At 43.8% G+C, this 124,898-nt stretch overlaps 4 protein-coding genes across 38 annotated transcripts; 1 reads left to right on the plus strand and 3 right to left on the minus strand.

Moving 5' to 3' along the window:
* Positions 1-22,827: 22,827 nt before the first annotated feature.
* LOC110529815 (kelch repeat and BTB domain-containing protein 11) lies at positions 22,828-26,715 on the plus strand. The gene has a single exon (XM_021612364.2). It carries the CDS (start codon positions 23,126-23,128, stop codon positions 25,247-25,249), a length of 2,124 nt encoding a protein of 707 aa, XP_021468039.2. The 5' UTR covers positions 22,828-23,125; the 3' UTR covers positions 25,250-26,715.
* Positions 26,716-45,700: 18,985 nt separating this feature from the next.
* On the minus strand, positions 45,701-52,447 carry LOC110531086 (C-C chemokine receptor type 6-like). Its single transcript, XM_021614360.2, has 2 exons — positions 51,625-52,447; positions 45,701-47,754 (listed from the first exon to the last, which is right to left on the minus strand). Exon 2 carries the CDS (start codon positions 47,746-47,748, stop codon positions 46,555-46,557), a length of 1,194 nt encoding a protein of 397 aa, XP_021470035.1. The 5' UTR covers positions 47,749-47,754; positions 51,625-52,447; the 3' UTR covers positions 45,701-46,554.
* Positions 52,448-52,585: 138 nt separating this feature from the next.
* On the minus strand, positions 52,586-72,458 carry cep43 (centrosomal protein 43). Of its 27 annotated transcripts, none has more exons than XM_036985309.1 (21): positions 72,109-72,445; positions 71,685-71,738; positions 71,466-71,520; positions 71,251-71,339; positions 70,990-71,127; positions 70,507-70,533; positions 69,805-69,861; positions 69,585-69,655; positions 69,270-69,331; positions 68,656-68,717; positions 68,460-68,540; positions 68,104-68,112; positions 67,922-67,978; positions 66,915-67,144; positions 57,433-57,501; positions 56,871-56,951; positions 56,445-56,531; positions 56,102-56,202; positions 53,537-53,564; positions 53,304-53,394; positions 52,586-52,791 (listed from the first exon to the last, which is right to left on the minus strand). In XM_036985309.1, the coding sequence occupies exons 1-21, from the start codon at positions 72,190-72,192 to the stop codon at positions 52,711-52,713; spliced, it is 1,614 nt and encodes a 537-aa protein (XP_036841204.1). In that variant the 5' UTR covers positions 72,193-72,445; the 3' UTR covers positions 52,586-52,710. The 27 variants fall into 27 exon arrangements, with proteins under 27 accessions (XP_036841204.1, XP_036841207.1, XP_036841206.1 ...); XM_036985312.1 differs by having other exon boundaries at positions 57,433-57,498; positions 72,109-72,444; XM_036985311.1 differs by having other exon boundaries at positions 56,871-56,948; positions 72,109-72,444.
* Positions 72,459-72,867: 409 nt separating this feature from the next.
* myt1la (myelin transcription factor 1-like, a) lies at positions 72,868-121,419 on the minus strand. 9 transcript variants are annotated; one of them, XM_036985300.1, is made up of 23 exons: positions 121,056-121,419; positions 111,003-111,128; positions 110,686-110,743; positions 110,071-110,104; positions 108,623-108,685; positions 97,797-98,332; positions 94,835-95,983; positions 92,695-92,829; positions 91,955-92,045; positions 89,008-89,118; positions 88,453-88,679; positions 87,167-87,414; positions 84,619-84,852; positions 83,396-83,544; positions 83,204-83,272; positions 82,974-83,036; positions 81,529-81,627; positions 78,591-78,812; positions 78,346-78,437; positions 78,117-78,220; positions 77,686-77,829; positions 76,616-76,678; positions 72,868-75,801 (listed from the first exon to the last, which is right to left on the minus strand). In XM_036985300.1, exons 3-23 carry the CDS (start codon positions 110,738-110,740, stop codon positions 75,661-75,663), a joined length of 4,029 nt encoding a protein of 1,342 aa, XP_036841195.1. In that variant the 5' UTR covers positions 110,741-110,743; positions 111,003-111,128; positions 121,056-121,419; the 3' UTR covers positions 72,868-75,660. The 9 variants fall into 9 exon arrangements, with proteins under 9 accessions (XP_036841195.1, XP_036841201.1, XP_036841199.1 ...); XM_036985306.1 differs by lacking the exon at positions 121,056-121,419 and adding an exon at positions 120,494-120,820 and having other exon boundaries at positions 88,453-88,613; XM_036985304.1 differs by lacking the exon at positions 121,056-121,419 and adding an exon at positions 120,494-120,820 and having other exon boundaries at positions 81,529-81,612; positions 83,396-83,517.
* Positions 121,420-124,898: the final 3,479 nt, after the last annotated feature.

Raw genomic sequence — 124,898 nt, forward strand, 5'->3', positions numbered from 1 at the left:
CACTGTGTTCTTGGGGACCTTCAATGCTGCAGAAATGTTTTGGTATCCTTCCCCAGATCTGTGCTTCGACACAATCCTGTCTTGGAGCTCTTCAGACAATTCCTTCGACCTCATGGCTTGGTTTTTGCTTTGACATGCACTGTCAACTGTGGGACCTTATGTAGACAGTTATGTGCCTTTCCAAATCATGTCATATCAATTGAATTTACCACAGGTGGACTCCAATCAAGTTGTAGAAACATCTCAAGAATGATAAATGGAAACAGGATGCAACTGAGCTCAATTTTGAATCTCATAGCAAAGGGTCTGAATACTTATGTTAAGGTATTTCAGTTTTTTTATATATATACATTTTCCTAAATTTCAAAAAGTCTGTTTTCGCTTTGTAATTATGGGGTATTATGTTTACATTACTACGGCTTGTTTTTATTTAAACCATTTTAGAATAAGGCTGTAACGTTAACAAAATGTGGAAAAAGTGAAGGGGTCTGAATACTTTCTGAAGGCACTGTAACTCAACTATATGGACATTCGGGGCAGATGTGCATTCATTGTTCACATTGACAGTCGTTGTGTTTTTAGCCTTTAAAAGCCAATACAACTTTCCCAGGGAAAAGAAAGGGCGCCATTTACCTGTGCAATTTTTTATTTTTGCTAAATGTTTTGCGAGGGGAGATAGCTTTCACTGTATGTTTACCTATGGTGAAGAATTTATTGTTTTGTGGGTATATTTAATAAATGCCCTCTCATGGGTTTTGGAATGTAACATGGAAGAAAGAGTCTGATTGGATAAAGGTAGATGTTTAGCTTAAACTATTTTGAATTGTTAGATATCACATCAATAATAAGGATGAATATAATGCCAAATATTCATTATTTGTACAGAAATATACATATATAAATATATAAATTCATGCCTAATTTAAACTATTTTCCGCTCTTGAGTCGACCATGTTTTTTGTTGTTTGAACTTTCCTTTGTCTGGGTTTTTTTACAAGGACTTAAGACAGCATGCATGATAGTGAAATGTATGTATGAATGTATTATCTGATCTTTCATTGCTGTTCAGTATTGCAGCATTCTACAGATTGTTTTGTATTTGACTAATTTGCTGTTTAAGTTACTATTTCAATTTAAATGATATATTTGATTATCTGAAATGATTGTTAACCTTTCTTTTCTAAATAAGAGTTTTTGAACTCTTGATTTGATTTGATTATTTTCCTGCGTTATCAATGTGCTTCAGTATTTTTATGCTATAACTTATTATGACTCTTTGAATTAAGTATTGCTAATGACCATCTTTTGTAAATAGTTCTGCAAATAAACATTTTTGGAAGAAAACTGCTTCTGTTTTTTTTTGGGAGAGAAAGTATTTTAATATTTCCATCCATATATCATTTTAGAGAGAAAAGCAACATGTCTGTGTTATGGTGAGAAGAAACAATGCATATTAAGGTGGATAGTCTCTTAACTTCATTGAAGTTATTATTCTATCCGCCATTTTTTTTAAGCCGCCATAACCTGTTCTTTCAGCCAATGTGAAATCCAACTGTGTTGACCGGAGGGTGTAGCTCCGAGACGAGAAACATCTCAGCTTGGTATTTGCTCAGGTTCATGTTCAACCTTTACAGACCATCAAAACACTAAACCTTCCATTGACCTCATTTTAGACAGCATTACCTTTCAGGGTAAAACTTTACTTGAAATGGGTATAGATCCGTAACGTTTACAACATCGCTATGAGTGTTGTCCCTCAGCATTGAATTTGTTGAAATGTAACGTAAATGTGACCATTTTGTTCATCTTTCAGTCCCGTACAAGTATTGCATATTTGTGTCTGGTGAAGCCTATTTATCGGTGATTCCTAATCTTTCTAGCATGCCTCTTGGCAACATGAGCAAATCAATGTAGAGCATTTTGCAAGGTAACATTGTAGCGGCAGACTCATTTGTATCAACATGCCAGCAAGACCAAACAATGTTTCAATGGCAAAAGGAGGGGAAATAAATGTAAATATAAAAAAAATATATATGGAGTTGTTTTCATGAAATGAACACACAGTGCTTCACTTGACATACAGTGATGGTTTAAAAATGCAAGGAGGAAAACGTTATGGAAATAACCATGCTGAAAGGCATTACACAGAAGCCAGAGTGTCTGCTTGTTTTTGCTCCTTCCCATAAAAAAAAGTTCTGATTTAAAAACAGACAACCTCTCTTTCACACCCTTTCATTGTCTTTAACGTGGACACTTGCCATGGCCACCGCTCACGACGCGTTTGTTTAAACAAAGAGTAAGTTCACTAATTAGCAAGGAACTCTCCTCACCTGGTTGTCTAGGTCTTAATCGAAAGGGAAAACCAAAGACCAGCAGACACTAGGCCCTCCATGGAATGAGTTTGACAACCCTGGCTACGGGAGCAGGTTAGCGTCTTTCGGCATGAATCTTTTTCTGCAGACAGCTCTGCAGGGTGGTCACTAGCTGCCAAAGTCACAATAGCCCCCAGAGGTCTCTATGGTAACGGTTAAAGGGCATACTCCTGCCTTCCTGCAGAGCTGAAAGACCATTGTGCAACTGTGAATAAAGAAAGTCTACCCCACTTAAAGCAGTTAGCAAAATCCTAGAACAACATGTTTCAAATGCCCAACTGGCTACTCCTATGCAACCACATACAACACTAAATGCTAGAGATCTTTTGTGAGTTCTAGCATGTTTTGGGTTATTTTGATATTCGATTTCGAAGGTAAGTTTACACAAATAAAGTCACTTGATTAAGTGATACTGCCTCTAATGCCATGATAGACTTCCGCAATACCACACACGGCATCTACTACCGTCTGCTCTGAGTTGCTAACTTCTAAATCAAATCAAACATTATTAGTCATATACGCTGAATACCTACTTACGGTGAAATGCTTACTTACAAGCCCCTAAACAACAGTGCAGTTTCAAAAAAATACAGATAAGAATAAGAGATAAAAGTATTAAAGAGCAGCAGTAAAAAAATAACAATAATATATATATATATATACATATATATACATATATATACAGGGGGTTGCCGGCACAGAGTCAATGTGCGGGGGCACCGGTTAGTGGGGTACATGTAGGTAGAGTTAATCTCATGGTAGAGTGAGAGAATTGAGTAGTGTCATGTTTGTGGGTTGCCTTATCTGTCCGGGAGTAAAAGGGACCACAGCTGTTTATAAAGATAAAAGCTCAAAAGGTTTCTGTCTGTAGTGTTCAAAGCAGCAGATTTGGTTGTGTTGCCAGCTCAGTAGCAGTAGGACTGAAACGGAACCGGCTAAGCCCTTTACAGACATTAATCCACAACACCGCACAGTCACACACTTTGAAAATGTTGCAGCAAAGCTTACCGGTATATATCTAGAGCCGCACAAGGACAATATTTTGCTATTCCCACCACTTATTTCTACTGTACAGGATATATTGAATATTTTTGATATTTGAATGGGCTACTATAGACTACCAGCAAGGCACCCCCCAGTGCATACTGTCTGTCTCCCTTGTCAGAGGGTAGAGGCCTGTGTGGGGATTGGAGAGGAGCATTGGTCATGCTACTTCGGTTTCCGCTGTGGAGACTTGCATTTGGATATTTGGCTCAGAGTATTGGTGCATATAATGAAAATCCACCCCCGTGTCCCACAAGCCAGCTGTCTAAATTGCAAAAAATCCAAATTCTTCCAAAAATTAAACATGGTTTGCCTATCTCCTGAGACTGTTCAATGACATGGATGGTTTCTTAAAATATCTCAATAAGATGCGTCGAGACCGAGGCACGAACCGGCACTATGCTTCTACTGCAACAAATGTGTCAACGTCGGGAGTTCAACTCTTTTATTTGCGGTTTGAGGCATTCAGTTACCTTGCCCGTAAAAAACAATGTGGTCATTCTCATATAAAAAAATATTAGATAAAATATCGAATTTGGCCTTTAGTATTATAGCCCATAGAAAGGCATTGAATAACACAATCATAAATGGCAACAAAAAAGAAGACTGGTGATATAAGAAAGCTCAGGAAATATTTACAGTTGAAGTCGGAAGTTCACATACACTTCGGTTGGAGTCATTAAAACTTGTTTTTCAACCACTCCACAAATTTCTTGTTAACAAACTCTAGTTTTGGCAAGTCGGTTAAACATCTACTTTGTGCACGACACAAGTCATTTTTCCAACAATTGTATACAAAACAGATTATTTCACTTATAATTCACTGTATCACAATTCCAGTGGGTCAGAAGTTTACATGCACTAAGTTGACTGTGCCTTTAAACAGTTTGGAAAATTCCAGAAAATTATGTCATGGCTTTAGAAGCTTCTGATTGGCTAAATGACATCATTTGATTCAATAGGACGTGTACCTGTGGATGTATTTCAAGGCCTACCTTCAAACTCAGTGTCTCTTTGCTTGACATCATGGGAAAATGAAAATAAATCAGCCAAGACCTCAGACAGACAATTGTAGACCTCTACAAGTCTGGTTCATCCTTGGGAGCAATTTCCAAACGCCTGAAGGTACCAAGTTCACCTGTACAAACAATAGTACGCAAGTATAAACACCATGGGACCACACAGCCGTCATACCGCTCAGGAAGGAGACGCGTTCTGTCTCCCTAGAGATGAACGTGCTTTGGTGCGAAATGTGCATATCAATCCCAGAACAACAGCAAAGGACCTTGTGAAGATGCTGTAGGAAACAAGTACAAAAGTATCTATAGCCATAGTAAAATGAGTCCGATATCGACGTAACTTGAAAGGCCGCTCAGCAAGGAAGAAGCCACTGCTCCAAAACCCCCATAAAAAAAGCCAGACTAAGTTTTGCAACTGCTCATGGGGACAAAGATCGTACTTTTTGGAGAAATGTCCTCTGGTCTGATGAAACAAAAATAGAACTGTTTGGCCATAATGACCATCATTATTTTTGGAGGATAAAGGGGGAGGCTTGCAAGCCGAAGCACGGGGTGGCAGTATCATATTGTGGGGGTGCTGCAGGAGAGACTGGTGCACTTCAGAAAATAGATGGGAAAATTATGTGGATATATTGAAGCAACATCTCAAGACATCAGTCAGGAAGTTAAAGCTTGGTCGCAAATGGGTCTTCCAAATGGACAATGACCCCAAGCATACTTCCAATGTTGTGGAAGAATGGCTTAAGGACAACAAAGTGAAAGTATTGGAGTGGCCACCACAAAGCCCTGACCTCAATTTGTGGGCAGAACTGAAAAAGTGTGTGCGAGCAAGGAGGCCTACAAACCTGACTCAGTTACACCAGCTCTGTCAGGAGAAATGGCCAAAATTCACCCAACTTATTGTGGGAAGCTTGTGGAAGGCTACCCAAAACGTTTGACCCAGGTTAAACATTTTAAAGGCAATGCTCCCAAATACTAATTGAGTGTATGTCAACTTCTGACCCACTGGGAATGTGGTAGAAATCATTCTTTCTACTGTTATTCTGACATTTCACATTCTTAAAATAAAGTGGTGATCCTAACTGACCTAAAACAGGGAAATTTTACTACAATTAAATGTCAGGAATTGTGAAAAACTGAGTTTAAATGTATTTGGCTAAGGTGTATGCAAATTTCAGACTTCAACTGTATATGCATATATATTTTTTATGCTTATATAACCCTTTATTTTTGTTGGCACAAAACTACCTCCATACTTCCATTTGTTTGTATGGGTTACCTTCAGAAGAGTCCCATGACACTTCTAGCGTTACAGACGTTTAAGTGAGAAGACAGATTTTGGGATGTCTCATGGTCTGACAAACACCGTTGTAGCTCAACCAGATTGCGCCGCAGATGCAGAAGGCCGACATAAGCGGATGTAGTGAATTACACAACAGTAGTGGGCTTGATTACTAACAACGACAAAACAGCCTACAGGGAGGAGGTGAGGGCACTCAGAGTGTGGTTTCAGGAAAACAACTTCTCACTCAACGTCAACAAAACAAAGGAGATGACTGGACTTCAGGAAACAGCAGAGGGAGCACCCCTCTATCCACATCGATGGGACATTAGTGGAGAAGCTGGAAAGTTTTAAGATCCTCTGCGTACACATCACGGACAAACTGAAATAGTTCACCCACACAGATAGTGTGGTGAAGAAGGCGCAACAGCGCCTCTTCAACCTCAGGAGGCTGAATAAATTTGTCTGGTCACCTAAAACCCTCAAACTTTTCCAGATGCACAATTGAGAGCATCGGGCTGTATAACTGCCTGGTACGGCAACTGCACCACCCTCAACTGCAAGGCTCTCCAGAGGATGGTGCGGTCTGCACAACACATCACCGGGGGCAAACTACCTGCCCTCCAGGACACCTACAGCACCCGATGTCACAGGAAGGGCAAAAAGATCAACAAGGACAACAAACACCCGAGCCACTGCATGATCACCCCGCTACCATTCAGATGGCGAGATCAGTACAGGTGCATCAAAGCTGGGACCGAGAGACTGAAAAACAGCTTCTATCTCAAAGCCATCAGAATGTTTAACAGCCATCACTAACACAGTGAGGCTGCTGCCTACATACAGACTCAAATCATTGGCCACTTTAATAAATGGATCACTAGTCACCTTAAATAATGCCACTTTAATAATGTTTACATGTCCTACATTACTCATCTCATATATACAGTTTATACTGTATTTTATACATCTATTGCATCTTACCTATGGCACTCGGCCATCGCTCATCCATATATTTATATGTACATATTCCTATTCCATCCCTTTACATTTGTGTGTATAAGGTAGTTGTTGTGAAACTGTTAGATTACTTGTTAGATATTACTGCACTGTAGGAACTAGAAGCACAAGCATTTTGCTACACTCGCAGTAACATCTGCTAACCATGTGTATGTGACCAATAACATTTGACGCAGCCCATGCAAGAAACTGATATCTCTAGCCCAAACTGACAGGTGGGGATTGTTTTATTATTTAGATTGACCCACGGGTGTGTCAATAGACTCTTAAGGATTTTTAATTCTTGGCTGTGGTTGCAGCTTTCGGCATCAAAAGAATCTCGATAAAGATATCTATGACAAATGAATTAATAAAGAACAATGTGAAGTGAAGGAAAAACTGGGGGATTGAATGCAGACTGTAAACTGATCTGGGGCTCACATGATAGGATTAAATCTCCATCTTGTGTTAAGAGTGGAGGTCAGAACTCTAGCTTCTCACTCACATCTTTGGTTGCCTGGGAGATAATATCAACAGAGCCCTGGCCTATTTGTGAACTATTCTGTTCAGGTGTCTAGCCGAGACTCAAGAATGCAGTAAATGAGCTGAATGGATGTGTCTTTTGTCAGCACGAGGAGGATGTGCCGAGTCAGTACCAACCCAGGAGGAGCGAAAGTTGAGGGGTGACTTTTAATTGTTGATATTTCATAGTTGTTCAATGCAAATAGTTTCTGTACTAGTTGAATAGTTTGTTACACTCCTGAGAGTGATCATATAACAGACAGTAGGAAAAGAAAAGTAGGAGAGAAAACAGTTGGAAAGTGGGGGAGGGAGAGAGAGAGAGAGAGACAGACAGAGAGAGAGAGAGAGAGAGAGAGAGAGAGAGGAGGAAATGAGAGCTGTTCCATTTCTGACTAGATATGGTCCCAGAACAACAGATGCAGCAGTAGGTCTGCTTTCTATTTATGCTCTGAGGTGTGTAGGCAAAATCTGTGCAGAGGTAAATAGCCTATACAACCTTCCTGCTGAGGTACATGCAGAATTATCAAAATGATATGACCTCATTCAACATGAGCCACTGATTGTCTGACCTGATGTCTGCGGTCATGTCTCCTCCAAATGAATTATCGATGCCCTCGGGCATTTCATCAAAATAGGTTTACCTCAGTCGGTTCTCAGGGAAATTCTGCCCTCTATAACTCCCATGAAATACTATATCATTCGATTAGTCCAAACCCACCTCCATTTTCTACCTCAGGCAGTATGTGGGGAATGAACTGGCCTTGATTCACAGAGCAGCTGAGCAACCTTTTGCAAGAGGAAATCTCCCTATGCTGATGGAATGTGCTAGTCCTGTCTGAATGCTTTACCTCACTGGAGAGAGATTCTTCCTGATTGGCGTATTGTTGTCATAAATCTCTGTGTCTTTCTGTTCTGGGGCCATCTCCACCAAAGAAAAACAAAGTACTGTGTCACTTCTGTCACCTCAGTGCATAGAGATGTGACCTGTCGACACAGTGCAGTGACATCGTGACCTCAAGTGACAGGGTGACAGGGGGATTTCAGTGACAGAATGACACACATCCTAGCTGTTCCCTTTTGAACAAAAATAAACACACATCTGTACAAGACGGCCCTCAGGGTCTTTGTCAGGGTGACAGTGGGATCTGTGGTTTTACTAATGAGCGGTCTATTTTGACTGATGCTGTTATGAACACTTAAGGACGGGGATATACAAATATGCCAACAGCAAAACTATATTCAAAACACTCAACCATTTTTGGGGGAATGATTTAATGAAATGTGCCAGTGACATGCATGCGCGTGCACATACACACACACACACACACACACACACACACACACACACACACACACACACACACACACACACACACACACACACACACACACACACACACACACACACACACACACACACACACACACAGATGCTGTTTCGGTACCTTGACTCAGATTCTACGGGAGCCACAGCACATACTACATATCTGCGATGATGCTCACAAAGAGGGCTGCGTGGTGAGCTCTCCTGGATCTCCCAACATCAATTGTACAATCAATTATACCCTCACTGAGGGCTTACACTGAACATCTCTGTGATCTGTCACTTAAGGGTGCCCTGTAAAGCCTAATTCCCCTAATTCCCCATCAACCACAAACACACACACGCACACGCACAGTGTTTCCTAGGCTGGTTGCTAAATACACCAAGCTAGAGAGAGCTCATTCAGCTATGATTTGCATCATCTTAAAAACTTTATTCTGCTGACAAGCCACACAATTCTGCCAAGAATGCATTATGAAGGACCTCCTCTGTTTACTACATGTCCAAACTAGCATTTAACTGGTTCTCAAGACATTGACATCAAGAGATTTGATTGGCCTTGTGTATAAACATCCTTCCCTCAACCAGTCCGCAAATTCAATTCCCATCCATCTACAGTGCTGCTGCTGCTGACTCAAAATCCATCAATTAGCCAATTAGGCTATTTTCAGGATAGGCACAGTCATTAGTATCTGGCTGCTGTCTGTGAACATTGATCAGCACATACTTTGTAATGATGAAGAGTGATAATATAGGATTTATTGAGAGTGTTCTCATGTGTTATAAGTTTGGGTAACTGTTGTCTTATTGATCTGGGGAAAGATTCACAGAATAATGAAAAACGAGGGCTCCCAACTAGAACAGAAATGTTCCCGGAACATTCCCAAAAAGTTCTCCTTTGGTTATTTGAAAAATAACTTTCCCGCAGAGTTCTGGGAATGTTGCTCTGTCACTTGCGGTTCTGGGAATGTTTTCTAGGAAGAATAGCTTGAGCTTTACAGAATGGTGATGTTGTTCATCATGAAGAGAAACAGAAGTCAACATGTTCTTAAGTCCAGCGTACCCTTCTGCTTTCAGCCAGACACAAAAAGTAAAGGACAGACAATATAATTTAACTCAATAAAGGGTTTCTTCATATAAGCAGAATTACAGTTAGGCGTATCAGAGTGTATAAACATTACAAAGTAACATTTGACTAAGATCACTTTAAATCCGTTGAGGTTATTACACTCTATCCTGTCTTCTTCTTTGATGCTCTTTTGGTTGTCATCGTTTTATTTAGTGCCAAAACATGGGAGTGTTCAGCTTCTTTGGCCCTCAAAGGACATTTGCAGAAATAATTATCTGTGAAAAGCATATTTACATTCATCTGTATGGTAGAAATCCGTCAGTGACTATTTTCTTCTACCACCTGCATCTAACGGGAGGGTTAGGGTTAACATGATTCACAAATCCTAGCAAGAATGCCTGGACACCCAATATCAACCCAGAGCACTTTGTTTGTGTTTTACTGTTGGAAATAAATACTTGCAAGCAGCACTATACCCTTACAGTAAATCAAGGTTTGGTTGGAATGTTTCTCTTACAGTAGATCATTATTGTCAAGGTTAGAGCTCTCAGAAGCTGTAGTGAGGTGGCTTGGGTTTTCCTTTTTCCACCAGCCTGGCCTCTGACATATTAAATGTTAACCTGTGACACCAACTCAAATTAGTATGATATGTTACATAAGACAGATTTGCTACTTCAGCCAAAAAAAACGAAAGGAGGGAGTTTGGTCAGGGAGGATTGGTGGACCGTATTATGCGACTGTCACTAACAACCTGAGCATTTAAGCTAATTAGCAACTTTGCAACTACTTGGCATGTTAGCTAATCCTTCCTCTAACTCTAACCTTAACCCCTAACCCTAACTCCTAACCTTAAACTTAACCTTAACCCTAACCCTAACCTTAACCCTCACCACTAGCCTTGCTAACATTAGCCACAGGAAAGTGGAATGCATAACATATCATGCGTATAGAAAATTCGTAACATATTGTACAGATTGCAATTCGTAACATATCGTACAAAATGGATGCTGAACATCTACAGATGAATACATACCATACGAAACATAACATGACATACTAAATGATTTACATCTATCCCTGAGTCTAGGTTGCAGCTCTCTTCAGTGACCTTGGGCACTCCTTATTAACCTCCCTGCCTCTGAACAAAATGTCTAATGTGGTCTATTTAAGTTTTCCTCTGTCCATTTTTACTGTGATTTAAATGAATGAACTCTTTTATTTATTTGAGCAGTGTTAACAAGCCCCTCTGCCTGTGTGTGTGTATACAACCCACGGAGAGCATTGTGAGTAATGTAACTTCAGGCCTACAGTACCGGTCAAAAGTTTGGACACACCTACTCATTCAAGGGTTTTTCTTTGTTTTTTACTATTTTCTACATTGTAGAATAATAGTGAAGACATGAAATAGCACATATGGAATCATGTAGTAACCAAAAAAGTGTTAAACAAATCAAAATAGATGTTATATTTGAGATTCTTTAAAGTAGCCACCATTTGCCTTGATGACAGCGTTGCACACTATTGGGATTCTCTCAACAAGCTTGATGAGGTAATCAAACAATTTCAAGAACTTTGAAAGTTTCTTCAAGTGCAGTCGCAAAAACCACCAACGCTACGATGAAACTGGCTCTCATGAGGACCGCCACAAGAAAAGAAGAGGATATGTTCATTAGAGTTAACTGCACCTCAGATTGCAGCCTCACAGAGTTCAAGTAACACATCTCAACATCAACTGTTCAGAGGAAACTGCATGAATCAGGTATTCATGGTAGAATTGCTGCAAAGAAACCACTACTAAAGGACACAAATAAGAAAAAGAGACTTGCTTGCGCCAAGAAACACGATCAATGGACATTAGACCAGTGGAAATCTGTCTTTTGATCTGATGAGTCCAAATTTGAGATTTTTGGACGATTTTTGGACTATTATTCTACAATGTAGAAAATAGTAAAAATTAAGAAAAATCCTTCAATGAATAGGTGTGTCCAAACTTTTGACTGGTACTGTATGTCACCGTGGAGCAGTGGCGGTCAGTGCCGTTTAAGATGAGGGAGGATGATTTTTTTCTATTACAGCATATTGGTCGTGTTCCATTCACCCAGTTCAATGTAACAGCGATAGGTTAAGGCTACTACATGATACTCAAATTTTCCCTATACCTATCATGAGGTTGCTTCAAGCTAGCCTATGAACGAAAGTTTACAACGTAGGTGCACACAGGTTGAGAGACAAATTTGAGGCTACAGACAGTGACACATGGACAGACAATGACATTCAATACTGCCTTGACTCTTGCCAGGTATGTTTATCCCCGTTTTGTTCCGTTTGCTTCTGTTTTTCAACAGAATCTGCTAAATTAATACACCGTAAAAAATAGTTCACTTTCATAGCAGCCACGTTGTATTCCTTCTATGCGCTCTCCTCCTCTCACATTTCGCTTGTGGACTTCAATGCACAACACATCAGCTGTATGTGACCAGGTGAAAAAAACTTTCCAAGCCAAAACATATCATAACCACTACACACAGCCTACATCGTTGTCACCATATTAGCTAAAGTAACATCATAGTCAGCAAACCTAATAGAACTAATGTGTTAGTAAACCCGCTGCAATCATGCAATAACGTTAGTGTACAGTCAATAAGCAGTTACACCTGTGGGCCAAGGTGGCAATAAATTTGTAAAACCAAAACCTTACCTTGACTTGGAAGAGTTCGAGTGTTGTGTTGGATAGTCATAGCCAGCTCGCTAACATAGCATCCCTCTGTTTGAGCAGGGTGTTTCAGTAGGCTAAACTAGCTACCTGAATTTGCTAGCTAAGTAAGTGAAACTGAAAGTGAAAAAAATGACAAAATCTCTCTCTATATATATCTCTCTTGCTTCTCCTTCATTTTGGAGAAAATTAATTTGTTCAAAACTGTTAAACTACTGTCTTTCTCTCTTTGCGTCAACTACTCACCACATTTTATACACTGCAGTGTTAGCTAGCTCTAGCTTTTGCTTTCAGTACTAGATCAATACTCTGATCCTTTGATTGGGTGGACCAAGAAACACGATCAATGGACATTAGACCAGTGGAAATCTGTCTTTTGGTCTGATGAGTCCAAATTTGAGATTTTTGGACGATTTTTGGTTCATGCTGCAAGAGCTCTGATAGGCTGGAGGACGTCCTCCGGAAGTTGTCATAATTACTGTGTAAGTCTATGGAAGGGTGTGAGAACCATGACCCTCCTAAGTTTTGTATTGAAGTCAGAGGAGGACGGAAGCAGCTGTCCTCCGGCTACACCATTGTGCTACCATACCGAGTGCTGTTGAGGCTACAGTAGACCTTCTTTGCAAAATAGTGTGTTTTAATCAAATGCTTGGTGACGTGATTTTATTTAGTATAGTTTTTTTCTAAAAGGGATAACTTTTTAAACGTTTTACTATTCACATTTTTATGAAATTCACTGAGGAGAATGGTCCTTCCTCCTCTGAGGATCCTCCACTGCTGTGAAGAGATGGACACTTAGTTTCCCTCAAATAACTCCTGCATCTCTCAGTTTGTTTTTGTTGCAATGTCATTTCATAATCCACAACCACCAAATTCTACTTGGTAGGTCACCATCAAAATATTTCTGATAACAAAAAGTGTCATCCGGTTGCTGTCATGCAGTAGCTTACCTTATGCACTTGGAAAGACTTGATGACTGTTTTCCATTGTGTAAACTGTGGCATATGTGCTGTGTCTTCTATCTTGTTTCCAGTGCATTCATTCCTTTGTTGATAACACTTTGTGACAATAGATAACAACTACAAGCTGCTATCCCCATGCTGTTTTGCACAACCATGTGGTTCAGTCACAATTAAAGGAAGTAAGCAGAGAGGCAGGGTTGGCGTCATGCAGTATACTCTCTGTTTGTTTTGATTGGTTTCCAGGGCTATAAGAGCAGAGTAAATGGCCTACTGGAATGAGGAGGCCTGTGCACACAAAGATGTACAAGCTGTCCAATTTTTGCGACTGAGTGGCATCAGTGTGTACAGCACAACAACATGCCATGTTACAACATGAGAAAGTTCTTCCAGAACGTGTCAAAAGTTCAAGAATGTCTCATTGACCGTTGCCCAAACAAAACACCACGTGAGTGCTACAAAAGCTAGAACGTTTGTTGATTATTTTAACTGTTGAGTAGGTCGTGTCTCACCTATAATGTAATTCCATTAGTGGGTGATTGCGATGAGCTTTCTTTCCACATGGCCCCGGAACCAATGATTCTGGTGGCCTGAGACACCACAAGGCTACAGAGCAGGGATGCATCAGCTAAACACAGGAAGTCAGCTGGCCAGAAAGACAGCTGCAGAGGAAGTGAGTGTGCTTTAAAAGTAAAGTCTTCCCCTTCCCATTACCTGTTACTCTATGAGCCGTGTGGCAACAGCTGAGGACAACATACACTGTTGATGTCACTGACACAGTCAATGCCCTATCACTAATAGACAGTACCATCTTTGTTTCTGTCTAGCCTTTTCCCTGCTTTGATCCACGGCAGGTTAATTATGTTTGGCCGTGAAATTGTACTCTATGTTGAAAGTAGCTCAGATGCTATTTGTTGGCTTTCACCTCAAAAGTGTAGGGCCATTAAGCCACAATCTGTCTCTCTCAATCCTGCTATTTTATCATCAGAACGGTCGGTCCTCTTGTATGATGCGTAGACAGGTTTTGGAACCAAATTGCATCAAAGCATTACCCAAGAGGATATTAGTGGGTGACGGTATAGTTACTTCACTGTAACATTTCAGATTATCTCAGTATGACTCAACATCAGCTCAGATTAACGTGTCTTTAAGATACACATTCTCAAAAGATATTGTGACGCAAATGACAAAGAAGCAGCATACACACAATTTGCTGCCCTAATGTTGGTTGTCTCGTTCTGTGTGGTTGGTCACTGAGCCAGCTCAGGGGTAGGGAATGCATCAGGTCTATTAGGTCCTGCTAGTTGGCAACGGTTTCCTGCAATCACACACCAAGACCAGTTGGTAAGTGTTTTCTGTAATTACACATCTGCTCATCCACCCCTGAGATTTATATAATCACTGTGGAAAGAGCGACACATAGAAGGAAAGAGAGTCTAGCTAGCGCAGCTTGTAACAGTCATTTCAGAGTGTAAGGGTCATGGAGTAAAGGCTCAGCCATGCATAGGCAGATGTATTGATTGTGAGTAGGAGTAGGAGTGTGTACATCCCAAATGGCGCCCCATTCCCTACCTAGTGCACTACATTGGACCAAAGCCCTATTTTGGGCATGGTCAAAAGTAGTGCACTACATAAGGAATAGGGTGCCATTTGTGACGCACACATTGATTCGCAACAACTTTGTACCCTTCTGAGTTATTTTCTTCCTGGACACATAGCGGATTCCTTCTTGGTTCTGCAGGCAATGAGTGAGTGGCGTGGGCATCTATTAAAGCCTCCAGAGCTGTAGATATGATTCTACCAAGATACTGTATATCTGGATTTGGGGTGATAGTACTTCAGGTGTCAGGAAGGCAGTAGCAAATAATAGCGACGCTAACTTAGCCATTCGCTATTCTAGCTGTGATTCTACTGGGACAGCTGGGAGCACATATTCCCCTGCAGGTGGCTGTGGCTGAGGCAGGGTAATGGTGATCTCATTAGGGTGGAAATATGAGGGAGAGAGGAACAACAGGAACAAACACTGGCCAATGGGGCTTCCTTCCTTTCTTTCAGTCTTCCACTCTGTTTTCTTCTCTCTTCTTCCCCTCCTCTGTGATCTGCTGGGGGGGTCCCCAGCCCTGGGGAAAGGAGCATGGAGAAATATTTCCAGATGAGATGTAATCGTCTCACTCACATTTACCCATGTGGAATGAGATACGGCAGCAGATTTCTGCACCGCACAATATGTCTTTGGAACACTTGGAATTCCTGGAAGGGCCTCCTTTAGAAAGCCCTTGAAGAAGTATCTGCCACAATGAATGTCTCGGTTGTTTCAACTTCTGGTTAAAAATCAGCGTGAATCTAGTAAAAAAAGCACCAACACATTCAATAGATCTCATCCTTTACCAGAGTGGGACTGCTGTACGATGACCCTCAATCATCCATTTAAGTATTGAACAAATATTTGTCTTGATGAGGAATGAACGTGGTTGCAGGGCCAGTGAGAGACACTTAACATACGTACACTGACCAATCCAAGCATCCCCTTTCTTCACATTGGTAATAGACCCACGCAAAGTCAATACACATTAGGGTTAGTCTTGTTCTGGCACTAGTGGGAAGAAGTTTGCTTATTAAAGAGGCAGATGTAAGCAGTCTGGTTTTAATGCGAAGCAATGGAAGATATTGTAAGCAGGTGTGTGTGTGTGTGTGTGTCTGTCTGTGTGTGTGTGTGTGTGTGTGTGTGTGTGTGTGTGTGTGTGTGTGTGTGTGTGTGTGTGTGTGTGTGTGTGTGTGTGTGTGTGTGTGTGTGTGTGTGTTTTCAGTGTGTCCTGCCTTGGGCTGGGAAAGAGGGTGGCTGATGAGGCCGAAAGCTATGTACTGGAGAAGCCTGCCTTCAATTCAGCAAATTACTGTAAGTTTGCTCGACTTCAACTTCCAGTTAACTGTTAGAGTCACTGTCATGTTTGTTGAGGCTTTGCGTGCATCTTTTCACTTGTGAATATGAAATTTCATCCGTTTTACTCTCTGAACATTTCTTATCTTCCATTTCTAGGTAGTCACATTACTTCACATAAGAACCACTTGAGGTGATTATTCTAGCTAGATAGACTAGCAATTCTGCCTGCATTAGCAAGAAAGGAAATTCACTTGCAAACTCTTCAAATGGATGGCATCATGGAGAAGAGAATTAGGATTCATATTCATATTTCCAGCACAGTGTTTCTCTTTCAGGAGAGGTATATTTTAAATTAAAGCTCTCCTCTCCTCTGCTGCTATCTGTCAAACCTTTATGTGATAGTCATGAGCATGCATATCATAACAGTTCCTGCAACCATGTCTGCTTTGAAGCAGAGCCTTGAGAAACTCTTGCAGACAAATAATGAGTACATTTTGAGTTTTCTTTCCATTGGGAGGGTTATGACACTTGCCCTATGTAGTTCAAATCAAATCAAATAAATGTATATAGCCCTTCTTACATCAGCTGAGTGCTGTACAGAAACACAGCCTAAAACCCCAAACAGTAAGCAATGCAGGTGTAGAAGCATGGTGGCTAGGAAAAACTCCCTAGAAAGGCCAAAACCTAGGAAGAAACCTATAGAGGAACAAGGCTATGAGGGGTGGCCAGTCCTCTTCTGGCTGTGCCAGGTGGAGATTATAACAGAACATGGCCAAGATGTTCAAATGTTCATAAATGACCAGCATGGTCAAATAATAATAATCACAGTAGTTGTCGAGGGTGCAACAGGTCAGAATCTCAGGAGTAAATGTCAGTTGGCTTTTCATAGCTGATCATTGAGACTATCTCTACCGCTCCTGCTGTCTCTAGAGAGTTGAAAAGAGCAGGTCTGGGGCAGGTAGCACGTCCGGTGAACAGGTCAGGGTTCCATAGCCGCAGGCAGAACAGTTGAAACTGGAGCAGAAGCACAGCCAGGTGGACTGGGGACAGCAAAGAGTCATCATGCCAGGTAGTCCTGAGGCATGGTCCTAGGGCTCAGGTCCTCCGAGAGAGAGAGAGAGAGAAAGAAAGAGAGAAAGAGAGAAGTAGAGAGAGCATACTTAAATTCACACAGGACACCGGATAAGACAGGACAAATACTCCAGATATAACAGACTAACCCTAGCCCCCTGACACATAAACTACTGCAGCATAAATACTGGAGGCTGAGACAGGAGGGGTCAGGAGACACTGTGGCCCCATCCGATGATACCCCCGGACAGGACCAAACAGGCAGGATATAACCACACGCACTTTGCCAAAGCACAGCCCCCACACCACTAGAGGGATATCTCCAAACACCAACTTACCATCCTGAGACAAAGACGAGTACAGCCCACAAAGACCTCCGCCACGGCACAACCCAAGGGGGAGCGCCAACCCAGACAGGAAGAACATGTCAGTGACTCAACCTACTCAAGTGACGCACCCCCCCCTAGGGATGGCATGGAAGAGCACCAGAGGCAGAGAATCCCAGTGGAGAGAAGGGAACCGGCCAGGTTGTAGTTGGCAACTATATAGTACATACTCTGCTTACGTCTACAGTACAGCATACTGTTTTTTTTTTGCATGGTGTAGATATAAACTGCTGTTATGTCTAACTTCCTGTGTCACTCAGTGAAGTTGCCTATGGCTTCATCGTCAGTACCGTGGGCTGTCCCTTGGGACCGGACAGTGAGTTCGTTCACATCACTGTCTGCTGCTTGCTCTGGAAGATTCATTAGCGCTGATTAAAGCCTAATTAGGAAAAGATGCCTGCTGTTTATTTGTCCACAAGACTGGGAACCATACAGTGATGTAACTCAGTTTCCACTTGATGATTGATTATCATTAATAATGTTACGCCCACTTCAAACTTGTGATGTGTCTTTCTTGATGGGATTTTCTCAGCGTTCCATCTCAGATGTCCAAAGCAATGAGACATGCTGGTAGAGTTGCCACGGGGATTCATTAAAATACCTCTCTTTTCAGTGGGTTGCATGCATGATGACGATACCTTATTCTTCCTCCTATCCAACCTTAAAGGGACAGTGCACCCATATTATAAAATGACGTATTGGTTTTCTTACTGTGTAAGCAGTCTATGGACAAGGTATGACAGCAATCCATGCTTTTGATTAGCTTCCCTGGCACAGTTTCCAAATGCATTTGTGGCACAAATCCCGTTCACGTCGTGGGACAGATATGAGCATTTTCCGTGCCTCATGTTCACATCATCTATCAGTGACTTTGTTGAGCTTCACAATCAATTTGAGATACTTTCAGGTGATTTGGGCATGATGTGCAAAAATTGCTAAGAACTCGAATGGGATGTGTACCACAAATGCTAAAACTTAGCATTTGGAAACAGCTAGTGAAGTAAATCCAAAGTATGGATTGTTGTCATACCTTGTCCACGGACTGCTTACAGAATAAGGAAACTAATGTGCCATTTTGTAATTTGAGTGAACTATCCTTTTAAGACATATCCGCAGTTAATGATGAAGATCCTTTATACGATAAAGAGCTGTAAAAAAAATACCATTCTTTGATCTTGCATGCCAGGTAAGAACAATCCAGGTAAGCATACAGACAAACTGACTGAATATACCAAGGGACTTATAGCTAAAACTACCCTCGAGATCTCACTCAAAGTTATTTCTCATGTACAAAACCCAGTGAAGCAAATAACATACAGCCTGGGACTAATCACATCCCTTGCATCTTCATTCTTATTCTCATTCCATCTTTTGCTTCGTTATTTTTACCTTCCGTCTACTGCAGTGGCCTATATATATCCTGCTCTGGAGTGGTCTCCTCCACAGAACTATATACTGTATGTCCCTGGTAATGAGTCCTACTCCTTCTGGTCTGTGTACTGGATACTGAAATACACTAATGGAGCTGCGAGATGAGGTCATCTTCATCCTGCCCACTCATATACAAAGAGAATTCGTAAATTAGGAATAAATGCCCCATAGCAACAATTTATACTAGAATGGCTGTAGACTTATTAAGTATGCATTTGTGACCTTTAGCTTGCTGCCCACTCTCCATCAGTGTGGCATCATAAAGCATGACAGAGGGTTTATAATATCGAATATCCATTTTTCACCAGCTCATCTCTGCTGTCAGAGTGAGGTCAGGCATCAGTGAACTACTGCAGGACATGCTCCTTTATCTATCCCAGTGGTTCCCAACCTTTTTTGGTGCTGTGCCACCAATTTAATTTTGCTCTGACCGGAGTGCCCCTGAAGTACCCACTCATGTGCATTTTACCAGTAGTCCTATGGTCTCATGGGTCTTCTCAAGTACCCCCTTTGAATTGGCAAAGTATCCCTAGGGGTCCTAGTACCCCTGGTTGGGAACCATTGATCTATCCTATCAGAGACTGTGGCCCGGCGAAACTGAGGTATGATCTTTCCTATGGCCCTCCTCTCCCTCCTTTTTCTCGCCATTGTTTCTGAGCCGTTTAAAATGACCTTCTGCTTTCCTGTGCCAACAGCTATTTCTGATTAACTGTGCAGAGGGGAGGCTTTTCCCATGTGGTTATCTGGTCATGAGCCATGCACTCTCTCCTGAAGATAAGGCAGGGTCTATTAAAATAGACTCTCATTAAAGGGCCTGGGTGCTGGTTGGCGGTTGCTGGTTGTTCTACTTGCTATCAACATAGGGATCATTCAAGACACACTTCTGGGTTTGAGATGAAACAAGACATTTTGCAGAAGGAGAGTAGGAAAATGTAATAGCCCTTACCCCTTTATATTGTAGGCCTACTTCCTCTGGGATTGCAATACCACGGATCCATTTTAAGTGCCTTCAATATTGAGTTGGATCATCTGGATATACAGTGCATTAGGAAAGTATTCAGACCTCTTGTCTTTTTCCACATCTTGTTACGTTACAGCCTTATTCTAAAACTGATTAAATCGTTTTTTCCCCTCATCAATCTACACACAATACCCCATAATGACAAAGCAAAAACAGGTTTTAATAAATGTTTGCAAATGTATTCAAAACAAAAAACTGAAATATCACATTTACTTAAGTAAATCCAGGCTGCATCACATCCGGTCGTGATTGGGAGTCCCATTGGGCAGCGCACAATTGGCCCAGCGTCGTCCAGGTTTGGCCGGGGTAGGCCGTCATTGTAAATAAGAATTTGTTTTTAACTGACTTGCCTAGTTAAATAAAGGTTAAATACAATTTATGTATTTTTTTTAAGTATTCAGACCCAAAGGTGCTTCAGTACTTTGTTGAAGCACCTTTGGCAGCAATTAAAGCCTTGAATCGCTACAAGCTTGACACACCTGTATTTGGAGAGTTTCTCCCATTCTTCTCTGCAGATCCTCTCAAGCTCTGTCAGGTTGGATGGGGAGCGTTGTTAAACAGCTATTTTCAGGTCTCTCCAGAGATGCTTAACCGAGTTCAAATCCAGGCTCTGGCTGGACCACTCAAGGACGTTCAGAGACTTGTCCTGAAGCAACTGCTGTATTGTCTTGGCTGTATGCTTACGGTCAATGTCCTGTTGGAAGGTGAACCTTTGACCCAGTCTAAGGTCCTGAGCGCTCTGGAGCAGATTTTCATCAAGGATCTCTCTGTACTTTGCACTGTTCATCTTTCCCTCAATCGTGACTGTTTCCCAGTCTCTGCTGCTGAAAAACATCCCCACAGCATGATGCTGCCACCTCCATGCTTCACCGTAGAGATGGTGCCAGGTTTCCTTCAGACGTGACACTTTGCATTCAGGCCAAAGAGTTCAATCTTGGTTTCATGAGACCAGATAATCTTGTTTCTCATGGACTGAGAGTCTTCAGGTGCCTTTTGGCAAACTTCAAGCGGGCTGTCATGTGCCTTTTACATTGGCTTACATCTGTCCACTCTACCATAATGGCCTGATTGGTAGACTGCTGCAGAGATGGTAGTTCTTCTGGAAGGTTCTCTCAACTCCACAGAAGAACTCTAGACTTCTATCAGAGTGACCATCGGGTTCTTGGTCACCTCCCTGACCAAGGCCCTTTTCCCCTGATTGCTCAGTTTGGCCAGGCGGCCAGCTCTAGGAAGAGTCTTCGTGGTTTATTTAATCCATTTTAGAATAAGGCTGTAACATAACAAAATGTGGAAAAGTCCATGGGTCTGTATACTTTCCGAAGGCGCTGGGTACACTGTGTGAATCTGACTCCTACGTTTTTGATTAGCTATCCATCCCCACACTTCTCTTTTGTAAGTGTTTGTCTTTCTTATTGTAATTTACGGATGCAGTAATAAATGAACAATAATCCAATCCCACATGTATTAGGTGGTATAGGTTAAACCATTTGACCTGCAAGAATTTCTCTGGCATTCATTCCAGTCATAAATGATAGACTTTAGATTACACTTCTGTGAAGGGTTAATAAAAGGGGAGGGTTTAATGTACAAACCAGAATCCCTTCATTATATTACATCATCCGCAAAATTTGTTTAGGAGCAAGGCAAATCTTCAATCATTAACTGTTTTTCTAATTTACTTTCTCAAATTTGGTTTGGATGGGATTCAAAGTTATGCTGCAAGGAATATTAAAGGTGAAAAATAGTCTTTAATCATATCTCAATCCGAAACTGACAGGCCACGGTCGTCTGCGGCAGCGAATAGCCTACGGTTTCGGTGCTCGACTCGCTCTTTCTTCAAGCCAAGCGGTTTTGCGATCGGGAAAGCCCTTATAACTGCACTGCATCAGATAGGCTATAACCAGACTGCATCAGGCACCATATTTTGCAGCTGGGGAGTAAGCCTATTGTACGAGTAAGTATGTCATTAACTTTGGCTTTTGTAGTTTTGTAGTTTTATGCGTTTGTTCTTTAGTTCGTTACAAATCGTATTGTTTGTTTCAAAACTAGATTTTTGATTGCAATAATAGGATAAGGAAGAAAGTATTTAATTATTGAAGTGGTTCCATGGATAAAAACGAAGCTGCTCACAGTATACATATTATGGCGCAGAAAAGTAATTACACAATCAACACAAATCCTCTGATAGCCTATAGCACACATTAGATGGTACAATTCAAATAGATCATTATCAATATAAGTATATTCTTAAAAGTCAGAATACAGTGGTGAAAACGCTAATAGCCACATCCACAATCCACTGTCTCAAACATTTGTCGCTGTTGTGTATATTATGGTTAGAAGAGGTAAATAAATCTCGATGCAGATGCGCATAATTTCCCCACCTCTCCACAGATGATGCACCAGCACCTGTTGAACCCTGAAATGAAGATGGACAAAGGAAAACAGGATTGTGTCCTCGGTGATCCCCAGTTTCCTTGCGTGGCATCATCCACCCGCCGTGTTGCTGCAAGGGAAATGCCTTTATTTTATATTTCCCTCTGATCAAATGAAAATTAATAAGAGACCAGAGGAGATAGCATACGTGACAATCCAGAGTTTTATTTTGAATTTTAATTTGATTTTTTTTCACCTTTATTTAACCAGGTACGCCAGTTGAGAACAAATTATCATTTACAACTGCGACCTGGCCAAGATAAAGCAAAGCAGTGCGACACAAACAACAACACGGAGTTACACATGGGATAAACAAACGTACAGTCAAGAACACAATAGAAAAGCAAAAAAATAGTCAGTAGTGGCGAAATAATTACAATTTCGCAAAATAAACACTGGAGTGATAGATGTGCAGAAGATGAATTGTATTGCCGTTAGTGGGCCTAGTCCAAGGGACTGGAAGAGATCATTAAGTGGTGATTGCCATCAAACCTATTGACTCTTATATTGCCTCTTATTTCAATATACTGGACTTGTCTGATTTAACTAGAATATTGTTAAAAAGTACATAGATCAGAAACCCTTGCGTTCTGATAATGGATAAGAGTGCCCAGTGCATCCCAGACTTGTGCCTACACAGTGTTGATGCTGATACACCACCTGCCTGTCACGAGAAAGAGCAGGTGGACAAAATGGCTTTGCTGATGCAGGACTTCGTTGGAAATATACCCGAGATAACAGATCCAGACGAGAATCAAAACTTTGGGTACCAGTGTATTACGGAGACTAATAGACCACTTGTTGAAATGGACAATGGAGTGATGGGTCTTGGATTTTATAATGGTAGCCAACCAAGGGATGTCTCAGGAAATGCAAATGATGATCAAAAGCATATGTCATCAACACATTGTAATACCCCACAGCTCAACAAAGAGCAGCCCTGTTCAATAGAGCGCGATGCGGTAGAGGACAATTGCCGCGCACAGGCTGACGTGGCGCACAGCCTGGGATATTCCCTCTGCTGCCTGGATGACGAAACGCAAGCACAGAGCACCCCTCTCGTGTATGAAGTCAGCGGAGGAGCTGTGAAATATCACTGTCTGATTGATAAAGCGAGTTCCCAGGTGGAGCATAAGGAGGGGAGCTCTGCGTCTGTCACCTATTGTATCGCTGCAGAAGCGCTGACAACACATCAGCGCGGACAGACAGGCAGTGCGGGACAGAATGCTGTGTGGGGAGAAAGCGACCCAGACACTACACAGGGAAACTCAGCACTGCAGTCGAGGCAGGAAGGATGTGGATATGGAAACAGAGTCTTTGCTTCTAAAGAGGAGACGGATTTAGTGATTGAAGTGTCTGGAAAGAAACTTGAAGCGCATAAAGCAGTTTTGGCAGAGAAAAGTGACTATTTCAAGGCGCGGCAGTCCCGAGACGTATTGCGAGTGAAGGGGGTGAGTTTTAAGACTTTGACCATTTTGGTGGATTACATTTACTCATGCCGAATGGAGGTTAGTAAGGATAATATTGTAGAGGTCATCACCGGAGCTAAAATATTACAAATCCCCTGCGCGGTTCAAGCTGCTCTCGATACAATGTCGGAGCAGATTACCGCCGAGAACTGCTATGAGATTTTGACAATAGCCAAAAAGCAACGTCTCAGCGAGTTGAAGGAGAAAGCCTACAAGTACATGAGTGACAATTTCTTGCAAATACTGCGGGATCCCGGTGTCTATGGGCGTTTGACCGGAGGGGAGAGAGAACTAATTATCACCAGGAGAATGGAGGGAAAGAGGGCGTTGATGGTGGCTGAAATCAACGAGGTGTATGACGGCGCCGGGAGCAGACCTACAAGTCGTGAGAACAGTCGCCCTCAGAGCCCTCTATCCATAGTGTCCCTGAATGAGAATCGTGTGGTCTACTATTACAACAAGGAGACAAAGGACTGGAAAGTGCTGACGAAGATGCCGGATGAAATCAACACAAAGGGCTCTGGGATATGCACCATGTACAATTACCTATTCGTGGCAGGTGGAATCAAAAGGCAGGACGACAAAGGCAAAGTCTCGGACAAGGTGTTCTGCTACAACCCACTCACTGACAGCTGGAGCGAAATTCGACCGCTCACCGAGGGTCGGTCTCAGCTCAAACTGGTGGCCATGGACGGCTACCTGTTTGCAATCGGAGGGGAATGTCTCTTTACGGTAGAGAAATATGACCCTCGCCTGGATAGATGGCGCCCAGTGGCGCCACTACCAAAAGGGGCTTTTGCTATTGCGCACGAGGCAACAACCTGTAATGGAGAGATGTTCGTGTCCGGAGGCTCTCTATTTTATCGTCTGCTAAGATATGACACTAAAAGAGACGACTGGGAGGAATGTCCGTTCAACAACAGCAGGAAGAAATCCACCGACATGGTGGCATTCAAAAACTTCATCTACAGGTTTGATGTCAACCGTGACTACGGTGTCAACGTGTTCAAATACAACACAGTGGTAAAGATATGGCACAACAGTGCGTCCCTGGAGCAGACCAACCCCTTGCCCTTTCGCTGTGCTGTCATTGGCAACACCATTTACTGTGTGAACAAGTCCCAAACATTGCAGTTTGTTGTGGAAGAGGAGAATGAACAGTTTTTGCCTGAGGCACTGACACTCAAAGCACCTGTAGAGGCAAAAGGTGCCCTTGTCCCATTTGTCCTGGCTCTTCCCAAGACAGCCTGAGACAAATGCACAACAATGACCTCTTTGGAGACTCACTAAAAGTGGCCTCAGAATTGTCATATGAGGACAAAATATGTTGTGTTTGATAAAATACCCACAGTGCACACCACATCATTTCAACACGGATAATTGGGTAATATTTAGTTGAGAAGTTGATAAATGAGATCAAGTCAAAAGTGAGTTGAATTCCCAATGTGTTATCACTCACTATGCTCTCAACCATCTAAAAGCACAACCAAATTCCAATGGAAAAACTATGTCTGATTTTTGCTTTCGTTGCCATCCAAATGGCTATCACTGTGCTTTGAACCATTTAAAAGCGCTGCAAAGTTAAAATGGGAACGCAATATCAGATATTTTGTTTATTTATACAACAGATTAATGTATTATCACTGTGCTTCATCCTAACAGCAGAACAAAAGTTGGATTGCAGTTGAAATTACATTATAAGTACATGGTGCAAGTGATTAATGCCGTTCGATATTCTGCACAGATTATTATAGCAATTGTGAAGCTCTCCGCAGACCTGCAACAACCGACAGTATGCATGCTATCTTGACCATGCACGGTCTATATAATTAAATAAGAATACGTTTGTAGTTACAGTAACCTCAAATGTGGCCATGGATTTAAGATTGAATGTTACATTGGTTTGTAAAATAGCCTTAACTTTAGGCTATTTACTGTATTTCAAAAGTAATATTGAATTGTGTTTGGTTGACAACACATCCAAAAATCAACATTTAAAGGATATTTATCTACTGCTTGGATAGTTCCATCTGAGCCACCGACTTAATCCTATTCTTACATTTCAATTTTGGGTTTAGTTGAAGACGTGAATCCAACATATCATTTGTTTTCCTGTCAACAAGTTAATAGGCTATTTTTTTGTAGTTCAAAGGTGATATGGATTTGTATTTGGTTGTCAACGCAACCAAATATCAACATTTGAAGGAGATGAATCTTCTGCCTGGTTAGTTCCATCAGTGCCACTGACTTAGTCTGGCTTTATCCCAGTTTGTCAACAAATTAATAATTGATATGTTGGATTCACGTCTCCATCTCAACCAAAAATCTAAGTTAAAGAGTAGGACTAAATCAAATCAAACTTTAAATGCACTTCAAATAAAGTTTTAGTAGATTTAGTCCTATTCTTTAACTTAGATTTATGGTTCCACCCAGCCTATATTTTCTTTCTGATAGCAGATATTATACTGATCAGTTCATTTGTATATTTATAATTAGTAGGATAATCTGTTTTAACAAACCTTTATTATATTTGTACTTATGTATTGTATATTGTTTGTTTGTGGTGTGGTTTTCATATAAACCCTTGGGTTTCCAACCACACCTGCACACACACCGGTTTTCATTTTTTATATGTTTTCATCTGTATATTTGTCCATTACTTGTTTTCTTTTGTGCAAATAAATAAATCAAATAAAGTTCTAATGTTGAATATCTGACATTGCTGAAAGGTACAAATTCAACACATTTTATGCAAGGTTTGTCTATGTTTAAATTTGGTTACCATAATGACATAATCCTGTGGTTTTAAATTCCATCCTCAAAACAACAGTCGGTGACTTTTTTCAAATCCAATGCATTTTCCACATATAGTGCCTTCAGAAAGTATTTACACCCCAGAGTTTTTACACATTTTGTTGTGTTAAAGCCTGCATTTAAAAGTTACACTTAGATTTTTTTTTGCCACTGGCCTGCACACAATACCCCATAATGTCAAAGTGGAATGAATTTTTTTTTACTAATGAATTAAAAATGAAAAGCTGAAATGTGTTGCGTCAGTAAGTATTTAGCTCCTTTGTTATGGCAAGCCTAAATTGGTTCAGAAGTAAAAATATCCTTAACAAGACTCATAATAAGTTGCATGGACTAACTGTTTGCAATAACAGAGTTTTACCGTGATTTTTGAATGACTACTTCATCTTTATACCCCATACAGTTATCTGTAAGATCCCTCAGCCGGGCAGGGAATTTTAAATACACAGATTCAACCACAAAGGCCAGGTAAGTTTTCCAATGCCTCACAAAAAAAGGCCACCAATACCTCTCACAAATACAAGTAGTGATGAAGTCAATCTCTTCTCCCCTTTGAGCCAAGAGAGATTGACATGCATATTATTAATTTTAGCTCTCTGTGCACATCCAAGGGCCAGCTGTGCTGCCCTGTTCTGAGCGAGTGGAATTTTCCTCAGTCCCTCTTTGTGGCACTTAACCACACGACTGGGCAGTAGTCCATGTGCGACATAACAAGGCCCTGTAGCACCTGCCTTATTGATAGTGCTGTTAAGAAGGTAGAGCAGTGCTTTATTATGGACAGACTTCTCCCCATTTTAGCTACTGTTGTATCAATATGTTTTGACTATGACAGTGTACAATCCAGGGTTTCTCCAAGCAGTTTAGTCACCTCAACTTGCTCAATTTCCACATTATTTATTACAATATTTAATTTAGGGTTTAGTGAATGATTTGTCCCAAATACAATGCTTTTCGTTTTAGAAATATTTAGGACTAACTTATTCCTTGCCACCCACACTGAAACTAACTGCAGCTCTTTGTTAAGGGTTGCAGACATTTCAGTTGCTGTAGTAGCTAACGTGTAATAGGATTGAGTCATCTGCATACATAGACACACTGGCTTTACTCAAAGTCAGTGGCATGTCGTTAGTAAAGATTGAAAAAAGTAAGGGGCCTACATAGCTACCCAGGGGAATTCCTGATTCTACCTGGATTATGTTGGAGAGGCTTCCATTAAAGAACACCGTCTGTGTTCTGTTAGATAGGTAACTCTTTATCCACAATATAGCAGGGGGTGTAAAGCCAAAACACATACATTTTTCCAATAGCGGACTATGATTGGTTATGTCAAAAGCCGCACTGAAGTCTAACAAAAACACTATTTTTTCCAAAAGTTTAGTAAGGGTTGGTAACAGGCTGATTGGTCTGTTTTTTGAGCCAGTAAAGGGGGCTTTACTATTCTTCTGTGGCGGAATTACTTTTGCTTCCCTCCAGGCCTGGGAGCACACACCTTCTAGTAGGTTTAAATTGAAAATATGGCAAATAGGAGTGGCAATATCATCTGCTATTATCCTCAGTAATTTTCCATCCAAGTTGTCAGACTGGTGGCTTGTCATTGTTGATAGACAACAATACTTTTTTCACCTCTTTCACACTCACTTTACGGAATTCTAAATTACAATACTTGTCTTTCATAATTTGGTCAGATATTTTTGGGATTTAACTAGGCAAGTCAGTTAAGAACAAATGGTTATTTACAATGACGGCCTACCCCAATATATACTTGGATGTGGAGTGTCAGCGTTTGTTGCTGGGATGTCATGCCTAAATAATCTTGCCAATTAAAAAATCATTATAGTTGGCAATATCAGTCGGTTTTGTGATGAATTTGATTCAATAAATGATTGAGCTGAGTTTGCCTTGTTTCACAAAATGTCATTTAAGGTGCTCCAAAGCTTTTTACTATTATTCTTTATGTCATTTATCTTTGTTTCATAGCGTAGTTTCTTCTTCTTTTTATTCAGTTTCATCACATGATTTCTCAATTTGTAATAAGTTTGCCAATCAGTTGTGCAGCCAGACTTATTTGCTATTCCTTCTGCCTCATCCCTCTCAACCATACAATTCTTCAATTCCTCATCAATCCATGGAGATTTAACCATTTTTATAGTCATTTTCTTAATGCGTGCATACGTATTACTAACTGGAATAAGCAATTTCATAAATGTGTCAAGTGCAGCGTCTGTTTGCCCCTAATTACACACCACGGACCAGCAAATATTCTTTACATCAACAACATAGGAATCACTACAAAACTCATTGTATGACCTCTTATACACTATATTAGGCCCAGGCCTTTGGAACTGTTGGGGTAGGTTCCTTGTCAATCATTGGCTTATTGGAAGCAATTGCAGACAGAAGTTGACAAAGGAAACACAGCACGCATGTTTCAGAGTAAGTTCTGCAAAATAAAAAAGGTCAAAGTTGCTTTAATATGCTTGCAGTCAACCCCTAGTGATGTATCTGCCTATGTCAACACCTTCTACTCATGAGACCAAGACCATGCATATACAGTTATACAAACTTGCAGGAGAAAACAGTAGTCCAGTGTTTTCTAAGGGCTCAGAAGTAATTTTCCATTCCCGTGTGGTTTACAGTGGTATGTCTGACTTGTCTCTTTACTCCATTGGAAGGGTTCTGTGTCTATGTGTCTCTTTTAGCCTTGAGGCGCTTTCTCACAGACACCCTGTTTTGACTGCAATAGCTCACACATCTCTCAGACCGTTTCTTATAAGCAGCAGAGACTAGAAACTGAGACTAGAATCTGTGGAACAGTATTACACATTATAATGCGTATATTGCTAATCTGTGGTCCAGGACCCAATAAATGTAGTATGTATAGCCCTTCCCCTTCTATTAATACAACATAAGCATAATCAATTATTATAATACATCAATCATTTGGTGCAGCCCCTATCATGACCTCAAAGTGAAAGCCATCATTCCCCCCTTTGAGACTAATCAGTCTCACAGCTTCATTCATAATATTCTCCTCTGAAATCAAACAGATTTGTCAAATCCCCTGAATCCATTTGATCCCAGGGATGGCCTGCTAAAGGGAGAAACAACTCCTGAGGTTCCTGGAATGCTGGTGGGGTGGGGTGAGTTTGTCTATATTCCCATCCCTCCTGAGTCCTGGGAAGAACCTCCCGAGTTGGATAGACAATGGGATTAAGAGAAGCCAGAAATGCACCAGCCTCACCTTCAGCACGATTTGTATCAGCTTCCACCAACACCATCACTCCAGCATGTTCAATACCAGTTCCAGTCATTTTCTTACAAATATAAACAGTAGCCAAATCACCAAACCTCCTACAAGTAAAGGAGTAAACAATGAAAACAAAGTTAACGTAACTTTCCCCGTTACATTTACAAATGTAGCAATTATCGCAGTCATATTCTCAGAGGAGTCAGGGAGGAGCATAACACAATTGTCAGGATCAACAATACCTAGTATGTTACAGTGTCCTCCTTCCTTCCCCAAAAGATAATCTAAAGCCAACTCATGGCGGCCGACAACTGCTTTCAGATTTTGGACATCTAATGAGAGTTGGCTAAATCCTCAGATCGTTAAATTCATATGGGCCTGTAAAGAGTAGGTTAAATTGTTTACCCACTTTCCCAGGACAGCCACACCCCAGGAGGCTATGACTGACATACCAAAAATCTCACCCGGGTGTAGGACATGACCATAGGCTTCCTGATTGTCTGGGACCCATGGAAAGGATGATGGGGAAAACAAACCACCACACCCGGTGTAGTCTCTGTTTTCTAGTTATAGAACTTGAGTGTGAGTGTGAAATGATGTCTCCTTCTTCTGCTCGTTGACTAGAGCCTTCTTCTTCATATTTCTTTCCGGCCTTTTGGTCTGGGTCCTCTGCTTCTGTCCTTTGGCTCAAACCTTCTTCCTCCATCAGATGTTCTCAGGGCCCTGCTCTCCCTCCCTCCAGTCACTCATCCATGGCTTCCACTGGGAGGTGCACTCAGTGGGAGAGATGATGCCAGCCGGACCTCTTCGCCACTCACAGGGTTGTTGGTGTCACAATGGTTACCTGGAACGGACCCATCCATCGTGGTTGGTTCCATTTTCGTTTGTGGACCCAGTCTCCAACATTTATGGGAAGCTCGTCAGGGTCTTCACCTGGGGGAACCTCGTTTGCTTTCTTGTGAGACGAGTGGAGAGACCTGACAATAGAGGTTAGTTCTTTCATGTACTCAATGTGATCACACTGTGCCTCAGTTATGTCTATCTGTCGGTCAGTCATAGGTCGAACACCTGGTGTGTTCATGGGTCGTCATGTTAACATCTCATAAGGTGTACACCCAATACCTTTGTTAAGACTGCTGCGCATTTCCATGAGGACAAGGGGCAAGCATTCCACCTAGCTCATTTTTGTGGAATGGCAGGCTTTTGCAAGCCCCCCTTTGATCGTTTGAATAGCCTTCTCTGTAACCCCGTTACTCCGTGGGTGATAGATGGACACAAACGTCTGGTCAACACCCATCATTTTGGCCACATGGGCAACCACATCTCCTATGAGATGGGTGCCGTTGTCTGCAGAAAAAACCTCAGGCACTCCGAACCTGAGTATAATTTCCCTGACTAGCAATTTTGCAACTGTTCGCGCATCGCAGTTGGTGGTGGGAAATGCTTCCACCCACCTGGTGAACCTGCCAATTATCACCAGGCAGCATCTCTTGCTTTCTTTTCGCTCTAACATGTCTAATCCACGTCTAATCCATAGCACGGTGGACTAAAAGATAATTTTGGAGTGGGGAACTTCCCTGGTTGCAGTGGAGTTCCCTTGTCTATGTTATATAACAAACATGTCACGCAACGGTAAATAAACTGTTTTACGTGCTGATTCAAATTTGGGCAAAACCATTGGGCCGAAATCTTCTCTACCATATCCCCCCTTGACGAGTGACTCACTCCATGAGCCAATCGGCAAACAGTAGAGCTCATGGTTGACGGTAAACAGGGCATGCCAGACAAAATATGTAGCCATAAGCCAGACCTAGGACAGAGAGCACACCCTCTCTCCCTCCACACTTGGTGATTGAGAATAACAGCCTGCTGCCGTTTCTCAAGATCAGTAGTTTCAGATGACACAAACGACTAAAAATAGAATGCATGTGTGTGACAACAGGAAGCAGCCAATTTGGCCGCCTCATCAGCTATGCTGTTACCAATACTAGCATAATCACTCCTGTGTGCCTCAATCTTAACAATAGCCAATTTGTTAGGTTATCACATAGCTTCAATCAACTGTTCAACATAAGGTCTGTTTTTAATAGGTGTGCCTGTGATTTTAGTAAACCCTCTTGCTCTCCAAACCCCACACCAGGACAAATAAACCCCAATAGCATATGCTGAGTCTGAGTAGACAGTAAGGGCCTTCCCTTCCCCCAATTCACAAGCTGTTTTCAGAGCTAATAATTCTAATTGTTGTGCTAATAAATGTTCTGGTAAAGGCTGTATAACCTCAATATCATCTTCCACATCTACAGGCATGGCCAAAAGTTGTGAGAATGACACAAGTATTAATTTTCACAAAGTCTGCTGCCTCAGTTTGTATGATGGCAATTTGCATATACTCCAGAATGTTATGAAGCGTGATCAGATGAATTGCAATTAATTGCAAAATCCTTCTTTGCCATGCAAATGAACTGAATCGCCCAAAAACATTTTCACTGCATTTCAGCCCTGCCACAAAGGGACCAGCTGACATCATGTCAGTGATTCTCTCATTAACACAGGTGTGAGTGTTGACGAGGACAAGGCTGGAGATCACTCTGTCATGCTGATTGAGTTTGAATAACAGAATAGAAGCTTCAAAAGGAGAGTGGTGCTTGGAATCATTGTTATTCCTCTGTCAACCATGAAGAAGAAGGGCAGCAAAGAAGCCTCTTCTCTCCAGGAAAAACATCTGTGACAGACTGATATTCTGCAGAAGGTACAGGGATTGGACTGCTAAGGACTGGGGTAAAGTCATTTTCTCTGATGAATCCCCTTTCCGATTGTTTGGGGCATCCGGAAAAAAGCTTGTCCGGAGAAGACAAGGTGAGTGCTACCATCAGTCCAATGTCATGCCAACAGTAAAGCATCCTGAGACCATTCATGTGTGGGGTTGCTTCTCAGCCAAGGGAGTGGGCTCACTCACAATTTTACCTAAGAACATAGCCATGAATAAAGAATGGTACCAACACATCCTCCGAGAGCAACTTCTCCCAACCATCCAGGAACAGTTTGGTGATGAACAATGCCTTTTCCAGCATGATGGAGCACCTTGCCATAAGGCAAAAGTGATAACTAAGTGGCTCTGGGAACAAAACATTGATATTTTAGGTCTATGGCCAGGAAACTCCCCAGACCTTAATCCCATTGAGAACTTGTGGTCAATCCTCAAGAGGCGGGTGGACAAACAAAAACCCACAAATTCTGACAAACTCCAAGCATTGCTTATGCAAGAATGGGCTGCCATCAGTCAGGATGTGGCCCAGAAGTTAATTGACAGCATGCCAGGGCGGATTGCAGAGGTCTTTAAAAAGAAGGGTCAGCCTCCCGGTGGCGCAGTGGTTAAGGGCCGCCAGAGACTCTGGGTTCGCGCCCAGGCTCTGTCACAACCGGCCGCGACCGGGAGTTCCGTGGGACGACGCACAATTGGCCTAGCGTCGTCCGGGTTAGGGAGGGTTTGGCCGGTAGGGATATCCTTGTCTCATCGCGCACCAGTGACTCCTGTGGCGGGCCGGGCGCAGTGCACGCTAACCAAGGTCGCCAGATGCATGGTGTTTCCTCCAACACATTGGTGCGGCTGGCTTCCAGGTTGGATGCGCTCTGTGTTAAGAAGCAGTGCGGCTTGGTTAGGTTGTGTATCGGAGGACGCATGACTTTGTAGCAATGAGTTGTAGCGATGAGACAAGATAGTAGCTACTAACAATTGGATACCACGAAATTGGGGGTAAAAAAAGAAAAAAAAGAAGGGTCAACACGGCAAATATTGACTCTTTGCATCAACTTCATGTAATTGTCAATAAAAGCCTTTGACACTTATGAAATGCTTGTAATTATACTTCAGTATTCCATAGTAACATCTGACAAAAATATCTAAAGACACTGAAACAGCAAACTACATGTTGATGATTTCATTCCTGTGCTGTTTGTAACTACACTGGTAGGTTGACTGATAACCTGAACCTGTCAGGACCCGGTTACGAACCCGGGTCTCCGGAGTGAGAAACAGTCACTTAACCTACTGAGCCACGAATAGTCGGCAGAACCCAGAAGATGAGGCAGACACAGCAGTACTTGAGACGGTGTATTTAATGAAATAAAAAGAGAAGTCCTTCAGGAAAACATGTAACTCCACAACCTCAAAAGGAATTCCACAAGAACAAAGGTAACCCTCCAAGACAAAAAGGTAAATCCACAAGGTGGTAGGTATAGCATAAAAAACCTCAAAAGATACTCAAAAATAAATAAACAAGAACAAAAACAGAATTCCACAAGAGAGTCCACCGGGATCAACAAGAGTTCACAGAATACTAGGGCTGGGTGCTAACATACAAACACAGAGCAAAGAACTGAGGAAAACTAAGGGTTTAAATACAATCAGGGGAAACGAGGCACAGGTGCAAATAATAATGGGGATCAAGGGAAAACAAAAGGTCAAAAAGCACAATGGGGGCATCTAGTGACCAAAAACCGGAACAACCCTGGCCAAATCCTGACAGAACCAGGTTGCAGGCACTGGTTACAGTTTGAAGCTTTTTCTTGAGGGGACAGCTTGATATTTAAATCACCCAGAAAATATACCTCTCTGTTGATATCACATACATTATCAAGCATTTCACACATGCTATCCGGATACTGACTGTCAGTACTTTGTGGTCCATACAAGAATGGACTTTAGGTGAAGCAGATGAACCTGTAACCATATTACTTCAACAGTATTTAACATGAGATCCTCTCTAAGCTTTACAGGAATGTGGTTCGGAATATCTACAGCAACACGTCCACCACGGATTTTTTTTTTGTAATGTTATAACCTACCACTGTATCATCAAAGGTATTATCTAAGTGAGTTTCAGAGATCTGTAACAAGCAAATTATTGATACCATGAACCTTGTTTCGTAAGCTACTGTACATTTGTTAACGTGGGCTATTTTGAGCACTTTCCTGGGATACTTACTTGTTTTCATTGCTTTACTGGGAAGCTTAGCAAAAGTAAATATGCTCATGTTATTTATGTTAGTGCAGGGTGAGCTGCATACAGTAGACTTCCTGCTAGGGCACACCACCCAGTTTTAGGTTTGGGGCAAATCTAATACAACACATAACTGACTACCACTCTCTATATTTTCAAGCATAGTGGTGGCTGCATCATGTTATGGCTATGCTTGTAATAATTAAAGACTGGGGAGTTTTTCAGGATAAAAAAGAAACGTAATGGAGCTAAGCAAAGACAAAATCCCAGAGGAAAACCTGGTTCGGTCTGCTTTCCACCAAACACTGGGAGATTAATTCACCTTTCAGCAGGACAATAACTTCAAAAAACAAGGGAAAATATGAGCAGTGGTGGAACAGTACCCAATTGTCATACTTGAGTAAAAGTAAACATACCTTCATAGAAAATGACTCAAGTAAAAGTCACCCAGAAAATATTAGACAGCACAATTTTCTAGTAGATTTTTAAATTTACAGATAGCCAGGGGCATACTCAAACACCGACATAATTTACAAACAAAGCATTTGTGTTTAGTGAGTCCTCCAGATCAGAGCCAGTAGGGATGATCAGGGATGTTCTCTTGATAAGTGTGTGAATTGGACCATAATGGATATATACTTTTGGGTGTCAGGGAAAATGTATGGAGTACAAAGTACATTGTTTTCCTTAGGAATAGAGTGAAGTAAAAGTACAAATATGTCAAAAATATGAATAGTAAAGTACAGACACCCAAATAAACTACTTAAGTAGTACTCGAGTTACCTACTGAGAAGTTTCCTGGGTGGCCGAGTTAAAGTTTTGAGTTAAATCTACTTGAAAATATATGGCAAGACCTAAACACAGTTTTCTAGCAATGATCAACAACCACTTTGACAGAGCTTAAAGAGTTTTGAATAGAGTAATGGGCAAATGTTGCACAATCCAGGTGTGAAAATGTAACGGTTGTCTTCGGTGGAAGGAGAGGAGGACCAAAGCGCAGTATGTGTTCATGATATATATTTATTTAAACTCAGAACACTAAACAAAATAACAAAGAGAATGAAACGAAACTGAAACAGTTCTGTAAGGTGACGAAAAACACTAAACAGAAAATAATTACCCACAAAACACAGGTGGAAAAAGGCTACCTAAGTGGGATTCTCAATCAGAGACAACGAATGACACCTGCCTCTGATTGAGAACCATACCAGGTCAGAACGTGACAGTACCCCCCCAAAGGTGCGGACTCCGGCCGCAAAACCTGAACCTATACGGGAGGGTTCTGGGTGGGTGTCTGTCCGCTCTGGCACGGGACGTGGACCCCACTCCACCATAGTCCTTCTCCGCCTCTTTACCCGCCTCCGTGGCGCCTTTAGAGCGGTGACCCTCGCCGCCGACCTCGGACTGGGGACCCTAGCAGCGGGCCCCGAATGGATGGGAGATTCCGGCAGCGCCGGAGTGAAGGGCGATTCCGGCAGCCTCGGAGTGAAAGGCGAATCCGGCAGCATCGGAGTGAAGGGCGGCTCCTGACTGATGGGCGGCTCTGGCAGCTCCTGACTGACGGGCGGCTCTGGCAGCGCTGGACAGGAGGGGGACTCTGGCAGCGCTGGACAGGTGGAAGACTCTGGAAGTGCTGGACAGGCGGGAGCACCTGGAAGCGCTGGACATGAGGGAGCACCCGGAGGGAGGAGACGGAGAGACAGCCTGGTGCGTGGGGCTGCCACCGGAGGCCTGGTGCGTGGAGGAGGCACCGGATGGACCGGACCGTGGAGGCGCACTGGAGGTCTCGAGTACCGAGCCTGCACAACCTTTCCTGGCTGGATACTCCCCGTAGCCCGGCCAGTACGGCGGGGTGGAACAGACCGCACTGGGCTGTGCTGGCGAACCGAAGACACTGTGCGTAGGGCTGGTGCCATATACCCCGGGCCGAGGAGACGCACTGGAGACCAGATGCGCTGAACCACTCTAGCTCGATGCCCACTCTAGCCCGGCCAATACGAGGCGCTGCGATGTAGAGCACCGGGCTATGCCTGTGCACTGGGGACACCGTGCGCCTCACGGCATAACACAGTGCCTGCCCGGTCCACCTCTCTCCACACCAATAAACTTTTGGGGCTGCCTCTCGTCCCTGTTGCGCTGCCGTGCTAGGTCCTCATAATGCCGCCTCTCGGCTTTGGCTGCCTCCAGCTCTTCCCGCGGGTGGCGATATTCCCCAGCCTGTGCCCAGGGTCCCTTTCCATCCAAAATATCCTCCCATGTTCAGGAGTCCAGAACCCTCTGCTCCTGGTTACTACGCTGCTTGGTCCGGTTTTGGTGGGTGATTGTGTAACGGTTGTCTTCGGTGGAAGGAGAGGAGGACCAAAGCGCAGCGTGGTATGTGTTCATGATGTATATTTATTTAAATTCAGAACACTAAACAAAATAACAAAGAGAATGAAACGAAACCGAAACAGTTCTGTAAGGTGACGAAAAACACTAAACAGAAAATAATCACCCACAAAACACAGGTGGGAAAAGGCTACCTAAGTATGATTCTCAATCAGAGACAACGAACGACACCTGCCTCTGATTGAGAACCATACCAGGCCAAACACATAAACACAACATAGAAAAAAGAACATAGACTACACACCCCAACTCACTGCCAATTGATTCCCAAGCATTTAAATCAATATCAGCACAACTATCGCATGATTATGACTTAATTGTTAGACCTAAGTGGAAATGTTATAATGTTCTTTCTTAGAATGGGAATGTAACTTGCTGCAAAGCTGTTGCCAAAGGCAGACAAAGATACAAACAATGTTACACAATTGGACTTGAGAATACAAATGTATTCACTTTCGGTATAACCTATTACTGTAACGGCTTTCCCCTTTCTCTTCTTGAGGAAGAGTAGCAAGGATTGGACCAATACGCAGCGTGGTAAGTGTTCATCTTGGTTTTTAATAAGAATAATGAACACTGAACAAAACAATAAACGACAACGTTAAAAAAACAAAACCGAAACAGTGCCGTGTGGAACAAAACACTGACACGGAAAATAATCACCCACAACTCAAAAGTGAAACCAGGCTGCCTAAGTATGGTTCTCAATCAGGGACAACGATTGACAGCTGCCACTGATTGAGAACCATACCAGGCCAAACACAGAAATCCCAAAACATGGAAAAAGGAACATAGACAACCCACTTAACTCACGCCCTGACCATACTAAAACAAAGACATAACAAAAGAACTAAGGTCAGAACGTGACAATTACGACAATTACATAGGGTGTTATTGCACAGTGAATGATAGAACACCCCACAGTATGGTAAATGATTTGCAGCAACAAGAAACTGATTTGAATCTGTAACGAAATCCTGGTGGCCAGAAAATAACAGATGTGTGTTTCACATTGCTGAAAGTATATGGCATCCATATTGACTGATAATGCCACTCTCCAAAATGCGCTGAGTTAGGCACTAAACATATATATATATTTTTTGGGGGCAGTGCTACTAGATGTGCTAGTGTTTTCTTACACTTTTAGTGACACCCTTGCTTACCCGAAATTGTGCAATAGGTTATGAATCAATCCATCAATGTACAGCAGTTTGTGACACAAATGTACTTGCCAGCAGGTTGTGAAATTCACAGTTGGGATTAGTCGCTGTTGCTGCACAGCTTCCTTTTGTAGTGCCTGGAAACAGGGCTGAGGCTGCTTACAGCAGGTCCAGGGCTTTGCTCTAATGTGTGTTTTGCTTTGTCACCCAGTCCAGCCAGCAGGGACAAAGAGAGGGTCATTTACCTAGACCTCAAGGGGAATGGCTAGCTGTGAAATGAGAATATAACCCTGTCTGCTAATGAATGAAAATGCAATGTTCTCACTCTCTCTCTCTCACACACAGTGTGAGGCCTGTGACTTACTGGCAAATCTTGGCAGGCCCATATGCTGATGGTCTGTGCCCTTAGGTCTGCCATGTCTACTAGATGTAGGACTCTAAGCTCTAACAATAGTATCAAACATCCCACTTACAGTGCCTTGCGAAAGTATTCGACCCCCTTGAACTTTGCGACCTTTTGCCACATTTCAGGCTTCAAACATAAAGATATAAAACTGTATTTTTTTGTGAAGAATCAACAACAAGTGGGACACAATCATGAAGTGGAACAACATTTATTGGATATTTCAAACTTTTTAACAAATCAAAAACTGAAAAATTGGGCGTGCAAAATTATTCAGCCCCCTTAAGTTAATACTTTGTAGCGCCACCTTTCGCTGCGATTACAGCTGTAAGTCGCTTGGGGTATGTCTCTATCAGTTTTGCACATCGAGAGACTGAAATGTTTTCCCATTCCTCCTTGCAAAACAGCTCGAGCTCAGTGAGGTTGGATGGAGAGCATTTGTGAACAGCAGTTTTCAGTTCTTTCCTCAGATTCTCGATTGGATTCAGGTCTGGACTTTGACTTGGCCATTCTAACACCTGGATATGTTTATTTTTGAACCATTCCTTTGTAGATTTTGCTTTATGTTTTGGATCATTGTCTTGTTGGAAGACAAATCTCCGTCCCAGTCTCAGGTCTTTTGCAGACTCCATCAGGTTTTCTTCCAGAATGGTCCTGTATTTGGCTCCATCCATCTTCCCATCAATTTTAACCATCTTCCCTGTCCCTGCTGAAGAAAAGCAGGCCCAAACCATGATGCTGCCACCACCATGTTTGACAGTGGGGATGGTGTGTTCAGCTGTGTTGCTTTTACGCCAAACATAACGTTTTGCATTGTTGCCAAAAAGTTCAATTTTGGTTTCATCTGACCAGAGCACCTTCTTCCACATGTTTGGTGTGTCTCCCAGGTGGCTTGTGGCAAACTTTAAACGACACTTTTTATGGATATCTTTAAGAAATGGCTTTCTTCTTGCCACTCTTCCATAAAGGCCAGATTTGTGCAATATACGACTGATTGTTGTCCTATGGACAGAGTCTCCCACCTCAGCTGTAGATCTCTGCAGTTCATCCAGAGTGATCATGGGCCTCTTGGCTGCATCTCTGATCAGTCTTCTCCTTGTATGAGCTGAAAGTTTAGAGGGACGGCCAGGTCTTGGTAGATTTGCAGTGGTCTGATACTCCTTCCATTTCAATATTATCGCTTGCACAGTGCTCCTTGGGATGTTTAAAGCTTGGGAAATCTTTTTGTATCCAAATCCGGCTTTAAACTTCTTCACAACAGTATCTCGGACCTGCCTGGTGTGTTGCTTGTTCTTCATGATGCTCTCTGTGCTTTTAACGGACCTCTGAGACTATCACAGTGCAGGTGCATTTATACGGAGACTTGATTACACACAGGTGGATTGTATTTATCATCATTAGTCATTTAGGTCAACATTGGATCATTCAGAGATCCTCACTGAACTTCTGGAGAGAGTTTGCTGCACTGAAAGTAAAGGGGCTGAATAATTTTGCACGCCCAATTTTTCAGTTTTTGATTTGTTAAAAAAGTTTGAAATATCCAATAAATGTCGTTCCACTTCATGATTGTGTCCCACTTGTTGTTGATTCTTCACAAAAAAATACAGTTTTATATCTTTATGTTTGAAGCCTGAAATGTGGCAAAAGTTCGCAAAGTTCAAGGGGGCCGAATACTTTCGCAAGGCACTGTACCTCTGAGTCATATAAGATCCTGTTTCAAAGTGAATGACATCCAAAAGACATATGAAGTCACCCTTACACTATGTTGCCATTTTGTCATATTCAGTGAAGAGTGCAAACATAGCTGCTTTTCCGTGCCACACCCATTGCTGAGGGCAAGGCAAGGTTTTAATGTAACTCCCAAGACCTACAGTATAATTCCTCTGTCCTTTAGGCTGTCTTACTGCAATAGAAATGTTTCTTCACCTGTACTATCTTTGATTGTGAGGATCACTCATGGGGCGGCAGGGTAGCCTAGTGGTTAGAGCGTTGGACTAGTAACCGAAAAGTTTCAAGTTCAAGTCCCCGAGCTGACAAGGTACAAATCTGTTGTTCTGCCCCTGAACAGGCAGTTCCTAGGCCGTGATTGAAAATAAGAATTTGTTCTTAGCTGACTTGCCTAGTAAAATAAAAATTGTGTTTACATGGAATAATGGATAAACATTTTGAAAGGGCATTGTGATTTAATGACAAAGATCCCATCGCTGAACTTGAAGTCCTTCAAAGGTCTGTAGTCAGCTTGAGGTTGGGTCTAACCAAAAGTCTTTATGAATGCTGTGCGAGTTACATTTGTGTGGACCACGGCAGTCAAATTGCTGGATGAATGGCAAAATACTGATCATTCTAATGCAAGGCTTGTGAGTGATGGTGTTGGGGTTTTCAGTATGATTGAATTGCTGTAATAAAACGATTCTTTGGACCTCTCGTCTGCTCACTGGCTGTTTATTTCCTGTTTATGGTTTGACAGCTTCAATTGTTCTCAACACCAGCGTGCAAGGGAATCACACATAATGTATGTGCTGCATGACAGCCTTTCAACTCCAAACCAACCGCGTTCAATACTATACTGGTTTACACGACATTCTCAATGCATTGATGTATGGTGTGCGTGTGCTTCATTTCAGTTTTCCTTATGTACTACCTCATTTAAGCATGTAGGGGTTCATGCAGGCAGAGAATGTACGGTATGTCTGCAATGCCACTGCAGCAGAATGTTAATGTGTTAAAGTGTGTGACCTACATTGAAAAGCAATGTAGGCCAAAGCGCTTTTCTTGCTGTCATTATCGACAGCTCTTCAGTTGCGCTGGCGTTTCAGTTCTTAATGTTTTCTCGCCAAAAAAAAAAAAAAACGTGTCTGTTTTTGTACACTTAACACAACATAAATAGTTACTGATTTAATTTGATCTGGATTGGTTGCTAATGGGAAGTTGGATGGCAGTGGCTGTGTTGTCTCTTGTCCTACTGGTTGAACCAGACTGAGCGCTGCACTAGTAACAGCAGTCCGTCTGGTTTAACCAGGCTAGCAGGAGCCTATTGACATACTCCTTATAGACTTCATAGATTGACGTGGGATTCCGCTCTCAAAGTCTCTGCCTGACAAAGTATTAAAATAAGTGTATTCAATTAAAAGAGGCCCCAAGTAGATCTATGTGGTACTGCCTTGGGGGTATCATTACGCTTAATTGGTCTTGGAAACTGACAGTTATTGCCATGGGAATAGACGGTGAGGTTTTTTTGCCCAACACAATCTCACACCCTTGTGGCTGGTGGTGTGACTAGCGGCAGGAGACACAATATTTTGACATGCCAATGAAATAAATGACTGTGTGTGTTCCCGAAACAGACCTTTGTCTAAGGAAAAGCACTAACAACATGCTACGGCATGTACTGTACATCTACACTGTACTCGTGAGCCGTTTGCCATGTCTGAAACACAGATTTGAATATGTTGTCCCGATCCTTCTGTCAGTACACACTTTAAAGGGGCAGTCTGCAAATCCTACATCCATTTTTGGACTTAATTATATACAAATTCTAAATGAATTATATACACTCATTGATTCTTGAAGAATATACAGTAACTTATAAATGCCGCATGAGCTTAGTTCAACTGTTGGTCCCCATTAGAGTCCAAAACGTTAAGCTTGTTTTACTCCAAAGTTGTTTATATACAACGTAAACAAACACTGTATAGCTTCAAAACATGGTTAAAACTATCATTTTGATCTCATTGATTGTCTGTCGTTGAATTCATAGCTCAGGCTATGCATTTGAGAGTAGTTACATTTCTCCCGCTCCATCCCTCAGCTTTTTACAAACACAGTTGTGGGGTACTGCTTTGTTATTGTTTCAACTCCAGATTTCCGCTTTAAGAAAATAATATAAGCCATAAAAAGTCTTGATTTATTTTGTCAATGAAAATTATTACACAGACATGAACCACAATTGTGCATTAACCAAAGACAGAACTGCATGAAAGCAACAACCGATACATCTTTCATATTCAACAGTAAACAGCAAACAGGAACAGTGATATTATCATTTCAATTCAGATTTTATTTTACATTGATTATCCCTCCCTAATAGTATTAATTCAAGAAAGATGCTTAGTGAAAGACTACACATTTTGCTTCCTTAAAATGAAATCAAAACATTGATTATATTACTTTTTTTTTTCTCCTACCGATCTAGACAACCTACTCTAAATTTACAAAGTGAAAAAAAAATGATAGAATATTTTCCAAATTAATAAAAAACATTTGTCTTCACACCCCATTGATATTTGGTGGAAGCACCTTTGGCAGCCATATGTTTTATTTAACTAGGCAAGTCAGTTAAGAACAAATTCTTATTTACAATGACGGCCTAGGAACAGTGGGTTAACTGCCTGTTCAGGGGCAGAACGACAGATTTGTACCTTGTCAGCTTGGGTGTTCGAGCTAGCAACCTTTTGGTTACTAGCCCAATGCTCTAACCACTAGGCTACCTGCCGCCCCATCATAGCTGTGAATCATTTTGAATAAGATTCTACCAACTTTGCACAACTCTTAGGCAACATTTACTGTTACATAGTTTTTTGTCAAAATTGCACAGTGATGGACAACAATATTTAAAGGCCCAGTGCAGTTAAAAATTAGATTTCCTGTGTTTTATACTGTATATACTTCCACACTCTGAGGTTGGAATAATACTGTGAAATTGTGAAAATTATGATATGCCCTTTTAGAGCTGTTTGAAAAGACCTGACATTTCAGCCTGTTTTGGTGGGTTGGAGTTTTGGCCTGCCTGGTGACATCACCAGGCGGTAAATTAGTTAATAGACCAATAAGAAAGAGTTCCAAACCTTTCTGCCAATAACAGCTAGGCTGAATCCCAAATGACTCCCTTCCCCTCGCCCCTCCTCGGCCCTCCATTTGCACGTTCACGCACGCCTCCACCATATGCACAAGTTTCCCAAACTGAGGGAGTAGAAATGATTGAGGCTGTTGGGGCTTCAGAGCGAAGTGCTATCCTGACACGCACCGCGATATGTTTGGAGTTTGTTCAATGTTATACAAAATAATGGAGAGGTGTGACTAATTGTCTGCCATGTGAATTTGTTTATGTCTGATTTCGAGACTTGATACATATAACAGATGAAATTAATCCTAAATTAAATGTTTAACTGTTACTGAGGTTTATATTTTGTAAAACGACAGGGGGAACATGAAGTGGAACATGTATTGCATAATTCAAGTCACAAATGTGTCCTGAAGTTGATGGGTTTATTGCTCTCCTCGTCACTCTCTGGAAGTCATCCACTGAGGTTCGTCAGCAACACGTGACAAGAGAGGGCCCTCCGAGCGAGTTGGTAGGGACGAGGTGGTGGTTTGGGATTCACCGCTAGTTTTGACTTTTCCTCATCCCACTAAGAACATTCCCAAATAGTCCTAGGAAAATACTTGCTTTAGAAATGTCTCTATGCTAAGAAGCTATTTCTGTTTCTTTTTGACAATTGTAATTGAAAACAATCACATTAAGGTAATTGTTACCCAGAAATGATTTGATATTGAGATAAAAATGGCTGCATTGTACGTTTAAACCTGTCTCTGATTCCAATTTAAGTCAGGACTGAGATTGGACCACTCAGGAACTCATCACCTCTTGGAAATCCATTCTGCTGTGTCTTTGGCATTACAATTTGTGTAATTGTCAGTTGAAAATTAAACCTCTATCCCAAGGTTAGTTTTTCAGAACACTGCAGTGGGGTTTCCTCTTACTTCTTACCTGGGCTTTGTTCTTTTCATATTTCCTTTGATCTTGACAAACTCCGCAGTCACTGTAACATGATGCTGCCACCACAATACTTAAAAATAGTGTTTTACTCTGTGTTTTGTTGTATTGGATTTGAACCAAGCCCGTAGTTTTTAATTTAGGCCATTATTTCTTTGCTGTGTTGTCTTGCAGTGTTACTTAATGGCTTTGTTGAAAACATAATTTATATATATTTTTTACACAGGCTTCTTTCTTTTCACTTTGTCATACAGGCCAGTTATGTGAAGTGAATGCAATGTCTTTATTTTCAAGTATTGTGGTGGCAGCATCATGTTATGGTTATGCTTATCACCGCCAGGAACTGGGGAGTTTTTCAGGATCAAAAGAAATATGAAAGGACCAAAGCCAAGCCTCAGTCTTCTGAAAACCTAACCCTAGAGTTTTTATTTTTCAGTGGGACAATTACACAAGTTTTATAACACGAAAGACACCAGAATGGCATTCAAAGAGGTGTTACGTGTTCATGAATGGTCCAGTCTCAGTCTTGACTTAAATCTGCCAGCTGTGCCATCAGAGTCCCTGGGTTCGCGCCCAGGCTCTGTCGTAACCGGCCGCGACCGGGAGGTCCATGGGGCGACGCACAATTGGCCTAGCGTCGCCCGGGTTAGGGAGGGCTTGGTCGGTAGGGGTGTCCTTGTCTCATCGCGCACCAGCGACTCCTGTGGCGGGTTGGGCGCAGTGTGCGCTAACCAAGGTGGCCAGGTGCACGGTGTTTCCTCCGGCGCATTGGTGCGGCTGGCTTCCGGGTTGGATGCGTGCTGTGTTAAGAAGCAGTGCGGCTTGGTTGGGTTGTGTATCGGAGGACGCATGACTTTCAACCTTCGTCTCTCCCGAGCCCGTACGGGAGTTGTAGCGATGAGACAAGATAGTAGCTACTACAACAATTGGATACCACGAAATTGGGGAGAAAAAGGGTTCAAATTCAAAAAAAGAAAAAAAGAAAATCAGAGACAAGGTTTGAGATATTGCGGTCCATCAATGAATCCCAACCAAATGTAATGAGCTTGAGCAATTTTGACATAATGGCCTAAACTCACTAAAGGCGAGCGTGCGAGGCGTGTGTGTGATTTTAGAATGTTTTGAATTATAATGGCCCAACTGAAGCCGGGCAGACGGGTTGACCGCTTTGACATATAACGTCTATATTTTTGTATTTTATCGCTGGAGCTGTAGTCACACAAAACAATAAAAAATATTATTATTCACCTATTTCAAGCTCATTTGAAATTGGAAGAGGTAACTAAGGGTTGAAGCTTTAACTCTAAATGCTAAATTATACCAATTTATCCATATATGGAAACACAAAATTGCTATCAGCAAAGATGATTGGAGATATGTGCTATCCTGCTGGCATATAGTCCGTGCTCTGCCTGTCCCGTCCTTTCCACCCACCCCGCTCTGCTTGCTCCGCCTGCCCATAGAATCTTATTCAAAATGATTCACAGCTGTAATGGCTGCCAAATGTGATTTCACCAAGTATTACCTCTGGGGTGTTTACATTTTTTTTTAAAAATATGTTCTAAAATGTGTCTTTTTCTTTGAAATTGTGGAATGGGTTGAGTAGATAAGTAGGAAAAAACCTTATCTAATCCCTTTCCCAGATTTAATTTGAAGGCAGAAAATTGTGAAGATTGTGCAAGGAATGTGTAGACCTTCACTAGACATGGGTAAATGAAACACAGACTTCACTAGGGTTCTAAGCAACAGCAGTCTCCAACACAGGGTCTCCTCCTCACATGGTGAAAGAGGATGCGTTGTCGGTAGAGGACCCGTCCACAGTCCTGCGGGCGGTGGAGACGTAGATCTCGGACTTGACCCTGGAGAAGCGTCGGACGTTCATGACCCTCTTCCCCACGCGCCACACATCCTCCACAATCTTCTTGAAGTGGTTCCTGAACCTCACCCCGATGAAGGCATACAGCACTGGGTTAAGGCAGCAGTGCAGGTAGGCCACCGTCTCCGTCACCGTCTTGGCCACTTGGGTGTTGTCCATCACCCCGCACAACTGGGGCTTGAACATATGGACCGTGTCGTAGAGCAGGGCGGCGTTATAGGGTAGATGACAGGCAATGAACACCACCACAACGGCCAGCACCACGCGCACCGCCTTATGTCTCTGGAAGTTCTTGACGCGCAGCAAGGTGAAGATGACGCTGGCGTAGCAGAAGCCCATGACCAACAGAGGCAAGAAGAAGCCCACCGCCATCTGGGTGCTGGGGACCAGGACCTTCATCTGGCGGGCCGTGGCGTTGTCCGGGAACCTGAAGTTGCAAACCACAGAGTCCACCTCTGACTCTGAGGATACAGGGTTCTTCAGACCAACGGGTGTCATAGCATTGCTGTAATTAAAAAATCCATTGTCACTTATATTGTAGAAGCTGTGTGCAGGCACATAACGATCGTAGTAGACAAAGGTGGGGACAGAGAGGAGCAGGGCCAGGCTCCAGACTGTAACACAGATGATGCGGCTGTAGAGGAGAGTGAGGGAGCGGAGCCGGAAGGAGCGGCGGGCCTGGACAATAGCGATGTACCGGTCGGTGCTAATACAGGCTAAAAGCAGCATACCACTGTACAGGTTGACGCTGTAGGCCCCTCTGAGAACCTTACAGGCCACCATCCCCATGGCCCAGTCACTCTGCTCATTGTAGATGATCAGGGGCAGAGCCGCCACAAACAGCATGTCGGCTATGGCCACGTTCAGAAGGTAGACGTCCGTCATGGACTTGGCCTTCTTGTAGAAGGCGTAGGTGACGATCACCAGGATGTTGCCCAGTAAACCCAGGATGCAGATGACAGAGTGGATGTAGAGTCGCACCACTCTCTCCACACGGTTGTTTTTTGTCATTTGACATGGCTCCACATATTCCATCTCACCATAGTCCTCTGTAATGCCATTTGTTGACTCACTATAATCTGTACCATCCATTTTCTCCTATTGAGAGAGAGAGAGAGATAACTCAGAGAAGAACAGGCCTTTCACTTACCGCATTTGGAATTTGAAAGACATTATAATTTATTTTCAACATACAGTACTGTATGTACTCTAACTAAAAACATGCATTACTCTCATGACATACTTAAATCTATTCTAATCCATTTCAACTATTGTAAACATCAATTATTATAATTACAAAGGCTTTGGACTTTTGCAAAGATCTGAGTGTAGTTAATTAACATCCTTACAAAAGTGTGACTATAAAGTAATCTGGGGTTGAATGGGGTTAGCGATGTTGTGTGGTGTGATACAGAGATTGGAAATTTGCAGAGAAACCAGGTTATATAACCCCAACACTGAGTGACCCAATTCCCTCTGAAAATGCATGAGAGTGTGGTTAAGTATCTCAAGTGGGAAAAGAGTGGTTTAAATTTTGTGTACAATGACACACAATACTTTATCGCAGTAAGTTGGTAATTAATAAAACATCTGTGTATTTTGAATATGAAAATGGCACAATGACCACGCAGCCGTCATACCACTTAGGAAGGAGACGCGTTCTGTCTCCTAGAGATGAACGTACTTTGGTGCAAAAAGTGCAAATCAATCCCAGAACAACAGCAAAGGACTTTGTGAAGATGCTGGAGGAAAAAGGTACAAAAGTCTCTATATCCACAGTAAAAACGAGTCCTATATCGACATAACCTGAAAGGCCGCCGCTCAGCAAGGAAGATGCCACTGCTCCAAAACCGCCATAAAAAAGCCTGACTACGGTTTGCAACTGCACATGGGGACAAAGATTGTACTTTTTGGAGAAATGTCCTCTGGTCTGATGAAACAAAAATAGAACTGTTTGGCCATAATGACCCTCATTATGTTTGGAGGAAAGGCGGGAGGCCTGCAAGCCGAAGAAACCATCCCAACCGTGAAGCACAGGCGTGGCGAGCATCATGTTGTGGGAGTGTTGCAGGAGAGACTGGTGCACATCACAAAATAGATGGTATCATGAGGAAAATTATGCGGATATATTGAAGCAACATCTCAAGACATCAGGAAGTTAAAGCTTGGTCGCAAATGGGTCTTCCAAATGGACAATGACCCCAAGCATACTTCCAAAGTTGTGGCAAAATGGCTTAAGGACAACAAAGTCAAGGTATTGGAGTGGCCATCACAAAGCCCTGACCTCAATCCTATAGAAAATTTGTGTGAAGAACTAAAAAATGCGTGTGCGAGCAAGGAAGCCTGCAATCCTGACTCAGTTACACCAGCTCTATCAGGAGGAATGGGCCAAAATTCACCCAATTTATTGTGAGAAGCTTGTGGAAGGCTACCCAAAACGTTTGACCCAAGATAAACAATTTAAAGGCAATGCTACCAAATACTAATGCAGTGTATGTAAACTTCTGACCCACTGGGAATGTGATGAAAGAAATAAAAGCTGAAATAAATAATTCTCTCTACTATTATTCTGACATTTCACATTCTTAAAATAAAGTGGGGATCCTAACTGACCAAAAGACAGGGAATTTTTACTAGGATTAAATGTCAGGAATTGTGAAAGACTAAGTTTAAATGTAGTTGGCTAAGGTGTATGTCAACTTCCAACTTCAACTGTATGTTAGATTTCTCAAACATACAGTATTTTTCCCGCATATTTTGTCTTCAATCTTATAATATACCTCATCACCTGACAAAAGAAGTTAAGCCATATATTCACCTCCTGTTTGTACCAAGGTTATTATAGTTTTGTGTTTTAATATTCGTTTTTATTTCTATTAGTTTTTCAAATTTTAGTTAGAAAATCAGTTTAGTGTCAGGTTTAAATAATGAAGTCAATCTCAATGTGACTTCGTAAAATAACATGGCGGAATGAAACGCTCTCTCGCCCATGTTTACACCAATGCAATGCTTTTTAACTTGGCCAGGCTGCTGATCCGTAGGTAATCGCCCCGTCGACCCCCCTTTCCCCAGGGCTGAAGATCCGAATCATGTTCAACACACGTTTGTGGTCTCCCTCCTGTCACATTTCTTACTATAAAGTTTCACATTTACCGATGAAACTTCCATGCAGCATCTGATACCAACCGTTATCTCAGTCAATTTAATGGGGATATGCATTTAGATTTTCTTGAGTTATAGGGTTGTTTTGAATTATGTAGCATTTTAGAGCAGGTGAGATGGCGGTAAACTCTAGCATAGCCTACCTGTTTAGTTTAAATCATTAAATCAAAGCACATATTTTGCCGAGTGGCTCGCACTGTTGAGTTTTGGCATCATGAGATAAAAATGCAGACCGTTCGCACAATTATCTTGAAATCTCATAAGAAATTAGGTGGTGTTTTTTTTGTCTTACAGTAACGTTATACCATGCTGTTATATTCGGTTATGTATAATAGCCCTTGTTATCGTGCAGACATTGATTCAGCTTTGATGTAACTTTATTAAACGAGCACCATTCGCCAGTAACGTTACACGGCTATCATGCATACATTTATTTTGTCCCCCTACACCAAAGGCGATCACGACACGCAGGTTAAAATATCAAAACAAACTGAACCAATGACAATTTGGGGACAGGTCGAAAAGCATTAAACATGTATGGCAATTTAGCTAGTTAGCTTGCTGTTGCTAGCTAATTTGTCCTATTTAGCTAGCTTCCTGTTGCTAGCTAATTTGTCCTGAGATATAAACATTGAGTTGTTAATTAACCTGAAATGCACAAGGTCTTCTACTCTGACAATTAATCCACACATAAAATGGCCAACATAATCATTTCTAGTTATCTCTCCTCCTTCCAGGCTTTTTCATCTTTGAAATTATATGGCGATCGGCATCTTTTACCACGACAACGGGGCAAAACATTTCATCTTTCAATCACCCAAGTGGGTATAACCAATGAGGAGATGGCACGTGGGTTCCTGCTTCTATAAACCAATGAGGAGATGGGAGAGGCAGGACTATTTGAGCCCTTGGCATCGCAGACGCTAGTTGGCACGCTCAGTATCGCGCACGCGACGTGTCCGGTCTGGTCAGCATGTGTTCTCGCAGAGCCTGCGTAACGTAGCTAATTCCCCACAAGCTTCGGGATCCTTAGCTGTCAAAAAAGTCCGAACAGCAGCCACTGTTTAAACTTTAGCAGTCATCTAAATATAAAACCCATTTGCTTCATTTATTTTCTGAGCTATTAGTGATGGTGGGCTAATTACAACCATTTCTGTTCAGTCTGGGCTGTGCAGGTGGGCCCCTGATGAAGGATCAATCTGGGTCAGACAGTTTAGTCAAAGGCTTTTGCATAGGTTGTGTTGTACAATATGTTTTGTGAGACATGAATTATTCTTTGCATAGAGTGGGCATTTCCTTAGCTTCCCTAGCTGCAGAGTTCATGCATATTTGATTGGATTTGATACATTCCAGCAAGATCCCAAGGGGATTTATTTTCTTCAGGTAATGCAAGTTCAGACTGCATAATACACCTAAATGTTTTAAAAAAAATCTATTTGCACACAACTATTATGATAAAAGTGTTTGTAAAAATAATGAAGGGTAATAAAATGGTAGAAAGTGCATCAATGCAGACAATACAATGTCAGATAAGACAGTCAAAAGTTGAATTTAAATGGTGTCAATTTCATGTAGGGCATGATTTAAAAATCAACAGATTTGTATACAATAGATACAATATAATCCACAGTAAAATATTTTTACATACATTAACACTGTTTCCAAATAAGCATTTAAGTACATATTTAACCCAGCAGTTTTTCCCCTTACAATATAACTGTAAAAGTAAATTATATATATTTTTTAGAAACATGCTAAGATTGCCTAGGTCACATATCATTCAATTTGTTGTGCGAGAGGACTTACCAGAATAACGGAGTAATAAAGTTCTACAAAATACTCTTGGGACTTTTCCAAGCCAAGTTTGAAGAAGTGAAGCTGTGAACCTCAGCGATTACAGTATGTCTGTTTTGTCTGATCAACAAGGACGAAGTAAAGTTTTTGTCCGTTTGATCGACCTACATGTGTGTGACCAAGCAGTGTCTCTGCAAGTTCTCAAAACCTCAGTTGGCAGCCTGACACCTACATAACCACAAGATAAAGCAGGGGAACTCAAGAAATATGCTTTAAGTTGATCAGGTACACCATCCTGTTCACAAAAATGCTTCGCTCCTACAGGGCAGTGAGTCACGTGGCCATGGCTTGCTATAATAAAACAGGCAGACAGGCGTCAAGGCATTCAGGTAGTGTTTGATTGAATGTTAGAATGGGCAAAACGAGTGACCTAAGCGACTTTGAGCGTGGTATGATCGGATTTTTTAAAATCTCATAACATGCTCAAACCTGAGGTATATTGCAGTAGTGGGGGATACTGTTTTAATAAAAGGTCCAAAAAATATATATATAATTTAGGCTAACAATATCACTGAAGGGTTGTGCATAAATCTATTTAATGTACTTGCATACCATCGTTGTCATGATCTACTATGATTAATAACATGGTTGTCTACATCCTCTGCATAAAATTTAAAGTTATACAGACAGGTATCAAAAGTTTGACATTTCACTAGATGTAACTAAGTATGGAACCATTTTGCAGTGGTCTGTAAGTAGGATGACATCTAAACAGCCAACCACCTGCAGGTACTGTCAATGGCACAGCACAAATTACAGTAAGCTCCCCGCATTGCGGTTTCAGATTGACTTAAGATGTCATTGAGGTCTCAACATGTCACCCATCAGATCCTTTACAGTCACCTGTATACTAAACCAATAATAAAAAAATACAAAAAATAGAGCACAATAAAAACCCTGCGAGAGAACAATCTTGGTGACAGTGGTAATTTTATTAGATCCATGAACACAAAATGTACACAAATTATGTGCACACATAACATAAATAATAGCTAACGTAGTAGAAATGGCCTTTGTGGTGTAAGGCTGATGGGATTGTCATGCCACCTCCTCCATGTAGTCAGCTCCTTGACTCTGGCTGAGCTGAGATACGCTCAGGTCCTGAGTGATCTCATCAAACTGAGGGTAGTATTGAGGGGGAAGACAGGAAGAGAAAAGAAAGGGTGAGTGTGTGAGAAGGTAATATAGAAATACCACCAAAGACACCTTACTAACATAAAATTCATATTTATTAGACCTATTTATGTACGGCATGATTATAGGGTACATGTTAAATTTAGCTAATAGAATGTGCTCAAAGAGAATATAAACTGTCAATTACATTTTGATTCCTATCCCCACCCTATACTAGAATATGCCTTTATGTAAAACTCAACCTAAAACTGTGATAACTACAAGGGCCCACTGCTGACTAGCTTTACACATATGTAGGGTTGACAGCCTGTTGCCCTTCCTATGACACACAGGCACCGATGACGTGGACGTCAATTAAGGCAGCTCCCCGCGCCTCTCTGATTCAGAGACATTGACTTAAATGCGGAAGACACATTTTTGGTTTAATGCATTCAGCTGTGCAACTGACTAGGTATCCCCACACACACACACACACACACACATACATACACAAATACCTTATCGCTGTTGTCGGGTCCCTCGATGGAAACCTCCTCGATCTCTTCTCCGATGCTCACCTCACTCTTGGAGATATCTGATCGATGGCTGCTGGTGGTAAACAAGAAGAAGAGAAGGGAAACCCTTTAGATTGATATCTCTCGTGGCACAGATAGGGCATGAAACTGAACGAGCAGCATCTAAAAATAGCTAGTGAGATCTAGGGACGACACAGTACAACGCCCTACATTACCTGTTAAAGTCATCGCCGTAGTCGTCATCTGGCAAAACAAAAGAGGGGTATATCAGGATGATGCTCTATTTATACAAAAGTATGTGGACACCCCTTCAAATGAGTGGATTTGGCCATTTCAGCCACACCTGTTGCTGACGGGTGTATAGAATTGAGCACACAGCCATGCAATCTCCATAGACAAACATTGACAGTAGAGAGTTCAGTTACTTTTGACATGGCACCGTCATAGGATTCCAGCAAGTCAGTTCATCAAATTTCTGCCATGGTCAACTGTAAGTGCTGTTATTGTGAAATGGAAACGTCTAGGAAAAACAACAGCTCTCCTGCGAAGCGGTAGGCCACACAAGCTCACAGAACGGGACCGCCAAGTGCTGAAGTGCGTAAAAATCGCATCTACTCGGTTGCAACACTCACCGCCAAGTTCCAAACTGCCTCTGGAAGCAATGTCAGCGCAATAACTGTTCGTCGGGAACTTAATTAAAATGGATTTCCATGGCCGAGCAGCTGCACACAAGCCTAAGATCACCATGCGCAATGCCAAGCGTCTCTGGAGTGATGAATCGCGCTTTACCATCAGGCAGTCCGACGGACGAATCTGGGTTTGGCGGATGCCAGGAGAACGCTACCTGCCCCGATGAATATTGCCAACTGTAAAATTTGTTGGAGGAATAATGGTCTGGGGCAGTTTTTCCATGGTCGGGCTAGGCCCCTTAGGTCCAGTGAATGGAAATCTTAACCCTACAGCGTACAATGACATGCTACACGATTCTGTGCTTTCAACTTTGTGGCAACAGTTTGTGGAAGGTTTCCTGTTTCAGCATGACAATGCCGAAGTGCACAAAGCAAGGTCTACACAGAAAATGGTTTGTCGAGATGGGTGTGTAAGAACTTGACTGGCCTGCTCTTGACCTCAACCCCACTGAACACCATTGGGATGAATTGGAACGACAACAGCGAGCCAGGCCTAATAGCCCAACATCAGTGCCCGACCTCACTAATGTTCCAACATCTAGTGGAAAGCCTTCCCAGAAGAGTGGAGGCTGTTACAGCAGCAAAGGGGAGACCAGCTCCATATTAATGCCCATGACTTTGGAATGAGATGTTCGACGAGGAGGAGTCCACATACTTTGATCACGTGGTGTATATGAAATAAATACAATTCAAATATGTAACCCACCAAAAACAGCATAATATAAAGAAATAAAACCTGGAATTGGGTTAAGATCATACCCTGCACGGAAGATCCGGTTTTATAATTTATAATTTTCAAGTCTTCTAACCCCTTCGTCTCTGGGGTTAGAAGAAGTACCTAGAAAAAGCATTCGAGGGATTTACTCAAGAAGCAAAGAATCCAGTGTAATAGTCAGGCACGTCGTGCACTGATAGAGCCCTATGAAAAAAAGTGCCCATTTGATTGGTGCAACAACTGCAGTTCGACTTCGCCAGAGGCAGAACAAATTGAAATAAGTAAAGACTAGTTAGCTGGTTTTGACAGCATAGCCTAGCTCACTAGCTAATTTATCGAGCCTACAATAGCGATGATCAGCTGGTATAGCCTACCCCAGTAGTTGTTTTAGCAAAGACAATTTGAACAAACTCCTTTTCATCTGTGGTTCTAGCATGCTTAGACTGCATTGTGTGATGAGCGAGTGTGTTTTTGCAGAGAATTAAGGCCTATGTTAAAATTTAAATGATTTGGCTCGAGGAGCAGTAGAAGTCTATGACTGGATTTCAGGTTGATTTATTCATGGAATTAAAACCTCTTAAATCCCACGGTCACACCTGCGCGATTTAGTGCTTCTAACCCCTTTTAAGCGTTCTGGATTTTTTTTTGCATTAGATTAATCTACCTTGTTTGTAAAAACAGTTCTTCTCATAAAAAGGTCTGTAAAGCCTGAACGGTTTCAGCTACAGACTTATGACCCCACTATGAAAATCCACACAATAGTCGTTAGAAGGTAAAGGGTTCTTCTACATAGAAGATCATAGGAAAACCCTGGACATATTGTCTATAATACTGTAATAAACTCCAAACAGTGGTCACTGCCTAGTTGGATATTAATTTCCCATTGAGCAAACAATTTCTGTACTTACAGAAATGCTTATTGTTATTTAAATCAGGTGTTTGCTTGCTAGATCTTATTTGTTTATTGACATTTGTCATGAATGCAACTGTTAATGTCAAATTGTTTTGCGTTTCACTTGTAGCCCTGGTTGTCCTGAAAAGAAAATGGTTAAACACTTCAATGTGTGGTTAACTATAAGGGCAGAGCAAGCAGATGAATGAAAGTAGCACATTTCAGCTTTTTGTCTGTGGGAGGCCATGGACCAATGAAGTTAATGGTGGTGGGGGGGGGAGGGGGGGGGGGGAGCACATGCCCCACTAATGCTCTGTGCACGGCCCTGGTACTAGTGCTTAAGAAAGTGCATCATTCTGGAGATAAAAGCATGTACTCAACTCACATATACATACTCATGTTCAAATTAGTCTATACAACCCTTGCTACAGTTCATAAACACACACACACACACACACACACACACACACACCACTGCTCTCACCGTTCTTGCTGCCTGAGAGGTCTCTGTGATGGGCTTCTCCTGAGTGGAACCCCCCACCTGCAGCACTCCTCTTGGGGGGCGGGTCCGAATCTGCTGCTCTCCTGGTGGAAAAACAAAAGAAACAACGCCTAAGGCTGGAGGCCAAAAACACATTCAACTCACATCCACTGACTGAGGCAGGAGACAGGCATGTCATATAAGAGATACTAAGAAGGAGGGTGGCACTGCACAGCACAGAGAGAAAGAAAGGGGGAACAGAGAGGATGGGGTACGAGAGAGAGAGAGAGAGAGAGAGAGAGAGAGAGAGAAGATGCCTGCTGTGAAAGAGAAGCCTGCAGCTCACCTGTGCTCCAAGCAGCTCCGTTTATTATCATAGTCAGAAAAGAGCTCGTCCCCATCGCCCTCTGTGTCACTACCCAGAGCAGACAGGCTGAGCACAGAGAGAGAGAGAGAGAGAGAGAGAGAGAGAGAGAGAGAGAGAGTGGAGAGGAGAGACAGGAAACACACAGGAGCATAGTGAAGGAAGTACACTCACACAACACACACACAGAAATACACACGACAAAAAACACGCACACACATGCAAAAACAAAAGTGGAAAAGTGCAAGACCATGAACACCATATTAGTATCGGTTATTATTTAGAGGTCAATGCCAATGTTACAAACGTTAATTGTTGGTTTCGAGGCAGCAAGCAAATGGTCAGACTTGTCACGGCTTTATCCCTCCGCTAATGGAGGAGTGATACACCAGCACCATGCACACTCACTCATTGAGGCTAGTGCCCCTCCTCATTGGGTTAAAGGAGCGCCCTGAGAGGCCCTCCTCCCTCAGAGAGCGGACGAAGCTGCTTGGGGAGGGAGGAAAGGACACACAGATAAACAGAAAAGAAGAAAAGAACAGGATAGAAAAAAAAGCTGGGCAGGCAGAGGAGAAACCCGAGGGGGGGGGGAGACAAGTGACAGCAGAGCAGAGACAGACAGCACTCCTATGTGGAACCAAACTACCCACCGCCCCACACACACGCTGGTCCATGTTTCTAAGCCACTTCAGTCATCTTAACAAACACCTCCTTGGTACTTTCAATAAGAGTACAGATTACTAAGCTAACAAGGAAATCTATTTGCGATTACCTGCTATAGATAAAACAGGGTTCGCGTTCATTAGGCACCAACAAACTACCTGGAATTGTCCAATAAGAAACCCGTGTTTAGGTTTTCCATTGCAAAATGTTTTGTTATGGTGTCCCCTAATGAACACGGACCTGTATTTCAAACTATTATGAGTCACTGTAGCCTAACTCATTGGGTTTACAGTGAGGACATACTTACTCTTTCTGACCGTTTCTCTTTTCAGAGAGACTGGCCCCTGAATTACTCTTAGCCAGGGGAAGGCTACTACTTCCATACGCAGCATGACAGAGAGCGAGAGAACATACAGTGAGCAGAGCGGCGACAGAGCCACACTTCTCTTCACACAATACTTCCTAATGTTGGGTTCTAGCTTGAAATATATTTACTGCTGCTACTGTATTAGAGGAACGTTGTGCATGAAATGTTACTGTGAGAGAAAAGGGTATGGGTAACAATGTACCAAAAGTATGTGGACACCTGCTTGAAAACCTGCTTGAAAATCTCATTCCAAAATCATGGCCATTAATATGGGGTTGGTTCCCTTTGCTGCTATAACAGCTTACACTCTTCTGGAAAGGCTTTCAACAATATTTCACTTGCTTCCATTCAGCCACAAGAGCATTAGTGAGGTCGCACACTGCTGTTGGGCGATTAGGCCTGTTCGATGTAGTTGAGGTCACGGCTTGCCAGTCAAGTTCTTCCACACAGATCCCGACAAGCCATTTCTGTATGGGCCTCGCTTTGTGCACATTGTCATGCTGAAACAGGAAAGGGCCAAACTGTTGCCACAAAGCTGGAAGCACAGAATAGTCTAGAATGTCATTGTAGCGCAGTGTTGTGTTCGAGAGCACCGAAGACGAGTAAATATAGTCAGTGTACCAGAGTAAATATAGTCAGTGTCAAGACCAGAGGGACCACAAGGGGTCCGAGACCAGAAGAAGTCCAAATCTTTATTTATTTTTAATTTTACCCCTTTTTCTCCCCAATTTCGTGGTATCCAATTGTTGTAGTAGCTACTATCTTGTCTCATCGCTACAACTCCCATACGGGCTCGGGAGAGACGAAGGTTGAAAGTCATGCGTCCTCCGATACACAACCCAACCGCACTGCTTCTTAACGCATCCAACCCGGAAGCCAGCCGCCAGCCGCACCAATGCGCCGGAGGAAACACCGTGCACCTGGCCACCCTGGTTAGCGCACACTGCGCCCAGCCCGCCACAGGAGTCGCTGGTGCGCGATGAGACAAGGACATCCCTACCGACCAAGCCCTCCCTAACCCGGGCGACGCTAGGCCAATTGTGCGTCGCCCCATGGACCTCCCGGTCGCGGCCGGTTACGACAGAGCCTGGGCGCGAACCCAGGGACTCTGATGGCACAGCTGGCGCTGCAGTACAGCGCCCTTAACCACTGCGCCACCCGGGAGGCCCGAAGAAGTCCAATTCAAGACCATTATTGTAATTTTGTCAAATCACCACCATAACAAGAGTTCAAAACATCCAGTATTTCTGTGTTCATATTTCAGAACAACATATGGGTTCTTTAGACATTCTGAATAGTGAATAAATGCATGTTGAGGGAAAACAGAGCCACTCTACAAATGATTACTAACCCAAACACAGTGGGGAACAAATGGGCCTTCCACGCCTTCAGAGAAGGGCTAAGGATTTATAATTATCATTATTTTCAACGACGTTCTGATTTAATGTCTTCAGTTTTTGTTGGAAAGGAAAAAGGATTAACGCTGAAGACTTTGCTGGTCTCTGGGGAATGAATCTAGCGAGCTAAGTCAGCCGTATATATATAAAAGCATCTGTCATTCAACTGTATAAGGGCAACATTTTGGGGTGATAGTCAAATCAACCAATCACATTTTGACTTAATGGGTGGGACCTTGATTACAAAAACATGTATATCTGCCTTATTAAAGGCCAACAGGTAGCGAGCAGTAGTTTTCCCACGGTCTAGCTACAAAAAAATAAAAATAATTTGTAGTTTTTTTAAAAAGCCGATTAATCGGCATCGGCTTATTTTGGTCCTCCAATAATCGGCATCGACGTTGAAAAATCATATTCGGTCGACCTCTATAATGTACGTCATGGAACAGTGAGTCAAATAGGAACTATTTTTAAAACCTCTTATAAAGTTGGTTTTGTAGTGTAAATTTGCCAAAAAGTTCCCAAACGGCCCTTCCAGCAAAGGAAAGGCACCCTGTGTAAAAACATTATATGATATTATATGATTTTTTAAATGAGTTTTCCTATAGATTTTTCAGATTCACTCTCAATATATATATATATATATTTTTTTTAAATGAAAAAAAATACCCAAATTGTGCCCCTGTGCAGCCAGGCCCATCCAAGTCTACGCACCTGATGCAAACAGAGCACGATGACATTTGCACATCACATGTAGCCTAATAACCAACACTTCGGATTCAACTTTTTTAATACCTGGTTTGCGTTCCCATTGTTGCCTTGGTTAGCATTTACTGGTTGAAACGTCTTTCCTACCCTACCGGCTACCGATGTCATTCTTCTGTGAGCTGCTCCATGACAAAACCAGATGAGAGCTGAACACTGTTGCTGCCTGCAAATGATATCCCGCTGATACTAGGCTGTGTGTGTAAATACATTTAATGAGCTTGGACATTGTGTAGGCTACTTTGTGCATGATTTCTCTATTGTACTACATAACTGATAAGTCACATACCTCCACTACACTACTTTGATATGCATCAGTAGGGATTAAGAGGTTAATAAACGCAATGCCCATGAAAACAAAAGTGGGTATATGGCTAATACCTGCATATACCTTCTACTGCACCACTGGACCTTTGTGTTTTACAAAAAGTGCTCTCTCCTACATGAGTGGCCTGGTAATACGGTTGCTGTCCTTTCAGCATCATCAACCTGTCAAACACTGAAGACCTATAGGTTCACCACTGTACTAACCTGTCACACACTGAAGACCTATAGGTTCACCACTGTACTAACCTGTCACACACTGAAGACCTATAGGTTCACCACTGTACTAAACTGTCACACTGAAGACCTATAGGTTCACCACTGTACTAACCTGTCACACTGAAGACCTATAGGTTCACCACTGTACTAACCTGTCACACCCTGAAGACCTATAGGTTCACCACTGACACACCCTGAAGACCTATAGGTTCACCACTGTACTAACCTGTCACACACTGAAGACCTATAGGTTCACCACTGACACACACTGAAGACCTATAGGTTCAGCACTGTACTAACCTGTCACACACTGAAGACCTATAGGTTCACCACTGACACACACTGAAGACCTATAGGTTCAGCACTGCACTAACCTGTCACACACTGAAGACCTATAGGTTCACCACTGTACTAACCTGTCACACACTGAAGACCTATAGGTTCACCACTGTACTAACCTGTCACACTGAAGACCTATAGGTTCACCACTGTACTAACCTGTCACACACTGAAGACCTATAGGTTCAGCACTGTACTAACCTGTCACACACTGAAGACCTATAGGTTCACCACTGACACACACTGAAGACCTATAGGTTCACCACTGTACTAACCTGTCACACACTGAAGACCTATAGGTTCAGCACTGACACACACTGAAGACCTATAGGTTCACCACTGTACTAACCTGTCACACTGAAGACCTATAGGGTCACCACTGTACTAACCTGTCACACACTGAAGACCTATAGGTTCAGCACTGACACACACTGAAGACCTATAGGTTCACCACTGTACTAACCTGTCACACACTGAAGACCTATAGGTTCACCACTGACACACACTGAAGACCTATAGGTTCACCACTGTACTAACCTGTCACCCTGAAGACCTATAGGTTCACCACTGTACTAACCTGTCACACACTGAAGACCTATAGGTTCACCACTGTACTAACCTGTCACACCCTGAAGACCTATAGGTTCACCACTGACACACCCTGAAGACCTATAGGTTCACCACTGTACTAACCTGTCACACACTGAAGACCTATAGGTTCACCACTGACACACACTGAAGACCTATAGGTTCAGCACTGTACTAACCTGTCACACACTGAAGACCTATAGGTTCACCACTGACACACACTGAAGACCTATAGGTTCAGCACTGTACTAACCTGTCACACACTGAAGACCTATAGGTTCACCACTGTACTAACCTGTCACACACTGAAGACCTATAGGTTCACCACTGTACTAACCTGTCACACACTGAAGACCTATAGGTTCACCACTGTACTAACCTGTCACACTGAAGACCTATAGGTTCACCACTGTACTAACCTGTCACACACTGAAGACCTATAGGTTCAGCACTGTACTAACCTGTCACACACTGAAGACCTATAGGTTCACCACTGACACACACTGAAGACCTATAGGTTCACCACTGTACTAACCTGTCACACACTGAAGACCTATAGGTTCAGCACTGACACACACTGAAGACCTATAGGTTCACCACTGTACTAACCTGTCACACTGAAGACCTATAGGGTCACCACTGTACTAACCTGTCACACACTGAAGACCTATAGGTTCAGCACTGTACTAACCTGTCACACACTGAAGACCTATAGGTTCACCACTGTACTAACCTGTCACACTGAAGACCTATAGGTTCAGCACTGTTCTAACCTGTCACACACTGAAGACCTACAGGTTCACCACTGTACTAACCTGTCACACACTGAAGACCTATAGGTTCACCACTGACACACACTGAAGACCTACAGGTTCACCACTGTACTAACCTGTCACACACTGAAGACCTATAGGTTCACCACTGACACACACTGAAGACCTATAGGGTCACCACTGTACTAACCTGTCACACACTGAAGACCTATAGGTTCACCACTGTACTAACCTGTCACACACTGAAGACCTATAGGTTCACCACTGACACACACTGAAGACCTATAGGTTCACCACTGTACTAACCTGTCACACTGAAGACCTATAGGGTCACCACTGTACTAACCTGTCACACACTGAAGACCTATAGGTTCAGCACTGTACTAACCTGTCACACACTGAAGACCTATAGGTTCACCACTGTACTAACCTGTCACACTGAAGACCTATAGGTTCAGCACTGTTCTAACCTGTCACACACTGAAGACCTACAGGTTCACCACTGTACTAACCTGTCACACACTGAAGACCTATAGGTTCACCACTGACACACACTGAAGACCTACAGGTTCACCACTGTACTAACCTGTCACACACTGAAGACCTATAGGTTCACCACTGACACACACTGAAGACCTATAGGTTCACCACTGTACTAACCTGTCACACACTGAAGACCTATAGGTTCACCACTGTACTAACCTGTCACACACTGAAGACCTATAGGTTCACCACTGACACACACTGAAGACCTATAGGTTCACCACTGTACTAACCTGTCACACACTGAAGACCTATAGGTTCACCACTGTACTAACCTGTCACACCCTGAAGACCTATAGGTTCACCACTGACACACACTGAAGACCTATAGGTTCACCACTGTACTAACCTGTCACACACTGAAGACCTATAGGTTCACCACTGTTCTAACCTGTCACACACTGAAGACCTATAGGTTCACCACTGTCACACACTGAAGACCTATAGGTTCACCACTGTACTAACCTGTCACACACTGAAGACCTATAGGTTCAACACTGTACTAACCTGTCACACACTGAAGACCTATAAGTTCACCACTGTCACACACTGAAGACCTATAGGTTCACCACTGTACTAACCTGTCACACATTGAAGACCTATAAGTTCACCACTGTACTAACCTGTCACACTGAAGACCTATAGGTTCACCACTGTACTAACCTGTCACACACTGAAGACCTATAGGTTCACCACTGACACACACTGAAGACCTATAGGTTCACCACTGTACTAACCTGTCACACACTGAAGACCTACCTATAAGTTCACCACTGTCACACACTGAAGACCTATAGGTTCACCACTGTACTAACCTGTCACACACTGAAGACCTATAGGTTCACCACTGTACTAACCTGTTACACACTGAAGACCTATAGGTTCACCACTGTACTAACCTGTTACACACTGAAGACCTATAAGTTCACCACTGTCACACACTGAAGACCTATAGGTTCACCACTGTACTAACCTGTCACACACTGAAGACCTATAGGTTCACCACTGTACTAACCTGTCACACACTGAAGACCTATAGGTTCACCACTGTACTAACCTGTCACACTGAAGACCTATAGGTTCACCACTGACACACACTGAAGACCTATAGGTTCACCACTGTACTAACCTGTCACACACTGAAGACCTATAGGTTCAGCACTGACACACACTGAAGACCTATAGGTTCACCACTGTACTAACCTGTCACACTGAAGACCTATAGGGTCACCACTGTACTAACCTGTCACACACTGAAGACCTATAGGTTCAGCACTGTACTAACCTGTCACACACTGAAGACCTATAGGTTCACCACTGTACTAACCTGTCACACTGAAGACCTATAGGTTCACCACTGTACTAACTTGTCACACACTGAAGACCTATAGGTTCACCACTGACACACACTGAAGACCTATAGGTTCACCACTGTACTAACCTGTCACACACTGAAGACCTATAGGTTCACCACTGTACTAACCTGTCACACACTGAAGACCTATAGGTTCACCACTGACACACACTGAAGACCTATAGGTTCAGCACTGTACTAACCTGTCACACACTGAAGACCTATAGGTTCACCACTGACACACACTGAAGACCTATAGGTTCACCACTGTACTAACCTGTCACACCCTGAAGACCTATAGGTTCACCACTGTACTAACCTGTCACACTGAAGACCTATAGGTTCACCACTGTACTAACATGTCACACACTGAAGACCTACCTATAAGTTCACCACTGTCACACACTGAAGACCTATAGGTTCACCACTGTACTAACCTGTCACACACTGAAGACCTATAGGTTCACCACTGTACTAACCTGGCACCCTGAAGACCTATAGGTTCACCACTGTACTAACCTGTCACACACTGAAGACCTATAGGTTCACCACTGTACTAACCTGTCACACACTGAAGACCTATAGGTTCACCACTGTACTAACCTGTTACACACTGAAGACCTATAGGTTCACCACTGTACTAACCTGTCACACACTGAAGACCTATAGGTTCACCACTGTACTAACCTGTCACACCCTGAAGACCTATAGGTTCACCACTGTACTAATCTGTCACACACTGAAGACCTATAAGTTCACCACTGTCACACACTGAAGACCTATAGGTTCACCACTGTACTAACCTGTCACACACTGAAGACCTATAGGTTCAGCACTGACACACACTGAAGACCTATAGGTTCACCACTGTACTAACCTGTCACACTGAAGACCTATAGGGTCACCACTGTACTAACCTGTCACACACTGAAGACCTATAGGTTCAGCACTGTACTAACCTGTCACACACTGAAGACCTATAGGTTCACCACTGTACTAACCTGTCACACTGAAGACCTATAGGTTCACCACTGTACTAACCTGTCACACACTGAAGACCTATAGGTTCACCACTGACACACACTGAAGACCTATAGGTTCAGCACTGTACTAACCTGTCACACACTGAAGACCTATAAGTTCACCACTGTCACACACTGAAGACCTATAGGTTCACCACTGTACTAACCTGTCACACACTGAAGACCTATAGGTTCACCACTGTACTAACCTGTCACACACTGAAGACCTATAGGTTAATCACTGTACTAACCTGTCACACACTGAAGACCTATAGGTTCACCACTGTACTAACCTGTCACACACTGAAGACCTATAGGTTCACCACTGTACTAACCTGTCACACTGAAGACCTATAGGTTCACCACTGTACTAACATGTCACACACTGAAGACCTACCTATAAGTTCACCACTGTCACACACTGAAGACCTATAGGTTCACCACTGTACTAACCTGTCACACACTGAAGACCTATAGGTTCACCACTGTACTAACCTGTCACACACTGAAGACCTATAGGTTCACCACTGTACTAACCTGTAACACACTGAAGACCTATAGGTTCACCACTGTACTAACATGTCTATAGTAGATATAAATGCTGTTAAGATACTGTATGAATGTTTCAAGAAAGGAGTGGATATATGTGTCCTGGAGAAGCAGTTTTATGAGCTGACTGAATGGAAGCTGATAATTAGGAGTTTTTTACTCCGCTGGTCTCGGGAAGAAATGACGAGTCCTCAACTGTCCGAGACCGAGTCAAGACCCAGTACAAATGTATCCGACACCAGAGACATGACCAAGACACTTAATATGTGATCTCGAGACCGGACTTGAGTACTACAACTCTGCTGTAGCGTTAAGATTTCCCTTCAAGATAACAAAAGTAAATAACGTGTCCGTAAAATGATTGCTCATCCACCAAACTTTGCAGTTAGCACTATGCATCGGGGCAGGTAGCGTTCTCCTGGCATCCGCAAAACCCAGATGAATCAGTTGGACTACCAGATGTTGAAGCGTGATCACTCCAGATAATGAGTTTCTACTGCTCCAGAGTCCAATGGCAGCGAGCTTTACACCACTCCAGCCGATGCTTGGCATTGCGCATGGTGATCTTAGGCTTGTGTGCGGCTGCTCGGCCATAGAAACCCATTTCATGAGGGGGGGGGGGGGGGGGGGGGGGGGGGGGGGTCCCAGTGGGGTTAAAGCCCCAGCTGCAGTGGCAGTGAGGCCATAGATCTATGTGCAATAGGGGTAAGGGTAGGTCCCGTAGTAGGATAGGTCCCTAGTGGGGATGTGACCCATGCAAGATCCCTAGGTGGCGGGTAGGTAGAGTAGGTTCCGAGTGGGGGTGCAAATCCCTCAGCTGGGTTTAAGACCTGTGTGTTACTATATGGAGAAGTTGGCACATCTATATGCTAGCATGGTGGGTTACAGAAAGGTAGTCCATGTAGAAGGACTAAGGCGGGAAGTGTGCCTGGTGGAGAATAGGAGGTATCTGGGGATATCAGAGATGCAACATTGTCAGTTAGTGGTAACGTGTATGGTGATAGAAAGTTGCCTGTAAGTTCTGGGAGGCAGGCCATCTCCATAGTTGGAAAAGCGATGTTTGAAAGTGATCCATGTGCATTAGCAGTAGCAATAATGAGAGCAGTTGATTTATGCCCTATTGGGGGCGGGGAACCGTGGCCGATTATGTGAAATTAGGTGGACAACGGAGTAACCTCGGTAACAAGTGTTGTCGGGAACAGTGGTATTTACGGCGAGAGATAGACTAAAACCCCTTCCTGTGTTACACATTAGTCTTCTGCAATCTCCTGTGGCCCATTAGCACACTCTAGTGTTGCCCTACCACAAACTCTGTTTGTTCAGAACCTAACAATCATAAATATGTACTGTAGACTTTCTCCACACATCTCCCAGCCCATCAGAGTTGATTAACGCCCCTGTATTTTAAGATTCTTAAGATATTCTGTTGCACCATAAGCCATGATCAATTTATATGCTAATATTAACAGCATCCATGTTTTACATTTAACGGATCATGGAGCAGCACACATGTTCAATCGCGCGTATGACAATCAATCCCCGTCCTCACCAGCCGTAGGTTTTCTGTGGTTTAGGCAGAGGGTCGTCAAAGAACGAGTCGTCCTCGTCTAGGTCCTCTTCCACCTCCAGGTCCAGCCCCTTCTTCAGGCTCGCCGTGGGGCCGTTGTCGTTGTCCCCGGACACCTCGCTGTGCCTTGGCGTCACGTGACCCGGCCCTTTGCCCTTTAGAGAGCCAAAGCGCAGGCTGGTGTCACTGTGGCTGTGACTGACCTCCACGCCCTGTGGGGTACATGTAGGAACAAGACAACACAAATAACAAAAACACACGTTTAAAGCCGCTTCTGTGTATTTGAGCGGGTGCAGCTAGCATTTAGTTGCAAATGGTTAGAGGATTGAAGCGACAGGGAGAGTTAGTAGTGGCATGGAAATATTAGCTATATGAAAGATATTTTGAGAACTATCCGGCACAAGTAAAGGTCTTGTTAGAGGTTTGGCTAATGGCTTAGCTACGTTAGTCGTACCTACTCTATGAACCATTAAGACTGTGAAGTTGAGCAATTAGTAAAACACATGCACACAGCACAGTCAGATTTTCAATCAAAACTGGAAAACACTCATCATTCATGAGAATCAGTCTGGTGATAAGAGCACATTTGAGAGGCTGCGCTGAGATACTGCCAACCTATCTTCCCTGCGCTAATGGTGACACCATACCAAGTAAACCATGGGTTAACAGAAGACTATGGTACAGACATGCCTTTGAAATCAGAACTTCCCCTGGATGAGTTGGTATGAGCCTACCCACTGGGCAGACGTCAATTTAAAGTCTATTCCCACGTTGGTTCCACGTCCTTTCATTGAAATGACGTGCAAACAACGTGCATTCAACCGGTGTGTGCACATGGGTACTTGTACACCTGGGTTGTGTTCATTACAGCAAACCAAATGAAAACGAGTGTTCCATATCAGTCCAGCAAGTCCCTCTCCGTTTCAGTAGATTTTTCTTACGTTGTGGTGGCTAATGAGCACAACCCCTTTTCCAGCCTTGCGGTTTACCTTGGTGTCAGCCTTCTCCGCCTGTGCACTGTGCCTATGTCCTTTAAACCTGGGGATCTGTGCATGAGAACACAGCTATCAGCCTTCTCACACACTCACTGCCTCACTAACATGATGGATGCCGGGTAGGCCCTAAAGGTGGCTACATTTAGGGAGAATCGCATACAGTTTAGTCTACTGACCTCTTCGTCCTTTCCGAAAAGAAAGCGGAAAAACAGAGGCTTTGTTTTAACAATCAACATTCTCTTAGAAATATCCATGTCATGTATACCCTATGCTCACATCCTGCAAATACAACGCTAGGCCTCTTAGTTGTGATTTCTTCTGTTATTTTAAGTCAAGTTCCATAGAAATTAATTGATTCACAAGAAAGCTGTTATGACATAACAGTTCACACAAACAGGTATTAAAAGGAATAAAAATATTAACGTTGAACAAAGTAAGAAAAAAAGTGATCCTACGAGAAACCACACAACAGCCATTTTATATAGGGCACTACAACATACACTGCACCATAGTTTGAATAGTGCCAATGTACCTTACTAGGCGGTGAAGTGCTTTTCTTCTCCTCAATAAATTGACTGGGATTGTGAATCACATCACAGGTGTCATGGGTGACCTGGAAGGGGAAGGACACATTTAACATTGTGTTTCATCCTAAGAAACGGTTCATGCAAAGTTCAATCTATGACACAATCTAAAAAGGAACTTCCAAGACAGTAAAGGTGTCTTACCACACTTCGACACTGACTGAAGAAGCGCTTGTACAAGCCCAGAAACTCCTGGAAGTCTATAGCTACAGAGACAGAGGTGAGGCAAAGCATTAGAGCAAATGACGACATTTTCCACGGCTTTTGTGTTGCCATGCTTGTAACTATAGCAGCCGCACTTTTCAGTTCGCTGCAGCTAGCGACTGGAACGAGCTGCAAAAGACTATCAAACGGGACAGTTTAAATCTCCATCTCTTCATTCATGGACACTCTTATGGACGGTTGTGGCTGATTCACATGATGTATTGTCATCTCTACCTTCTTGCCCTTTGTGCTGTTGTCTGTGCCCATTCATGTTTCGTACCCTGTTTTGTGCTGCTGCCATGTTGTCGTCACGTGTTGCTGCCGTGCTATGTCGTCGTCTTAGGTCTCTCTTTATGTAGTGTCTCTCTTGTCATGATGTGTGTTTTTGTCCTATATTTTTAACCCAAGCCCCCGTCCCCGCGGGAGTTCCTTTTGTTAGGCCGTCATTGTAAATATTAAATTTGTTCTTAAACTGACTTGCCTAGTTAAATAAGGGTTCAATTAAATACATTCAATTAAGAATGTCACTTCATTTCAGTCTACAGAACACTTACATTTACCAGAGGCCTTGTCTCCAACTCTATGTTCATCAGTGACAAACTTCTCCAGCATGTTCCTGTTATTGGACACACAGACTACTTGTTAAGGAAACTGGATGAGCTGTAGATTCACGTCACAAATAGCATTGTCGTGTCAGCGTTGCAGTCGGGTGCAGGTTTCCCCAGACACAGATTAAGTCTATTCCTGAATGACAAAGCACTTTCAATGGAAATGCATGTTTTTTTAGTTCGGGAGTGGGCTTTCCTGTGTCCAGGGAACGAGCCCTCGGTTCTTTGTCATTTTGCTTGAATGACACGGCCCAAACATACTTGTTGAAGTTGGGAAAAACATCTCCAAACACAACTTTCAAATCCTCTTTGAGTATCCCACCAGTTCTGGCCTGTGAAACAGAAAGTTTAAACAGAGTAAAAGGCAGGATCTTGGAAGAATCTTGGACATTTAAACACCTCCACAAGGTAATCAATGGCAATGGAGAGCTTATGAGGATGACCAAAATGAGCACATCTACAACAACAAAAAAATGATCACCTTGTCATAAACATCAAACTTCTTCCGGGCGCCTGCTATTTGCCTGGGGGATAGTTCCTAAAAAAAGAGAAAACAGGAAGAGCATTGATATCAGACGGAGAAATCTCTCTACATTTGAAGTTGCATCCTCTTGGGATCAATACAGGTGATCAAAAACAAACATGAAATTGTGAGCTTGATGGTTTGAGATGTTACATGCTAGTTCTTCATGTGCACCTTCGTGGCCCGCAGTTCTCTGTATGAACGGGCGAATAGGATAGCTACGTGAGCTCATTCTGCTGATCTGAGCAGAGCATGAAACATGACTATGAAAGTGGGACAAACTTGTTATGTCAGAATCTCGCTGAACAACAGGAAAACCATTTTCGCTCTCTCTCTCTCTCTCAATCGTCTGGGTACATTTACACTAATGGCAAGCTGCCTTCTGTTGACCCAGATAATATTATAAGTTAGGTCGTCACGGCAAAATGACAACTATGAGTGATACAGTTTATTTTCGCTCTGGCAGCTCAGGTCCATTGACAGAATACTTAAAATGTTGTTGTATGAAGGATTACATCTCAGTGTGCTCATGTTTTGTAGGCTATGTATAATACCTCATTATGAAACAGTTGGTGCTCATTCATAACATTGTATGTAGACGTAAATGTACCCTAGTGAGTGAGAAGGAAGGCAGGCAATGAAGATCATAAGAATTACTACCTTGGGGATGTTTGTGGCTTTGTCCCCCTTACATCAGATAACAGCAGGCCAGAGCAGGGAAATCAGTAGAGCAAGAAAGCAGTCCATTATAAATCACAAGTGGGACACTCCATTCAGAAGAAAATACATTTAAAAAAAGGAAGGACAGCCATTCAAGAGCATAATCAAATCGGGAAGACTTCTGGGCAGGGGTGATGTTGTGGATGTTTGTATGTTGTCGTTTGTATGTGTATGTTTTGGATTGTTCATCTTTTAAAATAATTTAAAATATATATATTAAATACACACACACACACACACACGTATATTAAATACAATCTTACAACAACAAAAACTAATCAGGGAGGCTTCAAGTTTGGACAACTGCTAATGTCAGAAGCTCTTTTCTCCACTAGGAGCTTAAGGGAATACACTAATGTAGTGAATGACTAAACCTATGTATGTAAAATGGCAAGCCCTGTGCAGTGGTGTGTCTTTCTTTACCTCGGAGAAGATGGAGGCCTTCTCCTTGTGTCTGCCCCTCTTGACGAGCTCCAGCAGGAGAGGAGTGTTCCTGTTCATATCAGTCTCGGTGATATCCAGCTCACAAGAGACCTGCTCACGGCTGTCTAGGCCATTTAGCTGAGGACAGGAGACACGCGCGCAATAAATTGCATGCCCTAATGGTGAATGTAGCACGGACAATTCCAAGTTATTTGACCAACATGCCGGGCCAGCCCTATCCGCTGGGAGTAAAACACTCACTGAGTTTATCTCTGGCTGGAATACAGCAAGCGTGAAGTCCAGGTGAAAGACCTGTAGAAAGTCTATGATGAGGCTGGCCACCAGGCGTCCTGTTAAAAAGGGAAGGATATGATCAGCCTCATCGTGGAAAGAATGAGTCATTGTAATGCATGTTGATTATTATGGGATTAGCAGACGATTGTTCAGACCATCACGGTGGATAGCACAACCCTTACCATCCTTTGTATCAAGACATTTCTTCAGGTTTTCATTGACAAGTGGAGTTTTATTCTGGGGGAAGGATAATGGGTGGTAGCAGAGGTTATGCAGATGTAAATCATAGCTACACTGACATCCCCCCCAAAAATGTAACGTCATTAATAAGATAAGCAATAAGCCTAACCTTACACTATAAGGATTCATTGACAATGCACATAAGTCGGCTATCGTCTTACCTCCACTTTATCCTGTTCATCCATAGCCAGAAAGACAGCGGCGCGCATTTCTGCCTACAGAATAAGAGAAGTACGAGCAAAAAAGGGTGTTAGCCAAGCAAGAGGGCCTCAAACTGGCCTGAACTACCTAGCTAACGTTAGCTATGTAACAGTACTTGCTAAGTACCTAAAAAAAATGCACTGCTTGTAAAATAGTTCGCTATCTAGCTAACGTTAGCTGTTGGTTATCCAATGTTAGAAGGTACAGCAGCTAGCTAGCTATCCCACGACACTAGATCGCATGATGATAACTCGGTGACTTTCCGGGGTCCAGCTAGTTACAGTACTGTAGCTAGCTAACGTTAGCTACAAGCTGCAACAACAAAATCCTCAGTCTTTGAACAGTCCTTCGACATATGACTTTACAGTATCAGTAGTTACGTGCCTTTAGTTTGTTCAAGACCCCACTGTTTTCTAGGTTTTGGATCAAAAGATCCCGCAACTCAGTGTCGTCCTCCGTGGCAGACATCTTTCTTTTAGCTAATCGGCAACCAGGACAACCAAAACAAACACTGGCAGCTAGCTATTTGCTATTTCTGCAACGCAGATTCCAGGAAAAAAAATCAACAGTAAGCCAGCGCGCACGATTTGCACCATTCGCCAGCATCGTGGCACACGCAATCTTGCCCCTCTTTAGTTCAACACGGAGGGAGTGATGTCAACATAGGTTGGTGCTGTATCAATTGGTGGATTAGGCTCAAATAATTCAAGTTCTATATGAAAATCGAAGTAATATATAGAGAGATATCAGACATGTTAAACATATCAGATATTTTGATCAAAGTTGCTTTTGATTTGCTGATCTGCCTCATGTGTCATGAGCCATTTTTGACGCATGTCTCTTATCATTTGTGGTTGTGTATATTTGTATTATATCGTATTTTGTAAATTGGGTGAATCCCTTTCTTTTTTGAGGGTGGTTTATGATTTGTTTGTCCATAGTTTTTTTCTCTCACAGTAGTTGTACTTCACAATAACATAGTTCCTCTTCTGTTGTCATTCAGGACAGGAGGATAGACTACAGATGCTTTCTGGCTCTGTTAAAGTCATTTCAGTGACTCTGCAGCTAAGTGTGTTCTTGGATTATTTCTCTTCTCCTATTTTCATTCATATGTGAGGCAGTCATTTGAGGAAACAGTACAAGTTAGTGTTGTAACACACGTTTTATTCAGAGTAAGAGATGTCAACACCAGCGTGATAAAAATCGTACAAACTTCACAATTTCAAATTAAATATCACAGCAACTTGTGATCTTAAACATACAAAATTAAAGAGCCACAAAAATCATGCCATGTGGTACCAAAATTAAGTTGGAAAGTTTGCAAGAGGGAGAGAGGACAGGGGAAAGGATAGAAGGAAATGAATGTTGTATAAAATCCTTTCATCAAAGCATTACTCAAAATAAATCGTAATTGTAGCAGTTTAATCAATAGATGAATTCACAAATATTCATATGAAAATTCTTCTGCACTCTAGCATGTGACATGTTAGTGTTCTCTATGTAAATAATCACAGATAACCTTTTTACATTTGTTATTACAATATGTACTGACTGTTGGTGAGTAGGACATTTGTGCTTAAAATTCCCATTTCCTTGGTATCAGTAAGAATAATTGACTGAAGAAAATAGTACAAGCTGTCGATCTATCTATAGCATTACTTTATTGGCAAAAAGCTGCAGACACAAAGCTTTAGACACAGGCATGTGGAGTCATATGGAATGTGGACCTCAAGTCTAGTAGGAGGTCCAAATAGATGCTTTGAAGTGTGAGATCAGGTCAATGACTAGCTAAGCCCATAGCACCCTCATGTTGACTACCAAGAAGGGATGTCTGAATTGAACTTGACTCACTCAGCTCTAAGTCTCGCGGCTGCATTTAGACAGGTGGCCCAATTATGATATTTCTTTCACTAATTTGTCGTTTGACCAATCAGATCAGTTCCGAAAAGATCTGGTGTGAAAAGATCTATGTGATTGGTCAAAAGACCAATTACTTGGAAAAAATATCAGAATTGGACCGCCTTTCTAAATGAAGTCCTAGGCTTCACTGTAGGCTACTTCCAAGGACAGTGCATCTTAGATACTGTTGCCATATACAGTCGTTTAAATTAAAATAATGATATCTAGTTATTGATATAATTGGGACATACTCCCCATGATGTGCATGCACAATAAACTGTATTAAGAACACACATATAATCCATTATTAGAGTCATCTTCAGCAAGTGCATGTCACATGGTTATGCCAATTTGTAAAGGAAATGTAATGATTCATTAGTAAATACTATGTAAGGGTAGATTTGTTGCAGTTGGCTGATGATTAAAAGGTTGTGGCATTATAGGGGGCTGACATTGACACTCACATTGCATTATAATGGTGTTTTTAAGTACTATGAAAACATTTACTGAGGGTGTCTCATAGAAAGGGATAGCAATTTCCTCATGAAATTGTCATCAATCATAGAAACGCTAGTAAATCGTGGACCACTATTAGCAGTATCACTTCCGTTATTCTTTGCTGTTATAATAGATATCAATAAAGTTTTTACCAATAGATTCATTTTTTTAGGACAGAATCAAAAAGCAATCTTTAGCTCGTGTCATGTTGTGTGGCTCAGACACATACTATGCATGATCGCAAAGACAGTGCAATAATATACTATGATAAATGGGGGACATTGACCCTGTAAGTCCAGCGCATCAATCAGCCTTTATAAAGATAACTTTTCTAGAAAACTTCTGAACCATCAATTTGACCCTTCAAGTACCTCTTTAAGTGTCAATAAAAACATCAAAACCAAGGTGTTCCTGTGCAAAATCGAACATGAGAGAACGAAACTCATAAACTCATCCATCTTTCATTTTGGAACTGATCGCCGCATGATGAATCCCGAAAACATGATTGTATTAAAAGATTTATACAAAACTTAATACATTTACATTTAGTAAAAAGATTTATCAGCTCAGCTAATTTTATTTATAAGAAATTGCATATACCCAAACGTTTGTTCTATATAGATTGCATCCCATATCTAAACAAGTGATTTAATCATTGTTATACCAATATTGCTGATAAGTTGTACCTACTAGCTATTCGATAAGATTTACGATTAAAATAAATGAGTAACGCTAGATTGTCTCCTACATTTCCCATAGCCATTGGTCCTCCCGCTCTGTGTTTGAAATGGAAATAGTTTAACAGCACATATTACTAAGACTTTTTTATTTATTTCTAACTTAATGAAGTACAGTCCATTCCAGATGATGGGAGTTGCACCACTTAGTTTCCGTCTCATGATGTTTGAAATTTGTCATATTTATACATAGTTTCTTCTCGTACTTTATTTAAACATAGACATTATTATTAGTCTCCACACAGACCACTGAAGACAAAGAGTTTTTTCAAACATTGTTACAAAAATCGATACATTTACATCCATTAAACAATCTTCACACCAAAGGTCTTTTTTTGTTGTTGTATTCTATTAAATCACAAAAAGAAACGCTTATCTAAAAATGATTGCTCCTCACATTGCCCTCATCTGGCTCCCGACCCATGGGACTCAGTTTAGTCCTTTTTCTCAATAAGCGTTCAAATAATGAATGAAACAAGCTTACAATTAATAAATACATATACACAAAAATGTGCATACATTAGCAGCTATAAACAGTACATCGCGTTATATTAGGTCATATGAAAATGTACAAAACGTGTATGTTCTTTTAAACTTTTGCCATCGGGAACTATTTTTAAAGCAAGGCAAAAATATCATAACCATGGAGCTCAGAGCATAACATTGTAATAAAAGAAACATGATGGTAATTTACAGCAGCAAAAAAAAATCCTGATCCATTCTCTCTTTTGACCCTTTTTCGTCGCTTTAACATCATTTGATTTAGCCTCTGACAGTGCCTTTTTCGCGGGTAGATAGGCTACTACACTTGGATGCCTTGCACCGCTTGTTTGATGTTCTCCAATAGGGCCTTGTTCTCTGGACTCTGGTATTGGTCCTGATGGGTGTACATATCTGTCAAAGTATTCACATAACTATCAAAGTTTTGTTCATTCATTGGCTCCTGTGAGGGGAAAAAGACTCCAATGAGGAAAATGGTACATACGCAATCCGATTCAGTCGGGTTTCATATTGATGATCAATTCATTTTCTTTCAAAGAGAAGGGAAGGGAAGGGAAAGAGAAATTGTACAGGGAAGGACACTGACAGCTGCAAACATTGTAAGGACAGTATGGGCACGGGGGCTGTACTAAGTGTATACAATACTTCATCAATTTCATAAAATGTAACCATTTACATAGTCCTACGTACACTACAGTGGACCTAATGCAGCTCCAAAACATGCAAAGTCAGTGTAGATTGATTTTAGCAACTCATAGAAGGCATGATGGTTGATGCTTATCTTATGGAGACAAAATGATGACTGACATCACATAAATAAACTAATGTAATGTGTGCAGCGAGTGAGATGTAGGAGTTGTGGGAGCCATTTCTCAGATAGGTGCACACACTGTAACAGTAGCATGAGCAGACAGACAGACAGACAGACAGACAGACAGACAGACAGACAGACAGACAGACATTGAATATGCAATAGCAGACTGAACCTACTGAAACTACTTCCTTGACTGTGACTGTGTTATAACTGTGAAAATATGGCTCGTGGTGTTACTCCATCACGGCCACTTCCTTGTCAGCAACAAAATTCTTCTAAGAAGCCACAAAACGTCTCTCTAAATATGATCAAACCATTGAATCGTAGTATAACGCAGCAACATGTATGGAGTGTTCACGAGTATAGGAGGAAGACTTAAAGGGAGGAGATGATAGTGCAGAAGAAACGGATAATAATTAGACTATGAAAAGGAGTCTCTTACTCTGTGGGGCATCTGTAAACAGCAGCTATGTTTAACTGGGGCCTCTTTCTGTGGCATCGGTTTCTACAGGAAGAGGTGTGAAGAGAATAGAGATAGATATAATTCTATTAGCCTGCTGTACAAAAGGGAGCAAAATTCTAGCCTGGTCGCAGATATTTTTGTGCTCTCTTGCTAATAGTTATTTTCATGACGTTTGGCATAACAATGACTATAGCAGTTGGCTATAACACAAACAGAAATGGTTCCAGGCTAGCAAAATGCTTTATAACCCTAGTAAAACGTGATCCCCTCACATTAATGGTCAGACAACAGGGAGCCATATTCAGAGGGAAAGATCTCATTCATTACTAAGCAACTTTGGTGCCTTTTGAATCAAGCAATATCCAATCAGCCCTGTTCTTTCATACGCAAGAGCTGTAATTGGATACAGGCACATGACACGTCAAGGCAGCCATGATTTATTTATATAACAAAGCAGGGGTGTATGTGTGTGTGTGTGTGTGTGTGTGGGGGGGGGGGGGGGGGTTATTAGATTAGATTATTAGTCTGTTACAGGAAGTGTTGTAGCACAGAAGCATATGAACTGCTGAGAAAACAAGTGACAAACAGAAAGCAGCAGATGAAACAACCCGACTGTGTCATTGCAGTCGGCCCTTGTGTTGCAATGATTTGTCAAGCACATAACAGGGTAAGAGATGTATTTTTCTTTACGAATTCTTGATGTGTTCTGTTTAAATGGCATCAACAAACAATCAATATTGTTTGTTCCAATTTGGTAGAATGAGTGGAATAAGCCACTACCATGATATGGCCATGTCTTGTTTTCACTCACGTTACGTTGATTAATTTACTCCAAATGGCCCTGGGTTTCAACACTTGCAATCATGGAACGTCAAATTGGCATGCTTTCAAGTGTGCCATCTATTATCTTTGACAACATAGCCTTTTTACCTAACCCCACGTCCCATTTCCCCATAAACCCGTTCTTGATTCCTATGGCATCTTAGTTCGACTTGATACAGTGCTTGTCCGACAGTAACTGTTGTAGGCTAAGTTGTGATGGTACTTACCATATGTGGGAGCTGGATATTCGCTAAGCTGTTGATGAGAGACTGGCTGAGGTTGGCTAGTTCGTGCAGTAGGGAATCATTCTGCTGCTCAATAACTTTGTTCTCCTCCTCTATGGACTTCAGGTTAGTCTCCATAGTGGTGATCTGGGAAAGGAGAGGCAGAAGTGCATGGAAGTTGATGAACCAGAGAGACTGACTGTTTGACAACTGACAACAGAGGGTTTTGTCTGACGACTGAGGGACTTCTTATGGATCCGTAAAAATGTACTGCGCTAGGCGGGGGGGGGGGGGGGGGGGGGGGGGGGGGGGGGGGGGGGGTGAGACATCAATTAATCCATCAACCTGTTTCAGAATTTGCCCAAAACTAGCATGACTGATTGCCTTATAATAATTAATGAATTAATCTCGATTAAGTAATGCATGAATCTTACTTGTGTCCTAAGTTTAATCATGTCTGATTCCACTTGATTGTTTGATTCGTTTAGATCTTTGATTTCTGTATCCAGCTGTTTAATGTCCTCATCATTTTCTATTCCTAGAAAAGGGGAAAAGGGGAAAAAGGGAAAATGCACTGTGGATTCAGCTTGAATATGTTTTGATAAAACCAGGAAGTGGCATAGTCAAGGGGCATTCTGACTGGCATTTGTGCCTGGTTATTACCTTTGCTTGCCCGTTGCTTGATCGTTAACATTTCTACCCCAGTCATTCTGGCTTTCTTCATGGCTGAGGTGGCACGGGGGCAACCAGAAAGACTGAGGAATAAAGGAATATACACTACTGGTGAATAAAATCATATGACTCCAACCCTGCTGGACTCAACCATAATTTACATTATTGATCCAGTACTTGGTTACATTTAGACACAGTTGCTCATCTACACCAGAGCCATGCAGAGCGCCACCCACCTCCGATGGGTCAGGAAGCTCCCGCTGACATGTCCTGATCCATCGCAGCCCGGGGTCGGGCACGACATGCCATCTGTCTTCCCGGACTTCCATGCAAACTGGGAGCCGTTGACGTAGCCATCCTTCTGCCGCTTGGCCGCCAGGGGGCAGCCCGACGCACTGCGGTGAGATGCGTATTTCCCCGTCACGTGACCCTGTCCGTCACAGCCTGGGACTGGACACCTGCGGAGAGAAGGGGTCACAAAGGTCAGTCAGGACACGACCTCGCTCTCCTCACTTGCAGCACACCTGTCCCTGGTAAATGTCATCCACACAATACAAAGACAACTAGAAAAAGATTAGCTACTCTAATGAAAACGGTCTCCGGTTAAAAGACATTTACCCGTGGTTCTACATTGTCCTTCAGAGTGACATTTGGGCTGATTAGAATTAGCACAGTGTGTCTGTGGGCCGCTCCACCCCGACAGTGGAGAGGTCAGTGTTAATTATGATTGCAATGTTAATGATGATGGTACATCCAGTGAACCTCGCAGGGATAGAGGTGGCAGCAACAGCTGTGCAGAGATTGGGAAGTGATTGGTGAAAGGACACATAGTTAACTTTAGTTGATTTGCGGCAAGTTCATATACGCTTAACATTATCGCATTCCTTAAGTGGTGGAAAGGTAACCTTTAGTGTACTGTACCCACTAGGTGTACTACACTGGTTGTAGAGAATCTGAGGTGAAATGCATGACCATGACTTCAAGAGAATACAGATGTAGGATCTTAATTTGATCACTCTTTTGTTGCTGAGAGTTTTCCTGCATGGCAGGAAATGCAAGCTTGCAGTGTATTCAAGGTTTAAAAAGGCTTCTACAGTTTGTACTTTTCACTTTAAAATGCCAGACTTGATTTGCCCTTGTCAAAAATGTATTAAATCCTACAAAAATGTCCAATAATTATAATCTACATAATAATTCACATTTCCTGTTGCTGCGGGATTATTTTCCTGCTGTAGCAAACTGGCTCAAATTAAGATCCTACATCTGTATGTTGACAAACTGTCACGCCCTGACCTTAGAGAGCCTTTTTATGTCTCTATTTGGTTTGGTCAGTGTGTGATTTGGGTGGGCATTCTATGTTCTTTATTTCTAGGTTTTGTGTTTCTATGTTTTGGCCGGGTATGGTTCTCAATCAGGGACAGCTGTCTATCATTGTCTCTGATTGGGAATCATACTTAAGCAGCCTGTTTTTCCACCTTAGGTTGTGGGATGTTGTTTTTTGTTAGCTCTGCGTAGCCTACGGAACGTGACGTTCGTTGGTCTTTTGTTGTTTTGTGTTCGGATTTAACAAAGAATCATGAACACGGACCACGCTGCACCTTGGTCCACTTCTTCCGATGGGCGTTACAGAACATCCCACCACAAACGGACCAAGCAGCATGGTAAGGAGGACTGGACATGGGAGGATATCATGGATGGCAAAGGATCCAGGACGTGGGAGGAGATCCTGGACAGAAGGGATCACCTCCCATGGGAACAGGTGGAAGCAGCTAGGAAGGCGGAGGCAGATAGAAAAGGGGCCCAGCGTTACGAGGGGACACGGCTAGCACAGAAGCCCGAGAGGCAGCACACGGGGAGATTGGTGGAGTCAGGTTATAGACCTGAGCCAACTCCCCGTGCTTACCGTGGGTAGCTTGGTACTGGTCAGGCTCCGTGTTATGCGGTGGAGTGCACGGTGTCTCCAGTGCTCGTTCACAGCCCGGTGCGCTATATCCCAGCTCCCCGCATCGGCCGGGCTAGAGTGGGCATCCAGCCAGGACGGATGGTGCCGGTTCAGCACTCCTGGTCTCCAGTGCGTCTCTACGGCCCAGGATATCCTGCGCCGGCTCTGTGCACTATGTCTCCGGTGCGTTTCCACAGCCCAGTACGTCCTGTGCCAGCACCCCGCAATTGCCGGGCTAGGGTGAGCATCCAGCCAGGAAGGGAGGTGCCAGCTCTACGCTCCAGACCTCCAGTGCGCCTCCTCGGCCCAGTATATCCTGCGCCGGCTCTACGCACAGTGTATCCGGTGCCTACTCCACGGACCAGGCCTCCTGTGTGTCTCCCCAGCCTGGTGAGTCCGGTGCCTGTTCCACGGACCAGGCCTCCTGTGTGTCTCCCCAGCCTGGTGAGTCCTGTACCTGCCTCCAGTGATGATCCATGGCACGGAGCCTCCAGCGATTGCCTCCAGTCCGGGGCCGGCAGCGAGGGTCCCCAGTCCGGGGCCGGCAGCGAGGGTCCCCAGTCCGGGGCTGGCAGCGAGGGTCCCCAGTCCGGGGCTGGCAGCGAGGGTCCCCAGTCCGGGGCTGGCAGCGAGGGTCCCCAGTCCAGGGCCCGCAATGAGGGTCCTCAGTCCGGGACCCGCAACGAGGGTCCCCAGTCCGGGGTCAGAGGCGGGGGTCCCCACACCAGAGGCACCACCAAAGTGGGGTGAGCCAGAGGTGGAGCGAGGTCTACGTCCCGTACCAGACCCGCCACCGCGGATAGATGCCCACCTGGACCCTCCCCTATAGGTTCGGGGGGGGGGGGGTACTGTCATGCCCAGACCTTAGAGAGCCTTTTGATGTCTTTTGGTCAGGGTGTGATTTGGGTGGGCATTCTATGTTCTTTATTTCTAGGTTTTGTGTTTCTATGTTTTGGCCGGGTATGGTTCTCAATCAGGGACAGCTGTCTATCGTTGTCTCTGATTTGGAATCATACTTAGGCAGCCTGTTTTGCCACCTTAGGTTCTGGGATGTTGTTTTTTGTTAGCTCTGCGTGGCCTACGGATCGTGACGTTCTTTTGTTGTTTTGTTTGGTGTTCGGATTTAATAAAGAATCATGAACACGTACCACGCTGCACCTTGGTCCACTTCTTCCGACGGGCGTTACACAAACTCACCAAGATGCTATACTGCTATCCGTTCCAACCCTCACCTAATTGGCTCCTGGTCGTCCTTGTCCTCCTTGCTGTGCAGTATCTTGATCCCGCTCTTCTTCGCCCGTGGACAGCCTGACAGACTAGAGGGGAAAGGTCTTGTGCAGTTCACTACCATCTTAAGAGTATGAGTACAACATCAGCACATTTGCAGTTCATCAAAAGACAAATAACATCTCAGAATGATAGCTCTGTAAAGTTGGTATCAGATGGTTTCAAGAGAAGCCATGTAACCTATACACTACTGTTCAAAAGTTCGGGGTCACTTAAAAATGTCCTTGTTTTTGAAAGCACATTTTGTCCATTCAAATAACATAAAATGAATCAGAAATACAGTGTAGACATTGTTAATGTTGTAAATGACTATTGTAATTGGAAACGGCTGATGTTCTTTTCAATGGAATATCTACATAGGGGTACATAGGCCCATTATCAGCAACCATCACTCCTGTGTACCAATGGCACGTTGTGTTAGCTAATCCATGTTTATCATTTTAAAAGGCTAATTGATAATTAGAAAACCCTTTTGCAATTATGTTAGCACAGCTGAAAACTGTTGTCCTGATTAAAGAAGCAATACAAATTACCTTCTTTAGACTAGTTGAGTATCTGGAGCATCAGCATTTGTTGGTTTGATTACAGGCTCAAAACTTTCTTCTGAAACTCGTCAGTCTATTCTTGTTCGGAGAAATGAAGGCTATTCCATGTGATAAATTGCCAAGAAACTGAAGATCTCGTACAACGCTGTGTACTACTCCCTTCACAGAGCACCGCAAACGGGCTCTAACCAGAATAGATAGAGGAGTGGGAGGCCCCGGTGCACAACTGAGCAAGATGACAAGTACATTAGAGTGTCTAGTTTGAGAAACAGAAGCCTGACAAGTCCTCAACTGGTAGGTTCATTAAATAGTACCCGCAAAACACCAGTCTCAACGTCAACAGTGAAGAGGCGACTCCGGGATGCTGGCCTCCATTGTCTTTCTCCTTTTGCTCATCTTAATCTTTTATTTTTATTGGCCAGTCTAAGATATGGCTTTTTCTTTGCAACTCTGCCTAATAGGCCAGTATCCTGGAGTCGCCTCTTCACTGTTGACGTTGAGACGGGTGTTTTTCGGGTACTATTTAATGAAGCTGCCAGTTGAGGACTTGTGAGGCATCTGTTTCTCAAACTAGTGCTTTTCTTTCAAAAACAAGGACATTTCTAAGTGACCCTACACTTTTGAATGGTAGTGTACATGCATATACGGTAACAAATGACTATCAGAGCTCAGTGAAACTGAAAACAGAGAAGTCTAAACAATCCATACAACTGTCAAGTATGCACTACAAAATAGGTCATATACTGTATATGTATCTATGCATCACTGTCTTCTACAATCTGAAATGTCAGGGGCTGCTGAATACCCTGCGTGGCTTTTTGTCATTATGATGGGTTGCAAGCTACCTCCTGTGCGAGGCGTAGTTCCCAGTGATGTGTCCAGACCCGTCACATGCCGGAGTGGGACACCTGGGACAGAGGGGACAAGGAGAGTGACTACAGGGTACTGGGTAATACCAAAGCTGACAGCGTCAACACTTATCAGGCTATTGGTCTGCTAGGCTATGTAAAGACTAAAATATAGAATGCACAATTGTCTCTATCGGAGACACTGGCGAAATAGGGGTTATGCTTACTTGAGGTCTTGGGCATTGGTTGTCATCATACTGCGGATGCTTTTGTCAGCTAACTGGCAGTTTGAGAGACTAGAGAACACACAGACATACAATGACAACAGCAGATGTGGAAAATGGTCACTGGGTAAAGCGGGTATAATGAATGTCAAGTAGTAAAAAGGGGATGACAAAATAAGCTTGTTTTGGTCTTACGTGATGAGTTCCTTCTTGCCCTCCTTGCAGGCGGAGTACTTGTGTTTGGGGCTGGGCATGGTCACGTCCCCTCCATAGTGCTGCTCATCCAGAAGGTCCTGGAACGGGTCCAGGTCATCGACCTGGTGGAGGGATGAAAAAAAGGAAGACTACATCATGTCATCATGTAGCCTATGACCATAACATTGGCATATTCACACATCCTACATTTTTTTCAATCAGCACACGATTACAATTCATACTCATATTCACATCCCACACATCTCACATCCCATTTTTTTCAAATACTTTCAAATACTCAGCAAGATCAAATTTTTTGGTATCAAGCAATCCTGAAGAAACCCTCTCCCCTCACTCTCAATGCTCATGCCCCCTCTGAAAATGTTTCACCCATGTCTTATTAGCAAGCCCAATTACCCCTTTTTTCTCCCCAATTTCGTGGTATCCAATTGTTGTAGTAGCTACTATCTTGTCTCATTGCTACAACTCCCATACGGGCTCGGGAGAGACTGCACCTGGCAACCTTGGCTAGCGCGCACTGCGCCCAGCCTGCCATAGGAGTCGCTGGTGCGAGATGAGACAAGGAGATCCCTACCGACCAATCCCTCCCTAACCCGGACGATGCTAGGCCAATTGTGCGTCACCCCACGGACCTCCCGGTCGCGGCCGGTTACGACAGAGCCTGGGCGCGAACCCAGGGACTCTGATGGCACAGCTGGCGCTGCAGTACAACGCCCTTAACCACTGCGCCACCCGGGAGGCCTCAAATGTATTTCCTTGATTCCACTTCTCCTCTTTCCTTTCCACCTTCTCAGAGGGGAGGAACCTCAGATCTTCTGCTCCAATGTGCTTTGGGAAGGAGACGATGAGGGAGGATGTGAGGTATCAAGGAAAACAATTGAGATTCACTCATTGAGTCAATGCAGTACCGGTAGCATCAACTAGATGTCAGTAAAAGACTATCAGTGGATACTGGATACCCCCCCCCAAATCAAATCACCATTACCTGTGTGCTGCCGGTCTATGGCTCATTAAGGAATATTGAACACTCGCAGAGAGTAAAATATTTTCTGGATAAGCCACCTTTGAATTGTGCTTCCACTGCAAGAGACCATTGGAGTATAATAGAGGACTTTTCTGTTCAATAGATAAAAAATTTGAACACAAAAAAACACATTACCCCATAACTACATTACCCATAATGCTGCGGCCCTTCCCCATACCTCTTTGTGATCGTCGTCAGTGATGCGCTTGATCTTGGTGTAGTCCACGGGCAGGTCCCAGCAGTCGGCCTCACTCATCTGGTAGCAGCGGCTGCTGTTGAGCAGGGCCTGCCGCTGGGGGGACATGGGCTGCAGGGGCGTCAGCACCGTGCCACTCCCCTCAGGACCCCCAGGCTGCCCACGGCTCACACTCAGGTCCAGGGTACTGTTGTCATCTACGTCCCCATCAGGACTCTGTCAGAGAGAGGGAGATGGAGGGAGGGATGAAGAGAGAAGGGGGGAGAGGGAGGTAAATAGAATGAAAGAAAGATGAGAAGGTGAAGAGAGAAGGAGGAGCCCGATAAGGAGATTGTAGGAGGTAAAGAGGAGAGAGAGAGAATGAGAGAGAGAATGGAGAGGGTTGATAGAGGGAGAGAAGCAGAGAGAGAAAGCGAGGGAGAGAATAATTACTCCTCCTCTTTGGCCCACTCTGCAGCCCGCACTGTGGTGGAGAGGAGATTAATGTACAACACAGGGAATATCCCCGCGGCGCTCTGATGATGATGATGATGATGATGATGATGACGACGATGGTGCACACAGAGACAGACTGCGCCAGAGCAAGACCATGTCCTCACAGAGAGGTCACTCTCTCTTGCCTCTGCACAGGGGGCATGATTACTAGAAAGAGGCCGAGAGAGGGAGTGTGAGAGCGAGAGAGAGAGTGAGCGTGGCAACTGAAATGCTCATTGATCCATTCCAGGCTGTCTTAAAAAGCCAAGGGCTCCAGTCCACCGCGCCCAATGCATCTCTTTGTCTCACAGTGTTAGATACTATACTGCTCTCATGGCTGTGCTTGCCCTGCACCGGGGCTCTAAATTAAAAATATATATTGGTAGCACCGGTGCACCATTGGTAGCATAACATCTAATTTAGCACCAGAAAATACGGTTTTATTGTATCTACTGAGATATAGCCTATGTGAATTCTAGTTACTTCTGAAGCACATGTTGTGCCCTAGAATTTAAAAACAAATGTAACCATGTAAATACATTTGTTGATATAAAGAAAGCAAAAATGTTGTCATTAGTGGAGTATTAGGTTTCTACATTGTGTAAAAGCACTATTTTCCTATTGAGATGCATTGCATTGAATATTGTGCACTGTCTCTTTACGAATGTCAAGTTTGTGACAATGACATGCAAGATATCTGACATGTATTCATTGCTATGACCATTGATCTCCTCAAGAAGCTATCCCTTTTCCTTTCTTTCTGTGTCCCCAAATGTTTGCATATACTGGTAAAGTTACCAGGTTGTCAGCTAGCTATTTAATGAGGTAACAAACATGATTGAACAAGGTGTAAAACAAATGCCGGCCCACAAGTAGTTTTAGAATGGCCCACGACATGATTTGTAAATGTAAAAAATATATATACTGTATATATATATATACTGTATATATTTAGGATAATTTCTTTTGCAGAGTGATCCCAAATTAAAACTCCTGGTCAAACAGCATATTTTGCCAAATTGGTCGCTCTTTAGCGCAGGCTGTACCCCATAATGTAATGAATGTGCCACACACAGAATCACAGGACGCCAGACCAGACCGCGTTATTCTGTAATAAGCAAAGCAGCAAAGCCTAAATGATATGGCATAGAAAAGCATCTGACACCTAACCTTGTGGAGGAGGCCTCTGACTCATTGTTGACTGAATCAGACAAGGGCCCACTTTTCACTAGAATTGACTCAGGGTGGCAGTAAGGAAGATATAATATCCCCTATTTTGTCAGAGATACAATGCAAATGTGGTCTGATAGATTGAAAGAGCAATAAAGAAAGCAGGAATAGACTGAAAGGCAGAAAGATAAGAGAAATACATAGACTGAAAGGGAGAAAGATAAGGGGAAATAAATAGACTGAAAGGGAGAAAGATAAGGGGAAATAAATAGACTGAAAGGCAGAAAGATAGGGGAAATAAATAGACTGAAAGGCAGAAAGATAGGGGAAATAAATAGACTGAAAGGCAGAAAGATAGGGGAAATAAATAGACTGAAAGGGAGAAAGATAGGGGAAATAAATAGACTGAAAGGCAGAAAGATAGGGGAAATAAATAGACTGAAAGGCAGAAAGATAGGGGAAATAAATAGACTGAAAGGCAGAAAGATAGGGGAAATAAATAGACTGAAAGGCAGAAAGATAGGGGAAATAAATAGACTGAAAGGCAGAAAGATAAGGGAAATAAATAGACTGAAAGGGAGAAAGATAGGGGAAATAAATAGACTGAAAGAGAGGAAGATGGGGTGGAGAAAGAGAGCGAGAGCAGTGAGGGAGAAAGAGGGCAGAAAAGGAGGGCGGAAAGACAGTGAGAGAAGGGAAGAAAGGCTCAGAGAAAGAGAGAGTGAGATAAAGAGAGAGAAGGGATGTTGGACAGAGAGAGAGAGAGAGAGATAGAGAGAGAGAGAGAGAGAGAGAAAAGCAAGAGAGAGCTACGCAACGCCCCAGAGGCGGAGCTGGAGCCTGCCGGGTGAGTGTGAGCATGAGTCTGGGGCGTAGTCCTCCCTACCTGGGAGAGGAGGTCCTGGGGCTTGCCTCCCAGGCCGTGGGGCATCTCCCTGCAGCGCGTGGACAGGTTGAGGATGGCCGTGGCGGCCATGTGGGCAGCCTCCATGTCGTGTGTGTAGTCGAAGCTGCTTTTGCTGCAGGTGCTGCTGGCGCTGCTGCCGCCCCCTCCCCCTCCGCAGCTCAGACTGCTGCTGCTGGGAGCGTAGCTGCTCGTTGTGCTGCTGGCTGGGCTCTTACAGTAGCGCTTGGCTGCAGGGAGGGAGCACACCATACAGATCATACACAGACATATAGACACACATACGGTATACACATACAGTGCAGCCATCAGGGACAGGACATCATCCATGCACACACACACCCACACACACATACAGTACATAGATAAAGTCCCACACACACATACAGTACATAGATAAAGTCCCACACAATGATGCCTAAGGCCAGATTTTGGCCCCGCAAATTTATAAAAATTCAGAGATGTATAAAAAGACATGAAATATAGAAAAATGTAAAGAATATATATATATATATACATACATTCTGTATATATAGATATAGATAGAAAGGTAGGTAGATAGATCATTTCTAACACCTACAGAGAAGTCTTCCAGTGGATGGTTTGCTCCACGGTGAATGCTGTGTCAGAGCAAATGATTGTGCTCTTGGTTGGAGAACGAGGCGAGGGAGACAGAGATGGAGAGCGTGAGGAGAGTGCTAGGAGGGAGAGAGAGAGAGCGCGAGCGAGAGGGATGGGAGCGGTGAATACGGGCTTCACAGTAAGGGTTTGTAGGCAGCAGAGTGTGTGAGCGAGCCGGGGTGAGCGAGCCGGGGGAAACCAGAAACCTGCCCTAAAAGCATCTCCACGCTACAGGGAGAGAAAAACCTTGCATCCAGCAACTTGAAAATGCATCAGGGCCAAGGAAATGGGTGGTGTTCTATACTTATCTCCAATCCGGATTGGAGTTGTTCCATCTAATATGAACTATGCCATGCAGTATCAAATTGATGGAAATGAAATATAGCCTCAAAAATTGGGCTTTAGGAATACACATTTCAATCGTTTCTTTGCATTGTATATGTGTTGCATAGAGTTATTCAACACATTTACCCCATTGTCTTAGCAGTGATCTAGAACCTGGGAGTAATGTTTGTGTTCCTGCCTGGGTTTGTGCATGTGTGTGTGCGCGCCTGCAATGCACGTGCCAACATGCGTGCTTGCATGTGTGTGTGTGTGTGTGTGTGTGTGTGTGCATGCGTGAGAGTGCATAGGCAGTCATTCCCTACCGTCATATCCCTTAGACGAGAAGTCCCGTCCTTGGGGCTTGGGGACCAGGCCTCTCTTCCCCCCACCGTAGATGTGTTGCTGGCTGTCGTAGCCTTGGCCGTAGTCGAAGCTGGTCTTGGAGTACTTCTCCAGCTCCTTGGCCAGATTGGAGCGCGGCGTGCTGGTGGAGACGTTATTTTTGTAACCGTACTGTGGGATCTCCAGCTGTTTCACAAAGCACATTGGCCTGGAAGATAACCATGGACAGGGGGGCCGTGTTTGTGTACACGCGGTGAGAGCGGTCTGACTGTCTGACTGCATGGTGTACGTCCTCACTGAACCACTAGGGGGACTTCATTTGTAAGAGCAAAATCATGAGAGCTACTACGGTTGGCTATGTCCTGTCTATTGTATGTACAATGTACATGATGTTACCGTATGTTCTCCCTACGTCTATATGAGGTATGAGAGATTGATGCAGGTCAGAGGTTACATTCACGGCTACCAGGAATGCACTGGGATGAGCGGGAAGGCTGGGGGAGTGGTGGTCATGTGATGAGGGTGTGAGTGAGTACCTCAGCACACGGTCTGAAGCCTGGTTGGACTTGGGGCCCCCGTCACATGGGATGTGCTTCTCCTGGACTTTAACCATCTTCTCTGCAGCAGCGATGGGGCACCCCGAGAGACTGTAACAGCATTCACAAAACAGAGTGAGGCCTAATTGGCCAGAGCACACACATACATGCACACGAATGCATGTACGTACGCAAGCAAGCACACACACACACACACACACACACACGCACACACACACACACACACACACACACACACACACACACACACACACACACACACACACACACACACACACACACACACACATCACTTGCACAGACATGTACCCCCCCACAAACCTACACAGTCTGCCTCACCGATAACAGACACATCCAGTCAATCAGCTAAATTTGGCTTTGATTTAAACAGAATTACAAATGTCCTGCTATATGATGGGGCCCCACGTATGAATTATGTATTTTCTATGGCCTAGTTCTTAATTGCAAAGCCGGAGCTTTGCAGATACATGTTATTGGCTGCCTGGGTACTGGCTGCTGAGCTTAGCTATATACCTCAGTCTTTTCAGGCATTCTGTGTAGGCACATTGGGGAGAACTAATTCACCACAATGCCAGCTACTGTACAGCCTCATATCTTCCCCTATCAACTCTCCCCCTCTTGCTTCCTCATCCTCTATTTTCTCCTCGTTTTATTCCCCTTTCTCCCTCACATTTGCACTTCTTACAGTATATGAGAGTATTTTTTCAAACGAACCTGGACTCAGTGGTAGACGTAACATAGTAAATGTAAATCTGGGACACTGATATGTTAAGTTTTGAATGGTATGTATTATTTAGTGGATGCCCATCATCCTTTTGTATGATATGTTACGGATTCCAATTGGTACAATATGTTAAGAATTGCAATTTGTCCATTATGTTACGAATTTGCTAAACATTTAATGTTACAAAGTCCAATTTGTTGTGGCTAACGTTAGCTATGTGGCTAATGCTATCATTATCTAGGTGCTAATGTTAGCTGGCTAAAGTTTAGGGGTAAAAGTTAGGTTTAAGGTTAAGGTTAGGGTTGAGGTTAGGATTTAGGTTAACGGGTAAAGGTTAGGGTTAGTGAAAGGGTTAGCTAACATGCTAAGTAGTTGCAAACTAGCTAAAAAGTAGTAAATAATTGCAAAGTAGCTAATTAGCTACAATGCTAAAGTTATCTGTGATCAGAATTGAACACGCAACCTTTGCGTTGCTAGACATTTGCATTATACGCCCACCCAACCGGCACGACCAACCATCCTACTATAGTTTTTGCCTTAAATAACCTTCTGTCTTATGTAACCATACCACATGTAACATATCATACTAATTTGATTTGATTTATGTTTACTATGTTATGTCTAGTTTATGAGACCAGGCTGTTCATACACATACAAATCAGTCGTTCTCACAAACAAACCGTCGCTGCTTTTGTGTGTGAGACAAATGTGGTGCCGGGGGCCTCTCCTAATCATTTCATATCCATGAGTGAAATAAAAATGTTATACGGCCAGCCCCGTAACACACACACACACACGCACACACGCACACACGCACACTCGCATACAGGCGCGCACATTTCAAAGTGTTAGAGAAATCTGTGAGGACCATGTGACAACCTGACAGAAGGACTGCTGTCAGTATCATAGTTTCCATGACAACAGCGAGGAGGAGAGAAACGACAGACACAAAAGCTATACATCTCCATTTTTTTTCTCCATTTTGTTATGCACTGCTCCCCAATCCTACTAATGACGACACAGTGTGTGTGTGTGCCAGTCCCACAAGATGTGTTCTATATAACATGGCCTACAGCAACTGCGGGTGGAGAGGGAGGTGTGTGTTTGTGTGCGTGCTTGTGTGTGTGTGTGTGCATTGTGTATTCATAGTGTATGCCTTGTGTGTGATTTTGTCTGCGTATCTACAGAATGTATAGTGCCTTTAGAATGTATTCACACCCCTTTTTCCACGTTTTGTGGTGCTACAGACTGAATAAAAAAAGATATACAATTTCACTGGCCTACACACGATATCCCATAATGTCAAATTGGAATGATGTTTTTCGAAATGTTTACAAATGAATAACAAATGAAAAGACCACACACATACAATTATCTGTAAGGTCCCTGAGTCGAGCAGTGAATTAATTACATTTTTGATCAACATACCCAGCCACTACAAAGATACAGGCGTGCTTCCTAACTCAGTTGCCGGAGAGGAAGGAAACCGCTTTGTCATTTCACCATGAGGCCAATGGTCACTTTAAAACAGTTACAGTTAGTTTAATGACTGTGATAGGAGAAAACTGAGGATGGATCAATAACATTCTTGTTACGCCACAATACTAACCTAATTGACAGAGAGAAAAGAAGGAAGAATAAAAAATAAAAAACACAGAATAAAAAATACTTCAAATTCACTTCTCGACTGAGGGATCTTACAGAACATTTTATGTGTGTGTTTCAGAGATGGGGTAGTCATTCAAAAACCAATATTATTGCACACAGAGTGAGTCCATGCAACTTATTATGTGACAATTTTTACTAGGCTTTTAATTTCTAATGAATTAGTAGACAAATGCCCAAAAAATAATTACACTTTGACATTATGGGGTATTATGTCTAGATCAGTGACACAAAGTCTCAATTCAGGCTGTAACACAACAAAATGTGTAAAAGTCAATGGGTGTGAATTCTGAAGGCACTGTACCTGCTGACAATAGAATCCTCACCCTGTACCTCGTGGCAGACACCTATGGCACCCCCACATATACCCGTTTTGAACCCTTTTTTCTCTTTCTTTGATCTTGGACAGAGACACCATTTTTATTATTATGTTCTATCAGACTATACATTGACTCCACTATTTTATTTCTTATTGTCTCTCCCAGTGCATGCTCTGCCTAGTTGCCAGCCACTCACCTGCGGTGGGAGTTCCTGTTGCTATTGACATGGCCACGCCCCGAGCAGCCAGGAGTAGGGCACTTTAGAACATTTTCATACATTGCAAGAACTTAGGACAGACAGGGAGAGGTGAGAGACAGCAAGGGGTTAGGAGCACCCAGAGTCAGTGGTTATTGTTCAACTATTATTAGGTAGTGAGCGGAGACAGTGGCATGCACTGTTAAAATGTAACGTTGATGCTCATGCAGGCAGCAAAAAAGAATGGATTCAATCAAGCAGCATTCAGAGGTAGTCAGGCATGTTGTTAGTCATTCGGCAGAATCTTGATAGACCAATCAGGTGGGATTGAAAACGGTATCTAGGCAGACGTTAGTTGTACTAACCAATGTTACATGGTACGTTATGTCCTTTACTGAAGCAGAGTTAGAGGTACGTCTGGTCAACATCTCACAAAAGTGATGTGCATGCCATTAGGTATCTGGTCTATTGAGGAGACATTACTTTGCATGCAGGCATGAACAGTGATCAAGCAGGGTGAAAGCAAAAGAGAGTGAGTGCAGCCCCATAGCCCCATGCTGATCGGAAGACGACCTCGTGTGTCAACCCAACACAAGAACCATTGAAGGGCAATTGCTGGAAAAGAGTTACCCAGAAACTCAACAGAAAATGAGATCCAACTGAAAAATGCAGGCGATGGGAGGGCAATGCTCAATCCAGTCTCCCCAAGCAGGAAATAAGACGTTTTCAATGGGACTTACTCTCTGGTGGCACCCTGTCCTTGTGGGGGCAGCCAGACAGGCTCCTGTGGTGGGGGTAGAGACCCGTGACGTGGCCTGTCCCATCGCAGCCCGGGGTCGGACACTTACTCTCCTTCTTGTCCCCCCTTGCAGAATCTACCAAGAAGAACAATATTGGGGGTTTAAAAAGTAATATCACTATCTAGGTGACCATTGCATCCAGGGTACTACAGTATGTCACCGCTATTAATGGAATGTCTCATTACACTGTTGTTTAATTTACTGCATTTAGAGTGTCATAAATTCATATGGGTTTTTAACAGTATTATCCCCCCAAATTGGCCCTAGTAGTTAGGAGGTGGTAAGAAGCAAACACTTAGAAAAAAAGTTGCTATCTAGAACCTAAAAGGATTCTTTGGCTGTCCCCATAGGACAACCCTTTAAATAACCCTTTTTGGTTCCAGGTATAACCCCTTTGGTTTTCCACAGAGGAACCCAAACTGGTCTACCTGGAAGACAGCCGAAGAACCCTTTGAAAACCTCCCCCCCCCCCCCCCCCCCCCCCCCACACACACACACACACACACACTCTCACATAGGAAAATTGGTGCAATTGTTCAATCGCAACACCCCAGAAATGCAATTTCATATTTCATAAAAAAATGTACACTCGCTATGGCGATAACACAGAATGACTAAGCCTGTGTGAAACTGGCTTATCAGCAGTTCTCCCATGTGTATATCTGGAGCTCACTATCGCCCCCATCTCCACCAATCGTCAATGGTGCCCCCAAGGACACGGCTCAAACCCAACCACGTTGAGCACAGACTGTGTGTATGAGCATTGTCCCAAAATGTGTTTTATTCTGAAATACTAATGAGTAGTCCCGACTACATGGCAAACATTAGAAAAAAGGCCATAGTCCCTTCCTTTGATGATGAAGACTTTGAATTTAAAATGATTCATTGAGGATAGATTTTTAGAATGTTATTATGGCCTTTGGAAAAAACAAATAGCATGTCGACAGATCTGTAGGGTCCTACCAGAGCCTTATACACATAGTATAGCCAGCTATATGTTCTCGAGACTGAAATTATGCATACTAATCCTATTCCTTGAGAATTCCCCCCACTAGCTTCCTGTGCTAATGGAAGATAATTACATACTATTACAGTACATATCTGTGATAACCGACGATGGGTGGCCCTTATTAATAGTCGCGCTGGCATGATTTGAATCGTGCCATTCAACGGTCTGTGGCTACTGATGGCAAGACGTGTTGTTGGAGACTTAGAACAATGGGCAGAATTATCTAGAGAAATGACTTCAAATGGCTTTGGATTTCAACTACTAAAATGTCCCCTTTGGTTCAATCAGAGCAGACCAGTATCTGCAGTATTTCACTTTTAGATCAACGTCCTTTGTGTCCATTGGAATGTCACTCAAAACACAGCATCACAATCCAACAATCATGAACGCCATGTGCCACCGCCACCCCCCTGATGCTAGCGTAATGACCCTGTCTGAAACGCTCCCCACTGATCTGCTTTGAAGCTTTCTTATGGGTTAATAAATGCACACACAGAGACGGTACGACTCACTCCCACAGGCAGTGGGGGTGTGTATCAGAGTGGATTTAAAAGAAATAGGCCGTGGATGGAATCCCGCAGATGAGATTTGCTGTCCTAACGGGCCTTGCAGATTGCCATTACTCATGCCTGACAAGCCAAGCCTCTGATGTTAGCATGCCGGCCTATTTAACAACATAAGCTTGCAGTCGATGCTGCTGCTGCCACTGCGATATGCAGCGTTGAGACCAGCCAGGGGAAATGTGTCCGTCTACTCCCAGCGAGGAGCTGAACTACTGGGCAGGGGTCAAGCAAACGTCCAATGTTATTAGATTCATGAGCGAAATAAGACGTCAGTTATACTGCTTGATGTTACGCAAGTCTGTTACTGCGGGGCCTGTTGGTGCCTGTTGAAACACTATCAGTAGGCCAGGGCCTGTTAGCCTTTGAGTGTTAATTAAATACAGAGGCGGTCCAGTTTGACTGAAATGCAGTTAGCACTGTGTGGATCATCAATACTGTACACAACAGGGTGAGGATACTAGCTGACATGTCGTGAATGGGTGTGTTGAGATTTTCAGGGAGTGGTTACCTTTAGGGTAGTATGCTCTCTTTGACCCATCGTGGTGCATTCTGGACTTGCGCTCCTCCGCCCCGCTGCTCTGTCTGGGGCTGTGCTCGCCGTGGTGGTGGTGATGATGATTGTCCCTTCGGGCCACCATATGATGTCCCTCCGAGGCCATGCGATCCCTCATGACCTTGGCTCGCTCTGACTCCATGGCGATGGCCTTCTCCAGCAGGGACAGGTTGCCTTTGGTCATGTCGAAGGCCTCGTCCGAGCGGTCCGAGGCCACCGACGTGGTGTCCTCGTCCCCGTCCTGGTGGCAGCTGGCCGAGTAGCCCCCCCTGGAGGCCGGGCTCAGCTGTTCTTCCAGCTTCATCAGGTTGACCATGTCCGAGTAGCTGCGCTCCAGGGACCCACGCTCGTCTGGCTGCTGGCCCTCCTGGCAGCTCTCGTACCTGGGCAGGTGGTGGGCCTGAACCGGAGGCTGGTGCTGAGCCTGGTGGTGGTGGTGGCCGGTTTGATGCTGCAGGTGGTGGTGGGACTGGTTAGGGTGGTGGTTCTGATGGGCCTGGTGGTGTTGCAGGCCGGGGTGTCCAAGGCGGTCGGAAGGCGACGTCTCGCTCAGCTTGCGGGCCAGGTCGAAGCACTGGTTCCTCAGACACTCCAGACTGCTGAGGCACACCTCCTCCTCGCTCTCCTCAGCCTGACCCCTGACGCCATGGTGGTGGGGTCGCCCATTGGGATGCCTGCCATCCTCCAAACCGGTGCCTTCTGGGTAGCCATCGTCGGGGAGCACAGCGCCGTGGCCCTGCGCCAACAGCTTGAGCGAATCCACCGTCTCCCTGACCACGTCGCTGTCCAGATCCACGCTCAGCTTGCCCTTCCTGCCCCCGCCGCGCTCGTTGCCCTCTTCATCATCATCATCATCATCATCATCATCGTCCTCACCGGCACTGTTGGAGGAGTTGCTGTTCATCTCTGACTCGGTCATGGCCTGGTAGGCGGCGTCCTCTGCGATCTTCCCCAGGTTGAGAAGGGACTTGGCCACCAGCTCATCATAGTTTTCATACTCTTCACCATTAGGGCCGACGTTAGGGCCAGGGGCACTGTTGTTGATGTTATCCTTCTGTCCCGTAGGGTGATGCTTTGATTGTCCGCCATTTTTGTGCCGGTTCTCTGTGGTCAGGAAAGGAAGGATAGACCTTTCAGCCCTTACTATAGTTGGGTAGATGAAGAACTAGCCCGTCATAGTTTAATTCTTTGGGATATTAATATAATATTCAACATTTTTCAAAAACATTTATGCCAGTTATGTGAGGTTTGCTGACTACTAAGCCCTTAAATGGCCTCAATGTATTAATGTATATTGGTTTGGATATTAATGATCACATTGAATTGATTATGTTAGAGAGCTTTAAGGGACAATCTGCAGTTGCTACGTCCGTTTTCGGACTTATGTCTTAATATAACTTAGAAAATGCCTCATGAGCTTAGTTCAACTGCTGTACACCATCAGAATCCAAAAGAGAACCGTGTTTTACTCCAATGATTGTAAACAAAGTAAATGTAAACAACCACGGTGGTGTCTTAAAACGTGGTTAAAACTATCATTTTGATATCATGAGTGTTCAGTCCTTGCATCCTTAGCGCTGCATTTGAGAGGGGTTACATTACACCAACCCCATCCCTCAGCTTTTTACTGAAACAGTGTCAGGGAGGAACCTTTGTTATTGTTTCAACTGCTGATTGCCCCTTTTATAGTTTGATGTTGTAGACAGGGTTCTAAAAAAAAAAAAAAAAACCTAAAACAAACATGACTGAACAAGGTGTACAACAAATGGTTAACAACCCGCGAATAGTTTTTGAACGTTCGCGACATGGTTTATGAGGGTAAAATGCGGGTAAAATGCGGGTAAAATGCGGGCCCCCAAAGAAAAAACATTGCGTCAGTAATATGGGTCAGATCTTTTGAACTGTTTGGACTAGAAACTAACAGTTTCCGCTGTAGAAATTGTGCAAGTATGACGCTAACGAATCTGCGCCCAGGAAACAATAGTAGCCTTATCATAAAAGATATATATATAGAGAGAGGGAGAGAGAGAGACTTTTGGGAGGGACTGGTGTTCCCAAACTAAAACCGCAGGTCATATAGCAAAATGTTTTTTATGCTAAACTGGTCGCACTTTAGAGCCCCCCCCCCCCCAAAAAAAAATCCCTCAAATAAATCCAAAGTATATACTAATGAACCAAATGCTTTCTAATTCTTCCATTCTTCACAAAACATATCATCCAGAGCTTCTGAGAACCATGTAACACCCTCACCTAATACGTTTCAGTGTTGGTTTTAGGGACAGCGGCAAATGAAACAGCGGGAGGGAATGAGAGAGACGTATATGAGGTGTTCTGATTTGGGAGCCCAAAATATCCTCGAGAGAAGCCATTTCCATGGGAGGAAGGGGGGGGGGGGGGAGACTGAGCACATGTGACACGTCCGCTGAGACGGGGGACGGGGGACGGGGGGTTAAATAACTCAGAGAGCTCCTCTCTCCATTGCTCTTGAAGGCACTGTCAGAAACGATTGAGGACACGCAGAGGGAGCGAGAGCGAGGGAGAGGGCTGATGGAGGGAGAGCAGGCGCATCTGGTTCACTGAAGGTAGAGGACCTCTTACTACACCCCCTCTCCTCCCGAGGACCCTATTGGCCACATGTTCACAGATTGACCATCATGCCTCTCTCCCTCCACCCTGACAGTCCCATTTCAACAACTCAATTCTCTCTGGGATATTATGCCTCCATCTCGCCATGATTGGGTATGGCTTTCACTGGCCACATCAAAGGTGCACCGCGTTGATAAGAAGTATATCCTAGACTCAGGGATGTCATTTCTAGTGGCAGCTTATTAGTGTGGCAAATAACTCCCAGCTCCACCCAACACTATTACCCCCTCTTATTTCCCCAGAAAACAGAACATTGGAAATATGGACTCACCTGGCTCATGGTGACTCTGGACCTCTTCTTCCTCCTCCTCCTCTTCTTCCTCCTCATGTTCATCTTCGTCACCCTCATCCTCCTGTTCCTCTTCCTCCTCCCCTTCCTCTTGCTCTTCATCATCCCCATCATCTGCTTCCTCATCTTCCTCTATCCCTTCCTCCACCTGTTCCACCTCCACTGGCCCTACTACCTCCATCTCCACCTCCTCCTCCTCCTCATCTGCCTCTTCTCCTTCCTCCTCTTCCTCACCTAGCTCCCCGTTATCCTCAGAAAATCCTTCCTCCTCTATCTCTTCTACCTCTTCCCCCTCCTCCCCTTCCTCCTCTTCTCCTTCCTCCTGAATCTCCCCGTCTACCTCCCCCTGCTCCTTCTCCTCTCCCTCATCCATGGGTTCAGGCTCATAGGAGTGGAAGATGGCAGCAGGGTTCACCTCTGGGTCGGTAGGGGTTAAGTAGGGCCTCCTCTTGGGGGAAGGCTCCAGAGGCTGTTTCTCCTGGGTCTTCCTCTTCTTGGCCAGGGGGCAGCCATAGACACTAGACAAAAGACATGAGAGGAATAGAGATTTGTTCAATGGTCTTAGTAAGGTAAGTGTTCTACGTCTAGAGATATATAGATAACTAGAAATGTAGAGATATCTAGATACCGTGATGCAGTATATTGGCAATCTGGCAATCAAGGTAAATTACATGATTTCTATTTCATATTACAATGCAATAGCATTGTGATGACGTCAATCATTGCATAATATCAACTAAACAAGAACGGAAATACATATTTCCAAACCTATTTTACATACCGTAATTTTGGGAACATGCATGCTCTACTTCACTTAAATTCCCAAAAGCCACTGCATTGCGGAAAGCCAGAAGACTTAGTTTCGAAGACTCAAGCCTCCAAACCAAAAGCTTATTCAACCAGCCCTCAATTACACAAATCCCATAATAATCATTAGCTGTTGAGAAATTCCACTTTAATTGCTCCAAAACAGCGATTGCAATTATACAAGGTTTTAATGTGGGTTTTGGGGAATCAATTACTCCATTTCCATATGAAAGGGCTTATTTGTATTGAGGAAGGGAGAGTAGGTTTGTGTTCTTTATCAATGAGACTAGAATAGACAGTGATGATATGCCACAGTTCTTTGTGTGAAAATGTAGACTAGAAGTAGTGTACCTGGAATCCACACTCAATATCATATGTTTCATTATTGTTGAAGTGAAACAACAGTAAAACAGAGCGATGTTCAGTGTGGATCCCAGGCTAGACAAGCAGGACCACACCTGAAACTCCGGTCAGACATAGTGAGATTTCAAATGTATTGTCATTGTCTCTTTTATAGAGAATTTCCAGTCAAACAATCATACATTGTCCAATGTTTTTCTATTGTATGCGCATCAAAACATAACAACTTGACTATGAACACCGGTCATACTCTGTAGAGGCCCATCCGTCCTGTATATTTTCCTCACAGTCGTGCATGCAGCTCACATGCTTGGTTAGGAGTCATCGGGCTGTGAAATGGCCCACATTTCTACTCTCTTTTACCGTCGTTTATCCGCCCTCTCACTCAGCCAATGGATCCGGCCTAGCCTGCCCTAATGTGTGCAAATCGTCAGTCTCGGTCAGACTGAAGGACCACCGGCAATCGGGCACAACAACAACGCCTTCCCAGCTAATGGGCCTCTCCATCTCTGCTCCATTTTGAATCGTACACAACAGTTAGGGTACACACATACAACCGCCCCACACACAACGTATCACACGTCCAACTGGTAGATCCGTTTCTTATTGTCGACTCAGCTGTACAGACTAGAGAGTAAGAACAAAAAGAAGGTGCCAAAGATGTGCGGGGAGAGCACAGGCTGTGGTCAGAGAGGGATCCCTTTTCATTTGCATTCGTCTGACATTTATTTTTGCCCTGGTGTCTTCCCCTCGCATGATCCCTCTCTTCCTCTTCTCCTTTTATCCTATAATCTCTTGTGGACATAACATGTAAACATAAATGGCACCTTGGATCTGTCACGGTACAATGGGATGCGTGAGATTACCAACAGCATTAGTTCCAGTGCCTTGGAGAAATCACTATTTTACAGGTGTTAGCTTCTTTCGAAATTTGGGAAAGAGGAGGGGACATTTGGCCCATAGACTTGTCTGCAACTTGCAAAGAGAGAGGGTGGAGCTCTTTGTTCTGGTTCCGATTCTCGTTCCATCTCTTCAATTAATGCATGGACCCAGAACTTAATCGAGCATCTGACCAATTTCGCAAGACTTTAGTTCTGGGTTAACCAATATTATTTATCTTATAGCTGTTAGGCAAACAGCTTGTGGGTGCAGACTGTCATCTGTCTCAGTGTGTGTGTGTGTGTGTGTGTGTGTGTGTGTGTGTGTGTGTGTGTGTGTGTGTGTGTGTGTGTGTGTGTGTGTGTGTGTGTGTGTGTGTGTGTGTGTGTGTGTGTGTGTGTGTGTGTGTGTGTGTGTGTGTGTGTGTGCGCACGGGTGTGTATGTGTGTGTGTGTGTGTGTGTGTGTGTGTGTGTGTTTGCTTGCAAGCGTACTTGTGCGTGCATGTGTGTGCGTGTGTGTGTTCGGCTCAGTATGACCTTGGACACCTCAACGTCTCCCACAGGCAGGCCACGCCAATTAAAATTCCACAGGTAATTAAGACACATTTGAATAAGGGAACACTGCAGACATGTTGGAGAGGGATTGTGCTGTAATTATGTGGAGGGAGGGAGGGAGGGAGGGAGGGAGGGAGGGAGGGAGGGAGGGAGGGAGGGAGGGAGGGAGGGAGGGAGGGAGGGAGGGAGGGAGGGAGGGAGGGAGGGAGGGAGGGAGGGATAAGAGATGTCTATAAGGCTTTCAGTGCTGGGGAGATAATAATGACTTCCCTCAGAGAAATCTCCTGTAGAACAAATCCTCTGGTTTAGTCCTCTGATGCCTGAAGGAAATCATAAAGTTAGAGCCTTTTAGAACCTGAACCTTTTCTGGAGCTTCTGTCATCAGTAGCCTCTATCGAGGCATATCAAATCTAGCTCCGTCAAAGTAGGAAATACAGAAATCTCTTTTTTTAGCTAACAATTTCTAAAATTTCTATGGGATTGGTGCTGTACAGGTTTATAGTCTCAACTGAATTTCTGAATTGTTGCAACGTTACCTGTCTCCTTTAATTGGTTGGGTTACCAAAGTCATGTTCCGGCAGTTTCCATCCCATCATAAACACTGTTCACTAGCTGCACATTGCCATAACGGCTCATGGCACCACAGGGGTGTGTGGGCGAGAGCGGCGTGCGGCTCTCGTTGTATATGAGTTGCCATAGGAGCGCCCTGCTCTCTGTGCCCTATACTGCAGCAGCATCCACAGGCATGTGTGGCACAGCGCTGTCACCATGGTGATCTCCCCCTCAGAAGTGGAATTTGCCATCCGAGCAGACTGACAGCGCGGGAGAGAGAGAGAGAGAGAGAAGGAGAGCAGTGATTCTGAGGCTGACAGACATCGCCCTCTCTCCTCTTCTTCCCCTCCCTCTCACCCTTTCTCCCTCCCCAAAAGCAGAACAGAAGCAGAGCTGGTATTCTGCATTCTGGAGGACTCTGGATGTCACACTGCAGCGCAGGTGCCCTCAGTTCCTCCCCACTGCATAGGCAACACACAATATATGTCTGTAGAACACTGTGATGGAGATTCTCTGGCTATCTAACACGTACAACCAACAACCAACAGGCTGCAGGGATTGACTACAATTCCTGAAGACGAATAATGAATGTTATGGAATGTCATTAATAAGAGTATCTGACAACCGTGCTTGATTGGTCTGTTGGAGTATTTAATTTGAATATGTGTTTTATATTAGCTGTTTATTTACTATTTTTAATATATGACAGATAAGAAGCAGATACATGCCTTGAATACATGTCCAGTCAGCATTGACTACATTTTCCATGCTGCAATGGTGTGGCTAAGAATAATGGATCCAGGAAGTACTAGTGAAATCTTGAGTCAGGACAGAGAGGAAGAGATGAAGCAAGAGGGTTTACTCCGCCCAAAATCTGTCCACAAAAATAACACCACGAAGTGAAGAATTTATGTATGGAGGTAAATGATAGTGTCAAATTTGGTGACCAAAAATGTCATTGTTAATGTGCTCTATGAAGCTTATTTGATCGAATAAAAGTTTCGTAATGGTTGGCCACTCAAATATCTTGTCAATATAATAGACAACTTTGGTCAGAATGAGTCCTCCTCAGCTCAGGTCCTCTGATGTGTCTGAACAAGAACATCCATCAGACCAATGTCATCAGCCAACCTACAACACCCATCACTGATGCAAAAAAGTCCTCATACCCACATAGACACACAAACACACATAGACACACACACAGAGACACACACGCACACACACACACACGCACACGCACACGCACACGCACACACACACACACACACACACACACACACACACACACACACATAAACACAGACACATACAGGCAACCAGTATAAACGTTATCTTTGTCATCGTAGCAGCAGAGGAGATTGAGGAGGATGGACGAGAACCTCATGTCATAGTGTTGTGTGAAGAGACAGTATAGTGCTTCACAGAAAAAAAAGCACACAAGTCCATAAATCATAAAAAGACCTCTGGATGAGATTCACAGTTGAAAACAGTTATGGATAAATCCGTAAACAGAAATAGACTACAAACAAACCCCTCAGACCCTTAGATTAACATACTGTGTAACAAAAAAAGACGTGCCTCCCAATCCCCACTTCCACAAAACATGTGTAAATATTGGACTATAAATTGTGCCTTTCCGTATTATACTCATGCTAAAATGTTTATTCGTTCTTATTGCTGTTGCGTTGTTGAGAAGGAACCTGCAAGTAGGCATTTTGTTGGACAGTGTATACCATGTGTGTCCTCGACATGCGACTAATACAACCTGAAACTTGAGAGTTGAGGACAAAATGACATGAATCTCCCACACAGTTCAAGGCCCATCTGTTGGTTAGCTAAACAAGAATATGATTCTTCAAGGCCCATCTATTTACTAGAGAATGTTTTAGTATACTGAAGAATACTACAGTAAATACTACAGTATACTACAGTCCACAAAAACAAATACAGTAAATACTACAGTAATGTCTATCGTAATACTATAGCATTCCCCTCCCCATATCCTAATATGTGCAACTCATAAGTAAGAAACCTAGATGCCAAGTATAGACCATATATCGTTATATTCCCTAATATATGAAAATATGTTATCATCACTCAGAATTAAACATGATTGGTTTCAGGATCGGACGCATGTTTCCACGGTATTAAAAAAATATAACAACAAAAAATGTAATTACACCCCGTTTATTTTAATCGGAGGAACACAACCCAACGTACACCCGGCCACGATCTCCAAGTGAGAAAAGACAACAGCTTGGATGGAATAAAAGCCTGTTGCAAGTAGCTCTCACAAAAGGCAACGCAAATGCTAGGTGTGTGGAGTGACTCTGTCTCAATGCCTAGGCAGGCTGTCCTCACTTTCCACATTGAGAGGCCATTCTGCAGCACTATGCCCCCGCCTCACCTCACCTCGCCTCGCCTGCCTGCTACCAGCTCTTGGCTCCCTTCCCAGCGTTTTAGTGAGTGCTACCTGTCAGGACCAGAATTATACCACTCGCAGGCTCAGTCCATATGAGTCATGCATCAACCGGGGGAGAGGGAGGGAGGTGGAGAGCGAGATAGAAAAAGGGAGAGAGAGATATTTATCCAGGCGAGTCAATTGAGAACAAATTCTTATTTACAATGATGGCCTGGCAAAAAAAATTAGAACAGATAGAGAGAGAGTGGGAGAGAAATAGAGACAGAGAGACAGACATAGAGAGAGTGGGAGTGAGGTGGGTTGTGAGTGAGAGAGAGAGCGAGCGAGCGAGCGAGAGAGAGAGAGAGAGTCAGTGTGTGAGAGAGGGTGAGGGATGGAGGGAGGGAGAGGGAGTGAGAGATTGCACTCAACCTCATCTGCATAAAGCCTAGGCAATTACTGAGCGCCAGCTCTAGACATGGCAGTCCCACCCGCACAAAAGCTGCTCACCATAGACCCCCATCAGCTCACTACCAACCAGTGGATTTAGGAAGGAAGTATTTCACTTTTAGACCAAATAATAAGACTTTATGTTCTCAGGATTTATGGGTAATGGAGAAGACATGTAATAAAACGATGACACGCCAAATCAGAAATATTTAACAGAGAGAATATTGTATGTGCCGATGTCAACATATAGCACAAAAATGGGCTTTAATTTACACCGTGATTAGATGTGTAGCCTGTGATTAGTTCTAGATTCATGTATGCACAGATTTGTTTGTTACATTTTTACATTTGAGTCATTTAGCAGAAACTCCTATTCAGAGTGATTTACAATAGTATACATTTTCACACTTTTTTCTTTATAATTCATTTAAATGTAACACATCAACTACTGCAGATCTGATGCTATCAGTGGAAATGTAGGCGTTTCAACCGCCCCATTTCTCTATTTCTCTCTCACTGTCTTTGTTGCTCTCTCTCTCAATCTTTCTCTCTCTCTCTCTCTCTCTCTCTCTCTCTCTCTCTCTCTCTCTCTCTCTCTCTCTCTCTCTCTCTCTCTCTCTCTCTCTCTCTCTCTCTCTCTCTCTCTCTCTCTCTCTCTCTCTCTCTCTCTCTCTCTCTCTCTCTCTCTCTCTCTCTCTCTCTCTCTCTCTCTCTCTCTCTCTCTCTCTCTCTCTCTCTCTCTCTCTCTCTCTCTCTCTCTCTAGAACCTGTCATATTGTGTGCTGCAAGACTGCAGGGAGGAGAGCCAACCAGAGCTAAGGTGAAGGATTAATCCTTAATATTTAACAGGCAGAAACCATCTCTTCCCTTCATGTCCCTTTGGTTGGTTCCACACCATCTTCCCTGCTTCCCCATTTTGGGAATCGAATCAGAACACATGTGACTAGTCAGTGCAGTGACTTGCTGCAGTGAACCAGAAATGACACTCAGTCCTGTGATGCAGAACTGGATCCAAACCCTCTGAGACCAGGGTAGTTACCCAGCATACCAATGGCTTGTCTGACATCTGAGCCACACACTGTCACATAGGAGAAAGTACTTTAGAACCTCAACTGCACACATCTGATATGATCAGTGGAAATGTAGGCATGTGTGATGCCTTAGCCGGCCTACTTCTCTATTTCTCTCCCACTGTTTTTGTTGCCCTCTCTCTCTCTCTCTCTCTCTCTCTCTCAATCTCAATCTCTATCCTTCCTTATTCCAGCCTCCTCTCTGTCTCTCTCCTTCCCTCCCTTCATTCATCCGTCATCCAACCTCTCTCTCTCTCTTTCTGTCTCATGTATTACTTCACAGAGCAGGGCTGTAGCAGACAAACAGTAGACCCTGTTTGAGGTTGCTCTAATGGCGCCAGACTCTTCAATAGCTAGCATCGTCTTCCCAGTGTGTGCGGGAACGTGAGTGAGTGCAAGCATGCATGCGCATGTGTGGGTGGTGTGGGCGACAGTGATTCTCATTACTACACCCAGACACAGCCGTCCCCCTCCACGGCTTTACCTCTTCCTCCACTTCTTTCACACTATAGGCTGCCTGGTTTCAAATGAATCACATTACAGAGCCTTCGGAAAGTATTCAGACCCATTGACTGTTTCCCCATATTGTTACATGCCTTATTCTGAAATAGATTTATTTTTAAGTTGGCGATCTACACACAATACCCCATAATGACGAAGCGAAAACAGGTTTTTAGAAATGTTTGCAAATGTATTCAAAATAAAAAACAGAAATACATGATTTGCATAAGTATTCGACCCTTTGCTCTGAGACTCGAAATGGAGCTCAGGTGCATCCTGTTTCCATTGACTAACCTTGAGATGTTTCCACAACTTGATTGGAGTCCACCTGTGGTAAATTCAACTGATTGGACAAGATTTGAAATAGCACACACCTGTCTATATAAGGTCCGACAGTTGACAGTGCATGTCAGAGCAAAAACCAAGCCAAGAGGTCGAAGGAATTGTCCGTAGTGCTCCGAGACAGGATTGTGTCGAGGCACAGATCTGGGGAAGAGTACCACTGCAGCATTGAAGGTCCCCAAGAACACAGTGGCCTCCATCATTCTTAAATTAATGAAGTTTGGAACCACCAACACTCTTCCTAGAGCTGGCTGCCTGGCCAAACTGAGCAATCAGGGGAGAAGGGCCTTGGTCAGGGAGGTGATCAAGAACCCGATGGTCACTCTGGCAGAGCTCTAGAGTTCCTCTGTGGAGATGGGAGAGCCTTCCTGAAGTACAACCATCTCTGGAGCACTCTATCGAACAAGCCTTTGTGGTAGAGGGGCCAGATGGAAGCCACTCCTCAGTAAAAGGCAAATGACAGCCCACTTGGAGTTTGCCAAAAGCCACCTAAAGACTCACAGACCATGAGAAACAAGATTCTCTGATTGAACTCTTTGGCCTGAATGCCAAGCATCACGTCTGAAGAAACCTGGCACCATCCCTACGGTGAAGCATGGAGGTGGCAGTATCATGCTGTGGGGATGTTTGTCAGTGGCAGGGACTGGGAGACTAGTCAGGATTGAAGGAAAGATGAAAGGAGCAAAGTCCTATTTTCAGTATAAGTCTCTGAATGTTCTTGAGTCCAGCCAGAGCCTGTACTTGAACCCAATCGAACATCTCTGGATCCAACCTTTTTTATTTAACCTTTATTTAACTAGGCAAGTCAGTTCAGAACAAATTCTTATTTTCAATGACGTCCTAGGAACGGTGGGTTAACTGCCTGTTCAGGGGCAGAACGACAGATTTGTACCTTGTCAGCTCGGGGATTCGTTCTTGCCACCTTCCGGTTACGAGTCCAACGCTCTAACGCTCTAACCACTAGGCTACCTAGCGCCCCAACCTGACAGAGCTTGAGAGGATCTGCAGAGAAGAAAGGGATGAACTCCACATGTACAGGCATGCCTGTATTTGTAAAGGTAATATGTAACATTTAAATTCATTTTTTAATTTTGAATACATTTTTCTCATACATTTGCAAAAACCTGTTTTTGATTTGTCATTATGGGGTATTGTGTGTAGATTGATGAGTGGGGGGGGGGGGAGCTATTTAATCAATTTTAGAATAAGGCTGTAACGTAACAAGATGTGGGAAAAGTCAAGGGGTCTGAATACTTTCAGGCACTGTATGTCACTACATCTGGGTGACTTTGGTTACCTTCCTAACAGGCATGGGGGGGGAAAGGGGGGGACAGGAGAGATGGAATATGACAGCAGAGCTCAGGCTAGTAGCACAGTTGTAGTAACGACAAAAACAATAACTTTGCATCTCTCGTGCTCGTAATCATCTTAGTTGAAACTGGAAGATACAGCATAACCACATTAGTCGGGTTTTCTATCAGTGTAAAGTCACTGTACAGTTGTAGGCTACTGTAAACCTATCATCAGCGCTGGAACTATGAACAACCTACTGCCAAAACGAACCAATCAACTGTTATTTTTTTAAACAGGGCCGCCCCAGGATCGAACACCCCCCCCCCCCCCCCCCCCCCCCCCTCCGAGCCTTAACAACAACGCATGCACACACACACACACACACACACACACAAAAACACACGCACCTCTCCCTCTCAGCTTTCTTCCCAGCATGCCCCTCTATTTGTGGGTAAATCATCACCCTGGGTCTTTGGGAGAGAGAGAGGTCTGATGCAGGTGTCATTCGTCTGTGGCACCAAATGCAATTCCAGCCCGCTGGTTCAGGGGGGTGCCTTGATGAGGTGACACCGAAGACACAGGCATCAATCTCTCTAGCCTACGTCTGGGGCGTAAATAGCATCAAGTGGAGAGGCTTTTGTTTAAACATGCCCTGAGTGGAGGAGGACTCTAGGAAGATCTGGTGACAGGTCAGCTGTCAAGACAAATATATTTGCTCTCACCTCCTCTGTAGCTCGGCTGGTAAAGCATGGTGCTTGCAACACCAGGATACTGGTTTCGATTCCCTGGACCATCTGTACTCAAAATGTTTGCACGTCTGACTGTAAGCCGCTTTTGATAAAAGCGGCTGCTAAATAGCAGACATTATGTTATTTAACATCAATTTGTCATTTGATCATTGACATGACATGTGGAAGTATTCGGGTGAGCTTGAAGAGATAACAGACTATAAACTGGTAAACAAAGCCTTGATAACATCCAAGATTACAACACAAAGGTTAGGTCCACAGCTCTTGAAGTACAAAACGACCTTGTTCCCCCCCCCCCCCCCCCCCCCCCCCCCCCCCCCGATCTATCCAACTATGGAAGATAGCCATAGTCTCTCTCTATATATTGTATTGTCTGAATGAACACGTACACTTCCTGTAAGTCTCTGGCTGGCCCGGGCTGGCTGAGGCTGAATCACCACAGCAAATCAAAGAAAGAGTTGGTGTTGCGCAACCATAATCAACCCTCCTCAATCCAACACAGAACTCAGATATACTGACACATTTTGCAATCAACTTTTCACAGCCAGTGATTGCAATTGCAGGTTTGTTTTAGGTGCAGGAACAATGACCTGGAACTGAAGAGCTTGATTGGTCCGTGATAGCTCAATGAGGGCTGAGTGAGTGAGTGAGTGAGGGAGTGAGTGAGTGAGTGAGTGAGTGAGTGAGTGAGGGAGTGAGTGAGTGAGTGAGTGAGTGAGTGAGTGAGTGAGTGAGTGAGTGAGTGAGTGAGTGAGGGAGTGAGTGAGTGAGTGAGTGAGTGAGCGAGCGAGCGAGTGGGGGAGGAAAAGTGCGGCTGATTTGGGGAGTGAAGAAGGATCTTTTACCTGCGGTGTCTGGCGTATTTGCCACTGACATGTCCACTTCCATCACATCCTGGAGTAGGGCAGCTACAGACACAGAAGGAAGAGGCATAGGAGTCAACACACTGCGTGGCACGACAGGCATGTACAAACAGACGCAACACGGACGCAACACCCATTCCCTCACACACAGATAGGACTCAACATGTGTGTGCATGACATAACACACAACCCAGGGCAATGGACCAGAGCAGGTCTGTATTATTCATGTAGTGAGAAACACACAGCCAGCAGCCTTCAGGCCAGGCGGTGACTCACTTCACTGCATATTTCATAGCAGCGCGTCCGCCTTGGGCTTCTTTAGGACAGCTGTGGCTGCCAAAGTTAAAGTGCCCCTCTGAAGGAACAGTGTGTTGACCGTCCTTTGGAACACCCATAGGAACTAGATGTTTCCATTTGGCCCGTTCAGCCGCGGCCCACTCTCACCACCATCCCATCAGGTAGATTACATTACATCTGAGGTGTACACTGTCCATATTAGGAGTTTGCCTGACAACTGACGACCTCCGAATACGGACGCCGCGGTGGCGGATGTCCGTCACGCATCATCCGCCGCGAAAAGAGCGCCGACTGTGCTAGGTAGAACAGAGCAGCAGCTCTCTCTCCCCCCAAGGTGAGCAGACTCATAAATGAGTCTGTGAACGGCAGGAGTGTTCATCGACCGCTAAATTTGGCATTATTGACGTCTGCAGCCCTGGCCCTGAACATGGATCGATCGTCTGATGAAAAACCTATTTCGAGGGAACGGTGTGGATGTGTGTTCATGCATTTGTCTGTGGATGTGTGCGCATGCTTGTGAGTGTATATGCTTGTGTATCTGTGTGTGTGTGTGTGTGTGTGTGTGTGTGTGTGTGTGTTTGTGTGTTTGTGTGCGCTCTCTCCCTTCAGCCAGGGAACCGGCGGGGAGAGATTAGGGATTAGGGGGTCTACACTAAGGAATGCCATCAAGAGGGAGAAGGCTATTTAGCGATATAGACTGTTCGGGCCACTGGCCAGACAGAAAACACTATTACGATTACAGAGTGTGTTATAATGCTTGTTTTCCCCAATATAACATTGGTTTATTCTACAGTGGCAATGAGCATTTCGAGGCAAATAATCAATCATTTAGAATCTGTTCAGTGACGGCATAGAAGTAATTATTAACTAAACACTTGATCCTTGTCCAAATTTGACAGCCGAGGAAATGATTAGAGCAAGACTGTAAAGACACCGTCAGCAGTGCTGGGCCTCAAGTCAATGTGGCTATGATGTGAATATGGTGTCCATATTAGGATATGTAACCGTTGACCACTCAGTGTCAGTAAAGCCTGGTCCCAGATCAGTTTGTGCTCTTGCCAGGAGGGCAGGAGGGCAGAAACAGGCTGGCACTCACGCTAAGTAAAGCACGCAGGAATGAAAGATGCACTGACCTGAATAACTCCTGTGCTGCCGTCTCCACCGGAACTAGAGAGAGAGATTGACAAATCAGATACAGTTAGATCTACTGTCTAGCCTACAGACAACAAACATAACAATAGCAGTAAAAAATGGCTAATTAGGACAAACAAAGACTACAGGATCCATCATGCATTTCTCCTAATTGGAATTGAGCCCTTTCAGTACAGTCGACAGCATATCAGATTCATTTTACACTGAGTATATATATATATATTGCATTTATTTAACTAGACCAGTCAGTTAAGAACAAATTCTTATTTTCAATGACGGCCTAGGAACAGTGGGTCAACTGTCTGTTCTGGGGCAGAACGACAGATTTGTACTTTGTCAGCTCAGGGATTTGAATTTGCAATCTCTCGGTTACTAGTGCAACACTCTAACCACTAGGCTACCCTGCCGCCCAGACATACAACCCGGATATACAGTCACTCTGACTTGATGTCCCCACTTGATGTCCCCAAATATGAGCCCAGGTGGCTGACAGAGAGGGAGGGGGCAGAGTGGCGGCGTTGGTGGTGGGGTGGACAATAGCTAGCGCTCCAGGCCGTTTAGAGTGACAGACACACTGTACTGTTGTCGTAGCGTACCTCGGACCCCTTTGGAACGCGTCCGGTGGTGCTTCTCAACCGCGTCCACCTCCATCTGCTTTAGAGAAAGGGATGGGAAGCGGGCCATTAGTTTTGATTCTGTTTCTCTGGTGATAAGGCCACGGGCTGTATACAGCAACACATACACCGTAATACAGACGGTACTTCTGGGTACAGAACTTCTTTTGAGTTATTTCATAGAGCTGCATAGAGTTTCTCTGCGCAGTTGATAATAACCTACAATCTTCTGAGTATCTCCCAACGACAAGGAGCAAATACAACCGAGTCGAGCATCTACAGTACATCCGCCGTGTTACCTGGTATCAGCTGGGTTGGGTGGGGCAACACCTTGGTTCAAAAGCACGCCTCCGCCTCCTCAGAGTGCAACTGGTTGGGCTTCCTCAGCAGCGGGCACTTCAAAACTCCCCCTCCAGAGTCATGATCTGCAAAGGCAATAAAAGAACAAGAATATCACACACGTCATGGCATGAAAACGATCGCATTAGCGGTGGCAAGCAGAAAGAGGGTCACGATCAGCGGTGGGCGTCGCTCTGTGGTCTTGGTTGGCTGTCATCACTCGTGGAGCTTTGGTGACGAAGCAGAGTTCTACAAGTCATTGTTATCCTTATGCCAAGACCGTGATGATCTGAGAGTTAGTGAAGCAGTGAAGTAGCCACTGTTACGGTACCAAACCAACCTGGCTGATTCCAATCTGTGAACAAGACTTACGAACGGCAGCATCCTCATTCTAACCTCTCTGGTTCCATTCCATTGTTTTGACTAAGTCCCCTGATGCACAGCAGGAGGCAAATATGTTCCAAAACAAAGATAAACAACTTATTGCAGCCACCAAGCAACCAGAGAGTTATTATAGTATCTAGCGGTTTGTCTCTGCTTCTTTCTCTCTGTTTGTTCCCGAGCTGAGAAAGTCTGAATGTCCACCAATATCCTTGGCTGGTATTACTTTTCACCACAGTGTGGACTTGCCTGTAAAAGCTTGATTCTGAATGGCTGAACGGAGAAACGCAGCAGCAAATGGAGTCTCTCTCTCTCTCTCTCTCTCTCTCTCTCTCTCTCTCTCTCTCTCTCTCTCTCTCTCTCTCTCACTCTCTCCCCTATCGAGTGTTCAGCTCTCTCATCGTTGCTCATCTGTCTGCAACCTTGCATGAAGATCTCACACTCAACCTGAAATCCTGTTAGGATGTGGGCTGTGAACGTGTGCGTTTGTGTGTATGTTCACGCACACGCGTGTGTCTCTACGTCTGTGTGCAGGCCAACAGCACAAGAGTGTGAGCGTGATACACTGCCTGTGTGTAAGGAACACTGACTGCCGCACCTCCGACACAGAACGGCACAAATTCCCTTCAGCTCGTTCCTGTTCAGAATTGAATGCTTTCTATCACTTTTCCATTGAGACATCCCTAGCTCTGAGCTCTCACCTCAACCTCACTTTGGAGAATGAAAGCAAACCGGCTCCAGCTGTCCTATAGGAATCAACTCTGGCAGTATAGGCTGAGAGAGGAGAGGAAGCTCTGCTTAGTATTCCATCCCGGCCCTCTGTCTCTCTCATATCACATGATGCAGTGCTCCCTGCATAAGTGGGACCTATGGGGGACCTGGGGGTTTCCGGTCTGGAAGCACGCTTTCGACTAAACCTACAGCGTTGCTCCGATGCTGGAGTTTAACTAACGTCCGGCCCAGAAAAAAAAAAAAAAAAAAACTCCAATAGAAAGCCCCATAATTCCTTATAAGACTCTTTAGTCGTCGGCTTTGTGCGCAAAACACCCATTGAAATGTTCAAATAATTGCAACCGGGGGGGTTTCATCACTTCACAGCCGGAGATATTAACATTTCATATTCATTCAGTGTCTGACGTGTTTTTTTGAGATGACGCGGTGACGTTGTCCCTGCACGTGCTGCTCTCTGTGCTCGATTGGTGCTAGTGTGCATGTGAAGCTGCGTGTAGGCGGCCCATGAGTCGCGTAGGCGAAACGGGAGTTGATCACCTTGGAAACAATGGTCAGACATCTTGGACGCAGTCTATAGTTCTTTTATACCTCAATGAGTGGGACGTACACATCTCTTGTCCCGGACTAGAACTTGCATACACAACATGAACAGAAGCTCACACACACACGGACACGCATGCACGCATGCACATACACACACGTGTGCATTTAACAACATGAGCACACACACGCTCGCAAGCGTTAACACACATACAAACACAAAGATGCGCACGCGTGCTCACACACACACACGCACACACGCACGCATACTGGGCTCTAGGTATTACACAGTGCTGTTTGCTTTGAAGAAAAGGCAGGCTACAGTTTGAGAGAGGCCATGTTTGCCATCTGAAAATAGTTCCCAAACGCTGGCAGACAGAAGTAACACTCGCATAGATCTGTTTATACTGAACCAGATAGGCTTTCACATTACAATAAAGAGAGGAGATTCTCTGGGTGTTTCTCAGTCTTTTTCAAGCAAATATAACAAAACTCTTCCTTGAACAACTTCCACTGCAGAGAGCATATCTCTCCTGGATTCTCTCCCTCCTTCTATCCCTTTCCTCTGTCTTTTCTTCTCCACTCAACTCTCTCTCCTCTTTCCCTCTTCCAGTATCTCTTGTGCTCTTCATTTTCTTTTGCTTGTCGTTCCATCTCCTCCCTTTCAGTCCCGTCTTTCTCTCTCTCTCTCTCTCTCTCTCTCTCTCTCTCTCTCTCTCTCTCTCTCTCTCTCTCTCTCTCTCTCTCTCTCTCTCTCTCTCTCTCTCTCTCTCTCTCTCTCTCTCTCTCTCTCTCTCTCTCTCTCTCTCTCTCTCTCTCTCTCTCTCTCTCTCTCTCTCTCTCTCTCTCTCTCTCTCTCTCTCTCTCTCTCTCTCTCTCTCTCTCTCTCTCTCTCTCTCTCTCTCTCTCTCTCTCTCTCTCTCGCCAGAGTCCACTCCAGCTGATCAATGACAGCGGTGATGTCAGAATCCATTCATCTAAGTGCCACCATAGCTGCATGAGTTTGGGATGAGCTCCTCCTCCTTCCTTCCTGCATGTCAGTCCTGGGGGCTGGGTGTGTGGGTGTCTGATGGGGGGGGGGGGTTGATCCAAAAGCAGTGGATCCGTTCTGCTTCCCTCCAGATGCTATACTGTATGACTATGCCGCCCCAGGTCGTGTGGTACTGTAGATTGCAGGAATCTTCTTGTGTGACTCATTGGAGTTTGCTATTGTAGCTTCAAGTCTTAGCCGTCACGCTCAGGTTATTACCATATTCCGCCAGGGTACTTAACGAACTAATGATTTGGCTATGGAAATGGCATTGCCCGAAGGCGTGTGGAGCATCCTGTCTAAAACACCACCCAACATTTTTGTCATGTAAAAAAAATCTGCCCGTTTGTTGTGGTGTCAATGGAAGGAGTCTCTCTCTCTCTCTCTCTCCTTGGGCGGTCGTTCGGTGTCACCACTTCCGAAAGTCTACCTGGAGCCCTGGACTATCTGATGTCATGAGACAATCGTCTCACGATACTCAGTCACTCATGTACTGTACCGAGTCATCTCTTCTCGGCTTGCATACAGCACCTTTTGTGATGCTCAACACAGTATATGCTCTCGCAGTCAGCATAAAAGACAGAGGTTTCATTGAATGGCCATTAATATTCCACAGGGGTAGTCTCCAGAGGGGAACAGGTGTCGTCCCCTATGGGCTCCTCCAGGCTTTGGTCGGTTCCTCCCTTCAATCATGAAGAGGAAGGAGAGTACTCTAATTGCCTCTGTACGGGTATGTGTACTGTGTGTGAGAGCAGGGTGGGTGTCTGGGTGTGTGTGTGTCTGGTGTGTTTCCGGCTAGCCATGGAGAGATGCATTTGAATGCCTCCAAATGATCCTCGACAACTGTCCAGTGGAGAAGGCTTCATGATTCAGTGTGATGCCCAATCTCTTAATTATCATGCACCAGGACTGAGGTTCAAAATCTTCACATTCAGACAAGAACAGGAGGCTAGATCATGACATTTCTGCAATGACTGACAGAGTCAGTCATTTACAGATTCCTTCCCCCCCATGGATGGAAGAAACTCTGTGTTTGATCAAAAATACGAGAATGTAGGCTACAGACTGTACCAAAACCAAAGATACACTGTACCAAATCAAGGCAATTGCGTGATACGGTCATGCACCACGAACGTACATGCAATGAATTACAGTGACATTGATAGGTGCTTGTTTTAGTAACACATTAAGCCTAATGAGCGGGCAGAGAGAGGCTGTTTTGCTGACTCATAGAGCCTGAAGCCTACGCTGGACTCAAAATCGAGGAGCTTCCGTCCATCTCCTTCTATCTGCTTCTACCATTACTGCCTGTTTAGTCTGTTTAGTCCACTGTGAAATAATCCCAATGCTGTGTGTCTGAGGTGTGTGTGTGTGTGTGTGTGTACGTTTGTATGCGCGTGCGAGTGTGTTATGTTATAAATAATACCTCTCTCCCACACTATGACTCACGCTTTGAGTCGGCTTTGTGGAGGCTCCAAAGCGGTGTCTGGAAATAAACCCCAGAGCCGACTAATAATTATCTTTACGCTCCCGTCCGGCGGTGTGTGTCTGTGTGTGTGTGTGACTATTTCTAAATCTCATTGACCGCAATGAGATAATCGGATTGATAGATTTCTTGGCAAAGTCTCAGGGGCAGTAGGCTCGTCTTTGATCTGATTGAAGTGAGAAACATGTTACACGGGCCAAGTATAAAGAGAGAGGTAAAGACAAAAAAGCAACCCACATGAAAGGTCATTGACCCGAGATGACCCTAGATGACCCTAGACGGCCATTGTGACCATGGAGTAAGAACCATAACATATGTGTCTTATTGTAGTATAATTCTAATGTCATTTGGTTGTGGGCGCAGTTTCCGTTGAATTCCGTGAATGGTTATACTGAAATAACTAGAATACAACCACACAGCACAGCGCCTCGTCCACCGCGACTACTGCTTAGTACTCTGGCTGTTGCATCCAAAGGAGGGAGGTTACCTCATTCGGGGGTCTCTAATGTGTTTAAATAGCCTCTGAAGGAATGGCACACTGCAGCTTACGACAGGCCTAACCCTCAGCCACTGCAAAGAGCGCAAATGAAAGGACACATTTTCTTTCTCAGCCGAATTCACATAATCACCAAGGATAGGCAACCTGCCCTGCCGCTGCCGAAATGAAAAGGCACATTTCTTTGTGTGTGTGTGTGTGTGTGTGTGTGTGTGTGTGTGTGTGTGTGTGTGTGTGTGTGTGTGTGTGTGTGTGTGTGTGGGGCTGAATTCTCTTTGTAGTGAACTCGTCAAAAGTGGTGCACGACATCCGGATTCTGGGTACCTTTTCGGACGCTGCCCTAATATGACAGGGGTTTTAATTTGACAGTATTTTCTCCTGTCTATGTGACAGTGTGTGGCTCAGATGTCAGACAAGCCATTGGTATGCTGGGTAACTACCCTGGTCTCAGAGGGTTTGGATCCAGTTCTGCATCACAGGACTGAGTGGCATTTCTGGTTCACTGCAGCAAGTCACTGCACTGACTAGCCTCCACTGACTAGCCTCCACTGACTAGCCTCCACTGACTAGCCTCCACTGACTAGTCACATGTGTTTTGATTTGATTCCCAAAATGAATGGGGAAGCAGGGAAAATAGGTGTGGAACCAACCAAAGGACATGAGGGGATGAGATGGCTTCTGCCTGTTAAATATGCAGAGCAGGATTAATCCTTCACCTTAGCTCTGGTTGGCTCTCCTCCCTACAGCCTTGCATCGCAGCACACAATAGGACAGGTTCGAGTGAGAGAGAGAGAGAGAGAGAGAGAGAGAGAGAGAGAGAGAGAGAGAGAGAGAGAGAGAGAGAGAGAGAGAGAGAGAGAGAGAGAGAGAGAGAGGGCATTGGGGGAAGAGATAGAGAGAGAAAGCTCAACTATTTTGCAGTAGCAGGCCACTTGAGTCACTGGTTTCGGAGTAACCTCACTGGCATGGGTTATATGAGAACATTTCTCCGTCCTGAGTTCAAACAGCACGTTTATCTCAAGCTAAAATGTTTCATGATAATCTTATATTGCTAAGCACCTAGCTACTTCATGGGAAAGTTACTTCGTCAGAGAATAAAAGCCAGTCTGGAAAAATCGACTTCATCCTCTATCATCCTCACTCTATCTGCTATTCTATTAATATCACATGTCATTTGATATAATCTGGGTCATGTCAATTGGTTAAACATTTTCATTCAGGAAGATAGCCTTCAATGCTTGAAACTTCTTATGTGGCAACAAACAGATGGTAGTAGAGTATAGGTCTTTCTCTGTCTGTCTGTCTGTCTGTCTGTCTGTCTGTCTGTCTGTCTGTCTGTCTGTCTGTCTGTCTGTCTGTCTGTCTGTCTGTCTGTCTGTCTGTCTGTCTGTCTGTCTGTCTGTCTGTCTGTCTGTCTGTCTGTCTCTGTCTGTCTGTCTGTCTGTCTGTCTGTCTGTCTGTCTGTCTGTCTGTCTGTCTGTCTGTCTGTCTGTCTGTCTGTCTGCCTGCCTGCCTGCCTGCCTGCCTGCCTGCCTGCCTGCCTGCCTGTCTGTCTGTCTGTCTGTCTGCCTGCCTGTCTGTCTGTCTGTCTGTCTGTCCCTATCCCCCTTTTTATGTATACATAGAACAGATCAGTAAAGTTACTCACAGATTCCTGATGGCTTGGTCAGGTCATTACTAACCTTACTGAGCTGCCATATTCCAAACTGATTGGATGTACACAGTACGGTTACCATGTGCAGTTGTGGAACAAGTAATTGGTTATTATTGGGTAGGCAAGGCAACTAGGAGCAGCATAAGACCGTGTTCTCCACTGTTGCGTCTGTCTACCCTCTGTGTTCATCAATGCCAGCTCCCATTAGTATTACATATTATTAGATAGTTCTGTGTTTATCAATGCCAGCTCCCATTAGTATTACATATTATTATATAGTGCTGTGTTCATCAATGCCAGATCCCATTAGTATTACATATTATTAGATCATTTTGTGTTCATCAATGCCAGCTCCCATTAGTATAAAATATTATTCGATAGTTCTGTGTTCATCAATGCCAGCTCCCATTAGTATTACATATTATTAGATAGTGCTGTGTTCATCAATGCCAGCTCCCATTAGTATTACATATTATTAGATCATTTTGTGTTTATCAATGCCAGCTCCCATTTGTATTACATATTATTAGATAGTTCTGTGTTCATCAATGCCAGTTCCCATTAGTATAAAATATTATTAGATAGTTCTGTGTTCATCAATGCCAGCTCCCATTAGTATGAAATATTATTAGATAGTTCTGTGTTCATCAATGCCAGCTCCCATTAGTATTACATATTATTAGATAGTGATGTGTTTATCAATGCCAGCTCCCATTAGTATTACATATTATTAGATAGTGCTGTGTTTGTCAATGCCAGCTCCCATTAGTATGAAATATTATTAGATAGTGCTGTGTTCATCAATGCCAGCTCCCATTAGTATTAAATATTATTAGATAGTGCTGTGTTTATCAATGCCAGCTCCCATTAGTATTACATATTATTAGATAGTGCTGTGTTTATCAATGCCAGCTCCCATTAGTATTACATATTATTAGATAGTGCTGTGTTTGTTCAATGGAAGGACGTGCCATTTTCAACCACAACGACCATTGTGGCAGCAGAGAGTCAAGGACAGGCCAAGAGTGTGCACTCATACAGTCTGCAAGTTTTGTTTACGCTTTGTGTGACGGTTTCTCTCAATATGCTTTATTGTTGTATCAATGACTTTATATGAGTCGTCATCATTATTATTGTCAACAACAACGACGACAACAACCAAAACAACAACAGCAAAAGCAGTAGCAGAAGTAGCAGCAAGAGATTATAAAGTCTAATTCACAAGTATATTTAAGTGTATCGTTGCTATGCTGTGTGCACTAAAGTGTGTGTGATCAGGCCTCATTCACCAGTCTGTCTCTTTGTGTGTGTGTGTGTGTGTGTGTGTGTGTGTGTGTGTGTGTGTGTGCATGCGCGCACATGTGTGCGTGTGTGTGTGTGTGTGTGTGTGTGAGCAGACAGGCCCAACAGAAGCCTGCCTCACAGCCTTGGAGACTGGCTAATAGCATGACACGATTCAGCAATCAGAGTGTCTGTCTGCATGTATACTGGGCTCAAGCCACTTGCAACCCCACCAGATCCTATAGTTAGATTCACCAACAATGAAGGAGGAGTTAAGCCACTGTCCACATCTGTCCAGACAGACAAGGCAGACAGACAAGGCAGACAGACAAGGCAGACAGACAGATCCTCGTAAAACCAACTACAATAGCCATGGTAGTACTGTTAATACAGTTGGTAATTAACACAGTTTCGGATTTCATAGTGAGAATACATTCCATGAAGATGTTGCCACTTTGACCCGAAAGGTTCGATAATGTTGATTAACTCGGCCTCATCCTCAACCATCATCCCAACTTTCCCTCTTTCAACCATCCACACGGAGAAACACTATTATTTCCCATTGGGAATGTTTTTTTTGTGTGTTTTTTTTTTAAAAGCAGGCACACAGTACACAGCATTGCAATGCAGCGAAGGTCTGGATAGCAAAAGGGAATTGATCCCGTATTAAACATAGTCTTTCATTACCCTAGATAGCGGTTGCCTCTGAGTATTCAGACTCCCTGCAGCACAAGGATGTTTCCTTCTTCTTCTTCTCCTTTTTAATGCAACCACACTGTAGGGGTTCGTTCAGCATGGCTGGGCTAACTGGGACGGGGACAGTCCACGGGTCAACGGATCTCAGAAGCCCTGCCATAAGTTTGTCTCGTAAATTCATAAATGGCTCCCTCACATTGGCACACGCAGAACGTACGGGTGACCGTAGCGACGAACCCACCATTCAAGTCAAAGCCATCGCCGTGTGATTGACCGTGAGGTGACAATGCTAGAGATGTTTCTTCCTGTCTGCTCAAAACTGCAGTCGAAGTGTGCGTGACTTTGACCAGGCTCAACAAAGAGGCTCCTTCCAGTTTGTGTTCCACTCCTGGAACAGCAGGATGAGCATTCAGATCAAATGTAGATTTGTTTCAGATGGTATAATCATTCCTGATAGCACAGTAAGTTCTGTGAATAGCTTTTGCAACACTCCCTTTTATGTAGGGGCTTCTATAAACAAAGGCACCTCTCTTACAAAGGGGTATATGTCAGTTTTGCAACTATATATATATATATATAAAAATAAGCTTTTTAAAAGATTTTAATTGGACAATGACTGTATTTGTGGTCGCTGATGGATAGACATTGCAGTTGTTTGTTACAGTATGTCATAGTTACGGTAAGTGTTAGTGGGGCTCATACTAGTAGTGTCCATTGCTGAGGTAACGAGCAACACATCAGGAAGATCAACTTTAGTGGTCGCATCCCTACCTCAAGCCCTTGCATAACTTTGTCGAAACAAAAACAAAACAACAAACAGCAACCGACACACTCATGCAGAGACAACGTTTGTATCCATATATATATATATATATATATATATATATATATATATATATATATATTAGCCTTATGGACCACATTCATCTGTCCTAACTCACAGCAAGTGGCATTTTTCTCATTGCAGGAAAGTAGCTCCACGCCATAATCCCGTCAGAGATGAAGCATGTTGTCAACATTGTGTGCTGGAATGTTTACCACAGCCCTAGTCTCACTATTCACAGTTGACTAGCCTCTCTCTATGTTCATAACAAACACAACTGAGACGACACAACCACAATATAGAACAGGAGCAAGCAAGAAAAAGAAACCTACTGAAATGGCGACGGTAAAGCTCTCTTTTTGCTTCCTCTCCCACAGTTGTCTGAAAGTCAGTCTGCAACCAGTCTCCCTCTCGCTCTCTCTTTCTCTCACACACTTCGTTTTCGACACTGGCAATTTCTCTCTCTCCCTTCCTTTCTTCTCTCTCTTTCTCTCACCTCCCTCTCCTGTACATTCCCTCCTTCCTTTCTTTCACTCTTTCTTTGTCACTGTCATCAGAGTCGGGGTGTTCTTGCTCATTCCTGTAGCACTTGAGAAATGGAGGGAGAGAAGTGAATGAAAGGGGAGCTCTGCAGCCACTTTAGAGAAAAACAAGGGAGGGAGGCAGAGGAGAGAGCGGAGCGAGCGATGGAGACACAGACAGGGAGGAGAGAAGGAGGGAGGGAGGAGGGAGGGGGAAACAGGCAGAGGCTGTATGTAGAATGTGTGAGGCGAGCAGGCGAGAGAGAGAGAGAAAGAGAGAGAGAGAGAGAGAGAGAGAGATAGAGAGACCCTTGTCGAACAAGGCACTGCAGCAGAACAGAACACAACCCAGAGAGGAAGACGTCTGACTTACCCTCCCACCGGTCCCCAACCACCGTCGGCTCTCCAGGCAACCACGGCAAACCCAAGAGGAACCAATGACGACGACTGCTGCCCACAAAGAGAGACAGAGACAGGGAAAGAAAGGCAGAGATGAACCAAGCCAAGCCCACTGCCAAGCCTAGATTCTCTGCCTCTCCTAGCCAGCCAACGGAGCGCTAAGCTGGAATCACATTCCCCACCTCACTCTGTCTCTGTCTCTACCTCCCTGTCTCTCACTCAGTCTCTCTCACTCTCTCTCGTTCTATCGCCCTCCCCCCCCCCTCTCTTTCCTGTATTAATTCAGAGCGGTAGACATTGTGCGGCGCAGGCAGCGGTGGCTCTCTCTCCCCACAGAGCGGTCGTGTCGTCTCTGGAGCGGAGCGTGTGCAGCTGTGCGTGCAGTAGAGGCTGTGCGCCAGGATAGCTCTCGCCTGTGTTTGATGTTGTATTTGGGAATCACTAGCTAATTCACATGGGAACATGATGGAAAATATAAACCAACACCCAGGACTGTTCTGTATGTGAGCACTGTCCTTACACTGGGTGTTCAAGCGTCATATTTTAATTCCCTCTGTTAGTAGTGTGGAAATTTAGATTGCTCATTATTAGTACAGGATCACTGTAAAAACTATTTTTAAGTGGAAGATCAGTGAAATGTTTTGTTAGGGTTAGATATTACTGCACTGTTGGAGCTAGGAACACAAGCATTTCGCTACACCCACAATAACACCTGCTAAATATGTGTATGTGGCCAAAACAATTTGATTTTATTTGATTTGAGATGTAAATGCTTCTTAAGGAAATATAGATTGCCCATTAGTAGTACAGGATCATTGTTAATTTTTTAAAGTGGAATATCAGTGATATGTTTTCTGCTGCTGAAGGAAATGTGTGGACAGCGTGGACAGCTCCTGGTGCTGAGCCTAGTGGACAGCTCCTGGGGCTGAAACTAGTGGACAGCTCCTGGGGCTGAGCCTAGTGGACAGCTCCTGGGGCTGAACCTAGTGGTCAGCTCTTGGTGCTGAACCTAGTAGACAGCTCCTGGGGCTGAAACTAGTGGACAACTCCTGGTGCTGAAACGAGTGGACAGCTCCTGGGGCTGAAATGAGTGGACAGCTTCTGGGACTGAAACTAGTGGACAGCTCCTGGTGCTGAAACGAGTGGACAGCTCCTGGGGCTGAAACGAGTGGACAGCTCCCAGCTCCCCTGTTCTCCTCTATGCAAGATTCTCAATTGGGTAAAAGTTTGTCCTCTCCTCGACTCCTCTGTCCTACTCTCCTCAGTGACCCGGAAACCGATAAGTGGGCGCCATATAGAGAAGAATGTCAATTCGTTAATAGTTGAACGGAGGAGATTGCTCAGCTTTTCGACAGCCTCCTCCGGTAGAGGATACTCAGGTTGTAGTACTGCAGATGAGTTTTGCAATTCCATCGACACCCTTTGAATCAGCTGTTGTTTTCTCGGAGGAGAAAAGCATGCACACATTTAAAAATCAATACGCTACTTATTAATTTACCTATAAAATGTCTAGCACAGCTAGCTAATTATTTTGACCACTTTACACATGTATCTTGGGATTATTCCTCTGTGAACAATTTGCCTGATGACATTCCAGTGGAGAAGGAGCGTTATGTTTCATTTAGATTACTTTTGACCTTTTTCAAAAGGAGGTGAGAGAAGGACGCAAGGAGAGGACACGAGGAATCAAGCTAACCAATTGAGATTCTCTCTATAGACAGCTCCTGGTGCGCTCCGGTTGCTGAACCTTGTGGACAGCTCCTGGTGCTGAGCCTAGTGGACAGCTCCTGCTGCTGAAACTAGTGGACAACCATAGAAAACTCAGCACTCTCAGGGGGGCAAGAGAGAGAGAGAGAGGGGGGCAGAGACAAAGGACACAGACTAGCTAGACTACAGTGTAGTCTTTGTGTGGGTTGTGTTACCTTCGAGCTGAGGTGGTCAGTATAGAATAGTGAGGCTCTAGACTTTACGTTGGTCGTTTCTAATGGCAGCTGTCTGAGAAATGCTTTTCTAAGCACAGTAATGGGCTTCATCAGTGAATTAGCAGCAGGGAAACAGGCAAAATCGCTCCTGAAAACAGAGGTTGGATGGTCACGCTGTGAAAGTGTTGAAAGGTCTGCAGCCTAAATGGCACCCTATTCTGTATTTAGTGCACTTTGTGGGGAATAGGACCTCTGTTCTGAGGGTCAACAGAATTAAAGAAAGTTAAAAAGTTAAAAAGTGGCATTTTTATGTCCTTGTGGATATACCAAATCATAAAAGCTTTTTTGGTTGGTATTTTTGCACTAAATACTAAGAGGGACTAGGTATTTTTTCTAGTATGAAGAATTAAAGCCATTAACTTCTAGCGATCGGGGACCTTTCTACCTTTCTCCGTTTCCTATAACATATTTCTCCAAGGTGCTTTGTTATTGGAGGGAATCTAATTTACAGGGGCTGTAATGTGACAAAGACGTATCTGACAATCACAAAATTATCTTTAATTAATAATATTGACTCAAAACTCACTACCCGATGATAAATCTGGGCCGGAAAGCCTCTCGATTGGGAGGTGTGTGTGTGTGTGATGTATTGTACTGCTCAAGGACATAGTTCCTCCTCGATGCTGCCTTTTAAAAAAGACGGATCGATAAGATATATCGTGCTTCACAGTGTCCCCCTCACATATTCATACACATGCGCACGCACGCACACACACTCACACACACACTCACGCACACGCACGCACGCACACACACACACTCACACTCACACTCACGCACACGCACGCACGCACGCACACACACACACACACACACACTCACACACACACTCACGCATACACTCACACACTCACTCACGCACACACTCACACACTCACGCACGCAAACACACGCACACACACACACACACACTCACACACACGCACTCACACACTCACGCACTCATGCACACACAGAGAGGCACCGAGATATGAATCACACCCAGCCAAGACAGGCTCTGTTGCAGGCAGCCATCATCAATGCCTCCCCTATTAAGCTTGCCTACAGTCTGTCTGGCTCCCCACTGCCTCTCTGCCACAATACAACTGTCTGTGTGGAGGGGAAAATGGAGCAGACGGTTGAATGACAGCCGGCTGGGCTGAGAACACACATAGCTGGGCATGGTAAACTATCCCCATGTTCTATAGACAGGGGAGAAACATAACCAATAATTAAGGAAAGGCTTTGAGGGAGCCAGGAGAGGCAGTGGAGACTTGGGAGAAAAAGGGGGGTGGGGTGATGGGAGGAGGAGTGGGGGGGGGGAACCTCCTGTGTTTTCTGTGCTGAGGCAGAGCTGTGGGATGATAGAGGGGGGATGGGGGGTGGAGGGGGGAGAGAGGGGGTTATGTCTCCTTGGTGGCAGTGACAAATGGTGGGAGGATAGGACTGGGGAGCTTTAGGGATCTGATTTACTTCCACACAGTATCTCTGCAATGGCACACACACACACACGGGCACACACACACACACGGGCACACACACACACACACACACACACACACACACACACACACACACACACAGTCATTACCCCTCTCCATAGGGTTCTGTCTCTCTCATCCCCCACCACGCGCCTCTCTGTCTGCGGAGCCTGGCGGAATGCAGCAGCCCCCTTGGTTATCCAGCCAGCCAAACGAGCATAGCCCTTATCAGCCATGCAAATGAGGGGGAATTCATTAACACAGCCAGATGGTCCACTGGATAGATGGTGATGAAGCAGAGAGAGGGGAGCGTTTGTCACATACAGCCAGGCATTGGCCATGGTGGCAAGGAGGAGAGAGATAAAGAGAGACAGA

This window comes from Oncorhynchus mykiss, chromosome 8 (assembly GCF_013265735.2).
Source record: "Oncorhynchus mykiss isolate Arlee chromosome 8, USDA_OmykA_1.1, whole genome shotgun sequence".
Classification (NCBI taxonomy): Eukaryota; Metazoa; Chordata; class Actinopteri; order Salmoniformes; family Salmonidae; genus Oncorhynchus; species Oncorhynchus mykiss.

Excerpts from the sequence above, each read along its gene's own strand:
- myt1la (XM_036985300.1), bottom strand. The coding sequence starts at position 110,740 with ATGGAGGTGGACGCGGTTGAGAAGCACCACCGGACGCGTTCCAAAGGG. Across the intron at positions 88,680-89,007 it reads GCTTCAGACCGTGTGCTGAG|GCCAATGTGCTTTGTGAAAC; the intron begins GTACTCACTCAC and ends GTTATCTTCCAG. Across the intron at positions 83,273-83,395 it reads GGCAAGAAGGAACTCATCAC|TCTCTCAAACTGCCAGTTAG; the intron begins GTAAGACCAAAA and ends TGTGTTCTCTAG.
- cep43 (XM_036985309.1), bottom strand. The coding sequence starts at position 72,192 with ATGTCTGCCACGGAGGACGACACTGAGTTGCGGGATCTTTTGATCCAA. Across the intron at positions 53,395-53,536 it reads TACGGCGATGACTTTAACAG|CAGCCATCGATCAGATATCT; the intron begins GTAATGTAGGGC and ends GTTTACCACCAG. Across the intron at positions 52,792-53,303 it reads GACCCGACAACAGCGATAAG|TTTGATGAGATCACTCAGGA; the intron begins GTATTTGTGTAT and ends TACTACCCTCAG.
- LOC110531086 (XM_021614360.2), bottom strand. The coding sequence starts at position 47,748 with ATGGATGGTACAGATTATAGTGAGTCAACAAATGGCATTACAGAGGAC.
- LOC110529815 (XM_021612364.2), top strand. The coding sequence starts at position 23,126 with ATGGATAAGAGTGCCCAGTGCATCCCAGACTTGTGCCTACACAGTGTT.